This window comes from Dromaius novaehollandiae, chromosome 7 (assembly GCF_036370855.1).
Source record: "Dromaius novaehollandiae isolate bDroNov1 chromosome 7, bDroNov1.hap1, whole genome shotgun sequence".
Lineage (NCBI taxonomy): Eukaryota > Metazoa > Chordata > Aves > Casuariiformes > Dromaiidae > Dromaius > Dromaius novaehollandiae.
In genome coordinates, this window is record NC_088104.1 from 14071784 (window position 1) to 14212317 (window position 140534).

The 140534-nt window shown below is 44.0% G+C and overlaps 1 protein-coding gene across 1 annotated transcript; it reads left to right on the plus strand.

Annotated features, from left to right (window-relative positions):
• Positions 1 to 14520: 14520 nt before the first annotated feature.
• On the plus strand, positions 14521 to 54091 carry TFCP2L1 (transcription factor CP2 like 1). The gene is made up of 15 exons (XM_026118477.2): positions 14521 to 14727; positions 19204 to 19355; positions 34025 to 34101; positions 35690 to 35795; positions 36063 to 36169; positions 36759 to 36911; positions 38064 to 38174; positions 39913 to 40004; positions 41623 to 41671; positions 41769 to 41862; positions 42761 to 42851; positions 43523 to 43623; positions 45446 to 45588; positions 47708 to 47759; positions 48201 to 54091. The coding sequence occupies exons 1-15, from the start codon at positions 14666 to 14668 to the stop codon at positions 48236 to 48238; spliced, it is 1428 nt and encodes a 475-aa protein (XP_025974262.1). The 5' UTR covers positions 14521 to 14665; the 3' UTR covers positions 48239 to 54091.
• The last annotated feature ends 86443 nt before the right edge of the window (positions 54092 to 140534 follow it).

Genomic DNA, 140534 nt, shown 5'->3' on the forward strand with positions numbered 1-140534 from the left:
TGATCCACTTAGATCAGCTGGACCATTTGTAGCAGTGGAGTGTCTGGTCCAGTGTAAACAGAGAAGTGAGCCGTCACACATCGATGTGGGGTGATATAAAGCTTGATGAAGAGCTGTTCTGAGACAGAGAGAACAGGACAGGCTCTAATACTTTCAGCAAAAGTCTCATTTTAAAAAAGTCTTCTTATCAATATGTGTCTAACAGTTGGCCGCATCCCAATCAGATTGCAGACTATCATTTAGTGCTTGGTACCCTTCACCAACAGCTGCTTTTGACAGAGGAAGACACTCAAACAACAGTCATCAACTTTCTCAAGGCCTTGAGTCTGAAAGATCATGGCTTATCCTACCATATTATATTTCCTGGGCTGGCAGTATACTGCTTTATAAAGCAGTTACACATGATTTGAGTGTAAATTGTAAATATCTAAGCTACAGCTGTCTCAAAAATCAAAGACACTTGCAAGAAGGCTACGGGCATTTGAGGGACAGAAAGATTAAGGGGCATTTCTTTGGCAGGGACACAGTTGGATGTCACTCCCTTGACTGGACGATTTCAGCCCTGAAGATCTGTCACAACATAAATCTATCAAAGTGCTTAAAAAGAGATGAGCAGTGCTGGTTGTGAGAGAGTTGGTCTCTCTCTCTCAGCTGCTGTGCAGCCTTCGACCCTGCACTTCCCTGCTCTGTGCTATTTTTCCTCCTCTGACACTTGCTCTGCACTGTGAACTGCTCTGGCCTCAGGCAGCTCCAGCACTGTGCCTGGCCTTGGTATTGTTAGGGTGAGAACTGGTCATTAAACCTTTTATTTTATTTCCCTGTGGGACATTCTGAGTTAATGAAATAGAGCTGTAAAAATTAAGACCCATGGGTTTGTCTGCTCTTTTAATAAAGCTCCAGATTCTCTGGGGGGGAAAAAAAAAAGACATCTTCTGTAGAAAACTTAGGCAAACTTTTCCAGGCACGAGGAGAGAGAGAAAGCTATTGAGGCAGATACCTGCCAGTTGAAGAGGTTTATTGGAAAGTTATCTTGCCATTGGTCTCTTTGGAGTTGAGACCATGTTACACCTTCAGTGCTAGTCACACCTCACTGGGCTGAGGGCAAGATCCTTCCCCAACCCTCCTCTGGCTTATTCTCTCCCTGCTCCCCTCCACTGCATTGGCATTACTGGTCACATGGCCATGCTGTGACTCAGATCTGGGAACTGATCCGCCTAAAAAACTAAAGACAAAAAAAATATTGTTTTTTCTTCAGCGAGAAAAAACAGTTCCCAGATCCAGTTGTTTGTGTTTCCAGCAGCACTGGTGCAGTGGGGAGGGGAGAAGCAAGGAATATGCTCGTGTGGATGGGGTGCACTGACTGAGGCAGCACTGCCTGCGTAACCTCACCTTCCACTATGGGACACTTCAAGAGGTGTAAATGGGCTGTCAAGAAGCCAGTGCTAATCAGGCCTCTGTCTGCTGAGGAGCTGCCACTAAAATGCTGTTCTCAAGAAACTGCCTTCCAATAGTGAGACAGTGAAAATGACCAAATGACCAAACATTAGCACAATACACAGTAGGGAACAGTTCTGCCCTTTTAGGCAGCTCACCTGACACTGTTTTTCTAGCTTTATAATGCTGCCAGTGAACTGTTGTAACATGTGTGACTTGGCCAATGTGTCCTCTAAAAGCTATTGAAAATGTCCCCTTTCCTAGCCTGAGGCCCCTAGCTGTATTTGGCATCCTGGCTCCAGAGTCACTGTGTTTCTTCCCTTTGCTTCTGGAGCTCAGACTACAGAGATTAAATCATGTATTGAAAAATTCCATAACAGCCTCCAACCTCAATGAATAGAATATTCAAAGCCACTGGAAAGCTCTTGTATTATTTAATTCAATGGTTTTCAACTTTTTTTTTTTTTTGATTTCTGATAGAGATGTGGATCCGTAAAAAGTTACATCCATAGCCAGGTGGCTGGCTCTGTGTGATTATTTTTGACAGCCCACTTAGGAGCAGCCCAGGCCCTTGCAAGATCTGTGGGCTACAGATTGAAACTTGCTGTAGTTTGACCTATCTAGGAGAAGTCATGGAATTGCACTTTGGAATTGCTGCATCTAAATAACCACAGGTGATGCCAGTCACATTTATCCATGCAAAGCTGGGCTGAGATGGAGCTGGCAACAACAGAGGTAAGAGGACCTGAGTAAAGGCTCCCAGCTCAATCCCAGCCCCTCAAGTTAGTGGAGTGTTTCCAGTAACTCCCCTTTTGCAGAGATCTGCAATAGGAGGGTTGAGATGGGTACGGATGGGACTACGGAAGTCCCAGGAGAGACAGAGGCAGAAGGAGAGATACAAGAAAAGCAAGTGTTAATGGCACCTTGATTAGTAATTTATGGGGATCTCCCCACATCTCCATGCAGCTTTTCAGGCCACTGGGATCAGGAAAAGAAAAGGACAGCCTACAGCAAGGGACAACCTACGCCCAGACTGAAACAAAGACATGGACCATTAAGGGGTGATAGCAGGAAAATAAATGGGATTCGGAGCCTTAGGATGCCCAGAAAGGAGACAAAGGCCAGGGAGTCGGTCCTGATGGCCCACACAGGGACAAAGATGGCAATCGCTGTCACCTCTGGGGTTCATGGCCTAGCCCAACCCCGTGAGGGCCTGCCAGTCACAGGAGGAGCCTGGGTGAGAAGGACTCCACAGCCAGTGTTCCTTGTCCTCTGTGTCACTGCAAGGGATCTTGACCAGACCTTGGAGACACGTCTTGGTGCCTGATTGCTGGACGGATGCCCTGGACTTTTACTGTTTGTGAGTATGTGGGTATGAGTGTCAGTGCAATTGGGTTTGTTTTTGGAATAAAATCACCTTCCCCTTCTCCACAGCTTCATCTTGAGATTTTCTGTATTGTCGTTACCCCGCAAATGAGTATTTCCTACCAAATCCTGGGCAGATTCCCCACCCTCTGAGTATGGCCGGTGCTCTCTGTCTGTCCCTAGTGCTCTCTGTCTGCCCCTATGTATGTTCCGTGCTCCTGCTGGCTTGTGTTAAAACACACATTATTTGTCTCCAAGCAAGGAGATTCTGTATCACCCACCTGTCTTCTTCAGTACGTATCATTCTGGCAGTCTTTGAATATTCTGTAAACTTGATCAGATTTTAGATTTTCTAAGTGCTACCAGAGAGCACCAAACCCACACCCAGCTTGGCAATGGTTTCTCCTTAACTGCGATCTATCCAGACTTTAACCTATTTGTTATATGCAGCATTGTTCCTATGCTGTTGTACCTTCCTTATCAATTAGGCCAGAAGTGAAACCTCTCATAAAAATACATTACATTGGTGCTATTACTCTTATCAATTGGAATTATAATCTTGTTTAAAAATGTTTTGGTTTAACCGCATTTGTTGTCCATAAACTCCTGGAGTGCAATAGTAATTGCACTGTATCTGTTGCCTGATCATTTAAGTCCAACTCAGCTCCTTTTCATCTTTTGTAAGCGTTGGCACCATATAAGGTTCCAAGTCATACTGAAAACTGTTACTAATGGTACAGCCAGTTCTTCTACAGTTCTTAAATGCAACCTATGCTTGGGTTTGCTGGTTTAAAAATATAATTTTACTTACTGCTAAGGTCATAAAAAAGCCCAATCAAGACAGCTGTGGCAAGAAGAAGTGCTCAAATAATATTTCTTTTACGTATTTGAAGAAAAAAAATACAGGTTATGCACTCCAAATAAATGGGGAATATTAGCAAGCAGCTACAAAATTTAAACATAAATCTGACTCATTGATGCTACCCAATATATAGTATCACTTTGGAATCTATTCTATTTTTTCATAAGAATGATAATGATGTTGTGTTGTAATCTACATGATTGCTACTGTTCTGACCAGATGTTATAAACACACCTACCGGCTGGACACAGCTTACAGTTCAATGCTATTGCCTTCTTTTGGTTTCTGTTACAAACAGTCTCTTCCCCAGTTGATGTTTATAAATGGTGATCAAGTTTCTTAAGCTTGTTTAGATAAATGGAAGCAGATGTTTGGCAGGATTCATCTCCAATGCTTATAGTCAGTGGGATCTCACTGGCACAGCCCAAGGACATTATTCATTCTAACCTAAAATAGGTATTTACGTTAGGTCGAATAAGGGGAGGAGACCTGCACATTGTAAATGTCTAGGAGTAGGTGAGATTATCTTATTCTCCTATTTCTCACTAGTATTTCTATTTTTCACATCTTTTGATTGTTTAGTCCATCTATAACAACCTGTCTTCAAGAATGCAAATTTCCTTTACAATGAGCAACCTGAAACCTACAGCACGAAACTCCTGATTGAACTCTCCTGTGATAATACAGTTATTTAGCTGATACATTATAAACAGACATGTAAGGGAGTGACTTATTCTGTTCTCTAGTCAGGGGCAGCCTGGAACAAGTCCATGGTGTATTTCTGTGTCACACTGGAACCTGTGTCCTGGGATGAACCAACAAAATTGTTTTATGATCAGAATAACGTTGCATTTATATGAATGTATGAAGAGGTGGAGTAGCAATTCTGTCTGCCATGCTCTAGAGACATGGGATTAAAGAAGGTTGTAAAGGAGACGGTTTGTGCATTAAACTTTTTTTCTTTTTAACCTCAGTTAATTGATTGCCAGTTCATGTGAGATGATAGTTAATACATTTGGAAAAGCTGATGGGATTTCTGTTTCAGGACAGAATTATTTATGTTTTTCCTTTCTTGAGCGAAACTAAATGTTGGTTAATTGCTATTGATTGATTAAAGCAGAACAAAGGAAAACAACTTCTGAAAGTCTGAGGCTTGTCTTTGCTATGAAATATGGGTGTGTTTCTAACCTGAGATAAATCCTACCGAAGACAATAGTTTCTGCTCAGCACACTGAGTCCTGGTTATATCCTCAAAGTCCATTGTCCCACTAGTCCATCAGCTATTCTGCAACCAAATCCTGAAGGAGATAAGACATGGGTAGTTTTTGCCATGATCTTGCTGGTGGTACTGAATACTATGCATCTGAACTGTAGCTGACCTTGCCTAAGTACATCATGGGAAAAATTAAAGCATGGTCCCCAGGAGGATTTTGCAATGAGGTTAGTTATTTCAGTATCAAAACAAAACAGCAAGCTTTGGTTTGGGAGTGAGGACATAGCAGTTTTGAGCTTTTATTGCTTTGATTGTCTTTATCTGAAGACCTTTGTTATGGTTCATGCCCTCAAACTGTTATCCCACCCTGCTCTTGAAAGTTTTTATGAACACTGTAGGTGTATTTCAGCTGTCAGGTGTTTTGTGTATTAAAGTGATTTCAAATTGGTGCTGATTTATCTTAAAAGATTTTTATCTTAAACCACTGCAGGTACATCTGCTATGGGTTGTGTGCAAGTGAGCTAAAATCAACAGGTCTTAGTCAAGCAAATTTCTATTGCTCTCATCAAGGTTATTGTATATACAAGTCAATGCACCCCACTTCTGCAATAGAAAAATAAAGGATCTGATCCTCCTTCCACCTACATGGGCATGCTTATTCCTATATCTGTATAAGAAAATGAAGTCACAGATGTATGTGTAGCATATTCAGCCTCGAAAGAGATCATCTTTCCCTGATCTAACTGTGTGGTTATTACTGAGACCTGGACTATCATCTGATGTTTAGATTGGGACTCATGACCCTGGGATTTATTCACAGATCTGTCACTGTCTCAGTGATTGGAAGTCAGTTTGCTCTATAGTTTCCCCATCTGTAAGATGCTAATCTTCTAGTGATGATAGGACACTTGTGTCTGTAGGGTACACACTGCATCACACTGCATACCACCATATGGCATTAATACAAACATAACCTGCCCCGCAGGGCTTGCAGAGATGAGAGGTGATACCTTCTGCAAGCAGGTGATCGAGGATATTGTCAGGAGAAAGGAATACTGAGGAAATAAATGCATTCTTAAAGAGTCAGTAGAGATCAATTCCTACTCACCTTACCTTGCCTTGCAGGGGATTTGGGACACTTCATTATTCAGACCTAGGAATTTCTAGGTAAACACACACACAAAAAAAGATTATTCAAATTATGTTTATAAAAATTAAAGGGAGTGACATATTAGAGTAATTGTACAAATTACTGTCATTGCAAAATTGCTATTACAGCAGTTGAAAATAATTACAGTCTGACTATACGTAACTGATTATTTTTTTTAAAAAAACTTTATTTTTCTGGTTTATCTTCCTTTTGGTCTGAATTTTTTGTGTGAATCATCTCATTAGAGTATTTCTATAAGAATAACTTCATTTGATGGAAGAATGCTTTGAAGCAAAGGCCAAATATTATAGTAATAATGCTCATTGTTTTCTAGATTCATATTCTCAGTTTTTACAAATCATAGTATTTGTGAAGGACTAGGGGTCTTATGACATGTAAATTGTGATGCTGATAAGGTATAAAGGCTTCTCTGAAGAATTACTGAAAGATATTTTGAGTAAATGAAGAATCTTAGCATGTTTTCTTTTCAAGGAATTTAAACTGTTTCTAAAGTGTTTAACGGGAGATAAGAGGCTCTGTAATGTACTTTTTCATGCTTACTGCTGTCCTACAACAGATAAATACTCTGAGGTGGGGCATTTCAGATCTTTCTACATGCTCAATTCTGTCTAATTATTCTGGAATAATTTAACATTCAAGAAGTTTACATTGGAGAGAATACGTCTGTTTGTCACGGTTGCTTTGCCAAGTCTGAATAATAATTATAATGATTTTCCTCCAGAGTTAAAAATAACCATTTTTCAGATAATAATTGCCTGGGTGTCTCAATGGGGCAGGAGAGCACATGCAGTGGAGCAGCACATAGTCCTTTACCGTTAACCCCTTCAGAAGCTGTGAAGCTGTGGACATCTCACGCGTGCAGGGGCATTACCTGTGTGGTGTGACCTGGTTGTTGCCTCGAATAGGGACAGACCCTGTGTCAGGACCATCATATCTATCGTAATCCAGTTGCGGCTGGGCTTCACAGAACCATGGAAGTGTTGGTGGGAAGAGACCTCTGGATGTCTCTGATACAACCTCCACCTCAACACATGGCATATCCTAGATCAAGTCAGCCATGGCTCTGTCTAGCTGAATCCTGAATACCTCCAAGGATAGAGATGCTGCAGCCTCTCTGGGTAACGTCTTGCACTGTTGCACGTACCCCACAAGTGAAGAAGTTTTCTCTACTGTTTAAACTAAACCCCCAAGCCACAGCTTGCTATCACTGCTGCTGCCAAGAAGGGTTTGGCTCCCATCTTTTTAGCTGCCTTTGTGTAGTTGTAGGCTGCTACCAGATCCTCCCTTAACTTCCTCTTCATCAGACTAAGCAAGCCCAGTGCCCTCAATCTCTTCTCATCGGACATGGGCTCTAGGTCCATGAATATTTTAGCAGCTTACCTGTTTGATTCTTTCTAGCTTCTTCACATCCCTCTTGAACTGGAGGCTCAAACGGACAGGGTTTCCCCAGTGCCAAAAAGAAGGGGATGATTACTTCCCTTCATCTCCTGAGTTATGAGGAGCAGTTTGCTTTACCTGCAGAGAGAGAGAGCACTGTTGTCTCCTATTTAAACTGGCATCCAAGGTAACCCATTGGCCCTTCTCAGTGGGGCTGCTCCTCAATCAGTTCGTTCCTACCTGAAAAGGTGCACGGAGTTATTCCAACTAAGTGCAGTATTTTGCATGTCTCTGCTGAACTTAATGAGGTTTCTGTGGGCCTCACGTTTCTCAAGGTCCTGCTGGACAGAAGCACTGATGTTCAGCATGCCAACCACCCCCACCTAATTTAGTATGGCCTGCAAATTTGTAGAGAGTGCCTTCTATATCTCGTTCAGGCTGTCAGGACTCCCTTTCTATGAGGGTGGCATAGCCTAGGTCTGTGGGATCTACAGACGAGACAGCTTTAGGCATCTTTGCCTGTGCTTTCACAAATGTGCTGCTCTCTGGCAAAGCTTTTTTTTTTTTTTTAAATGAGTCCCTGCTCCAGCCTGGCCATGGCCGCTCCTTCTCTCCCTGCTCCATTCCCCAGTTGTGCTGACACAACTGTTTGGGGGTAGGGTGGCAAACCAGATTGGTTGGTGGATGTGGGTTACAAAAAGCCTTCACAGATATTTTTGTCCTTGCTACAATTTTTTGCTGTGAAACAGAACGCTTCAGACAGTAATGCTGTAAGTAGATTTGATCTGCTTTCAGTTCTAGGTGAGGATGCTTTGCCTCCTGTCACTTCTCCCTGCACACTGGCTGGCAGTTATGGTCCCCTTGCCCTGCCAGCCCAGTGTGTGAGCATATTTATGCCATTTAGGCTAAGACAGCTGACTTTGCTCGAAGCAGACAGCAAGTGCTCAGACAACCCACGCGGCTGCAGAAGGCTTCATGCGGTGACCTCAGGCAGAGGGATCCTAACTAACCCTGGAGGATTGTACTGGGCAAAGCTGTTTGCAGAGTCAGTGTCTGCTGCTGGCCAAAAAGTGCTTTTCTTTCCTTTTTGTTTTAAAAAAATCATGCTCTGCTTTTCTACTAGTGGTGTCAGCTCTGGAGGCCTTCTTGCTCCCCTCTTGCAGCAATGTAAACATAGCTACCGTGTTTGCTAGTATGGAGAGAGTGCCGGTTCTGGTAATTGTGGCCTGTAGCTCACAATGAGAAAGTCAATGCCAATAGATGTATAATGAGTATTTAAAGCACTCTTATTTTGTCATCCAATCATCTATCATCATCCTCATTGTGTAAACATTTTTGTTTCCACAACAAAATGACTTTTAAAAAAATGTTCGCCAGGAAGAAAAAAATTTTGATTCTGCAGATAAAATCAGGACAGTCAAAATGATTAATACAACTGATGAAAGCTTGCAAAGTAGGCTTAATTTCTGTGGCAAAGAAACTTGTGGGTTCATCAGTGCTTGGTTGTGCCTGGAAATTCAGTGGCAGCTGGAAATTTGATGGTGACCTCTGATAAGTGAGAAAACGGTGAAGGCTTTAATGAATGACTTGAATAAGAAAATAAATAAGCCAGTCTGTGCAGTATTCTTTCTGTTATTTGTTTTGCTATTAAGTTCAGTTAATGCAGTTTTCATTGTGTCATGACGCTTGTATTGACAAAACACCACAACATATTAACATTTCTGGGAGTTTGGCTGTCTGGGAAGGGGATACACGAGCCTTTAGACACACAAGGTAAAACAGGGACGCTTTTGTAATAGGAAGTAGTTTGGAAGCCTTTCGCTGGGTAACGTCATAGATCATAAAGATAGAAAGGATCCTGGTGATCATCTTTGTTCTCTGCTGTAACACAGGTCATAGGACTTAACTGAATTCCTTTCTGTTCAAACTAGAACACATTTTTTAAGGGGAAAAAAATCTAATCTTGATATACATCTAGAAAACAGGTATGGGGAATTAATCACAAACTTTGGTAAAATTGCTCACATGGTTAATTACCTTCCTCGCTAAAATGTGCAGTCTGATCTTACCCTAAGCTTATGTATTTGCAATGTTTGTTCCTTGGCTGTTGTATCTTTGCTGTGAAGTTTAGAAGCCTTCGTTATGAAATGTTGATTTTTCCAAGTGAGTATGTACAGACTGTGATTGAGTCACCTGTTAACCTTAGTCTGGATAAGCCCAGGCTAAGCTCCTTTTTTCTTTCACTATGTGGCACATTTTCAAGACTTTATTCATTCTCACTGTTTTTCACTGAACCCTTTCCAGTTCAGTAACTTCCTTATGAGTCGTAGCACCAAAATCGCATTCACAACTCTGGTAGTAGCCATTTCCCAAACTGTGGACCACCAGCTACACTCTGAGATGCAACCCACATGCCATTCAAGTAGAGACTGATGGGAACCCATTTGGGCTGGCCTCCATCTGAAACATGGACCTGCATGGGCCTGATCAGGAGACCTTTAGGGTTGGTGGGCTATCTGGGAGAGCCAGCACTTGCCACTGGAAGCTGATCCCAGAACCTTGTCTAAGGAGTAGCAATGATTTTGCCAGCTTTTAAAACAATAGGGCCTATATAAAAGCTGTTACTTTCTCAAAACATAAAGTAAACACTGTAACTTGTCTTTCTGTAGGGTGCAGAGAAATGTAATCTGCAATTGCTCTGGTTCCCAAATCTATTCATTGCAATGATTATCAGGTAAAATGTTCACTGAAAACTTTGCAATTGATTAGAACTGTGAGTTTTCAATCTCTTTTATTTTCTGGTGCCTCCTGCATTTTCCAGGGAAGATATAGCAAATTAACCAGTCACAGTACAGTTACTTTTCTTGTTTATGTTGCAGGGACTATTTAGAGATAGTGCATAGTTCCCCCTGATTAGCTCCAGATCAGTGGCTGGAAACCTTGGAACTAAATTACATGCAGAGGCAACACAAATCCTACAAATATTCTTGTCCTTCACAAAAAGACACTATGCCAATTTTTTCCTTAAAGCCTATTCAGTGCTTGGGTGACCATCCCAGTATGTTTTCCCAAGTCTCCTCAGCACATTTCAGATCCCCGCAGTTCTTCCAGACATTCTGTAGTTCTAATGTCTGCACCTAGTGGATCAGGTGCAGGCCTGCAGAACAGGGCAAAATTTCCCTTTTCAGTTTCCCTTAGCAGACACTGACTTAGACTAACTTTTTGCCGCATGCTATAGCAGTCATGTAGCCATCCTTTTCTTCCTAGGATTGCCCTCCAGACAGTGAGCTTCTCTGCACAGGCCCTTCATCAGGGATAGAAATATTAAGAATGTAGTTGGCAAATACAGATTCAAGTGATACAGAAATCTTAAGGACAACGAGGGGAGAGAGAATGTTCTTCCTCTTTAAATATGAGATTATATTTTAAGCATGTGGCCTGTGGAGAAGAAGGAGTTTTGGCCTATGCATCAGGAGACAGTTGGAATAATCCTTGAATAACCCTGACTAATGCATAATGAGCTAATGGCACCTTTTGGAAGCTCTTCAATACAATATCCTGTTCAACCTGATCCTATAACTAAGTTTGTTTGGGGTCCATGAACACAAAATTGTTTACTTGATTTAGGAGCCCATGCCAGATTTTTCAGAAGCAATTTAGATATTTGTGACTCGATCCACAAAGATATTTAGGTGCTTTGTTCCCTCTGGAACTGATGGGAGATTCAGATTTGCCAGTCTGAATTTTTACTTCACCAAGTCTGCAAGGTTATAATGCTCCCACCCTCACATCCCTGGAGGTTATGCACCCTCTGCCAAAGGGAAAAGGGAACAGAATATGTGACTGCATCTTGGTCACTTCAATACTATGTCTACTGGCTTGGCTCAGTGTGCTCAGAAATGATCTAAACCTCTTGACTTACAGTGAAGCAGATCAAGGGTATACATATTTTCAGTTCAGTATTCATGTAAGAGGATTATAACAACTAGTAAAACAGCAGAACAAACTTCTGTGTGCAATAAAATCCTACAACAAAAGCATTATCTATTAATGCTTTTTTTTTTTAATCAAAAGGAATTACATACTTAAAAATGTTTGTTCCTCTTTATACAAGTTTGAACTAACTGGCATGGTTGTTCTTTGCCAGGCACAAATGTCCAGATGAAAAGATACCTATTTTTAAAATATTTTGTCACACAAAATGTATCCCACAGTCCTTCACAGTATTACCTCAATTAGAAATTTCGTCAAAAAAATATCCACTCAATTCCTTTCATCTGTAAGTGAGTAGCACAGTGATGAGAAAGTGTGATGGAAGAGATTGCTTTACTGAAAGGCTGTGTTAGGGAAAGAGGAACAGCAAGATACTGGGTGATCAAGGGAACCACAGAGGGAAAGACTTAATCTGTATGATGTGGTGGATTTTGAAAATTGGGAGAGGGTCTTTGATACTGTGATGCAAGCTTCCATACCAGAAGGAGAGCAGAATTTAGACCAGAAGAGTTCTGAGATTTATTTCAGGAGAGAGAGATGAAGAACAAAGATGCCTTCTTTTTTCAACTGATTTGGCCAGGAAAGGGATGATGGAGACAAGCAGATTTAGAAGACAGAGGTGCTGGGAGAGTCTCTGTAAAATTAATTACCAACTCTAATTTTATTTTCTACATTCAGCAATGGAACAGAGAGGAAATAAATGGGATTATTTTAAACTCAGTTGCCCTCCAACATATTTACTTTCTAGAAAGATAGTAAAGAAAATATTGACATGACAGACTTGACTGGAACCTTCATTTTGTACGGTATGGTTATTTACTCTTACATTCAGCTACATATTTCTCCAGTCAGTGCAGCAATATACTCAGAATTGTGGAAGGATATTTACTGTTTATAGAAGTCCTTGGACACCTCAGCAAACTTTGTCTTGCTTCTCTGCCCAAGAGCTATATTTAGACACTTTGCTCAATTGAGGTCTGAACAGCTGCTCTTGCTCAGATGTTGTGTGAACAGAGCTAAATATTTTTAAGAGTATAAAAAAGTTACAACATAACTTGAGCCATTTTGCTTTGAAAGAAGCAAGGGTTTGTATAGCTCTGTAGTAACAAAAGAAAGAGAAACTACCTTAAAGGCACATTCATTTGTACTATTTCTTAGTTTGAAACCAACAGCGACTGGTAGACAAATGTATACCTCTTAAAAACTTTAAGACTCATTACCAGCTTTGTGAAGCTACTTGATCACCTTTCAGGTTACCTTGATCTTCAAATTGTGACATATCTGGAAAACAAACTGCCAATGTCTAGTTATATAGCATTCAACACTCTGGGACTCAACCTAATGATGTTCTATAGGTGCTATTATAATATAGATATTACATAATCATAGCAGTATAGTAATTTCATCTACCAGTCAATTGCAGCTATCTCAGCTGTGAAATATGGCAACTACATAATGATACATGCATACAGCTACCTTGGACTGATGGTGCCAGCAGAAAGTTTTGCGAGCAAACAGCATTTTTCTCTGTTGAAATTTGACCAGGAAGCTTGAGGGTAGGAAGTGTTTTTCTGCAAAATGGACTGGAAGATTTTTAATGATGCGGAGTAATTAAGGGTTTCAGTTTTCTGTTTCTGCTGGTGGATAGATAATAGAACATGATGAAATAGGGATCCTTCCCTTTTCTCTCGCTCCCCCAACTATCAAAGTGAGAAAAATTCATGGGATAGGAAGATATGCTGAGAGCAGGGAGTTAGGACAATGATAGGATATAGACAGCCTTGTAGATGAGGATAAGGATCTTGAATTTAAAATGGTAAAGAAACAAAATTTCTACTTACTGAGTGGGGAGTTGGATTCGGAGGACAGAAGACTTTTGGACACACTGTGGTAGAGATAAGGGGTTGGGGGTGAGTTTAATTTCTGAAACTGTCCCGTTTTTTAATGTCCTCGGGCAAATTACTTAATGTCTCACTCCCCCACCTGGAAAACAACCCTATGAAATAAAATTCCACTTAAAATGAAGGCTAGCATATAAGATAGACAGCACACAGTTAAAATAATCAGCTGTCCTTAATTAAAAAAATAGACACATTAAAGGAACTCGAACAGTGATTTCATACTCAACCCTCACTGACGTCAATGGGAGCAGCCAGAATGTCCCATGGCATGATGTGAAGAAACTCACTTTTAAAAATATTTGCAACTTGGAGGACAGACTATGTATCAGGACAGAACCAATTCACAGAGCTTTTCCTGCCAACTCTGTTCTTTAAGGTTCCCCTCTCACTTTGTGTGAACGAAGCCAGGGCCCACGGCAGCCTAGCTGTTCTTTTACTAGCGCCAGCTGCTCGTGTTTTGTGTGTACATGTTATTTTAAGTCAAACCTTGTTCACTTTCTATTTGCTGACAGATACCAGTATGCCAGGTGTAGTAGTGTATTGCTGATAGCTGCGCCGCCGCAGTGCCCACCGTTTTTTCCCGGGGCAATGCATTTTGCAGTAACATCTCTTGCTGTGGGAAGGAGAGGACAGATTTCTCCTGCCCCAAGGGGGTGTGTGTGTGTGTGTGTGGGGGGGGGGGGGGCAGCCCGGCCTGGGGGCACCGAAATGGTGGGCTTGCCCTCAAAGGGGCAACGGCTGCCCCGGGGCACGGGAGATGGCGGCCCTGCCCTCCGGGGGGCAACTGCTGCTCCGGGGCACGGGAGATGGCGGCCCTGCCCTCCGGGGGGCAACGGCTGCCCCAGGGCGCGCGAGATGGCGCCCTTCGCCTCAGCGTGCCAACGGCTGCGGGGCGCGCGGCATATGATGGCGACCTCCCCCTCGGGGGCGATGGCCGCCAGGGGCCGCGAAGCCCTTCCCTCCGCCCCGGCGGCCCGCCGTGGGCTTCGCCGGGGCCCTCTGGCTGGCGGGCGCCGCTGGTGCCGTCCCGCCGGGCTGCGGAACGGTGGCGGGGCCGCGGGGCGGGCCGCTGCCACCTGCGCCCCCGCGGCGGCGGCGGAGGAGGAGCGGCCTGGAGGAGGGCTCGGCTCGGCTCCAGCGCCCCGGCCCAGCCAACCCGCGGCCGCCGGGGCCGGGCCATAAAAGCGGCGGGAGCAGCCGAGGCCGCTGCTACAGCTGGCAGCAGCGGTGCCTGCCGTGCCTCGGGGTCGGCAGCGCGGCTCGCCCCCTCCCCTGCCTTTCCCCCCGCCAGCTGCCCCCAGGGATTGCGCGCGGGCATCGGGGCCGCCTCCCCGCCCGGCTCCCCCAAGATGCTGTTTTGGCACACGCAGCCGGAGCACTACAACCAGCACTCAACCGGCAGCTACCTGCGGTGAGTCCTGCGCCACCGCGCAGAAACAGCCCGCCCCCAAAGCGCAGCCCCGGGCGGCGCGGAGCCCCGCGGGGGCTGCTCGATGGCGCTGCGGCCCCCTCGGCGCGACACGGGGACGAAACGCTGGCCCGGTGCTTGGCGGCGCAGGTTTGGGGGGAAATGTGCCCCTCTGCCGGGAAACTGTCCCCTTGGGGGCCGCGGGGGAAGCGCGGCGCTTCCCGGCGGTGAGAGCCGGGCTGGGGGCGACAGCCTGGGAAAGGTCCCGCTTGCTGAAGAAAACCTCTTTTGAGCGCTTTTTTTTTTTTTTTTTTTTTTTTTTTTAACTGCCTAGTTAGGTAACTGCATTTTGCTCTCCCACTTTTGATGGCTTCCCTCTGCAGGGACTTAGATAACGTAGTTCGGAGGGAGACGGTGTACTAGTTGCACAGCACTGTCAAAACTTTGGAGAGCGGCTGCTTGCAGGTGAAGAGGACGCTCAGTTTTCTCAGGGCTGGGTTTCTGTCTTGTCTTTTTGGGATGCTGGGTAAAAAGCAATTTCACTTTCTGAACTTGTCTAAACCAGCTTTTTCCTGCCCTCGCACAGTTGCATTTAATTAATGTGCCTAATTTAAGCACAAAGGCTGCTGAACAATAGCCTGTAACATGTGTAGCACAAACCCGTATTCCCTCCCTCTGAAAGACAACAAAGCAGACAGCTTTGGGAGTTTCCTTTTTGCTTTTTTTGTTGTTTTTTTTTTTTGGGGGGGGGGTGGATATATAAGGCTGAGCTCTCAGCTGGTGTCAATTGCTGCTGCTTGGTTGAAGTATGCCTTTGCTGAATTACAGCAGTGGAGAAGATCCGGCACTGGCCTGACAGCCTTGCTTTCAAAATGTACCCCCAAATAACAGCTGTTGAGAGGACATCAAGTTTGCCCAGCAAAGCACTTCAAACACAGATAAAACCCCTTCAGCAAGACATGCAACCTTAACTCTTCCTGCTCCCTGCCCATGTATTTGCAGAGGAATCTTTTCAGTTGAAGAATCGCTTCCTGTTACAGAGTGATACAAGACTGTGAGATTCTTGCTTCCCTACAATTTCCCCAGTTCTTCATATGTGTTTCATCTCCTTCCTTTATCTCAGTAGATCTGTTTTAATGGTGCGCATGTGGCAAAGCTGTTGTCCTCTCTTGCTTTGTGCTTGCAAAGCCGCTTAGCTGAGGCTGGCGAGAAGGGTGGCAGCACATCAGCCTTAGCATAGGTACTCGTGTGCACGGTCTCGGGGCTCAGAGAGCAGGTTAATGACGCTCGCATTGTTTCTTTAATACTGTAGATTCACAGCATCTGAGTGCTACGAGATCAAGTCTGGGTCAGGCTCACGCCTGCAATCTGACTGCCTTTGAATTGCCCAGAAAACACATTAAGAGTATTTCTGCTGACTTTATGCTAGCTGTGAGGGGATAAATGATACCTGAGCCGGCGGGCAGGCCGCTGGTGTGAAGTTAACCTGTCAGCGTTCCTGGAACAAACTTAAACTTCAATGAGCCTCTGCTCCTGTGACCGTGGCATTTTTGATCTGGGACTAAAAGCTCTAAAGCCAGATTTATGGCCGTGTTAAGCAATGGCCTCAGGTGCTGCAGTGAAGGTCAGTGGAAGAAAAAACACGTGTTTTTTCTAGAGACTTCTGGCCAATTCACTCTGCATGGGAATATGTCAGAACATGTTTCTAGTGTGGGGCGTTCTTGCTGAGTTGTGCCTTTCTGAAGGTTGTCTGTACCCACTGTGACTACACAGAGGTAGCTGAAATAGGGCAATGCTTGAAGCAGCCCTAGGAAAAACTTTTATCGATTATACTTTGTATATATCGAAGGCTTTGTCCAGATCTGAGAAAGCTCATGTAAATTCTGCCATAGCTTACTGTGGTGCGTTTGCCATGGGTGTTTGTAGTTACTGCAACAGAACATTACAGAAAAATCTTTGCACAGGTGGGACCTTGGCAAATCTTTGTGCATCTTTATGGAATCGCGCTATGTATTTCACTTCTGGCTCTGCCAGCTGGTGCAACCACCTATTTCAGTTAACTTTCTCCCTTCCTCAGGTAAGTGGACTCACCCTTGGTTAAGACAAGGACTGTAAAGCTGAAAGGTGAAACTAGAAAGAGTTTTGAGTTTTTTTTTTTTTTTAATAATTATTCCCACCCTTTAAAAAAGGAGGGAGAACAAGGAAAAAAAGAAGCTTTTCCCAAAACTTGATTTGCAACTCTTGAGTGAATACAGTTGAACAAATATTACAGTCTTAGATATCTATAGTTTATAGTTATATGGTTTATAGTTACAACTTCTTTTAATCCTTGACCTGTTGTCCAAATCTTTCTGTGTTCCAAATAGTTTTAAGAAGTTGAAATGTTTCATAAGGGCTTGATATAAAGCCCTGGATTCCACTGGCCCTGGCTCAAATGCTATAGGAATAAAAAGGTGATTTACTTACGCAGCTTTATCAATTCTTTAATATGGTTAAATTTTCTGGAAACCAAATTACAGATCCCTCAGTACTTACAGTCATCAATTATCAAACAGCTGCTCAGGCTCCTGACACCCCTACATTTTGCTAGAAGTGGAATGTGATATTTGAATTTTGACTTCACGCCTAAATTTCTCCACTATTTCAGCTGAATAGGTGTATGAATCCCTCACCCTTTGTGTTAACTGTGGGCTGGACTTTGCACACTGTATACTCTGTATCTTTGCAGACCTGGGTTTTTAGACTGCAGAGGGGTTTGTTTGTTTGTTTTTAAATCTGTTTGCTTCTGTAAAGCAACATGCATCACAATAGCATTGTGCAGATGAATGAGTCAAGAACAAATATTGGTATTAGAGTGAGTGAGATGATTTTGTGGAGCAGTATCAGATCCTGTGTGTGTGCAGAGAAATGGTATCTATTTTAGAAATCTACTGGAGGCATTTCTGTCACTTCATGATTGTAGTAAATCATCATCCCGGGGGAGGGACACGTGCTAGGTCTGCAGTTAGGCAAGAGCTATGATTATGTCAATAATGCCAGTAAGCAAATGGGGCTGGATGCCCCCAAGTTGGTGGGGGGTTGCAGTTGGAAGAGAGCATGGGAACAGGAATGGGTGTTTCTTTTCTCCTGCCTGTATCTGAAGTGGCACGATTTGCTCTCTGGCTTTATTTCTCCATAAATAGGAGTATCTGTGCTCAAACCAGGCACTTCTGAGAGTTTACTGTAAACTACTGCACCATTTTATTGATGACCTGGGTAGTCTTCAAGGTTGTGGGTGTTACAAGTGAACACAGAGTGGATCATTAACTGAACATGGAAGGAAAAGTTTTCTAGAGCTCTTACCATGTGGAGCATGCCAGTACACGTTGGCACGTCCCTGGATAGTTTTTTCTTAAAAGCTTTTGTGTATGTGGGGATTACTGAAAGGAGCAGAACTGCAGTCTCTCATCTGATTGTCAGGTGTCTTCACGCATCTGGAAGAAATGGAGAAGAAAAAATCTCTGCTTATTTATTCTGTACAGTTTTTGTGTTCAGCATAATCCTCCTGGCTTGGAAAGGATATCAACACTTGGAGTAAGTGGACACAGCGACCGGAAGTGTTAGAGACATCGGAAAGGCTAATGTGGTTTTTAAGCATCAGACGTGTTAACGATGCTTATTCCTGACATCTCTTTTCTTACTCTGTTGTGCACTCAGCCTTGACAATATCTGTCCTGTTTGATAAGTATGAGTTAGCATCAGCTTAACTGTATGTTGGCAGGCAGGTCAGCATTGAAGTGTGGTAGAAGAGGTCAGAATTGGGACTGTGTGCAGCTCCTAGTGAAGCTGCTCCTGAGTGCCTGTGTATGCATTCATGAAAGTATTCTGATGCCATATTAAGAGGTGTATGATTCCTCAGGACCAGATTTATTAGGGTGCAAAGGGACTTTAGGAGTCAAGTAATCCAGCAGTTCATGCCATGATGTACCTGAGTGGTTGCTGTTTACACCAGGATTGTGTCTGCTGTTTGCTGGTATTTGCAGACCTTTAACTAATCTGACATTTAGGTGTCAAAATGGAGTGCCCGCTTTTGCTTCTTCTGATGGATTTTTGTCTGAAAACCCGAGAACACTTTAAGAAATGTATTTCTACAAGGAAGGAGAATCTATTTTTGGTAGTTTTTTTCTTTCTTTCTTTTTTTCTAATTGGGAAGACTGATTAACTAAGACTTAGATCTGATTTATGTTTTTAAAACATACTAATTCCCAACAGTGTTCTATTTTGCTAATGCTGGTGTTCTTTTGTATCCAGTGCTGACATCCCAGATGCAGAAATTGCCTTACTACACTATACAGTCCAGATTCTTTTTTAGCTGTCATAACTAACTGTTTCTCCAGAGACCATCTCCATTATCTCAGATCATGAGAATCAAGTCCAGATTGAGACTAGATTGTTCCATAAAGTCTTTGTGACTAAATATGTGTGAACTGTATGTTTCAGTGATGTCCTTGCACTGCCGATCTTCAAGCAGGAAGAACCACAGTTGTCTCCGGAGAATGAAGCCAAACTGCCTCCATTTCAGTATGTTCTCTGCACAGCTACATCACCTGCTGTGAAACTGCATGAAGAAACCCTGACCTACCTCAACCAAGGTAGGGTTTTTACTCACTGAATGAAGGCATATTTCCCAGGAATGATTCATGAGAGAGAGATTGAATCCCATTCTTATGTCTCCCTGGGAGGGCAGTGGGAAGGGGGGAAGAGGGAAAGAGATGGGAGGGGGATGGAGGAAAGGAAGGATCTTTATTTTTTTGTATTTATAGACCAGATTGTCAGCTGATATAAAAGGATGAAGTTTCACTGAGTTAATTATTGACCAAAAGCAGCATTGTGGCATGCACAGTTCCATGTGGCCAGGTACTGGCTTAATCTCTGAAAATTTAAAATGCAGCCTCCTGCCTTCATCTTTAATGACCAGACAAACTTAGCAGATTGGCAGGCTTTGGGCTGGGGAGGGCTCTCAACATTACAAGTCCCCAGCTCTGCTGTGGGAAATGCCAGAGGATGAGCTAGCAAGTGCACGATGGCTCCTTGGTGGTCTGTGCAGAGCATGACATCGCTCCTATTGGCTGGGTGGCGTGGCTCTGCTCCACTGAGTGCCTAAGTTGACAAGTTGCTGGGGTTCATTGTAGCAAGGTTCTCCATAGCTGACCTCATAAGCTAATTTTTACTCCTAGATAAACAAGCACTGCATGTTTCTCTAGGCTTTTTTTTCCCCCTCCCTTCTGGCAGAATTTGTGCACACACATCTGTGGTTGGAATTTGGCTGTCACTTTTCAGCACTCCTGCACATGGGTCCTGGAAGGATCAGACTTCTCCAGGCACAGCTTGTGCTATAACTTACTACATTTATTTTCTGTCAGGTGGTAAACAAGGGCATTAGCCCAGCAACAAGCTAAAGGCTGTCTGCCTTATTACTGATGTGTCCTGCTTCAGGATGCTGCACCAGCTCTTCAAGCTTTGTGCACTGAGCATAAAGTTCACTCAGGTGTCTCTGTGGCTAGATTTCTCTTTCAGTGATTGCACAGAGCGCAGCCCTGACCTCCCTTGGGCACTGTGGCCTCAGGTGCAGCTGGCTGCCGGATCTATGTTGCTAGTAGGTAGAGCCAGTGGAGCCCCACCAGAAAGAAAATGAGTCTAATGCTGCAGCCTCTACTCAAGGAGCCAGATGTGTCCTGTTGCATAATCTGGCACTGTGATGTCTCACAGATCAACAGACAGTTGATTTGTGATTGCATATTCCCAAATTATCCATCCAAATACAGAAAGCCCAAGGAAGTGATAGGGGGCATATAAAGGGTAAGATGGGATGAATCTTTCTGTGAAACACAAAATTCTATCCTGTTTCAGAGTAAAAGATCTTCTGTTATGAAAAGCAGTTGTCTGCCAAATAATATAGCATCTTTCAAACACTGTCTGCTTTCTTACCTTGGAAGGACAAAAACAATACAACTCTCCCCACAGTGCCATGAGTTTCAACTTATTAGAGTTCTGTCACTAGAGCAATCTAGCTTTTCCTATGCAAAGCAAGACTGTTACCACCTTTGCATGATAGGCCATGTTGTATTGGTCTTTCTCCTGCATACTGCCACAGGACTGGCCTCCTGCTCCATTTCATCACAGTACTGACTGACTGACTTGGCAGACCATCAGTTCCCAGACATCTTCTGCATCTGTCTTTCATCTCTCATAGGATGAAAGTTTTGAGAAGTTCTCAAGGTGGGGATATGCCCTTGCAGAACATGTCCTGGAGAGCACAAAGGCCAGACAGGCCTAGAGGAATGAAGCAAGGAAGAGGCTGGCAGGAGCCATTCAATGGGGCAGAGTTGGGAAGGGGCTTGGGAGAGAAGTGGGGCCTCTCTACTGATGTTGTCTTTCCATGGTGGATGGAACCAGTAATACCAGCCAGGCTCACGTTGTTCCTGCGCGCGCGCGCGCGCTCTCTCTCTCTCTCTTTTTTTTTTTTTTTTTTTTTGGCAGGAGCTTCACATCTGCCTGCCACCTTCTCAGCAGCATCTCCTGCTCATTCCTATATGCTCCCAAGCAATGAGTCTTCCTCCTTACACTGAGATCTTCTGGGCTTCTTTGAGATCCCCTTGAAATTCAATGCACTGTTTAAATACTGGACTCCCTGTGTGTAGACTTTTTCTTCCTCTTGAGATCTTGCAGTGCCCCTATTCTTCTGCATTCTGGCAGGTTGTTTCAAAATCTATACCAGCAGCTGACGCTCCTTCTCCCAACATTTTCCCTTTCCAGTAGCAAGGGCAGGACTTGATTCTAAATTCACCTGGCCTGTAGGTATACCTTGATACTATATCCCTTAGACCAAAATCCCTTGTCTGTGCTAGTTAGGAAAAAGGGACTAGAGTCTGCTTCCGTACAGATATGGCCTGTGGTAAGAAGCTTATATGTTCATCGAGGATAATTACAGAGATGAAGAGAAGAGGATACTGGGAACTGATTTTAACCAACTGTGGTCAGGACTGGGGAGGTTCCTCATGCACTGACCTTCTGGAATAAGAAGCAGGATGTGTCTGTATAAAAACAAAAATTAAAGTGTAAGAGTCAAATTCTCTTGGTTTCAGAAAAATATCTCTGTGGGAATTGCTTTTGATTCCTGAGCCATATAGATTCTCAGTAGGTACCTGCTGCATAAATATTCCCCTGCCCCGCAAAGCCAGAGGGGAGTGTTACAACTGTTTAATATGACCTGTTCAACACAAGCCAGGGAATGCCTCCCAGGCACTGCCACACTGATCTCAGATGTCCTAGCAGAGCTAGAGCACATCCTATTGAAAGACAGGTCTTAATTTAAAGGCTCCAACTGTCAGAAAATTCATCACATTAATAGAATTATATTATGTGAGGCCTGCTTTTAAAAATGGCAGTTTCCTTTTTTGTGCTCTCCATAGTTTGCATAGCTGTTAAGGAGCTTGTCCTGTACTGTAGCCTTGAGTGAGGTTTTTAAGCCTTAAGCTATGCTTGAGGAAGTACATGAAGGGAACCTCAAGGCAGCCCAAGCCTCAGGAGCTATTCTAGCGTGCCATAGTCATGGTATGGCAGAATAACTGAGTGAGAGAAGAACTGATTGGCTCCAGCATGCTGTGATCGAGCTGTAGTGCCGTAGCCATTTTGTGAAGAGGTTTAGACCATTCCCTACAACTTACTGCCTTATGCTGACTGTAGGCAAAGGGGCACTTCTTGCACCTTACCCCCTTTCTGCACTTACCGTGGTCTAGTCAAATACTCTGCACAAAACTTCCTTTCCTCCTGCTGGGCTTGAATTTTGAGTCAGATTACCATAGAAAATGGGTAACTCCATTAATGTGTGTCCCTTTGCTGTGTCTCAGTTGGTGAGAGCTGACTCCTAGCAACATGGCTACAAAGAAAGAGTGGCTGTCCCTATCTGACAAAGCAATTTACATCCAGTGCAATTACTTACCCAAATCATGAGGATAGGATTTGGTGTCTGCTTCCTGGCTGTTTGGCTCGGTGACTCTTGTCGCTTGTTGTCCAAACATGCATTCCTTACTTAAGCTTTTCAGCACTGAATAGCTGACCTTGTGTCACTGGGAAGCAGTTATTCTTCCTGCCCTGAAACACCCACTCTTGCCTCCACATGTGATTAGTTCAGCATTGGTTGGTGAGTGGACCAGCTCAAGAGAGATTCCATGTACAGAACAGCATAGAAGAAAAGAGAGATTCCAGTGGAGAGATTCCACCAAGGTGTGAAAGGGTTTTGTAGAACTGGCTGGAAAGAAGGGCTGTCCAGTGGCTGGGTTCTTTTGCAAATGGAAGAGGGCCCCAGCTCTGTGGTGCATGTTGACTTCTAATGAGCCTTGCATTTTGGTGGACAGACCCAGAGAGACTGTCAGCAGTGTTGAGGAGGAAGAGGCCTTTGGCCTGGACTCATGTCCATGAGTGTGAAGGAGAAACCCGAGAGGATTCCTGAACAGGGAAGGCCTGTGTGTTCAGCAAAGGGCAGACAAAGCATTTGTGAAGGAATATAAGGAAGTGAGTTTCTCTCTTGTGCTAAGTTGACTTGGGGACATCCAGCAGTGGCAGGCTCCCAAGCTTGTCTGCTCCGGTTTGAAACCCTGAATGCTCACTGGCTGCAACTCTAGAATGAGCCTGTAAATCAAGTAAGTAAAGTCAAACACTTAGCTTGAGTTCTAAAGACTGACTCATTACACTTGTCTTTCCTTGTCTCTTCCCCCCTGCCTTCCCACGTTCTTTGGGAAACTGGAACCAGCGCACTGTTAGCCTGAATTGAACATGATCTTAGTTTGCTAATCCTTAAGGCAGTTTCTGTATTAAGAGGGCCCTTACTGGACCTCAGCAGGATGACTCCCCTGACAGGACAAGGTATAGGCATATTAGTATGTATTAGTGTCTTAAAACCACTCCCCCGTTAGTTCATGAAACTGGTGAAGGTGCTGTGTCCTTAGAAGGACACTTTAGGAGCCACTGCTGGCATTGCTCTTTTGGTCAGGGATAGTATCTATTGACAGCGCTACACTGTCCAGAGGTCTGCAGCACAAACATCGCCTAACATTTTTGGAACTAGCCTGCCTTTTAGCACTATTTCAGTGTCTCTTGTGGACAGGGATTTTCACGCAATCAACCAGCAACCATATTAGAAACCACTGCTTTAGCAAGAGGTCTTTATGCAGTTGCATATTCCATGGTCTGCAGTCATATGGGGTGTGGTTTGACCATGGCTGGTTGAAACTAGTTTCAAACACGGACAGAAATGGGAGCAATGAAGGTGGTTCCAGAAATTGCACTGGGAGGAATGCAGAGGAGACAAGCACTGTACAGCAGACTGGAATGCTAATAAATGTGAGGAAATAAAACAATTCTTTAGAAGAAAAAAAACCAACAAAAAACCCCAGCAAATATTATTTCCCTAAGAGGGTCAGCTTGTAGCTGTAGAGCCACATGTGGATTGTGAGCTATTCAAGTTGTGATTTTGTTTCATGACCAGCATTGGGTTGGCTCAGAGCCAGAGATCTGAATTACTCTGAACAGAGGGTTGTTAAGGCTGATGGCAGTGGGTCACTGGGAGCCAGCTGTGTGCCCAGCCCAGCCCTGCTCCACCAGTGGCACTTCAGAATAACCAGCCATCACCTGCTTTGAAGTTTTCCTGGGCTCTGTTCAGCTCGTCAGATCTGTGGTATGTGCATTGTGGTTCTCAGCCATGTGAGGATTTTAGTATTCAGCTGGTTAGGGTTAGGGAGGGCTGGCCATCTCTGCTTTACAATGTCTCCCAAGAGTTATCTTTATTGCCAGTCCTAGACAGTTCAAAAAACAAACAAGCCAAAAACCCAAACCATGAGAGAAAACCACTAACATCCGAGAAGACCTGCAGTGATACCGAGAGCATTGCTGTAGTGGTGCATAAGCAACAGAGGCCTCATGAAGCAAAAATGGACTTAATTTGAATCTGTGCCACTCTTGAATGAACGCCCAAGATCTAAGTCCTCAGATACAAAGACATGTATTGCATGCAGGCTCAGGACAAGTTAGCATAAACTAGTACACTTGAAACTCTGCTTTGTTTAAAATCTGCTAGCTGTTGTACTGCCCGAGCTCGCTATAGATGTGTTCTGCTTTCTCTTGCAAAGAAAGGCATAGAAAGCACAGGGGAATAAGCAACTGAAGAAAACATTTTGAAGCTGATTGCTAATTGCTTGGATAGGAGATGAAATCAGTTATAGCAGAAGAAGACAGAAGAGAGCCTTTGCCTTTCTTAAAAAGTCTGAAGTTCCAATCCAGCCATTTAATCTTCTGCAGCCAGAGAACCTGGTTTTAAACACTGAGATTTACAGTAAATGAAAAAAAGCTGTTTTGTATTGACGTTAACTCATACGTAATTGAGTTTTTATGGGGTCACAACTGCCTGAATGTTTGTAGTTTTCCTGGAACAATTCTTTATTTGCCTAAATGAAGTATAGAGAAGGCTGAGTGACCAGTTCTGACTGGGTGTGCTTCCGGTTTAATTATAGCTCTGTTTGCAGGAATATTTTTGCTTTGTCCCATACTAAGAACTGCCTCTTTTCCTAACAATCTCTGCCGTTACTGATGGGCTCATGGTATTCCAAGGGCCTCTACTGCCTGTGGCCTCTCCCATGTGAACACGGGCACAAAAATGACTTTGCGTGAGGGTGTGAACATCAGGTGCTCCCTGGTGACTATTTACCTATGCTACCTTAGTTCCTGATCATTGTGAGGTGCCCTACTGCTCCTTGACCCCTTTCCAATCTGCTGCTGGTTTTAGATAGCTTCAAGAAATGGCTAACAAAGCTGGCTTGTCTTTCTCCTTGCTGAGACTAGCTATTTGGAATTTTTGGTTCTTGCAGTAGCACCTCTTCATCTTTGGTGAAGGAATTTGATTCCTGCCTGACTTTGAAGACAGCTCCGAATAGGTTCTTGTATCTTAGCTGAGGCCATTAATCGTTGCTAGCAGCAGTTTCCCCATGTGTTTGGCAGCTCTGTCTCCACTTGGCAGCCCAGGATAAACAATCCTGTCTCCAAACCACACCATCCCTAAGCTCACTATGAATCTTGCTTCAGCTGACAGGGCACCTCTGCATAAGTAGAGCATCTGACTTCTCTTGTCCGTAGGAATCTAGAATCTCAGCTGTCTTTTAACCAAGAGGCTGTTTTCTATTGTTTGTGTAATCACTTCTTTACTTCTGTTGCTAGCATCTGGATGAAATTCAAATGGGAATGCAAACTTGCTGGATTCCACCCTGTACACAACTCCCACTGGAAGCCTGTAGACTGCATTTTGTTCTCCTGCTTCCATAAATCTTCAATATCCATAAAGGAAGGGAGTGTATGGAAGCTCAGAAGTTGTCCTGAGTGTAGGGAGAAGAAGGAAAATATCAGCAAGGGTTTTTCTTAATATTTCATGCCACTTTTTTACCTTCCCCATTTTTATATCTATTTTGAAATGCCTATAATTTTATTAGTGAATTTTTTTCTTATGTTTCTGCAACATTTGATGTCTGTATCAATGTAATCATCAGTCTGAGAGGATATAGAAATTTTCTGATTAGCTCTTCCTAACTTGCAGTGTCCTAAAGACCACATTTTAGGTAGCAATAAAAAACTTGGAAAATACTGCGTTCTGACATGATTAGCTGTTTTTATAGGAGTAACGTATGATATCTTATCTGCAAAGAGCCTGGAAAAGGCCCCTTTCTTTTGCTTTGCCTATTACCATGCATTTATTAAATGTTCCTGGAACTAGACAGCAAGTATTTGAGCAGTGAGATTCTCCGAGTCCTAGCTTGGTGTCACATTTGTGACGTGTCAAAAGTATAGTGTGGATTGATGGGAAAATTGTCAATCACATCTCCTCATCCACTGTGTAGTAGGCACTGACTTGTGTTTCTTGTTTTGGGCCGCCTTAGCCAAATGAAGGACTTTGGTGCTGGGTGTCTTTATCAGGGTAGACATGCCCTGGGTGAAGACCACATCACTGCTGGTTTTCAAGCAGTTTAGCTCTCAGGAGAAAAAAAGTGTAATTCTTTTGAAAAAGAAACCCAGCAACTCTGCTCCTGTAATGCTGCTTGAGTTTTTTACCACACCTCTGTGTCAGACATCTGAGTACTGATCAGATGGTGAAAAAGGTTTTTGGGCAACAGGAATGTTACAAATACCACGTGTCTCCGAATGGACTCCCTCAAATGATTGGCATAATGGGCTAGTGGGTCAGAGGAAGGACCTTACTTTCCCCCTAGGCCTCAGTATTGCTTAGGTCTTAACTTGGAGAAGCGCAGCAGTGTGCATGTTGGGTAGCATACAGACTTCATAAGGCTATCCCTGTCTTGGATGAACTTAGCTGAGCAGCCACATACAGGAGTGGGACTTCCTTTCTCCTGGTTTATCACTGCAGAAATGTGGTGGAGGAACTGAGGGCAATTGAAGGAGCTGCTGACAGAGTCAGGAATAGTACCGAGCTCTTCTGCATCCCCTCTTCAGCACCCTCACTCAGGGACCATTCTTCTCAGTTATCTGAAACTCAAGTAAATATTACACACAAAGTTACTCTTGCAGAGCTATAAAACTTGTTGTCCAAATTGACTCAGAACAGGTTGAAACTAGAAAGAGCTGGTATCTTTTACTTACACAGAGGGGGCTGAGATATTCTGAGCTGGACAGACATGAGCCAGATAGTCCTGGGTATTTCGAGTGCATGCTGTAGAAGTGGAAATACAGGAAGAAGTTATTTTCACAGGGTAGATATGCTTTCAGCTTTCCATCGGAAGTCCATCATTCCTTTGCCAATGAATCTGTACTAAAAGTCAAAACCTACGCCACACTGGGGGGAAGTATATGCAAGAGAAGACCAAGTGCACATGGCGAACTTAGCAACTGAAAGTGTTTCTATGTCTGCTGGCTGGTTTTGAGTCCATAATTCAAAGTTAGACCATAGTCTTGAAGGAATTAAATATACATTGCTCTCCCTTTTGAGTGGAAATTACTGTAAATGAGGAATGTTTCTGTTAATGCCTGTTAACTATGAAGTGTCACCACTGTAAAATGGACTATCTTCAAAAGTCTTTGAAGACTAGGGATCAGCCAAATGTTCATATAGTAAATGAGCTGAGCTTTTCCTCCAGTGAACTTGGCTGCTAGGCATGTGTTTGTCTTTCCCACAAAAAAGAGGCAGAGGAAGAGAAGGAAGGAGACAAAGAACCCCTCCCCAGAGATGGGGGTGGATTGTAAAAGGAGGAGAAATATTGGAAGATACATGATGACGGTTCGGCTCTATGGTGTGGGAGTAGAATTAGTAGAATAGTAGTTGAATTGGTCCTGTATGTTCCTGCAGTCTTGCTGCCCTGGTGGTATTGGCAAGTACGGCAGATAGGGACTTTTCTGTGGCTTTGGTACGAGATTTTAATGGGTACCTAAGCATAGTGGAGCCAAAGTAGCTTTGCTGCAAAGGGAAACAGGATGGAGTTAAGTGTAGGGATGGGTCAGACTGCAAATACTAAAGCAAGGCATGTTTAAATTGTGGTACTTGCTGCCATAGTATAAGCAAGTTCAGGATTTCATCCAGAACAGGAGTTTGTGTTTATTGGTCATAACTGTGCAGCTTGATATGGATACAGCCTAAAGATTTCCTAAACACTGAATACCAGAAACTGGGAGGTTATGGCCAGGAAAGGGCTCACTGTACTCACCCTATGTTTCTTCTGCTCCATCCCTAAACCCTTAAAAGCCAGCTGCTGTTGGAGATGAGATATGGGGCAAGATGGACAATTGATCTGGCATGTCAGGATGACTCTTAGGTTTGTTTTGCATTTCCTGTTCCACAGTTTGTCCTTTGCAGGATTTCCATGCTCCTCGCACAACTTCCAGGGAGCTTTCAGGGTGGCCTATTGTGTGGCTGGTGAATTCTTAGTATCCCCTGGATAAACATCTCCTACTGCATCTTGTCAAATGAGGCTGCGGTTGGCAACTGCAGAACAGCCAGGCAGGGAGGATTCTGCCCATGCTACTTGTCCTGCAGAGTGTCTGTGTATGGGCTACCTCGGCAAGTCTTGTGATAAGTTTTATTTTTGCTTTTCTCTGGCTAAAAAGGTGCGGACAATTGAGCATGCAAGATCAGATGCCAGTTGTATCATTCTTGCCTGTTTACATGATGGTTTCATCGATCTTTCTTGTCAGAACAATCTTTGAGTGCTTGATGCCCTGAATAGTTGCATTTGGCTGTTTGAAAGGTGATCCTCCTGTCTGCTGGGTGTGCTTGGGCCCTTTTTGTTCCCTTCCCCTGTGTGCCGCATTCAGATGTCCACATTCTTTTGCCTTTATCTGTGCGCTATTTAGGATGTCCATATAAAGTTGCTAAATGGAATTTTTATTGGTCAACTTAGCTTAATAATCAAACAGTTTCCAGGCTGGTTCTGTCTAGCGCTGTGTGGATCCATTCTGAGAAAGAGGACCCTCAGTTACTTTTTTCTGTCCACTGCATTTTTTTAGTATGAGATTGCTAGATCAGGTAAGGCCTTAGTCGTTGGTATATTGATTTAGAACATCAATATCCTAATTGGAGATTAGCATATCGTATCAATGTATTGTGTAAAAGGCCACATAGCGTATGGCATAAGTATCCCTTGAAATGTAACACCACAACAAAAAAGAAAGCTGGTTATTGTGGTTGTGAAATAAATAGTCTTTGAACAAAATGTAACTTAGACTTTAAAATAATGATAATCTTTTAGAATCAGAAGTTGCCCAGAATTACTGATGGTTGACTGAATTCCAGCAATGGAAATTAGTTAAACTGTTATGGCTTGTACCTTTTGAGCGTGTGAAAGTGTTCTTTTGTTGAATTAAATTATTTGCCATCTGTAGCAAATTGCTGGCTTTCGTTTCTTTTGTCCCAAAACTAACAAGTGGCCATACATGCATTTAATGTGCATTAATTGCCAAAGACAATAAAAGTTTAAAAAGTAAACAGTCTATAAATCCTCTTTAAGATAGATGCAATTGCTTTATGAATCACCAAGCAGGAACTCTGTGGACCTGGGTGGTTACTATTTTGCTGGATACTACTCTTGTTTGTAAAGCAGAGTTGCTCAAACTCTGGCCTAAGAGATAATTGCATAAATTTGCTGTTGCTCAGGGACTGTCTCTTCAAAATACAAATTACAGTGTATCATTACCCGCCCAGGTTTTTATTGGTGCCCCTGAAGCTTTCGGTGAAGCTGGGAGACAAATTACATCTCAGGAATTTAATGTGGTTATCCAAATATTTATTACTGTTCTGTTTCCTGCTGGACGTAGGGAAGAAGGGTTGTGGCAAGTTCTGCGTAAGGGGAGCACCGGTCACACAGGCAGGTGGGACAGGATTCTACTTTTGCCTTAGCTATGCTGGGGATTTGCTTGCAAAATGTCCTCTTTATTTCAGGTAGTGATAAAGAGGCTGATACCAGGCTTTAGGTACCCTTGTATGTATGAGTCCAGTATTATAACATGACCTGAAACCAAGTGTGTCACCAAGTTTGGGGCTATCTTGAACCCTCGTTGCTACTGGTGGTGCAGCTTTAGCAGATGTTGACAGCATGCCAGAAAAGGGTTTGAGCTGGTCTTTAACGCTGGGTTTAAAACTAATGCTGAGCAATGTTGAGTAGTATCCTGGTAAAGGGGACTGCTGTGAAACTGCCACTGGTGCTCTCCATTGCCACAGATGGTTTCTTTGGGCTCTTCCTGCTAGGAGCTCTGCTAGTCAGGCCAAATCCCAGTGGACATTAAACCCTTGTCAGCGGGGGACTAGCCCATGCCCTGGTCTAAGTCAGACTGATGGAATCATTGCAATAAGCCTCAGAATCTGTACCCTCTGTCTCTGTCTTCAGCTTTGCCACCAAGCTTTGACTTGGAAATATTTAGTAAAATCTGTATCAATGAAGGTGACAGATGGAAAAACTTGTTATAGGGGAACTCCTATTTTTCAGCTGTATATTTTGGGCTTAGCCAGTTGCAGTCTGTCCTGGGAACTGGAAGCAGGGTTTGTTTTAGTCACACTTTTGCAACTACATTTCTTTGCGGATTTAAATACCTGATCAACAGAAGGATCTGTTACTGATTTAGTTTGCGCAGAAGGTTGTCAGTCTATGCCTCTTAGTTCCGAAGTGAGTGATGCAGAGTTCATAGATGATCTGTATATCAGAGCCTTTAGTGACTTCTTAGCCCTCCTTGAAGTCAATGAGAGTTCAGCTTTCTTCAGACTAAGTCACTATTTTTCCCCTTGTCTTAGAAAGGGGTCTTGTTCTCCAGCATCCAAATACTGATTCTTTGGGGTTATTTTCTGCAGTTTTTATAATTACGAGGTTGGCTTTGTCATTCACCATTTCAGGAGCTTCACTGTTGGTGATGGTGGAAAACATGGTAAACAAAGTTTGGGAGGTATTTTCCAAGAAAAATCATAACTCAAACAGCTTAGTACTATAAAAGCACAAATATCTGAGCCCTGTCCCTGTTCATTTTACAACAATGAATTTTGATGTAACATTAGCCATGGAGCAATGAATTTGCTGGAAGAAGTTGTAGGGAGGAGAATTTTTAAAATATGACACTGAAACTTTGTCTATGCATGAAAAAATGGTGAGGAATTAGAACCACGTTCCCCTCACTCACAAAGTATCTTGGAAAGAGAAATAAACTGCTTATTTATGAAGTTTGTCTGGGAACAGTCTTATTTTGATTACTATTCTGTGTGGGAATTGGCATTAAACTTATTCAGAGGTAAAGCGGAAGCAGTTATCATAAAATACCATATTGAATAAGGTTTTTTGTGGTGTAAACTAAGGCTTACATCGGATGACCTATGTATCTTTCATCAAAGCATTTTATTTCCTCTTTGGATTTCCATTTAATATTAACTCTGCCTCCACAACAGTTTCTTTTTTACCAATGGGCAGAATCTGTTTCTAACTTGATCCAAGCCAAAATACTGCAGTCAGAGTGAGATGTGTGGTGCCCATTGTCTGCATGTTATGGTGTTGTTCCTGTCCCATGCACGTGCTAGGAAGATACATGCTGCAGAGTTTCCTAGTGCTTGATGTTATTTTGAAGGAGCCAGTGTTCTTATGCCTGTTATTTTCTTTTGTATCATAGAAACTACAAATGAGCAAATCATGATGCCCAAAAAGTAGGAGCATGTAAGAGCGCAAAGGTTCCCCAACAAACCGTTAAGCCCCAAGTTATTTGGTGAATGACTGCAAGTGCTTGTGCCTTTACCATTGCCTTACTGTTTAGCATTGGGCATATCACGAAACTTCTCCATCCCTGTTTCCCTGAATACTGGCATACATGTATTCTACTACCTCTTGGAGGCTCATGGTCTCAAATCCTAAATTAATTTTCTGTAATGATTAGTTAGTCTACTATTTGCTTGGGAAAGATCTGTAAGTACAAGAGATGCTTATTGGACACAATGAACTGCATCACTCTATGTTGTTGGTGAAATCTGTCTCCAACCTGAGCCATTGAAGTGCCCAAGTACTTAAAATGGCTTTGCCAAAATCTGCTTCAATCTGAACATTGAATTATCAATTATAAACAACATAGATAACTGTGACCAATTCTGTGAACCTGATCCTGGTCTTTTCTACACTAATACAGCAGTATTGATTATGTGGGGAGATAATTACATCTCTCTTAAAATTGCTAAGTGAATAATATTAACGTGGATCAGCAGAAATATTAGAATGTCCCTTGAGTTAAAGTGTGGAAGGCCTCAATTTCAGGACTGCATTTTACAAAGTCCACTTTTGTGGACACTGTTTTTATTTTGGTTTATTATTATGCAAAGAAACAGGTTAAGTTCTATGCATGTTTCTAGTGCTTAAGCTGATACTTCATATGGTTCCTTCTCCCCTCTCCCCAACCCTGTAAGCCAATTGCTGGATTCAAGGGTCATTTCCTGTTTGCAGAGCTCCTGTTGACAAAAGAAGGAGCATTGTGCAAACATTTGAGACTTCAGTATGGTCCCTCTTGTCCTTTTTTCCCCCCAGCCAGCTGAATAAGCGCAGTTATCCCTGTGCTCTAGTGATACAGTCTCTACTCACATGGGTGACTGGAAGAGCTGGGATTCCCAAGGGGGAATCTGACTGAAATGCAATGCCCTTCTGACATATCTGCTGTCACAAGTCTTCTGCTTCCGGATCCAGATCCGGAAATGTAGCATTTTTTTGTCTCTGCTGGTAGCAACTGCTTAGAGGGAGATACATCTGCTTTGCAGTTTTCTGCTAGGCCAGTTCTGAGGAGATACTGGTTGAGCCAGAAAATCCAAACTCATCTCCCTTTTGGTGCCTGCCTTGTTTTACCTGTACATTTTTTCAGGAAATGGGGAGGCAAGATGAACTAGAAAAACTAGCTATTGGGTATACATATACTTCATTAATCATAATGTTCCTGTCCTGCCTCTGTACTAGCTGTAGGTTTATTTTACAGAGCTGGTCCTATACAACAAGTTTTTGTGCTGTCTTAGCCATTTGTGCATCAAGTATTGGGACTGTAAGTCATCTTTGTCTACTCTCGGCCTTGGACAGAGATGTTATTTCATAAATCAGTTATTTAAATTCTAATGAACTGGCTAAATTCTTTATACAGAGGTTGTTGTTGGTGATGGGGTGTTTGAGTCTGAATCCCTCCCGATGACAGAAGTGATCCTTGTACATGTTGTAATATCCGTTGCTGGTTCTACATTAGTGTCTGAAGTAATACTTGTGTACTGGAAGGCCACATTCAAGGTCTTATGGAACATACCTTGTTTTTTTGGTTCACCCCAAATCCTTACTGACCTGGCTGCTCCCTGGAGAAGGTGGAATTTGGCCCAAATTGCTCTTCTTGACAGAGTAGTGCCTAAACCTATGTGCCAGGAGCTCTTCACACAACCTTAGCTTAAGTATAAGGGATAGACAAAGGAAGTGCTGTTACAGCCATTTGACATGGGGGAACAAAGGCCTAGAAAACCTTGGTGACTTTCTGAAAGGTGACCAGACCTCTGTAGCACAGAATGTGATCAATGTCTAACTGAGTGCTTTTAGCAGCCAAAAGACAAACCTTCCCCTCAGATTTCTGATGTGTTTAGTGCCTACTCAATGACTGGGACAAACGCATTATGTTATCAGAAATGAGCTTTCCCTGATCAAACGTATACTTTATTAGCCACATAAATGCCAGCATGACTCTCTCATTGCTACAACATTAAACACCTTGGAAATGTTTCCTTAAACTCTAGGTCAGTCTTATGAAATCCGTCTACTTGAGAATAGGAAATTGGGAGAGTTTCAAGATTTAAACACAAAATATGTAAAGGTAAGGAGAAATATAGATTTCTTTTCTTCCTGCTACTACATACAGCCTCTAATGAAGGGCCTGACCTTGCTCACACTGAGACAATGGAAAATACTTTGCCATTGTTTTTAATGGGAGCAGGGCTGATGGAATTACTTCTGAGTGCTAGAGTTTCATGGGACTGTGCAGTTTGGCTTTTCAGGGCTTCAGGGGAACCTTTATTTTCATTGTGATCGTGACCCCAGAGTTTCACTGTGAATATTGGGTTCAGGGGAATCCCAAAGTTCAAAGATGAACATGGTCGAAACTACCGAGAGACAGGCTTGTCTCCCTTCTTAATCCAAGCAACATGTCTGTGTTGAGGTACATGCCACAAGGAGGACCCTGGTGTTTACATCATTCTGCCACACAGATTCCGCATAGCTCCAGTTCACTTTGCTAGTGGATTTAATTCTCAACATACCGAACATGGTCCTGAGTTATTGGTTGTTTGGTTCTGGGGATAGTCTTTTTTCCAAAACAGTTCAAATTTAAAACTTGGATCCAGGTCTTGGTTCTGGAGCCAATCTTCAAGCCTTCCTCTCTCAAATTCTTGGCTGTTCTGCCTCAGGATATCTTTTGAGAAGTGGGGACCAATTGCAAAATTTGGATTCCAGTCTGGATTTCAAGTGTTTTCCAAGTTCAGGCAGTTCCGCATCTGTCTTTTGGCCCATTTCAGGGAGCATGTGGATTTGGATTCCAATTTTGCAGGTGTTCCCAGTGTGGCTTGCTTGCTTCTTGGAACTAGGGTTTGATTTGGGCCTCTCTCAGGTTCTTTGTCAAAAATCGCTCGCTCTCATTTGGTATGGAAGTCCCCAGTAGGAGCATGGACTTCAGAAACTGGGAGCCGAGGGGTCATTAATGCTAGCATAGCACTCAGAATATACAAAAGCATATATTAGTGTTGCTTTTTGACTTTGTCTGCACTGGGGATTGCCCTTATTCCAGCCTTTTGTTGCCAGTTATTGATATGGCTGCACCTTTGCAGGCCCCAGAAACTTTTCTATTCTTTGCTCATTTATCTACACTGGGTCAAATCCAGTGTCAGTGCCTGACCATTAATGGCTGGAATCAAGTTTAATTCCCACTGACAAGGTGTCTGGGCATGTTAGCTCCATCGATGCAGAGACAGATGAGCTGGCTTTCACATTTGTTAATCAGAGGAGGAGACTGGGGCTGGGGCACATGAAATATCCCCTGCATGTGAACCACTGTGGGTGTGGAAGCAGTATAGTGATGTTCCCATGGTGTGAAACCTAAGATTAGGTGGACATAGCTATAGTGCTTCCAGACCGAATCCCAGCAAATTGTGCAGGGCTGTGTTGTGCAGCATAGACATGCCCTGTGAGGGGGAAGGAATATTCCTCACTCACTCAGTGGTCCCTTAGGAATTTGACAAACGTGGTGATGGGTCTCTTAGGGGGACCCTCTGCCCTCCTCGTGAATGGGGGTGAGAGACTTGTAGGAGGAACAGATCAACTTCCTTTTGCTTCTACGCTGGAAAATCAAAGTCATCTTGAGAGAAGGGCCTCTGGATCGCTTTGTTCATCTTGCTGTCTTCTTTTAACAGAGCATAATTCGTGTAGTTTTCCACGATCGACGCCTGCAGTACACAGAACATCAGCAACTAGAGGGCTGGAGGTGGAGTCGGCCTGGGGACCGCATCCTTGATATAGGTGAGAATATTTCATTATGGTTCCTGTGCAGTGTTTGGAAGCCAGGTGCTGAATGATGTGTGGTGTGGATGCATGTATGGGTACTTTATACCTTGCTTTCTTAGGAAGCCTGTATGTCTTTGGGTGGGAAGGAGATCGTAGCAGCATAGGTCCCAAATAGATGCATCATTAGTGGCTTGGCTTTTCACATGCATCTTGTAATTGTATGAAAATGCTTTCCCTTCTTCAATTTAATTTTTTTAAAATTTTAGGGGTTTTCTTCTACAGATATTCCACTGTCAGTTGGTATCTTGGATCCCAGGGCCAGCCCAACCCAGTTGAACACTGTTGAATTTCTGTGGGATCCATCAAAGAGAGCTTCAGCATTCATTCAGGTAAGAAACAAGTTATATTCTTGGAGTAAATACAATAGTGAGATATCTTACAGAGACCTGGAAACTTAAAGTATATAGGACATGAGGGAGAAAGGTGATAATACTCAAAACTCAAGTGACAAGCATGTGTAACTAGTTTGTAGGATACTTGCTAAACCAGCCTAGCTTTGGGGAAAGGTCCATTATCCTAGCTAGGGAAAATCCATGTTTAAAACATTGATACTGCTTTCTAAGTATGGGCTTCGTCTGGGGGAAACTGTTCACGACCTGTTAGTTTTGCTTGCTTTCCTTTCTCATGAGTATTTCTAAACTCAAATATCAAGTATCTGTTTTTAATGCGATGGTGGGATTTAGTTAAATCAAGGGATGTTTTTCCTTATGCACTGTTTCTCTCTGGGCTCCTTGTTCTTCTAAGTGTTTTGTCCCGAGGAACAGAAGTGAAAACATTTTCAACACTTCTGCCTTTTTAGTTTCTAGGGAGGAGCCAAAACCTCATGTTCTGGTAGTCTGTAAGTTCAGGGAGTCTAAAATTTAGATTTGTGCAGCTTCAGACTGTCTCCAGAGATAAGCACAGCTTTTGTTTTGCCAGGTACATTGTATCAGCACAGAATTTACTCCACGGAAACATGGAGGAGAGAAAGGGGTGCCCTTCCGGGTGCAAATCGACACCTTTAAACAGAATGAAAATGGTGAATACACAGAACACTTGCATTCTGCAAGCTGCCAGATCAAAGTGTTCAAGGTATGAGGTAGTTTTGGCTTTGTCATCAACAAGATTAAGACACGGGGACACGCACAGTTTTTAAAATGTTTGTAGGTGTGATGCAAACTGTGGTGCAAAAGAACAAAGACTTTTAAGTGGATATGCTTAAAATCTTAAACAAGACTCTTACACTCAAAGCAATGTAAGCTCTAAACTGCACAGCAAGTATAGTTAAATTCAATTGACGCAAGTGCTGCACTCAGACTCATGCCAGTCCGTTGTGCCTTGAACAGTATAAAAATATTGAGATCTAGGCTGTGTGGATGTCTTAAAAGAAAACAAAGCCAAAAATCCCCAAACTGCCGCAGGTTGGAGTGAAAACCCATCTGAGAGTCCTCTGCGCAAAACAGATTTCTGTGGAATACAGAGGAGTAGTCTCCAGAAAGCATTGCCCTTCACTTGTTTGTGCCCTGAAGATGAGTATTACAAACCATACAAAATAAAACCCAGTTTCTCAGGAATATAGAGGATATTGTTTTAAGGCATTTTGAGCCAACATACTACGCTGGTGGTATTTGAGGCAACTACTGTGTTTCAGCGCTCCTAGGCAATCAATATAGAATGGGAAACTCCAGTTTCTTTGATTGAATCGTCCAGGGACTGTGTGAGCATGGCTTTGAGACCTTAAAACCTCTGCTTGATGCAGCAGAGTTCTCCTTCATGCTACCTGTTGGAGAGAAAAATGCTGATGTTTGTTCCTGAAACTCCTAATCTTTGAATAGCAGACTTGTAGCCACTTAAGGTTTTCATAGGCCTGTTTTCTCAGAGGATCTTCTGCTTCAGTTTTGCTCCTATGACCAGTGTCTTTCCCATTCCTGGAAAGATGGTACAAATCTCAGTTGCAGTGCATACCTCATGGGGTGTGTGGTCTGAAATAGTTGGTATCAAACCACAGGACTATGGTCAGCCTATTTTGGAATTGCAGCAGTCATTAATAGGGGTAGTTATAGAAACAGTAGAGATGTTTCACTCAATTTTTGTCTGCAAAATACAGATCTAATCTCACTCCATATGTGGAGTCCCCATAAATCTTAAGGAAACTTTTGTGAACACGTTAGAAAAAATGTGTTGGCCTCAGTCTCCAAACTTGTCATACTTGGCATAAGGGAAAGCTTGTGCTTGTGCTTATAGCCTAAAGGAGCAGACAGAAAACAGAAGACTGACAGGGAAAAAATGGAGAAGAAGACCACCCAAGAGAAGGAGAAGTATCAGCCTTCCTATGAGACAACCATTCTCACAGAGGTAAAATGTTTTAAACACATGTTGTAATACTTCAGTATATTGGGAAATAGATTTCAGAGGAAATGCATTCTGACTGATGCTTGGATTGTCTTGTGGAGACACTTATACCAAGATCTGACTGAAATTGAGAGCTGAGTGAAGTTAGAAGATGTCTCACTGTTGACATTTATAAAAGATGGCAAACTCTCTTATGTTTCAGGGCATAAACCAACCATTAACAGCCTAGGTTCAAAAGAAACTTTCTCTCTCTCTTCTGCCACACTTCTGAGCACTTGTTGTGGTACTTAGATACCAGTTGTATGAGGTATTTTCTTCAGAACTGTCTGGCACAAACTCGTGTTGGAGATGGGACACTTGAACAGAAGAACAGGCAGTCTTATTAAATTAGGAGTGTCTATTTTTCTGTGAATGTGCCTTTGGGGCTACTACATCATGCTTGATCTCAGATTCGTCTGACTTATACTCTAGGAATACCTTGAATATCTTGTGTTGTGAATGTGAATATCCTTTGATATTGAGATGTGTATGCTTCTAGTCCCCCCACCCCTATATGCTCATTACTAAGATGTATGCGTAAACTCACCATGGATTGCAGAATTGCTAAGTAGAGGGACTCAAAACAATAGTTTAAAAGTGCTGTTCCATATCCCTATGGGAATGTTATGTAGTTTGATTTATTTCTTGTTTTTTTGAAGTGGCCTTCTGGGCTTTTAAAAATCATTTTTTTTTCTTAATTTTAACAAACTTCCTTTTTGTGAGATCCAGCCCCTCCCACCCAATTTTCCTCAAGTTACCAGGAGTGACCAACATGTCTTCTAATTCAGCATGATGGTTGTTAATGAGGCTCTTGTGTACACATACCTAATTCTACTGAGTTGGCAGATCCTGAGCTCTTACTGTTAGCTCTCATGCACTTTGACATATTGCACAGGGAAGTGTGAGTTGCTAAAGAGTTAAATATTTGCTAGTGTTTTATTTGTGGAGATGATAAAACTCCAAAGCTACAGCTTGTCTCCTTTTTATCATTGCAAAGAAGGATCCTACAGAGTGTTTTCTTGAGATCTTGATGGGGGGTGTTCCACGGGACTAGATTTCTCCTACTGATTACAGCGGTATAAATCTAGAACCAAGTTACCAATTTTAGCTGGGTTACTCTGGCTTTACACTACTGTAATGGACTATAGAACTTGACCTGTATTTGTGAAGGTTTTTAGTAGCTTTGTGTCTGTCTATCTTAAATTTTCCCTGTGTAATACCCATTTATAACTCAAGCTCTTTGGCTAATAGCCAGAGATTTTAACAGAGTGGCCCAAATTCTGCTCTTTCACTGGTATAAACCTGAATCAATGCCACTGGAATGTATTTGTCACTCTTGTCTGGATTTAATTAGGGATTTATAATTAAGACCATGGGTATTTCTGTGTCATTGCTGCCTTCAGGCTGAGTTGACTTACTGGCATTGCTCTGACTTACAGCTGTGCACACCTTGGCCCAGCGTTATTTGGGGACAAACTTTGTGAAATGAGAGAAATACGGAATGCACAACTGGAATCAATCTGGCCCCCTGACAGCCCACTTGGAGTAGATTGTAGAAAATCCATGGCCTGTCTCCTCCTCCCAGCAGGAGTGATGAGCTGAAGTTAGTGGTGTGGCAACAGCATAAATGTGGTATGAAAGGAGAATCAAATCCTTTATTTTCAACCTTATGAAAGTGTCTCTGCTGCCTTTCTTCTGACAGTGCTCTCCCTGGCCAGATGTGCCTTATCAAATGAACAATGCTCCATCTCCAAGCTACAACAGTTCTCCAAACAGCTTCAACCTTGGAGATGGGTATGTAGCAAATAAACGCTTTATCTTTCCTGTTGATATGGTAGCCTTTGTGTGCATCTGTGTTTTGTGTGTCCATGTATTTTATACTCTGCAAAAGGTCAAGGACCATTTTAGCCTGACCTCTCAGCACCCTTTCTAGAAAGGGAAAAATATTTCCCACAAAAAATTCAAGACCTTCCAGGCAGGAATTCCCTGCAATGCATAGTACTGTTTATATATCCACTGCTTACGTGGGTGGCTGGGAAGAAAGCATCAGAGGACCACTAGGGCAATTCCTCCCAAGAATTTCTTCTTTTACTATTCTGTGTGGGTCAGGGAACACACCAGATCCTGTTTCTGCAGTTTCCAGTATCTTCTAAGAAGTGTGTTAGGCACCTTTTTCAGCATTTGGCATCTTTTCAGAGTTCGTATTTTTTATTTTCTTTCTATCTTGAGATGGTTTGTGACAGTGAGCTGAGTTCTGAGTTGAACAGGCTTTAAAGAAATTCTGTCTGGAGCAAAACAGCCTGGATTCTAAGAAGCCATTCCAGAATGAAGGATAGACAGAAGGCGTGTTTAATCCGTTAGTACTGCCATCATAAAGAAGCAATTTAAGTGGTCCTGAAACATCAAGATAGAGTTGACCACTGTAATACATACCAAGGTCACTTGGTAACTTTTAAGTACTCTCTGCATTGTATTTTCCCCTTAGAATTTGGCGTAGGCCTTTCCTTTCCTTCTCTAGAACTCTACAGCCTTGTCAGCTTCCTGCACAGCTCATTAATTAATTGATAGAAGAAAACTTTTATCTCCCCAGAAGTCCATGAGAGCTCTCTCTGCTCTTGACTCTAGAGAGTGGGTTTTCTGGACTGCAAGTGTTTTTAATGGAGGTGTAGTGAAGCTGTCCGTCACAAGAATAGGTAGTTAGAGAAGGAGGAATGATTATATCATAAATTTTCAACAAATGACTTACACTTGTGAATAAGGACAAACACTAAAATGGCAAAAGGTGGTGTTAGAGAGATCTGCTGAGCATTTTCTTCCAGAGGTAGATTATTAACTTTTTGGAAAAATTCTTGGCTTGTTTAAATCCTGTCCATGTTGAGGATGGGTTTATTAGAAACATGTTTTGGTCTAATGTAGTTTAACAGCAACTCACTGCGTTTAAAATAACACCAGATTTGTGTTACAGGGTCCTTTCTTACTCAATTTGTGTGAAGAATCTTTATTAGACAGTGGATTTAGTTAGGGGTCTTGTCGCTCATAAAATGTTTGAGTTCAGCCATGTTGGCGGGTCAAAACTTCCTTGCTTAGATGGTGTAATACCAGTGAGTCACCTATATGGAAAGCTTGAATGAGTTCAAGTAAACCCAGTTTTTTCTCTCAGGGTTGAGTAAGACCTCAACTGAGCAACCAAAGGGTCAAATTGGAGTGGAGAGGGGAGATTTTGCTGTGATTTTTTTTTTTTTTTTGGCCCGGACTTTAGACACATTTTTCTTAATCTGAGAGAGAAAAATGCCAAATTGGTAGGAAACTTGTAACAGTTGAGTCAATTTGAGGAGGGAGAAGAGGATGGACAATGCAATGTAAAATATAAAATAATGTTTTTTCTCTTCCAACTTTATATAATTTTTTTTAGCAACAGTTCTCCAACCCACCAGGTGGAGCTCCTGCCTCCCAGCAATGATGTAAGTATATGAGATCATGTTAATGTGGTGCTTTTCTTTTTTTAGGACACTGGTGAACAGTTCATTTCAAGACCTTCTTATTCTTTTTGCAATGTAGCATCTCCTTCCTTCTGCTTCTATTCAAGATGCCCAGCAGTGGCTGCATCGTAATAGGTTTTCTCCATTCTGTAGACTCTTCTCAAGTTTTTCGGGTGAGTTTAAACAGTCCAAATATTTTATCTTATTCTGTTCTGTGAGTACAGCTCATGCTTCCTATGAATAGCATCTGCTGCTGGCCACTGTAGATGAGATTGTTGGTCTTACCCAGCATGATTGCTCTTTTGTTTTTAGGTTGGTTAGCATTTGCCAGAACAGATTGTAGAATCATAGAATAAATTAGGTTGGAAGGGTTCATTGAGTTCATTAGGTTCATCCCCCTGCTTGAAGCAAGTCCAATTAGATCAGGTTGCTCAGGGCTTTGTCCAGTTGAATTTTGAATATCTCCAAGGTTAGAAATTCCACAACCTCTCTGAGCAACCTCTTCAAATATTTAACTACCCTTGTAGTGAAAAGTTTCTCCTTATATCTAATCAGTATTTACCATGTTCCAACTTCCGTCTGCTGTCTCTCATCCTGTCACTGTGAAACTTTGAGAAGAGTCTGGGTCCATCTTCAGTATACCCTCCTATTAGGTAGTGGTAAACAGCAGTAAGATGGTAGAAAGGGGAAGTGGCCAGGAATTTCAGACCTTAAAGGAGCCTGTCTCAGACTTCCAGTCTGCTTGCAAGGTGCTTAAATAACCTGGTGAATGTTGCAATTAGAGTAAATTGGGCCATTTCATTAGATATCTAGTTTTTATCTATGTTGGCTAGAATATCCTTCTGTGAGCCACTGCTCTTCTGGCTGCTTCTAGCTTTCTGTTTCACACTGATTGATTTGCAGTGTCTCTGAATTTGTGAGAGTGCCTCTCTGAATTTGCAACACCTCTTGGCAAGTCTGTCTGATTTAGTTTTGTAGATTCTCTCCCCCACCCAGCTCCTGCTGTGCATACACACAATTTGGAAGCTAAGGTTTGCTTAACTTCTGAAAAAATACATTTTAAATATGTAGGTGCTGACTTACTGAAGATGTCCAAAGAAGATTTCGTTCAAATCTGTGGGCCTGCTGATGGAATTCGGCTCTTTAATGCAATCAAAGGAAGGTTTGTATTTCTTTTTTTTTTCTTTATTTTTTTATTATGGCAACATCCCTTGGTACCTTCAGTGTCAACCAAAATTAATCCTGAAGCTGTAACATGTAGGCCTTCTCTGTAATACTTCAAAGAAGTCATCTTAGAGGCTGGAGTTCACAGTGGGATTCAAATCCAAGTGCAGCTCAGAAATGCTCCCAGACTCACACCTGAGTAAAAATTAAGCAGCATAATGTGGATCTCCACTGGTTCATTTGCTACCAGCTGGTAGCTTCTGTCCACTTCATATGAGACACAACCTACGGTACCCCATCTTGGATTTCTGTCACAGGCAGCCAAAAAAAACAGACCCTGAAATGACTCTCAGACTAACTTATATGGCAATAACATCATAAATTCTCCAGCTGGGCAGGATTCAGACCAATAAATGAAAATATGGCGATCCTCTTGGCAAGTGCTGAATACTGTTTTTTCTTATTCAATCCTGAAGAGATTAGGGTGCTCTGCTGTCACCTACCAGGAGGACTCTTACTAGACCTCCTAAGACACCTTGTCACCAGCTTTGAGATTATCCCTTAGCTAGTTATTTTTGCAAGACCTGAATGATTCAATCTTTCAGTGTTTGGTTGCGTACTGGAACAATTTACTAAAGAACTCGCCATTTTTTTTCTAATAATCCATAGAAATGTAAGGCCCAAGATGACAATTTATGTCTGCCAAGAACCAGAGCAAAACAGGTCCCATCTTCACCAAAAACGAGAGAATGGAGACGGCAGTCTGTGTGGTAAGTTTTTAATATAGATACCGTTAAGCACTTGTCTGGTGAGAATGCTGCTTTGCGCCTTATCTCCTGTGTGGGACAGTCCCATTTTTGACACTTTTAGGCTAGTTTCAATGCTACTGATTCCAACTTGAATGCCATCAGCCTGGGGAATAGACCCAGCTTGTTTGAAATGAAATGTAGTCGGAGAGGGAGGAAAGTCTTCAGTACAGGGCAGCTTGAAGGCTTGCTGGTCAAGTGTGTATAGATACCTGCCAGTGTAATTATTACAGAAAAGAACAGTGATTTCATTTCTCCCCCGCCTTCCCAACCAGCCCTGTAGCTCTGGGAAGTCACTGATCTCCTGTAAGCCATTTCTTAGCAGGCACGTGGCGTTTTATGTTAATGCTACTTCTTTTTTGAAGTCATTGGGGCTGACCAAGTCAGAGATGAATTTAGCTCTCAGACTCCCTGGTTTGGAATTATTTTGGCCCAATCTGGATAGATTTCCTTTTGGAATTTGCAAAAACACTTTTGCTGTTGCTTTTAGTTAGTTATTTCTGATAGCAGTGTCCTTTGAAGCATGAGGTGTGAAATATCTGGATGTTCTATAGTATAAGTATAAAAAAAATAGACAAAAGATGTTCTTCACCATCTTTCTGAGGGTGACCTATGGAATACTATGCCCAGGGCATCTGTCAGATTTCAGAGCAGACTTGAAGCTGTCCCAGGTAGTACATTTGACATCTGAAAACATCGTTGTTTAATCAGTTGCTCACACACAATCAATATGTCTTGTTAAAAACCCCATGAGGGCAGGTAGTCTAAACCCAGGGGAGGTATGCATAGACAGTCAGCCCAGCAGCTGTAATGAAAGCTTGAGAGGTAAATCCCTTTTCCTCCTTAGAAAATGAAAAAATGTAGGTGGTTGGCATTGTAGTACACAAATTAGTAACTCTGTGAATTAATTCAGGAAAGAAAACCAAATAGCATCTTTTAGTAAGAAGACACTTGAATTCACATTTGAGAATGGGAGCTGTGTACATCTGATATCTTATATCTGAGTTGTAGTTATCCACAGAATATCACAGCAAAGGGCACTATCCTTGTCTTATATGGACCATAGCATTAAAAACTACTATGACATCTACAATTCATTTGTAGATTATGGCTTGTTGGAAAATATTGTGGAAAATGGAAGGTAGTTATGTCTTGGGGTGAGGTCCTAATTCTGAAAAGTTCAGAGCTTTTGAAGACTTGCATCTCCTAACTATCTCTCAAAACCTTCTCCAGAAGTATGATAGAATGAGAATGAAAATTTTCCATAGTTTGTGCACAGTGAGTGTCAATCAGGCACAGCTTTTCCACCCCATTGTTTCTACCGGTTGGATCAGATTTGAAAATTAATACTGTTACCAGAGTTGTCCAGTACATTGTAGCTTTTAGTTTGTGCTTATGGGGTCTATGGTACTACAAAAGCTAATAAAATACTGCTTCAGGGTAATGTCATATCATGTGTCTTACTACTGAATAGCACCTATTTTAAAATGTCAAAATCAGAAAAAGTATCCAAGAATATTAACAAGTTTATAAGATAATTTTTTTTAGTGCCCCATGGTGCCATAAGTCCCTGTGTTTTCCTTTGGGCAAAGCTGACATGGGTTTTATTTGTCCTCTGCATCCAAATACCGGGTATTTTTGTTCCAGTCATGAGGCTGGATGTTTGAAGGTACTAAGCTTGTTTACCTGCTCTCCAGATTTGAACCTTGATCTTAAACCTATTTGGTTGTTTGATACTGAGCATCACGGTGTTGTCTGTAACCACTACTCTTTCCACTTGTTGCAGTGTATCATGCAATCTTCTTGGAAGAGCTGACCACCCTGGAATTAATTGAGAAGATTGCAAACTTGTACAGCATTTCTCCACAGCAGATAAATAGAATCTATCGGCAGGGACCCACAGGGATCCATGTATTAGTGAGCAATGAGGTAAGGGGGTTAAAGCAAACTCAGGATCTGATAAGAGATATCAGAGCCGTAACAGCTGTTGTCTGATTTCTTGGAGTTAGAATGACTATTTAAATTACAGAATGAATCTTCAATGAAGCTTGCAAAGTTACTAATCCTAAAAAGTCAAATTCAATGCTTAGTGCAAATCATTCATGCATACCATTGATTTTGGTGTGATCTTGAGCCCTTTGCTTTTTAAGAGAAGTTTTTGAAAATGACCAATTTCCTTTTCATTTTGTCTGCTTAAACAAATTCTGAAGTGAAGATCTGAAGTGAGATCCTTCAAAGTTGATCAGGAAAATTTCCTGAAGAGGGCAAGTTTGAAAATCTGTAGGCAAGTAGTCTTAAATCTTGGCCAGTGATTACAGCCACTGGGTCAGAATGAGTGCTGCATAAGTGCATACAGTACAATAATTTCATGGACCTCTGCTAGCTGTTTGTGTCCCATTACATGATGGCTTCATTTAGTCCATTCCATTAACTTGCAGGTTAATAGTGAGTTGCCCTTCTTCCTCTTTTTTTCCCTAAATGACTTACTCATTCATGCACCAGAATCACTTAAGGAGCTTCATTTAGAAGAAACATTGTTAAAACAAATGAAGCAGAGCATAGATCTCAACTGGAGCCTAAATTGAAGGCTGTAATGCTTATTCCTAAAGTCTCCTTGCTATTTTGGCCTGATTAAATCTGAAACCTTAATACTTTATGGACATAAAGTGCTTGGAGGCAACTCTTGGTAGGGGAATTGCCTCAACCAGCCTGGGTATAAGGGGGCTGTAAGTATTTATTTAAGTCAATTATTAACAGCATCTATTGCTTTATTTTTGTTTTTTTTCTTGTTCTAGTAGTATAGTGGCAAGAGTGAGGCACTGTATGAATGTACTTCATGCACCATTAGGCACAGGCACACAGACTGGCCAGTGAAGTTCGATTTGTGGAATTGAGGAGGGGTGGATGTTCAGCCAAGAAAGAGAATAGAGAGATTAGTCTGAGGAGAAAAGGATGTTTGGTGTGAGAACTTACAGCTGGAAAATGCTCCACTTGAACAATGTTCAATGGCTAGGAGAAGGCTTTCACTTAAAGCTGGATTTTCTGGGCTCATCATGAAGGGTTCTGGTCACCTCCCTTCCAAAGTTAGGTGTCCATTGTCTGCTCCATCTCTGGGAGACACCTCCAGAGGGTAATTTACCTCCTCTGTCCCAGATAGCTGCTCTAGGATGGGATGAAAGATTGACTATGGATGGAGTTTAAATGAGTATTTCAGATTGGAGTTAGCTGAATCTCTTAACGCCATCTCCTTAGTTAGGGGCCTCGCTAGAACCTGCACCTGTTTTGAAAATCTAGTTGCTTCTCATGAATAACTAAAATAACTTTTGATACTAATCTTACTTGCCATGATCTTACTTGCCTCTCATAGGAGTTTCATTAAGATGCCTGTGCCTTTGTAAATACAAAGAGGTAAATGATTCCTACAAGCACAGCATCTGTACTTTTGTCTAGTCAGAATAAACAGGTGGATGCTGCTGAGATGACTTCATAGGAACAGTATTCCTTTATTTAGCGAGGAGTCCATTTCTCCGTGCTGACCACCTCCAGATATTAACTCAGATGCTAGTAGAAACTCAAACAAGCTTTATGCTTCAACTGAATTTGTGTGTGTGTGTGTGTGTGTGTGTGTGTGTGTGTGTGTGTGTTACCTCTGCTAGACCTCAGGAGAGGAACTGTCTATGTCCAGCCTAAACTGGTATAGCTTCAGTGAAGGCAATTAAGAGCATGATCTCTAATAGATTTAGCTGGAGTGGTGTAAGAACTTACAGGATCAAGACAAGCAAAGAGGATGGTAAAATGCTGAAGAAGCCAGATGAGTTCCAAGGAAGCAATTAAATACAAGCTTCCCTTAAGCACATTAGCAGCTGAAAGGACCCTAATTAATCACTTGTGTACGTTAGTGCTCTTGTGGCAAGGATACTAAGAACTGCGTAGGACTAGACACTAGTGGTTTGATAACTTTCCTTTAAAGTTTATACTTGTATTGAAAGAACTAAACTTAAACTAAATTGCTAAAAACATTTTGTGCTTTTTTCCTTCTGCCACTCAGATGGTGCAAAACTTCCAAGATGAATCTTGTTTTGTCATCAGCACATTAAAAGGTATGTATTGCTGTTGCTATTACATGCACTTCTAAAGATAATTTCATCTTTCGATTTAACTTTTTTACCAACTTTTTAATAAACTCAGTGTTGGTATCCTGAAGAGATAAGTAATCTAATTTGGTGGCAGTCAGTGGTATTACACAAATTTGAGAGATTGTTTTATGCTTTCCTCTCAGTTACACTGTTATAAAACTTGCCTAATTCTATTGATGCCACTGATGTAAATGAGCAGAACATCTTCTAGTAAATTGCTAAAAGATGACAGTTTGTATGTTGTATTTTTTATGCAAATGATTTGACTTAGAAGTCCAAAATCACTTTCATGAATGGGTTGTGGAACAAGACTGCAAACTATTGCAAACTACCTAAACCTGGAGTTGTACATCTGTGCTGTTTTCTAAAAGCAATGAAAAAATGCTTTGCCTTTCTTTGTTACAGCTGAAAGCAATGATGGCTACCACATCGTTTTAAAATGACCGTGCTGCCTAGAAAGACTTTAACAGCCTAAAATTTAGTGCCTCACTGAGGTAGTGACAACCCAGACTGGAAACATGAAGAACCTGCTGGATAAAATGCCTCTGTGACCTAAGAATTACCAAACAGCTTAAGGAAAAAAATTGCTTTTTACAGATACACATTTTTGTTTTTGTTTTTTTCGAAGCTGGAACTGAGAACATCCTCAAAGCTTGTACATGTTTCTTCCTCCCTCCCTTTCTCTACAGACTTAAAAATTGTTGAGGTTTCTGCTTATTGCTTTGAAACATCTGATAACGAAAGATAAACAAAAACCAATTCTTTAGACCCCTCATGGTTGGGTGAATTGATTTATTTACAGTTGTGAGTGCTCTCTTGCTTTCAACATACACCCCATTGCTGATGAACACAGGCTCCCTGGGGCTCCTCTTTTACTGTCTTTGAGATGGAGGACTTGGGGCTAAATCCAAGAGCAGCAGATTAGGCAATGTGGAAGTTGGATTTGGTGCCCAGTCCCCATCCAAAGTGTCGACCCTGGAAGCCCACACGTAGGTGCTGCCTACCTGTAGATGTGCTCAAACTTGATTAAGTAAGGAGAGAATGTATGCCTGTACAACAGAATAATTTTGCAGGGTTTGGGAGAGGATGGACAACCTGAAGCAAGCAGTTCAGTACTCTACTCTAGCTTTAGAGTAGCCTCCTTGAATAGCGTATATGAGGGTTTTCTGAGGAAATGTTTTGAACACTGAAAGCTATAGAGCTCATGACAAATTCATGCTATGGATTTGTTTTACTCTACAAAGCATTAATTAATTGCTATTTTTGCTGTAACTGCCAATTAGGTTTTATGATCTTAATGATTTTCTCCTGTTACTCACTAAAGTAAGTAGAAATCAGTTCTGATTGTGTTCAGGTAATGGATAATCTTAGTTGCTGCTTCTTACATTGTTGCTCTTTCACTCTTGACTCCTGTTTCAAATATCTACAACTACAGTCAACTCGACCCTCCCTTGGTCTTTTGGGATGCCATCCAGCCTTCACTAAGCTGAAAAAGTGGCTTATACTGATGTCAAAGATGAACTACATCATACCCTTCTTGCACGGATGGAGTCATTTCAATTTTGGCAGCTAATTAATAAGACTGTCTCCCAAAGTGAATGTCCATCTAGCATGAAATTCTGCTACTTGAACATTTCATTTTGCCCTGAATTGAGATGGAAAGCTGAAGTATCAAAAATTTTCTTGGAAAGGAAATTTTTCAGAAAAAAAGTCATTGGAAAATGCTGAACAAAATGTTCTAGCATTTCAGAATGGAAACATTTAATTAAATCCATTTGACCCTTAAAACAGCATCAGTTTGAGTTACTGTTGCAGACCTCAGAAATTACCATGCAAGTGCTTCATGCTCCATGTCTCCCCTGGGGCTGAGCTCTCTGGCTGGACTACAGATCCCATGATGCACTACCATGGATTAGTCAAAGAGGGAATGCGTCAGGAAAGCTGGAGGGGTGCCCGGGAGTCCAGCTTTCTGGGAAAGATGGGGATGTGCAGCCGTTGAATTACAGCTCCCAACTGACTGGAGGAATCAGACAGGCACGGATTAATACTTGTCTGACAGAAATGAAATGTTTCAAGTTTTCCCCACAGAAATAAACAGGAAAATACTGAGGAAAATCAACCTTTTTTTCATTAAAAGCATCAAGTTTTGCGCAAAAACCCACCCACTCACCAATTTTTTTTACACCAAAAATAATACTAGAGTAGAAAAATTGTGTTACAGTGCGGAAACCTCCAGCCAGCTTGGCTAATTGAGTAACATTGCATACTTGGGCGTCTTGCTCAACTGGCTGTCCTGGATGCTCCATGAATTGTAGCATTTATCCAGAAAGGACGCCCAGGCCCAGGGAGATGGTGATTCCTGAAGCAAAGGAGTCTGAGGCTGCAGCAGGCTTTATGTGACAAGAGCCAGTCTGTGTAGGTGAGAAAGTTGTAAATGGTCTCCTTCTGAGAGGAAGGTGAGACCATGTCCACCTTGACCCATGTGAGGGCTCTGTGTCCAGGCCTCCTGCCTCCATGCGAAATGACAGCGAAAGAGGAGCCAAGCTTTTGTGTAGCCAGAACGTGTATTTGCAAGCTCATAGGGTTGCACAGACATTGCCATTCTCGACTGGCCTTTATGGCACTTGCTTAGGAAGCTTAGGAGCTTTTTAAATTTCAAGGCAAAATCATGGTGAAAGGTGGAGGTTCCCCTCTTTTGTGTCACTGCACTCCAAGGAAAATTAAGTACATAAATGACAAAAGTTACTGTTGCTGACTTAGACCAAATAACGTTGTAGAGATTCCTTGTTCTGTCTTAGAGATTTCTGTCACTACTCCAGCTCTGATGCTTGCTCTGCAGTGCCATATACCCTGCTGGGGAGCACGCCTGTCCCCTGGGCATGGAGGCATCTGCTGCTTAGTGACTCTGCTGTTAAAGTTGCCTTCCAAAATGGGGAATAAATTCCAGCTTTACTTCAAGTAGGTGGCTACCTACATGCTGTTGTGTACAAGGTTAGTTTTGAAAGCCCACCTTTGAATTTTCTATGTAGCTGTTGTTTGGTTTCTTTTGTGTATTCTTTTAATGGAAAATGTTTTGGAATTTCTATGTTGGCTGCACTTTTTCACGCTACTTTGTAATACTGGCCAATATCTGGCACGGGTACTGTTTGCATACAACTCAGATAAGCAAATCAGACCTAATGAGAAGGATTTAAAAAGAAGCATTGGAGTTGCCACATGGAGTATAGTCTATACTTTGTCCATTTACGTGTGATAGCACTGTAGTTCAGGGGACATAGCAACACTGTAATATAGTAGTGTGAAGAAAGGATGGAGGCACCTTTTGCTCTCAATGTTAGAGACTAAGAACTGTGCTTATTTTTTTAAAAAATGTAACTTGTTCTTGGTTATTTCAAAAACAAATCTTGTCTGTAAGGAAGTAGATCCAAAAGTCCTAATGCTATTTCAGTAGCACTTGATTGATTTTGAACAAAAATAACTCTGTTAGGGCTTTGTTATATTTAGATTTTTTCAAATCAAATTATTTTATACTGATATGAGGGTGAATTTGACAATCTATCTTATTGCCCTTTCCGTGCTGTAACAAGGTATAGCAGAGTAAACAATCATATAGATTATAAATGTTGTCCTACTAGGTGGGCTCTACTGTTTTATCTGTGTTAGCCTGTTTGTAAAGTTGTATAACTTTAATATGTATGTAAGGCCTACCCTTGACTGACAGAGTACTCCTAGTCCTTTCTGAACCTCTGTGGTCCCAGCAGAAATTTGGAAGATTGTGCTCAAGTAGCATATACATGCATGAAAATGTAACACAGCTAGTTTAGTGGTTATAAGAATGTCAAAGCAATGTTAGTGTGAGATTCCTTTTTTTGCAGACAATTCCTAGATTTGCGGACAAATCTTGCCCTCTGCTTCCCAAAAACACAAAAGCAAACCCTTGGCCCATTGAAGTTGGTGAGTTTTTCCATGCAGAAACAAAGCAAAGTCTTCGGGATTTATTTTAGTGGCTTGCGTGAAGAACGAGAGTGAGACTGTCATTTAACTTGACCTGTATAAGTGGCAGGTAGTTTAGCTAATCGCTTAAACTCTCTCTGTGGTTACACAGGGACTGGCATCTCCGGAGAGGGATTCATTTGCCCTATCCGAGGAGGTGACGGCCTCTAAAAGAGAGTTTTTGTGTCCAGGAGGAAGTGTAAATGTATTTGCCCTAATTTGGGCTAGAGGTCTAAATTCCAGATACCTAAATACAAGGGAGATGAATATCTTCCCCTCCATGCCCCCATCTAAACATCCAAATGGGGCCTTGTATTTACATTGCTCTTAAGTGCCTAGAAGGTACTGTTACAGTTAATCTTGCTTTCCCCCCCCCCTTATTTCTTTAAAAAAAGTAACATGAAATCTCCTCCTCAAAGTAATATAAATGAGACTTTTTTTTTCTACTCTGCATGTGGAATTTGTACAAGCCTTTATAATCTCTGGGTTTGAGGAGTCTTAATAGATCAGTTTGACCTCCCAAACTGTCCACCTGTTAGTGACTCTCATAATACAGCCTGTGAGTAGATGTGGGCTTGCTAGGGATGAGATGGCAGGGGAATCATACCATCAATAAAAACACAGTGACTCCAGCCAGTGCTGGAGCCTGGGTTCTAGACTGATCCACACTGGCTGATCTGGAATTATTTCATGAATTGATGCCTTTTCTCTGGCAGTTGAGTAAACTGATGCAAATCTGTTAGTACCTGACTGGTGGTGATGGTCTGAGAACTCTTAGAAATGCCAGTTAAATGACACTTCAGGGTACGAGGTGGAAGGCACAAATAATCTGGTGATAGAAATTTGTGCCAGCTTCCTGAGGTGGCAGGATTAGCTTTAGTAAAATTAAAGGTCCTATTCTCTCAGCTGGTCCTGCTTGGTTAATTGGCTAAAATCTAAATAATAATTCAGTCTGGAATATACTGGAGCTCTCATTATGTTGGAGTGAAATATAGTGGGCTGAAGTTCAAAGATTTCTAGGTGGTGAAAGGAGTCTTGCAATTGAAAAGTCCTGAATGGCACTCTCCTTGTAATGTAACATATACATATTTATGCATATATATATATACATACATACTGTACTGTATCAACACATCTATGTGCTGAGTACTTGTGTCTTTTGGCTTTAACTGGTACTCTGCTTTGTTTAATTGCAGTTCAATGTAAAAGGTTGATCAAGTTTAGAAACCCAGCCCTTCCTTGGGTAGAAGTGTAAAAGTTCATAATCGCGGCTTTAGGTGATTCGAATATGGTACACTTGGAGTGGTGTAAATTTGGTGCATTTCTGCAATATAAATCGCAGGCCTTGGTGAAGACAAGCTTATTCTTACACTAACACTGCAGTTCTATATTGCAGCTTCTGAAAATTAGCTAGAGTAAAAGAAAAAAAGATTGCCCGATGCTTTGTAAACTAGTAAGAGCTATTCCCTAAAAGGAACAACCGTATGATGACTTTCCTAGCTTGATGTTGTATTGCTTAAGCATTGGCTACAATTCTAACAATCATCTGGTGGATGACTGGGACAGGTTTTTTGTTTGTTTCTGGTTTTGGTTTTAACTGTTCTCAAAAAAAAAATGCGTATTCAGACTGTAGCTTTGTTTTCTGCAATTATGAAATGGGTTTAACTTTATGCTTTATGCTATTAATACAATATTTTCTTAAGATGATAATGTTTGACAGCACAGGGTACTCAAAGTGGGGAGTGTCTGTTTGGCCTTGATCATTGTTACTCTGGGTGAATATGAGAAGGCAGACAGGGGGTATATTTTAACATCCTTGCCTCTGTCTAAAAATGAGTTAAGCTGGTGCCTAATTTTTTGTGCATTTCCGATTTGTGCTTTTTTTGTTTTTGCAATTCCCTCAAAATTATTCTGCTCCCTGGGGGGACTTACTGGTAAGCAGCTGGTGTGTCTAACGTTTTAAAGTAGCCTGCTGTTTTCCCAGTTTGCTTGGGGTGAGTGTTTATCTTTCAAAGGGCTATGGGAGTTAGCTCTCTTCACTGACAATGCAGCCACTCGAGATAGGTGACGCTGACCAAGAAGTCAGCGTTGGTGGGTGAGGGCAAGTGGAGGTGGGTTGATTGGAGGCTGAGGCGTACCAGTTGTGAGTAAATACTGCCACACTTTTTGTCTTTTTGTTTGTTTCTTTTTGTACATGAATAAAAAAAGCATATTTTGCACTGGCTATTGTACTGTTGTGCAGAAGAAATCTGTATCTGGAATCTGTGCTCCAGTCAAAATGCAAATAAACCTGTTTGTAAGAAGCGCGTTTTGTCTCTGCTTTGCTTGGCATGGACAGGCCGTGATCTTTTTGTAGCATCCTGTGGTGACATGCAGAGTGGTGCTCCCTGTTGGAGGGTCAGAGGGCTAAAGTCATCTTTGTGAATCCCTGAGCTGAGGTTTTCATTTTGCTGAGGCCTGGGCGTTCAATACTCAGCAGGATCAGGATCAGAGTAACACTTAAAGGCAGAGGTGGGTTTGTCTCAGGGTACCCACAACAGAAGAAAATACCTGGGAGGTGGGACCCACTGGCAATACTTGCCTTCCTTCCCCTTTGCACTTAGCAGAGACCCATGTCCTCTGTTTCCTCAGAAATCCCCAGCAGGCTCTTGGTAGAGCCAGTGGCTGTGGGCTGAGTGTGGATTGGGCCCTACTGACTTGAGGAGAGCAATGGTGTACAGGTAGATGTGCTCTGAGTTTAAAGCAGCGCGAACAAATGGCAAACTGTCCCAGAGGATTAACTGGAAAGTCTGTGTGCTGTTGTGCGGGCACCCAGCGCCCAGGGCAGCCCTCCCGGTGCACTTCTGGGTGGCTCCCCAGGAGGGTCTCCCCACGACCTGGCTCAGTTGTTGAGTCTCTGATGGACCAGAGGGCAGAAGATCCGGCCCCTCTTGATCATGCTGCTGTAAGATGCCACGTGTCTTCTCAAAATCAATGGGACTGAAGTTTGCAAAGTGCTGGTGGGAGAAAGTCGTTCATAGCCAAATGTCCTGCTGTCGTTTTCTTCTCCTTTAGGCTGACGTCATTTTTCAGTAATACAATGCAGTGACCAGTTCATATTTAATCTGGGTCAAGGCAAGAGGAAAAAATGCCTAATTCTTACAGAAACAGTAACAATAGGCATAATCTTCAGTGAGAATACAAATTGTGTTAGGTAACAGCTGGTTGTAGTCTTGCTGTGCTTAAATGACACAGGCATTTCAGAGCCCTAAGAGCACTGGTCCTCGGTGACAGAAAGGACAAGCAAGCAGTCTTTTCCTGATGGCAATGCTCTGTCCCATTTTGCAGCTGAGAAGCAGGCAGTGAGGTATAGGCAGAAAATGTTCACAGTGGTTTGGCTGGGAACATTTCAGCATCCTTAAGGCAAGGAAAAGGGAATAGATATACTAACATGTAAGAGTGCCCATTAATCTGGATTAGCAATATCTATGGACAGTTTGAAAGCTTGAAAATGAACAGGTTCTCCCAAGACTTACTTGACTTCAAGAGCATTTTCAACTCCTTTGCTGAAGAAGTGTTTGAATCACAAAACTAGAAAATGCTGCATGTACCTGTGTATGTTCATATAACAAAGTGTCATTGTCCGGACAATGTTCTAGGAGGAAGGTAAATGAGAATTTCTGTACTGAATATGGCTCATCCCTTGATTATTCTTCCTGACTTGTGAATAAAGCATTCCTTAGAAGAGGAAAGGGACTGTCTACCCTGATTTTCTTTAGGTTGAAGTATCACCTGAGGTAACAGCCAGGTTATTTGAGTCTGATATTGAAGTGTTTTAAGAACTCAGTGCCAGGTTAGACAGAATCACCTCCAACAGATGACTGCTGGGATTCAACACAGCATCTTCAGCTTTAAAGTAGGTTCAATTCTGTCTACATCTTGTAGCCAGCAGTGGGGACTCAGGTCAGTCCCACAGGTTACGGTGGGAGACTTTTAGGCAATGCGGTGTCCGAGGCCGGCGTTGCTGCCGCTGCTCCTCTCCGTGGACCAGCTGACATTGGTTCAGTGTGTGAGGGGCTAGTGTGCCAGGCTGCAAGGGCAAGGCAGCTCTCCTGGCCCATGCCACTCGCATGTGCCATCCCCTAAGGCTTGCAGGAGGACCAGCACAAATCCCTTATTGAGCCAATAGGGTGTGGGGTGCCACGTTAGCATTGTGTGAGCCAGTATATGCGCAAGTGGTGGCTCCTACCATCAAGCCTCAAGCAAAACTCTTTCTCTGATTCTGTAGGCCTGACCCTTGCGGTGGTGGCGTTGCTAAATTCAAAAATAAATACCTGGAAGGTTGTTTACCTAAAATTATCTAATGAAGGGACTTTAGGGACAGGCAAAGAGGTAATGCTACACAATTTAATTTCTATGGGAAACAAACCAAAAGACAAGCTCCGAAGAAGAAAAAGACCTCCTTGGGAACTCACCCAGAAGTCAGCAGCAGCTGTAACTGAGACTGGACAAGAGCTGAAAAGAGGTTTTCATGAGTGAGGAAAGCCAAGACCTTAGACTGGAGCTTTTTAGGCAAAGCTTTGGCCTAATTGCATATAAATCCTCAACAGCAAGCAAGTATTTTACAATTAATTTTCCAATTTACCAAACAATACAGTCTTTCACATAAAAAGATTAGTTACAACTGTGGGGCAGGCAAGGAAGTAACATCCCTTGCGCTCTTTCTGTGAAGGAAGCGGAACATTTAGAAGCTAAACACAGTAGGAAGGATTTGACCCTGCAATTTCCTTGTGATAGCATTTTCAAAGTTTATCATCTCCCAGAAGAAATATTTCTGGATGGCACTTTGGGAATTCAAATCTCCGTGATAATGAAGTTTTCAAACCACCTTTGGGCAAGCTGAATCACAATGGGAATTCCAGTCTTTGTCCTATTGTATGCCTGTGATGCCACCTCACAGTTTAACCCATGATAGTAATATTGGGGAAAAGTTAAGTAAGGAATGGGAAGGTGACCTTACACAGGAAGGAAACAGAGATCGAGGATGCATAGCTGGAGCAACCCTGCAAAAGGAAACCTCAGCGCGAGAGTATGGAGGCTACGTACGTTAAGCCAAATGTTTGCTTAGGCACAGCTGTTCGGCAGACAACATTGTCCCACGCTAAATTATTCCAGAACTGCCCACAGTTTCCTGTTTACAGCAGATTTACCTCATTTCATGGCAGTGCCTATGTGGTCACAACTTTTGTTTCTTGAGGTAGCTGTATTTGCTGACTCTCACATGTGTGGCCTGGAAGAAGTATAGTTCAAGAGAGAACATGGGGATAAATTTGGTGATTAAGTAGTTAATGAAAAAAAGAAAAGAAAGACTTTCTGCTTTGCTTTTTCAAAAACTTTGGCTCCATTCTGGCTCTGCCAAAACTTGTTGGAAAGCGCTGGAGAAATTTGTGTTGATGCCTCTGAAACAGGCCACCAGTGTTTGCAGAAAAGGGGTACGTGTTGTCAAACAAATACAAACAGCCATGTCACTTAGACACTTGTTAACCTCCCGAGGCAGCTGATTTGGAAAACACAACCTACCGGCCGTGTGTCCAGGGAGACGTCTCACTGTATCGTTGTGTAAACAAATGAAATGAGCCCACACGTTTTGCAATGAAGGAGGTAAAGAGGGTTTTTGCACTCCCGACCTTCGCCACTTTGCTTAGACACTAGGACAAAGGCAGATGACAGGCAACTCCCCAGGCAAACTGGAGCCTCCCAATTAGGCTGTTCTTACTTGTTTCTGGAGGGCACTGTCTCTCTCCATGGACGATACATGGCATTTAGTGGTACTGGTCCCTGGCTTAAGTGATCAGCTGAAATCAAGTGGTGTGATTATCTCTCTGGGCACCTTTAAAGGGCTAGCAGCCATGTATATTTAAAATAGGTTATGTACTGAATGGTTAAAACTCGTCACAGGTCTATTGTTTCCAGTTTGCCATCAGAAAATTTGCCTCACTGCCATGCAGTTTATGTATCAGCCCACAGACTGGTTTGGATGCTGCTTCTTTACCCCCATCTTCTTTAAAATAACTAATAACCACTCGCACTATTCCAGGTTTGCTTGGGGAGTGGGTTAAGCTAACTGCTGGTGTGAGGATGTCTTCGCTCACATGAACTCATGACTGAGTAGCCGTTCTGCTTTACGATGGTAGCCAATACTTCCCAAAATAATCAGGGGGTTGTCTATCAACTGCACCCATGTCATTCCTGAGAGCTCATTGTCTCACCTGGCTCTAAAGACCATATATGATGGAGAGTTCACATGAGGATGAATGCCCAGCAGGCTTCTGCAGCGGTGCTGGATCCCGAAGAGCTGGATCCCAGCTAAAGAAATTGTCTCCATCCCATCCACAAAGGAAAATTCAGACAAACCTGCCATTAGCTGATGGTGACTAAAAACAAGAAAGCAACTTAGCTTTCTCTTGAAATTCGGTATGAATCACTTTTAATACCATGAGGCTGTAGTGGCAACACACTGTTGACTCACATCGAAACTCAGCTGACTTGTAGCAAACGGTTTACTAAACAACCTGTGAGAAAAAAGAATTCACCCTCTCATATTATTTCTGAGGTAGTGTGATGCCCTTTGTACAGAATATAAAACACAGGGAGCTATTGGCGAGTGCTCCAAACGCTGGATGTAAAGTGTGGCAGACTCGGCAGTGGGTCGGCAGCTCATTGCAGTGTAGAGCTGAAGGGAGGAGGAATCACCCTGATTCTGTGTAAATTGGCCAGGCTGGAACATGTGTCTGCACAAGGACTAGGATCCCTCAGTTTCCCATGCAAATGGTGTGATTCTGTCCCTTTTTTTTTTTTTTATTTTATTTTATTATTCCCCCACTCTCCAATTCTATGCAGAACAGCTGAATTTTCCATCCAGTTGTGTTGAGGATTTTGGCCACATATTGAGCAGCTTCATAAGCAAAGCACTCAAAAATTATCCTTTTAATTCTTGGAAACTGCCACTTTAAAACAATGAAACAGAATTTCTTCTCCCCTGAACATGACCAAGTTGTGCTAATCCATCACCTCTCTCCTGCATACATGGATGGTATCTTTGTATCTCTTGGGGAGCAAGTCCTTAAAAATTATGGTTCAATGCAAAGCCTCTGAGCCCCAGCTGGTGCAAAGAGCAGGATCAGGAACCCAAACGGAGAACGTGGGCCAGAGATGTGCCTGTTTGTTGGGGCTTGGGGTCTGTGGAGGGTGGGGAAGGGTCCAACAGGGCCCCAGGGACCCACCAGGCATCCAGCATGTGGGAAGGCCTTCAGGGGTACCCATCCAGAATGGGTGCTGAGCAAGAGAGAGCTGGCTCTATTTTAATCTTTCCTTCCTCCTTAAACATCCCTTTTTCTTCTCCTCCCTCTCTGATTTCTGCTCTCTTCTTTCTCCACTTTTCTTCCTGTCCCCTTTCTCTCTTTTTTCATTCTTTTGTTTTCCTTTTTTTCCTTGCTTTTTATCTTTTCCTTTTCACTGGGAAATGGAGGTGAGAGGAAGAAGTACAGCAGAGCGGGAGGATAGGGGGAGATGGGGCTCACTTAGAGGCTTTGAACGTCAGTTCCTCCGTGATGACTGTAGGGCTGGTGGAAAATTTTCTGTCAAAAGTTTTCTTAATCAGGCCTTACTCCAGAATTATGCAAAGTGAGTGTTAATGTTGGAGGCTTTAAGGTCTAGCTGACTCACATTTTCAAGCTCTTCTCTGAATTCAAGAGAGTAGAAATTTAAACTGCCTTTTAAAATGAAATCTTCGTGACATCGCAGCATTGCAGGGCTAGGAACACCCAAAACCATCAGACTGCTGATAAAATCCTGACCGATTGCCAGCAGTCCTCGTTGAATAAATACAGGGATATGTATGGAGCTGAGTTCAGATGTCAAATAAGAGATAATAAATACAAAGTGCACATTAAAGAAAGAAATGAAATCTTACTTAGCACCCATTAAGCACAGGACAAGTGGTAAGAGCTTAAACATCATGTGCATCACTCAGTTAATAATTCACCTGAATATACATGCTCTGGGTAGCATCGCCAGGGCCTGCTCTCAGCTGCTTTGCCTTGGCACTGTCAGCGAGGGGCCCAGGTACAACAAGGGCGAAGGAAGCCCTTTACCAGCACGTCTTGGTGAAGAAAATTATGGCCCTAATTGGAAATGACACTTCTTTCCTTACACATTTGAGCTGGCAGGGGAAGGTCTTTGAAAGGAAGCCAGGGCTGGAATTCCCCTTTCAACCAAAGCTGGAAGAATATTTCTGGGACAAGCAAACAAGCAGGCAGGTGTTCCTGGGAAGTTTTGATTTCCTAGACTGCTCTGTAATGGGGTCAGCCTCGTTACTGCTGAGAGCCCACCCTCGGGCCCAGGTGGGGAGGTGAGATGACCTGGCATTCCCCTTATCTCCAGGGAAAAGCCTGCTGGGAAGGGGAGGTGTGTGGATTCCATAGATCCAGCTTCTCTGCTTTCCTGGTGGGTGCAGGAGAGGTGGTGCTGGGGTTGCAGGAGGGGACTGGTCCCAGGTGAGTAGCCCAAAAGGCAAGTGTTTGTGTGACCTTAACTGCTGGGTTGTACTGTGCTTGCTGCTGAGCCATTGCGCTCCATAAAGGTCCTTCCCAGGTGCAGTAGGTTTCACAGTGTGAAATCCCTGTTTTTTTCCCCTTTCCCCTTAAAAGCATTTTTTTCCACCTCTCTGTCCTTCTGTAGTCTCTCATTTCCCTGCTAGCAGTGCCATGTCTGTGCCAGCAGTGCTATGACGTATTATCATTATAGCAATGGGTGCTATTTCCTCATTAGTAAAGAAGCTTAATGGCATTGTTTGGAGCAGTCTTGTGGTGGGAACTTCTGGCAGTCCTGACTGCTTTTTTTTTTTCTCTGGTGAGTTACATCCCATCTTCTCTTTCTTGTCCCTTCAGGGTCTGAGTGACCTGAAATTTTGCCTAACCAGTCATGTAAATGATGACAACTCTTGACAACTTGGAGGAGACATATTTTGTTCTGAAATGCTCAAGGGGATAAAAATAGGCACACAGGCAAGTAGCTTTCAGACCACCAAACCATGAAGCAGAAGTGTAGGAGTAGCCAACAGCGCTGGCTGCTGCTCAGTGCTGTACCAGCCCCTCCTGGTGTGACTCATGGCTGAGTTTTTGACATATTACCAGCCCAGTGCTGGTCATGTAGCACTTGGTATGGTGGGAGCTGCTGGAGGATGAAATTAAGCTAACTGTAGGCTGGTGATTTTGCACTTAATGAGATTATTACTGTTGAAGCCTGGCAGTATGGATGCTTTCTTGCTCCCAATCTTTGTATTAAGTTTCACTATCTTGCCAGTATGTATGACTTATGTCAACCTGTGCTGAAGGCCATAGAGTCATAGAATCCTAAAATAAATTAGGCTGGAAGGCATCTCTGGAGGTCATGTGGCCAAGACACTGCTCAGAGCAGGCTGCTCAGCATCATGCAGGAGTCAGCAAGTGGGAGCTTATGGCCTGTGTTAGCCAGGAAATCCAACCAGAGGATCATCGTGCCCCATTCTTGCCTCAGATAATCTATGAATGTACTCACTAAGAAAAGCTTTTGTCTTTCCAGGGACGATGGGAGAAAAGTAAAATGACACTGGCATGCCAAGCCATAATTCTCTTTCAGTTTATCCCTTAAGAGTGACTATTAAAAAATAAATTGGAGTATATTTGTTTACTTAATTTTCCCCAGCAAATAGAAGGAACATAACTTGGCAACTGCTTTCTACTTAATCTGGCAGTTCTTGTAGAGATATGGTTGCCAGCTAATCTTATAACTTGTCCCAGTGGAGCTGAACATGTTAATTGCAAACAAAAATCTATGGTTTTACTTGCTAATAGTATTGCTTCACAGTGGCAGATGGGATTGTCAATGCGAGGAAGCTAGTGGGCTTTAAGATGGGATGAAATTGCAATGGAAGAGCTACTCCATACTCTCCATACAGACACTCTCCTGCCCTGTGTGTGCTGTGGCACAAGACAGCACATGCCACCTTTTGAGTGACATAGGCTACCTGTATTGAGAGTGCCTTAAGTGTTTAAACCAGCATCTTCTGCAATTAGGTGTGTGCACTGCAAACTTCCAGCTTTGCTTTCTTGCTCTGGTGCTCCATGTAACCTAGCTGGGAGGAGGTGTGTTAACTCAGCTCTTCTTGTGTGTGGTAAAAGATTACACAGCTGAGAGGAGAAATGGCAGCAGAGTTGATGCACCTCTGAGATGTTTAGCTGTAGGTCGCAGGCCTGAAGTCACTGAGGATACGAGTCTCCTTCTAGTCAGCACTCTTTAATTTGAATGGAGAAGCATAACAGGTTGAATTTGGCTCATGTGCTGTTAGCACAAGAAGCATTACAGCATGTGGGGTGTCTCTTGCTCCCTGGAAAGCATGACTTTCTTGCTTTCTTTCAAAAAGAGGGCAGTTCTAGCAGATGTTTCAGCAGCTCTTTTTGCAGCTGAGTTGTGACAACAGGCTCCACCCTGAGGAGCCCAGTCCCAAGTGCAACATGCCCATGATGGGTATGGGGCAGTCCCTAGGAAGGCCTTGAGATTTAAAGGACCTAAAACAAGGAGACTAGCAAAATCAAGTTGAACATCCAATAATAAAAACAGTTACTTTTTCCCTGTATTAGATCTTACCTTGACATCTTTGACTGTACAGCGAGACAGTGAGACAACCTGTTTGCACCTTTGTTAGTGTGAGCAGTCTCCGCTGAGGCTGATGCCAGCACATGGCTGTTGCCATGGTCTGTAGTGGTGAAACTTGGTGCAGATTTAAACCCTTCAGTGTGTGTGTGGTGTGTGTCCCTCCATCCATCCTTCTTGCATCTCCTCTTGTTTAGACAGCCTAACTAGTCCTCCTTTGTTTCTGGTCACCATTCCCACCAATTTCCTGCACACAGAAATAAACCTGAGCAGCTGTGTTTAAGGAGATAAATACCCCTTAGGTACCTAGACTCCAAGTGATTGTAGGTAGGGAGCTATATTTTTGTTCTATGTTAGTCCAGAGCTAGCACATTGAGCTTCTGGTCCATGGCTATACAAAAAATGCCAGGTTGTTTGTGTTTTGTTTGTTTTAGGGCTGAATAGAAAACATTTTTCAAAACTTGTACATAATTTAGCATTGTATAGCTATATATATATAATTATGTATAGCTGTATTTTTTCCCTTCCATCAACTTCACTATTTCAGCAGTAAGTATTTTTGTGGAATATCATGTCAGCTTAAGCTTCCTTCAAACAGTTCATGTGTCTGCTAGCTTCTCCTTTCAAGAAAGTCTTCTTTCTGTCTTTGTGGGTGTGGTGTTTTTTTTTGTTTTTTTTTTTCTTTTTGCTTTTTTTTTCCTCTCTGTAATCTATATTTGAGGTGAAAGTGTCACTTGAAATTGTGTGACTAAACCAATGGTAAATTCAGGTTTTGCCATCCAAAAATACTCTTGCCCCATTTCCAAAATGGGATGTTCTGACACAACAATTACACAGACTTGTTTTTTCTTGGCAAAGCGTAACTTAATTCATTGTTCACCTCAGTAAATGAAGGGTAGCAGAGCAGAGTAGAACACTGATTGCCTAAGGTACATTTTTGCTTGTTAAGTTATTTAGCCTGTACACCTTGTTCTCACTGCTTTGAGTATGCAAACTGAGTCGTCTTAAAATGCACCTGACCTAGTGGCTTGGCTGAAGCACCTCTGGGCACATAGTTGTGAATGTAGCAAGTTCTGGCTTACAAAGGATGCATTTTTTTGGACAGGCTGTGTGATATCCCTTGTGCCTTCAGCAAAGGAAGAGTACAAAAAATGAGTATCACTAACTTTATTGCTTGGACTTCAGATTAACTGGTTTGTCTAGCTCGACTCTTGTCTCTCCACATGTCCTCCATAGCTAAATAGCTTATTAGCTGCTTTAGTGAGGGACCACTGTGTGATCTCTCCCCACCTCCTAGACTCTTTCTAGACCCGGGGAGGCTGTGAAATGCCCTACCCCTTGATCACAGTGGGGCAAATGAAATCCCAAAGAGCAATTTCTGATTTCTATGGTAATAGTCCTAAGTCTTGACTCCCCCTGCTTCAAGTACACGATGGAAGCTGATGCCTATAGGCTTAAGTAGAGGGGACTTTTTCTGGGCCCAGTCTTAGATCAAGTCTTCCAAGATATTCAGGATGAATGAGATGACTATGCAGGGCTGCCCTTGCATAAGCTGAGCTTCACTGTAGCTGTGCCTGGCATTGGGCAGGGGCCTTCCCAAGGCCTATGGAAGGACATGTTATACTGGGAAAATCTGAATGTCTCGTGGCTACAGCAGGCGTGTGCAGCAAGCCTGGCTGTTACTGCATCCCAAGGACCGGCTCAGATGAGGTGTATCAGGACTGCCTGTCCGTAGATAACTGTCTGCATGGGTTACCTCGCTAGTGGAATCCCTCTGCCCAGACTCCTTCTAATACGTGTGGGAAGAGCTAGGCATGAAGTGGGTCTCCGCTTGGGATTGGATTTGCTTTTGGGATTAGACTTGCTTGCATGTTAAAAGATGTTTCTGTGCAGACAGACAGCAGGCTTATCCTTAGCAGGCTTGTCCCTCTGATGGCAAAGGGAGCAGGCAAAGAAGCAAGCCCCAGAGTTAATTCCATGCAATGTGACTTTTACCTTGGTAGCTGGCAAATAGATTAACAAATGATTTATGTTCTTAAACTACGAAGGCTGCACCAGACACACATCAGTCAGCTGAGCAGCGGTGTGAGACCGCAGGTTTCTCCCGTGGTATATTGATGACAGAAGCATAGACTAGGGCCCACTGTAATCTGATGATCTCCTACTGTGTGAGGATTTACGTAACAGGATTTCACGTAATGCAAGCACATAAATCCAAAGCTGTGAGTCCGATATCCTATGCTCAGCTGCTGCTTGCTGCAGAAAATCCTCTAGCTTTTCAGACACCCAGCCCACACATGAGCCCTGTTGAGACCCCGGAGCTGGACCTGGGCAGACTGCACAGACCATGCAGCACCTCTTGCCCCTCTCCTGGCAGCTGGTGCCTGGGGCACCCTCTGGAGAGGGAGAGAGGAGGTCTTCTCAGAGGGGTAAATTCGATCATGGATCTCCAAGTCCTGCATGCCCTAGCCTTGGCTCTGGTGTCTCAGGGAAGCTGCATCTCAGGGGAAGCAAGTTGGCATCCCTTTCTGAGCCACCAGCCTCTCCTCTGGACTATGCAGAGAGCCTGCGCATCTGCTTTGGTTTCTGTCCTGCAGATGATGCTCTCCTCTGCCTACTGGTGAAGGCTGCTGGCAATGAACCACAGGAGATGAATCAGAGTAAATTCTGCAGAAATGTGTCTCCTGAAATGAGTTACCAAAGGATTTCAGTTTAAAAACCACAACAGATTTCACCATCTTCTGTAGGACTAATGATAACTTAGCTAGGGTTAGATTTAAGCCCAGCCGTTACAAACTAGTCTTTGTGTATGGAGTTTTGTTTTGTTTGGGATGCTTTAGTACATATGATGAAGCTATTGAGGGCCTGGAGAATGGCAACACACTAGAAAAGAATAAGAACATTGTGGGTAAGTTTAGGGCAGGAAACAACATTTTTGAGGGGACTTGTGCAGCAGGGCTGCACGCATATCCCAGATGCATTAGGAGAGGCTGGAATGAGAGATGGTGTTGTGTCTGGTGGGGAGTATAGCCTGTTGCCAAGGTTGGGTTTTCTCAGTGTGTGAGAGGCTGCCCTGCTTAGACAAGATACTCTAGATCTTGCGAAAGATTCTGGAGGGGATGGAAAAGACTACACCCCCCCTCCCCCCAAGGGAAACTCTCCCATGGAAATTCTGTAGTGTCAAAAATAGCTTTGATGTGGCAGAAGCCATGGTAAAAGTAAAGCGTGGCTGAGTTCCCTTACCCTAGGGAAAAGAAGTACAAGGTACCATTCCTCAGTGTTTGAGGTTCCCAGAATCTGCAAGCGTGGGCATCACCTCAGTGGCGGTCAGTGAAATGATACTATTTATTATAGAACTGGTCAGAGAGTGCATCCTGCTACACAGAACAACATACTTGGTATAGGTCCTTCAGAAAGGACCCTTTCTGTGGCATCATGTAGCATTTTATACCTAGCGACATCTCTCTTTAAGGGTCTTCCTGAGATGTCTGAGGTTCTTGAGCAAATAGAAATATGTTAATAAAATATTTTCCCAAGTAACTGTAACTGAGCTATTGGATTGAATTTGCTTAAAAGCTGCAAAATTAGATGAGGTATATGTTTTCTTGTAGCAGGAAAACTTGGATGTTTCTGTCACCTTCCCTAAGGGTCATTAGAAGAATACTTAGAGATGCTACCAAAGAGCAACTCCTCCTGCCGCAGCAAATAATGAGTGGAATTATTCAGGAGTATTCAGGCTCATAGCAATTCTGCCTTTAAATCTATTGATCCTTCTTTGTATGTGCTCCTTTTCCACCTAATTTGGCACAGCTCTATTGCCACTTGGTTGCTGATAGTACAATGCACAGGTTGATAAGCACTTGCCAGTATTCAGAAACTTTCCATTCCCACACTTTATGAGCACTGGCAGTTTTTCAGACCTGTCATCTGAAGCCGTTTGAATCATGGAAGAACAATGAGAAGGGAGGGAGGAAGTGTTACTGTTGATCTCTATCTGAGTGCCTCCTTTGGTGCAATTAACGACTCGGGAGATAAAGTGTGGCAGGGAGAGTGCATTTGGATGACAGTCATGCATTCAGGTTAGTGCCCCGTAAGAAAAGCCCTACAAATGCTGGATGAGCACCAAGCAGTTACAGTGCATCACACCATACAGAATAGGCCCTCCACATGGGAAAACAGAGCAAATGAGAGCCCTGGGACAAAGGACCAGGAGCCATGGCTGTGTGAGTTCCCACTGTCACCAGTGATTTAGGGCTCAGAGGTGGGACTCCCTGGCTTTGCAGGCAGGAGCAATATTTCATCTTGCAGCACAGGTAAGGCAGGAGTCATGGGCAACTAGAGCACCTGCTGATGATATTGCCAGGCTGTGCCTCTCAGATCCTTTGAGATCATTGTGAGCTTGTGAACTACCACAAGCTAAAACCCTGATGTAGATGTTATGACAGGCCTCCTCTTCGCCGCTTAGCAAATCAAGGGAAACTCTTGCTCCTCCCTGGTCTTGTGCATGTGGAAGAATCACACTGTCTTGTTTAGGGTATGATCTGGCCAGATGGTCCCAAGTGATCGATTTGAATATTAACGACCAAGCTTTTGCATTGTCCAACATTTGCTGCTGATACAATGCCTCACTACATGCTTTCAGGTAATAACAAAGAAAGCTGTCTCAGAATGAGATGTCTGTGGGTTGTCTGTGGATGGGATCTTGCAATAGGAGATGTTTGGCTGCAGCACTGACCAAAGGTATTCCTGGCCCCTCAGCCATGCTCCTGCCTGGGCTATAGAGTACTGCCCCCTGCCATGTACCAGCACATGGAGAGTGACTGTTCTATGTTAGAAATAAGTGACTGCTTTTGACTTGGAAGAATTTCCTGATCTGATTCATCTCAGAGCTACATGAATGGTTATACTGGTCCAAGGCGGAAGGCTGGAGGTTACCAAGGGAAAAATGCAAGCTCAAGCACAGCAGTAGGTGAGTGGAAAAACATGCAACTTGTCCTCCTGAAGACAATAGAGATAGGTCAGCAACAGAAGTGTGCTATGTACTAGGGAGCTGCTTGTGGTGGCTTTTTTTGTTTTGGGTTTTTTTCCTTTTCTGGTGGAGATGGAATGAGCAGCTAGGTCTCCATGGTGGTCAGCAGTGACCCCCACAGTGATTTAGGTTCATGCCCTTCCTACTGCTTTGCAACACTGAGGCTGAGACTCTCCTCTCAGTCCCCCACCATCTCTGCTCATCACCCAGGGTACCTCTGGCACAGCTGGTGATGAGGCTGCCCTGTGAAATGAATGGGTGAACTGATCACTTCCAAGTGTCTTTTTATATTTTAAGCAGGGTCAGATCAGCCTGATCTGACTTCTAATGTGCAACTGAGAGAGGCAAACAGCAGCAGGAGAGCAAAAGATGCTGCCAAGAATGAGGGGCACACCATAAATGCCTGAAGCCAGCACAGCAACTGAAGATTTCCTCTCATGGAACTTTAGACTTGGAGATGAAAAACTGTATGGATGCATTTGCCTGGGTCCAATGTGCTATTGCGAATGTGCAGCACAGATGTAAAGGTGGGCAAGTGGGAACTGCAGCCTGGCCATACAGGCACTGATAGCAGTCCGTCTGCGCAAGCTCGTTTGGGTGTCCAAGCAGTGTGCTGCAGAGACCTGTCCTTGCTGTGCAGCGAGGGATGCAGTGCAGTGGAGCCCAGAATCTGTCTCTATAGGTCATGAAGTTCAGTGTATAAATTGAGCTGTTCTGCCACTGCTGAAAATGGGGGGTGGGGTGGGTAGAGAATACCTATTTTGCTTCCTACTTTTTAAGGCATGTTGGGACCATTAACTGAAAAGTGGTGGATCAGTTCAATACGCTGTTTGGAAAGTAGGGATCTCCTGGGGTATTGGGTCTCATAGCCTGCTATCAAAGGCCATAGTGTGATATAATTAGAGCTTGCTAGTGTAGGAAGCTAGCTGAAAACTATGTTCAGAGTTTTTTGCCCTAGCTACTCATTTCTGAATTTCTTCTTTTTCTTCTTCCCACTTACCAAATATCTGTGTCCTATGGCATTTCAGAAGTCACAGTAATGAATTTCTCTTGGAAAAGATAGGAGTGAAGAAATGACTACCCAAATCTCTGTAACTAATAATGTTTTTTAAATAGGAACTTCTTGTTTTCCCACCATGTCTTTAAAAATAGCTAACATTCAGAAGTTGTTCCATCCTTGTTCTTCCAATCTCAGAACAGAGAAACTGGGCCTGAAAGTCTTTAAAAACACTTTGAAGAAGATCTGAAGGTTAGATCTGAAGTTTTAACATATCCTGAATGACGTTCTTTACTCTTCGTTTCACAAGGGAGTTGGAGCTTCCTGAATGCAGACAGCAGCTTTAGTGCTCCCATCTGCAATGTGAGCACCCTGTGCTGTGTGATCTTGCTAGAAGTGGCATCTCAGTGACTTAAAGCAAAGTTGGTGCATGCACTGCTGTGTGACAAAATATGCATGAGACCCAGATGTATCCTCTTTGCCCATTTTCAACTCGGGCAACCCCACTGGTGCAGCATTGTGTTTTGCAGTGTTACAGCTGAGCAGGGTGCTGCTAGGAGGAGTGGTGCTGGCTGTCTTCCTGCCCATGCTCTGTTTCTGTTCACGATGCTGATGAACAACTTGGGCTAGAAAAGCTCATTCCCCAAACTCCATCAGAGGTGTCTGAGGCTCATTCCCAGGCATGGCAGGGGCATCTGGCTTGGCTGTGGCCCTGCAGAGGCCAAGGCTGCCTGTGCCTGCTCCCCATCTCAGGAGCTGCCACCTGTGGGGAGGTAGGTCCTGGAGATGGAGATGGGGCAGGCTATGCTGAGGGTGGCTGTGTTGCGAGGACTGCAGGACCAAGCTGCCTGATGTCCTGAGTGGCAGAGTCACTGGCGATCCTCTCTGCTGATCCCTGTGCTGTTGCAGGCATTGGTGGCCCAAGGAGCAAGAAGCCAAGACTTCCCGTGTTGTCTGCTGCTCCCTCTTGAACCCTGACTCTACGTGCTTGGTCTTCTACATAGACTTAGAGCAGAGGATCTGGAAGCTGTGCTTGTGGATCTGATTTCAGTCCTCAGCTAGGGATGAAGCAGTTAATTAGTAAGGGTAGCGTTAACAAAACACAAACTTGGAGAAACTGAACAGAAGTCTATTGAGGAAGCAGACTAGCACAGATCCTGACCTGCTTGAGGGCTTTCTGCTACAGGTACAGAGCACCACAAAGAGGTAGACAGTACGGCCTCAGCTCCCTAGGTCTTGCATTTGCTTTAAGTAGCAATGTGAGTGGAGTTGTTACTTGCTAGGAACTATTATCTGATCACACATGTGGAGCCCTCCCTGTTTTCTGGTTTCCCTTAAGTATAGCTTCTTAAAAGACAAACAAATCTATTCTCTCTTTTTCTTTTGTTTTCCCTTGAGAGAAAACTGAAAAACAGCCAAAACCCTCAGTGTCTCTCGATGACTTTGTGAGAGCCCTCAAAACGTCATACCATGTAAAGCTTTAGGATTGCTCAAACCAGGAAGTTTCACACAAAGGGCTCTCATTTTTATCTGCAACAACAGACAGTGTGTCATTGGTTCTTAAGAATAAAGCTGCAAAACAGCTTGATGTGGGTTTTTCTTTTGACCAAAAGAATGTGTTAAAGAATTCAAGATGTGTCCTTTCAGTAAAGTTCATAGAGTGCGTAGAACAGTCCTAAGATCTTTTACCTGCAGTGACACAAATGCCAGCCCTGCAACTTTTGCTTAATTCCTTATGTGCAGCTGCTTACATCAGGTTTGAATCAGAACGACTCTTTAAAGATGAGTTATAACTGCATGAAGTTCTAGCAAGACAGCACAACCACAGAGGACACTCCATGCATGGGTTTGTTAATCATCGCAGGTAACCCCTCTGTGGCAAAACTACTTTTGCATGGGATTAGACACAGCCCAAATACAAACTGGGAGTTGCAATGACTTGGCAAAAATGAAAGAGTTGGTGCATAGACCAAATCCTTGTACTGCAGTATTTTTTGGGAGGCATTGACTGGAAAAAAACCCCCAAACCCAGGATGTCTGTCATTCTGCAAGGCAGCACAGATGGTCAATTTTATTAAATCCTGATTGTTGCATTCCCACTCGCTGTTCTGTGCAGCAAAATGGGAAGTCACCATCCTGCTGCCTCCTTCAGAGGAGAGTTGGCCATTGTGTGGGAAGATAGACTCATCTTGTTACTTTGAACTCGCTGTGGTGCAAGTTTTTCTCAGTGATTTTAGTCTTTGGTCTGCTGATCACTTCTGATGAAAGAATGGCAAGATGAGCTTGCCTTAGCCTACTCACAAGTCTTTTTTTAGCCCCAGTGCTGGTTGCAGGGGCAGAAAGCTCATCCTTGTAATACTCTAAATAAGGGCAATGATTAAAAAAAAAAAGTTTCTTTTTTTTTTTTTTTCTTGTTTTCCCAGAGGTGATAGAGAAAAGGAAAACTCTAATCACTCCAGCTTTGGAAAATTGCTTCTCAGAACTGAAAGGCTTACCTTAATCTTCTACTGTCTTACCTTGATCTTTCTTGATACCTCTCTCTTCTTGAGAGTATTGCTTGCCAAATGCAATGAATATTTTCCTGAAGGAGTAAAAAGTAAAAATTGCTTAGGAATGAATTTTCACTAGACGTGGATGCTTTAGCATCAGGCTTTTCAGTAAAGGAAAATGAAGAGTGGGTTGAGCTGTCTTATGATGGCAAACTCAAAGTTGAAATCAAAATAAGTAATTCAGTGACTTCTAGCTATGAAAGGGATGCAGGCAGATGCTGTGAAGTGTGATACTCTTCTACATCACGTATGTAAAAGTGTGTATATATGCTGTGATTACTGCTGCAGCAGGTACCTCAATGTACATACAATAGGTAATCAGTTGAATTTCACTTATATTCCACTTGATTGAAAGTGGCTGGGTTCCCTGAAGCATTAATCAGGGCAAGGTTTGCAGTCAGAGGCAACATCTTTTTGTAGACTGACCATTATAGTTGGGGAAAGTAGACAAGCTTTAAGGCACAACCCCACCCCCACCCCGCCCCCCATCTGCAAAGCTACTGTCTTTTCTCTACAGGTATTGCCAGTGTCCGTAAACTACCACAACCACTGCCACTTACTCAGAAATACCATTCTTTTAATTATCTTCAAGGGAAATGCAAAAAGTGTTTTGGGTCACTTGATTTATATTTCATGAAAAGGCAAACAATATCAACTCTGGCTTGTGCTCAGCAATAATCTTGATAAGATTTCTCAGGAGCCTAAACCAAACAAGTTTAAAAGTCATTTCATTGACGCAGTTCAGCAGTATACCAAAATATATCAAGATGTCATTTGTGACATTCTTGTTTCTTTTACTTTGACCCAATCCAAAGACATAAATAATTGTAATGGATTATTCATCATGTTAAAAATGTTTTATTTGTACATTTTAAGTTTTTTTCAGTATTCCTCTTTTTACAGTAAGGTCTGGAAATAATTAAACCTACTAGACTCAAAAAGAAATACATATGGAAAGGAGAAATCTGGAGGTAGAATTTCAAATATCTTTTTTTCTTATTTTAAAGAGGGTGAGTGGTAAATAAATAACACTTGGGGATGATGAACTGAAAGGAGGAATCACTGGATTTGGGTCCTGTTTATAAAAAAAAAAAAAAAAAAAAAAAAAAAAAATCTTGGCTGATGGTTATTTGCAAGCCTCTGAGCACTGTGCAACCATTGGTATAGCTGCTCATGTGAATGGTTTCTGGGAGCAGTATCTCTATTTAAAGGAACACCTATAGACCCTCTCTGACCGATTGATGGGGCTGATTTTTTTAGGCTATGCCAACTTGTTCCTCTTTCCAGATCTTTGCTCTGTCCCCTGGGAAGAACATGGTTCCTTACAGCTGCAGGCATCTTCTTCACTGCATGGTTCGCTTGTAGTAAATGTGCCTTGCTTAAGTGCATGAAAAAAATATGCTTAGGCCTGAACTAAGACTGTAGATGGAAAAAGCCTCAGCATGAAAGGCTGGCTGTGACTTGAATGTTAATTCTGTAGGTCTCTACTCATTAGAAGAGGTAGAGCTATGATCTACATACTGAACAACCCCAGAGCTGGGACATTAGAAATCTAGGTACACCCCTTGCAGTTTGAAACCATCACTAATGAATATACTCAGTAACAGAACAGCTGGTATTAAAATATCCTCATTAGTGGTACTGGAGAGTTTAAATGTGATTTTACAGCTGCCTTGAAATGCCATAAATTAGGAATGCTGATAATGCCAGTGAGGAGTGTAACTGCATATGAACTGGCCTATTGATCAGGTAGAGAGGAGAACAGAACTATGGTGTATGTGCACTGTTATCAGCTTATGAATGGCTTTCAAAGAATGAGATTTTTAGAAGATGATTGTCTGTACAGCTAGGTCTTTTCCATCTGCTTTTTGAACTTCTCTCCCCAACCATGGGGATGAGGTGTTGTTTGTTTGTTTGTGTGTTTTTTTTTTTTTTTTTTTTTAACCTGGGAATCTCCAGGATTTTCCAGCCTCCCAAAGTTGGAGGCAAAATTCCTGATTATCACATGGCTCTAAAAGCTAAGGCTTGAATGTTTGTACATCTCCATGGCAGGAATAGCATTCTTGTAATGTGCCAGGCTCCTAAGAAACCAGAGAGTTTTCCACCTGATATCTTAGGGCCTTCTATGATAGCTGAGGAGAAGGCATGTTTCACTCTTCATTCCTGGCTGTGTACTGTTGATACTCCTGTTTGGTTTGACAGCTATTGAAATATATCCTCAGTGACAAGATGGTATTTCAGTGGTGGGCGAGACAATAATATAATTTTCAGGAGAATGCTAGGAGTTGGTGAATATATTATATAGTAAACAAGATGATTGTTTGCGTGCTCTGAGCAGTGACAATTTTTATAGCAACTCTAAGTCATTTTTAAATCTTTTTTTCCATACACAGATTCCTTTCTTTTCAAGTCTTGACCTGATAAAAATCTGGCCTTAATATAAGTTGATCTTTTTATTTCACAATATCTAGCTTTTGAGAAGAAGAAGACATAGTGGTGACATGTAGCATGTACCATTTCTTCTTGGCAGGGGTAGGCATTTTACTTCCCAAAAATCAAATCAAGATTTATAACAAAATAAACATATTTTATTGAAATGAATGGGAGGTGGGGGCTGGCCAAGATGAGTAATATGCTTGTAACAACCCTCAAGCTCCTTCTCTGGCTGACTAGGTCCAACCAGAGAGAGCTTCAACATCAGCATTGACACATGGAAAAGCTTTTATAACCGCTAAAGTATCCCTTGCACTGAGCATAAATGCAGATTAAAGGTTGAGACTGGAAGAGGGTGCTGGTGAAAGCAAGGCAATCTGGAATTTTTTCTGGTCTCGAATATTAGCGAAGCCATGTTGATATATTTTGCAGAAAAGAAGGATTTTCAGCAGGGGCCATGCTAATGTGTTTTATTTATAGTTCCTTTGATTGGGGTTTGCAGGAAGCCTCCTTTGTTTCTCCGGACCCAGATGTCCTGAAGTGGAACTGGCCCTTTCCTTTGTGCTACCGCAGTGAAACCAATGATGGCAAAGATGCTGCAGGAGGAAGAAGGGCCTTGGAGATGGACCCAAGAGCGGAAGGTTGATAGTTGCTTTGGGTCCTTGTTGCAGGCTTGGTTACTACATTTCTTCTCTTATTCATTGATTTTTATTTTATTTTTTTCTTTCCTCATGTCAAATTTTCTCAGACTGCAGATGCTAAGGGCTGGTTTGAGATAAAAACCCTCATTAAATTTTCAAATCTAAGCATTACTGCTTAGAGTGAGGACATGCCTGAGCCTTGGCCTTGGCATATTCTGTCCCTTTACAGAAAAGCATCCATGGGACTGGAGTGCTGGGGCAGCAGGCAGTGGTGAGCAGGTTGAAAGTGAGCAGGACCTGTGGCAAGTGCTGTGCGCAGGACACAGGGGCAATATGGGGAGGCTTGCTGCATGGGAGCCAGGGAAGAAGCTGTTTGGAACTACTTTGGGGCACAGCTGTCAGCAGTGAGGGCTGCAGGAGCTGGGCAAGGCAGGATATTTCCCTTGTGTTCCTGTGCAGACAACCCTTAGAAGACATCTTGCCCCCTCCCCCCCCCCCCCCCCCAAAAAAAAAGCCCATACTGAAAAATACATTCTTCCACATTGCAGGCCTGAGGGGGCTTTTTGGTGCCACTTACTGCTTGGATAGGGCAGGCTGACTTACTGTGAGCATTATCAAGAGCCATGCAAGTTCTTAGATCTGCTTGTCATCTTAGCTACACTATCCTACCACAACCCCAATCCTTGCAGAAATGTGTGGGGAAGCAGAATTGGGTCTTGCCTCTGTTTGTGATGCACCAGATGTCCCAGGCTGTAGCTTATGCTCCTCTACCACTGATGACAGACTGTGACACCTGTCAATCACAGTGCTCAAGGAAGCCTATGCTTTGACTCCTGATTTAGAATCTCATCTTTTCCCCCCCCCAACTCTGTTTGAAGGGGCCTCTCTGCTCTACAACAGATTTTTTCGCAGTCTGCGATGCTTGAAAGGTAGCAGAGGCGCAAAAGCAAGCAAGCAACCCATTGCAGAGCAGTGATGCGATGAGAACATTGCCTATTCGGCTCTTTTGGTCATTGCAGTAACAGCTTCCACCAGCAAGGACTCAGAGGACCAAACTCTGCAGCTGACTGTGGTTGATGGGAGGTCTAGGAAACAGTTTTCCTCCTTGTGCTTCTGCAGAAATGTAACATTTCTGAAATGAAGTATGTTCTTTGCATATCAAATGGCATGGGACACTTTTGCAGTTCTGGCAGGCTGCAGGCTTGGCATATTGCATGCTGGAGAGCCACTAAGGGCAGGCATTTAAAAAAAAAAAAAAACCCATCCCTCATAGGCAACTGTCAGAGTTTGGTGCCACATTAATCAGAACTCCCCATTGTCTCTCTGAGACAAATGTTCTGATTAAATCTATTGTTGTTGGGCTTGATGGGACAAAGTGTTACTGAGTTACATCATAGCTATAATGTGGAAACTGGAACACAGCACAATTTATGATGGAATATTCCCTGGTATTGTTTAGAAATATCACCACAGAAGTTTGTGGGAATGATTATTTGAAATCTGCTGGTATAACAGTGGCTGGAGCCCAGCTCCAGGCTGCCTAAATAGACTCAGCTCCCTAGCTTAAGTAAACCAGTTAACCTTCGTGCCTCTGCTTCACCCTCTATAAGCAGTGGTGTTAATATGTGCTTGTCTGCCTTCCCGCAGGCATCTGCTCATGTTTACAACAGGCTCTGCCAGATGCACCAGGGCTGGTGTTGAAGGCTTTTGCCATGCACAGTGGTCCAGCTGTTTTAATATCCTTCTCTAAGCTGGTCATCGTGTTCTCATTGCTGTGGCGTCTCGGGGCTGAATTCAGAGTGGCTTCTGGTGCACGGTGGCTGCCTGCTTGCTTCGAGAGAGGACCATCTCCTGTGGCTGCTGTGCCCCAGTGCCACTGTGACTGAGTGGGGTGGGAGCTGCAAGGCTGTTGAGGGGGAGGACGGGGCTGCTCCCTTGCACCAGCCCTGCAGCGTGGAGCACGCAATGCGAGGGATAATGCGGTGGGCACAGCCTGCTGTTCATTGTTTCTGTAGCCCCCTACCCCCAAGCAGAACATGGGTTGTGCGAGGGCAATGGTGATGAGGTCCTGAAGAAGCTAATGCAGGACAAGAAAAGGTGGGAATCAGACTGTCTCATCTAACCACCTTATGTGACTTTTAATAAAAGCCATGTATCCATGAGAGATATTTCCTACATAGGATTATATCCAGATTCTGGGGCTTAAGTCCATTTCCACCCACATCCAATTCTCACTAGTTTCTGGGAGTCTGTAGCTAACAATGCTTACAGATGTGACAAAAGACACCAAATAACTTGAGTGACTTTATGGTCATCAGCATAAAGTTGTACTGTGAAATGTGGAGGGACGGTCAGCAGCCTCTTTCTCACTGGTAATTACAGGATCACGTAGCAAGGCAACAAAGTGCCCTATATGTACTGAGTGTCTTCTGGCATTTTGTAATTTTACACAAAGAATCAAGATGTTTCACCTACTTCAGTCGGAAGGAGGGAGAACTTCTATCAATTTTCTAAATCCCATCCTTCAGTCTTATGGCAATTTGAGTTGTTATTTCTTATTGCCATAAACAGCTAACTAAAATTTTGACTTAGACTTGGATAACTTAAATCAATTACACATGAGGTTCCATGAAGCAAATTTAAAAAATCTGCTTGAGATGTGCTGACCCATTGCCCAATGGCTTACATATATGACTGCTGATAATATCCAGTTCTACAGTCTGCAAGCTCAATTCTCAGCTCTGTAAAGTGTTATTGCTTTAGGAGACAGACTGGACTAAATACACAGAAGACTTAAGCAAGTAATGGGCACAGCCTATAGGTGTCTGAAATATAATTGGGACAGAATTTAGCAGCTTGGGTTCATTGGGATAGTGACTCAAAGTCTCATCTAGCTTGTCTAATTGTTTGAGATACTCTAGGCAATCAAACTTTAAGGAAAAATTGTCACATGATGACAAAAATGCTCAGCCTCTGATGGACCTTCCACTTGCTTAAATGACTTTCTCCCTCCTCATGCTGTTTAGGATGGAGAAAAGGGGTATGCTGCCAGCTTAGTCCTCAGAGGTGCCCAGTTTGCTGTATATGCTCAAACTGTATATAATTCACTTTGACACTGAATTCAATTAAAAGCAGTTGTGGTGGCACTCAACTTTTACATCTGCAGTTCTGTTTTGGAAAGAATACATGTGCAGAGACCTGTTATGCCTTGGTAACTTTAAGGCCTCTGAACAATTTCCTCATTTATGAGGTCTTGTATGGATGATCAGAATTACGATCAACTGTGACTTATTCTGGGATAGAGAGCTCCCATTCATAGACATGCAAATTACTTACAGAAATGTAAATATTTTCTAGTCAGGTGAAAGCCATGATATTCTTGAGGAAAACTTCTCAAATTTCCTAAGGCTTTTCAACTATAAATGACCAATGCAAGCTCACAGGACTCTGGAGCTGAGGAGAGGGTGGAGAAGGAAGTTTTCTTTATGATGTGGTCTCTTTTCTTATCTTCCACCCTATGGAGGGGTCATATGAGGCAAAGGATCTGGGTGTGACTTTGGCTTTAGCAACGCATATGAGCCATCTTGAGTAGGGTTCTAGCTTGCACATCTGATGCTGGTCATTCAGTTGTCTGACTGTTGAAAAGTCTGATTACACTTATAGTCAAAGGAGGGAAATGTGGCAGGTTTAGTGGCTTTATCCATGGTGCGTTGTAGCAGAATGCCTTCCTTTCTTTTGTCTCCTCCTGTTTTTATCTTTGTTCTGCTCTGCTCTTTTGATTTGTTTTTGTTGGGTTCGGGGGAAATTCTAAGCTAATAAAATACAACTTGTGGCGTCAGCAGGCGGTTTTCTTGTTGTAATCTTCTGGATTGCGTTGTCATAACTTTGTTGACATGTTGGCCATAAACACGCTGCTCTCACTTAATAGAAAAAGACCATGCTGTATGTTGAATTTACCTGGCAGTATGTGCTTAATAAACTAAAAGGTTTCTCTGTCACATGTGTTTAGAGGAAAAGCTAACTGCAAAGGAATGTTAACACATGGCATTAGCCATCAATTCCAAAATAACAGCAAAACTAAATTTGGTAATAGTGAAAGGGCAAAATCCAAGTACCTAGAACAGCAGACAAAAATCATTAGTTCTACCAAAAATGGTTCATCAGTGATATTGAAACAAGTGAAAGAGGTTCAGCTGGCAGCCTAAAGATGAGCATTAGGACCAGAACTGCACACTAGTTCAAAAAAACCCTATAAAATGATGGAATTAATTCAAAAAGGGAGATGACTGCATAGACTAGTTGCCTCACCAATTGGTGAGTCACCCGCTATGTTAGCTGGAACTCCAACTGATTTCCACGAGCCGTGATAATTTATGTCATCTGACACTGGGACTCCTTGGGTGCTCAGAGAAAGTCTTTGTTTAGATCTGAGAACGTGGTAAACCATTCAGGTCTGCTAATCTGGTGTGTAATCTGAGCTTCAAATCCAGCTCAGCAGACATGGCAGACGATGGAAATCTTCTGCCAAAGAATGTTAAGCACATTAGTGTAATAAATTGTCTCTGGGCTCAGAGTAGGATATGCAATGAGAGTTACCTCACCAGTTCTGATCTCATAGGTTAATTGCAAACATAGATATGGGAAGGGAAAATGCACAGTGTTATGGGATGTATGCTAGGCCAATGCAAGTGAGCTGCAATGAAGGAAACTGCCTTGAATTCATTCTTCATATCACTACACAAATTTTTGGCAATGTGAACCAGGAATGTGTGTTCCCATCCTAGAGAGGAGGGAGAACAAACTACTGTAAGCTGTTTTAGGAATTAGCAGCACAACATAGTCACAAGGACATCTTCTGAGTACCAGAACTTTGGTTGGTGAGGTTCCACTGAAACTAAATATTGCAGCAACGTAGAACTAAACAGGGCAATGATCAAATTCTGGTTGTTAGTGATGTGATTTTGTTATCCATTGGAAAGCAAGGAGGGGAGGTATCTTAACAGGCAGAAGGAAGTAAGCCTTCCTAAAGGGAAGATATGACTAGCAAAAGGGAGGATGTTAGGGATAACATTAGTGGCTGATCAGAGGGATGAAGCACTAGACTCATGCACTCAGAGAAGCAATACATGCTAAGCAGTTGACTCAGGAATACAGATACCACTCTTGATAGAAGATAACAGCATCTGCTTGGATGTGATAGAGTAATGTTACCTAGCATGCTGATTCAACTTGGCGTTTTTCTCAAGATCCAGGCTTGTTAAGTACCCGTAAGTCCCATTTAGTATGAGATTATCTACTATGCTTTGCTTTTTTAGGAGACATTTATCAAAGACACTGTCAGTGATCAGGACAAATTTTTCCTTGAGAGAGAATTTCAGATATTTTGGATTTAGTCAGATGATAACATTAATCAAATTGAATGGGCCTCAGGAGTCACTCTGTGCAAAAGCGTTTAAAAGAGACCCCCTGTATTCAGTAATGCAGTTCCACATCCTTCTACCTAGCTGAAAAATGCCCTCTCCACTCCCTGGGAAACTGAAATGTTTAAAATAGGTGGTGGATTTTGAGTGGCATGGGGCAAAAAGTAGTTTGACTGTGTCCCCCAGACCTAGTCCCTGATCCTGTTGTGTCCTCTTGCCTTGTGGAGGCAAGATCTTGGTGTGCCCTGGCCCATGCATGCCAGCTTTCCACAGGAAGAAGACCTGGAGGCATTGGTTGGTAGATGTGGCATAGTCCAGTGAGGAAAAATTAAACCTGCTAAATCAAATAGAGCCAAAGTCTGGGCTTGGGCTCTGACTCACTGTTGTCCATGCTGTTTAATTGTTAGCATGAGCACACTCCCTGGTACAGCTCTGGATCGCACCAGATATCACCATCTTAGGCAAGGGCCAAGGACAGTTCAGAGGACAACATGAACCAAGGATCGTTCCCAGGAGGCAGTCTGCCTGCAGTCACACTGCTGCAGGAGAGAGGGCTTAGTTATGTGGATGCAAGGCCAGCAGAACCCCTTGGCCCTGAAGCTGGTAAATAAAACAGGCCAAGACCCAAGCATAATGCTTTGGTCTTATGGATCTTGTCAGTATGAATGTTTTTGCTCATAGGATCAAGAAAACCTGGCAAGCCTGGACTCAGAAATACATTTTCTGGTAGTAAAACTCTAATTTCCAGTTGAAACCTGATAGGAAAAATCAAGTGTGTATGAAATGTAATATAAAATTCTTACAACTATTTAATTACTCAATTTTATTAAAAACACCCAGTTTTCTTTGAGGCTGCTTGGATTTGAAGGTCTCCTTCAGTTCTACCACCCTTTGGAGGAAATAAACTCAGTAGATCAGGCAGCGATAAGTTCTGTGGCTGCATTTCTCTGCCATGTTCTGCTTGTTTCCTGGCATTGAGACCTTTTCAGGGAAAATGGCGAACTGTAGTTAGGATTCATCTTTAGACAAGCCACCTAACTTTTGGATGGCTAAGCTAGTGACAAAATCTCCCGCTATAATCAGTTAGGACAGAGCAATGCATCCGACCCGTTTCAGATCTCTATGTTAGTTTGGGATGAATCCTCTTTCCCCATATTACAGGAGCCTAGATGGCTTACACTGACAATAAACTTTTGAACACTGAAAATTGCATTAGTCGAATCCAGTCTTCCTGAAGTTTATCTGTTTTTTTCTGGAAGCTGGAGAAGTGCCTCACATTCATCTTTTGTGTAGGTCTTGCTGCTGTAAGGACTGTGGGCATACCTGTGAGAGAACTGATGGTTGTGCTCATTGCACAGATGTGTCTGTGTGATGTTAGTGAAGTTCAAGCTTTCCTAGGGCCTCATTTCAGACCATTTTTTTGTTTATTTCGATGTTATCTGTTTCTTAATATGTTTACAAATCTTGACTTCCTCTGATCTCAGATTTTGCCATTCCAGGCATTTTTGTTTTCAGTTTTCTCTTACACAAAATGTCTGCAGGTTTTATTGGGACTGCTCTGTACCTTAACGGGGCTAAACATGCACCAGTCAAACTCCAAAATCCTTTTTAGGATGCATTTTATTATTTCAAAGCTGTTTTCAAGTGGCTGTGCAGATTGTTAGTGGTGAGGCCCAGTGCTTATTTGGCTAAGCATCACCTTAAGAACTTTAAAACTCAGCTAGACTATAATCTGTTACTGCTATCCCCATGTCAGAGAAACCATGTCCAGCAGCATTGTGTACGCAATTATCTCTTTAGGTGTGTTTTCTCAGTCTTGAGCTGGAGATTAATAGTCTAGAAAAAATTTATCATCAAAATATAAAGAACTGCACATATGTTGCCCTTGGAAGGACAGCGTTTCTTATTCAACTAGTACAAGGCCTTTGCCCATGCTGCAGACTTTGCCCACTTCCCCTGTGCCACTTCTTATTTAAGGCCAATAAAAATGACTGGTGCCGTTCCCTTTAATTTCTAATTCTCAAATAATCTTTGTGAATCGTTTCACCAGTATTTTTCTGTAATGTGTTACTGAGCATCTTACTGGTGCTTTTCAGGAAAATCCCACCAGTGCCTGAGACTTCCACCTACTGAGCTGAGAGGAATGTGCCGTCCTGGGCCACTTCAGAATTAATTACTTTCTCATTCTCAGCAGGAGCTCTGGCAACCGCAGTTGTTGTTTGTTCTGAGACTGGACAAGTTTTTCTTGATATGACTATCTTATGCACAGTGTCTCTGCTTACTATACACACAGAGGCCTCTGCTCCACGATGCTTTTGTCAAACCCTGTAGAAAAAAATACTTCAGTCCTTCACTCTGTCCCACCTTTGTACTTAGCTTGCAGATCACATAATCTCTTTGGTGTTGAATTGGGGGCAATATTTGGCAATATACAGCAACAGGGGATTGTGTAGTACATGAGGGTGTGACAGTTTTTACCCCAAAGCCAAACCTGTCTTCTCTATTTCAGCACATTGACACTGGTTTTGTTAGCATGAATGAACAAACCACCTGTCTCCACTTCTGGTGTTGCTCTAAGAAGACCGAACCAATGTCTTATTTTTACGTATGTGGAAACATCTTAGTTTTGCATTACTGTGTACTACCTCAGGAGAGGTGCTTTGCTCATTTTCTCCAGCTCTTTCTTAAGATTTGCCTGCCCAGTTTGCTGGATACCTTTGCAAAATATGGCTCAGTGTCCTGTCCTGGGAACATGGTTTTGCTGCCGTACTAGTCATCACACCCAGGAATCCTTGTATGCATTTTACCAGTTGCAATGGCATGTTGAAGACAGCGTTACCCTGGCTGCAATCAAACTGTGTCCCAGCCCATGCTAACTTCCCTCTCCCTGGAGCTCACCCTGAAATCACTGTGCCGTTTCTGTCTCTTTCTGCCAGTTTTGCTACGGCTGTGGGTCTTCTTCCCAAAATCTCCCATGTCCTCAAGCTCTTTGGCTGCTTTTCATTAACTCACACTAGAAGCGAAGGAGACTCCCTGTCCAAAATTGCCTAGTGGTTTCTGGTGAATGATGTCAGATGGGGAACGTGCGGAGGGTGCAGCGCTCCTGCCCCCAGACGGGGCGCACCCACGCTAAGCCTCCACCGGAAAATAAGGGCTGAAAAACACCCGAGGTGGCTGCATAAATGTCAGGGCAGGGCCTGGGACAAGCTTCTCCGCTTAAGAGAAGCTGTCTTTGTGCCACCCTCCTCGCGTGCGGCCCCCATACCTGGAGGTGTCAGTGGTTCCTTTGTTTCTTGGTGATTTTTGTTTTGTTTTGTTTTGTTTTTTCCTCCTAATCCACACGTGCAGGTAGCTTGAGGCTGGAACAAAAGGCATTTTTCATCGCCAGCCGCAACAACCTGAGGTGCTTCTCTGTTTACCCAGCAAGAGCATTATCCATTAATCTCCTCCGCCCCTGACGGTTATCAAATTTATTCGGGCCAGAAGGCAGTTATTGCCTCACTAACAGGAGCACTCGCCAGTAAAATGTCTGCTCGCGCGCTGCCATGGTTTATGGCGTGCGGGTGCAGTGGGCGCCCTCGCGGGATGGCGCTGTTACTGGGCGCCCCCCTGCCCATGGCCGTGGAGGTCGGGCCCGTCGTCTGCTGGCCGTCCTTGTCCTCTTTCGGGAGCAGGAATACCCTCACACGAAGAGGCCCGGGGCGGTGGCGCTGAGGGGGGCCCGAGGGTCCCGGCAGCAGGGGCCGGGCCAGAAAGTGGGCGCGAGGCCTGCGGCTGGGCCTGGTGCCATGGGTCCCCCCTCGGTAACGGTTTGTGTCCAGCGGTACGGAGAAATCTTCTCTTTAACTTCATCAGTTGTCTTCTCTTAGCTCATTTTTCCTCACCACGTTCCCAAGTCCCCCTCTGCCCTGTCAGTTTGCTTCAGGGACGTCGCTTTTCCCCCAGCGCAGTGTGGAGGAGGCCGATGTTGGGCCCGGGTGTTCGAACGGGTGCAAGCGCAGCCTCAAAATCCCTCAGCTTCGTGCCAAGAGGAAGTGGAAATGTGTTCGTAGTTTTATTCATTTCAGTAAAATTGTGGAGGGGAAAAGAACGCTTTCTCCCAGATCTCTGGGGTTGACTGCTTTGGTCTTTTAAAATTAAAGGACGAGCAGATCCTCCCACACAGTAAACCCTAGAAACCCTTCAGAAATATCTGAAAGAGGTTTTGCTATCATTCCTGAATGCCACTATTGCATTTCTACTGCTCAATGTGAGAATAAATCTAGTTATTTCCTCTAGCTCTCTAAGTCCCTTCCACAGTGGGGGAGGATCTCTTCTCTCCATTGCTTTGGTTTTAGCCAGCACAGAAAAAGCTACAGTATTTGAAGAAACGGCGTGCTACGCTTCCCTGTGCTGTTGGTCTGTCTCCCTTTTCTGTGGCAGGCCCTCCAAATTTCTGCGGATGCTGATGGCTGTGGAAACACCGTGTGTGAATTCAGGGAGACCTGAGAGGAGCAGAATTCGTTAAAAATCTGGGTGATTCCTCCTGCCCCTTTGAGGGCCGTGTCTGGAGAAGCACAGTGAAGACAGTGGAGGGTGTCTGGGGAGCCCACGGAGCCACCGGGTCCCCCACCTGACCGCGGCACTGCCGTCACCCTCCTCTTCTGCAGCGGGGTGCTGCGGGAGGACCAGAAGCCTTCGCAAGTGTGAGGCTAAAGCCTACTGATATTGAAAGATCCCAATCTATTCCAGCATCCCTGATATTTAAAGATTGCAGTTTGCAAGCATAGGGAGGTATAGCTCAGGCTCATGGGATCTAGGAGGTGTTGTTTTTCCCAGGTGTCCATCTTATGTTTTTAGTCATTGCAGTGCCTTATACTGTTGAACAGCTGCCTTGTTTGCTCCGTAAGTGGCTGCATTTCTGTTGGAGGTGAAATGATTGCACTGTGTGTTTTGGACAAAAAGCAGCTTTGTGTTTGAACAAGGCTTGCAGATCTAAACTGCCTGAAGCGGTACATTGCTATGGGGAAGCAGGAAATTCTGTATGTTCTGCTTCGCCAAGTGTAGTCTGTTCACAAGGTGATGGAGCACAAGTCGAGCCTTCCTCCCCGAGTCAGCTCCAGTGGATTTGGTACTACTGCTGTTTGCTTCGCTGTCAGCAGCAAGCAAAGAAGCTGAGAGCTCATAATTTTTGGTGCCTCTGTTACCATCACTCAGTGTTGGAGGGCTGTGTGAATCTGGAAGGGTCACGGGGGGCAGGAGGAGAAGATTTGGCAAAGACCAGGTGATGTTAAGCTGTTTGCATGTGACTTGTGAGATAACTGCAATTGCAGCATCTCTAGAAATAGTGCTCTTCACTAGGAGAAACCTGGGAATTTGCCCCCTTTGCCAAGCTTGTGGCATACGAAATACTTGGGATAAGAAGAACTGAGCAGGGCTTTGGGGCTGGCAGCTGCTCAGCAGCAGCACTTCGGTTCGCTGGCCTCATGCTCCTTTTCCACATGCTTTTCGTGCCCTCATGAGCCAGATATACAAGGGTAGGTTGAGAGGCCTGTGGTGAACATACCACGAACCAATCTTTCCCTGCTTGAAGAAGAAAGAGAGGAGGGGGCTGTTTAGTATTACTTTTGAGGCAAAGAAATGTCTGGTTCACTTGCATGTTTCTTAACCAACCTCTGAGTAGTCAAAAATATACATACAATATATTTTGTAGGAGTCTGATTCAAGACATGAATTCAGCTTATTCCACTGGAGAGAAGTGGTACAGCTTTTCTGACAGTGCTTTTCACTTGGCATCAGTGTGCTGAGAGGTTTAAATAAATAACTGTGAAGGAGGACATGGAAATGTGACTGATCTTACTGTGTAGTACCTGTTTGTCTAGTCTTGGAGCATCAAGGCATTGCAGAAAGGGATGTCCTTAGAGATTAAGAGTTGTTAATGAAATACTGTGTGTCACTTTTTCTAGAGACAGCTACTAGAGATGAATTATTCTTTCTAGTACTTTCTCTAGTCTTGATCCAGCCTTCGCTGTCAATCCAGTAAAACCTGATGCTAACAGAACTAGCAGTTTCTAGATTTTCAGCATGAATTTGCTTGTCCTTTGTTTCATCTTACTTTGCTTAGCCTTGGCCTGTTGATCTTTCCTTCAGAAGAGCTGGGTCTTGCGTACATGCTGAGGAAAATATCTGCCATGGCATACAAGTTACCAGTCAAAATAAACATACGGGCTTATTGTTGGTCACCTTGGTGACTGTAATCAAGTTACATCCCAGTAAGCAGAAAGCCTATAAGGAGTGGAAGGATGGATTGGCCAATATAGGTGTATCTTAGAGGTCAGAAGGTCAGTGGATAAAGGCAGAACTGTCAAAAGTCAAGCCAAGCTGGATCTCACAAACAAAATTTAAATAGTGAAAGGTACTTTGGTCACATAGTAGGAAAGAGATGGAACTGTTAGGAAGTGAACAGGGATTTTGTTTTCTGGTTTAATAAAGGTACTACCTCTCTGTGTGCTTTGCCTTACTTATATGCTGAAAGCGCTGTGGATACAACAGTACTTCTAGAAATACTGTGAACACAAAGGCAAGTGGAAAAGAAGTTGAAGCACAAGCAGCACTAATTTAGTAAAAGCACATTGTGACAGACAGGCCTGATTTTTTTTTTTTTTTTTTAAACTGATCTTCTAAGTAAGGGAAATGCAATAGATCTAATTTAATCTATCTGGACTTCAGCAAAGTATTTTACAGTGTCATATGGGAAATCACTTATCTGAAAAGTGGGTTAGCCCAAGAATTGTTCGGTGGGTAAGGAACTGTCTATTGAAGTTGTGTTGAAAGGAAAGCTGTGAGACTGGAGAGAGATTGCCAGAAGGTTCTCCAAGGTCTGCACTTTACTACTTTCATTGAGGGCTTTGGTGCAAAGACACGCCTTGTGCTAATAACATGTGAAAGGACATCTCAACAGTACAGTGGAAGATCAGAATAGGAACAGATCTAGCATAAGCTGGGAGCATTAGGACAAATATTTCCAATCTTATTTGTGAAGTATTTATAGAAAAACTCCCAGAGGTGTCTTCTGTAGCTCTGGTTTACTTTTCTGATCACTTTTGATCAAGGAAAGTGAGCTAAAACTAGAACTGAGTTAGAGAAGCATACCTAGGACAACCAGAATAATGAAAGAGCTGTTTTGCACAAGGAAGCTGAAAGAGCTTGGTTTGCTTGTACTGTGTTGCCATATTGTCCAAAGTAATTTGGAAAAGGGTGGGAGGGGACATGACTGTTGTCTATAAAAAAATATACTAGCAAGCACAAATGAGGGAGCAGAGCTGTTTAAGCTAAAGAGAGAAGGCATAAGGCTGTATGGCCATGAGGAAATGTAGGCTGGAAATTAGTTGGACATTTCTAGGCACTAGGAGAGGGAACTTCTTGGAGATGCTCCCTAGGAAGCAGGAAGATGAGGGGAAAAGGCTTTTCAGTTTTGTTTCTAAAACAGATTTTCATGTAGTTGCCAGAAATACCAGGGGGCTGAACCCAATGACCTAGCAGGTCCCATGTTTCTAACTTTAGTTAGTGATCATCTGGTAAACTTTAATGCATATAGTTTCTCCTTTGAAAAAGTCCTGGTAACACTAGCATGACTTCTGCCAAGCTTTGGACCAGACTCCAGAGATTTGGGTTTGCTGGAAATCTCCTGCATGACATTTTAGCTTGTCACTGCAGCTTGCTGTACTCCCCTGTACTGCTACATGGTGTGGTGATCCCTGCCAGGGCCATTATGGGAAGGTCCTGGTGTGCCCATCTGAAACATCAAGATGTTGAGCACTCCTGCTTATCCCTTTGCTGTGTTGCTGCTTGGCCAAAGCAGTCTAAAGTGACTGAGGTTTTTGGTTGCCCAGCTTGAGGTATGCTGGAGGACATGCTCATTCTTGTTCTAGCAGTATTTTAAGGTAGTGACATGCAAGTAAAAAACAAAATGGACTACATATTTATTAAAAATAAAATGCCCAGATGGGATGATCATTGTCATTTGATGAATATAAATCTACATATTACTGGTAGAAGAGCCCCTGTGATTCAGCAGAAGCAGGGATCACGTGCACATAAGAGTAACACAAAGGGAAGATGTATTACTGCGTTGCCCGAATCGCTCCTACCTGTCCCGCTTGGATTGCTGCTTGCTTCCGGTTGTGTGGGAGGCAGCTGAGGCGGAGGTTAAACGAGGGCACATTTACAACCACTCATACCTTTAAGAGTGTATTAGTTATCTGAGGTGCAGATTATGTGTGTGAAAGTATAGTAACCCCAGACTGATGGAGATATGTCTTTGGCAAACAGTATCTACTTTTTGTCACTGTTGGGAGTAGTGTACAAATAAAAGGATTTCCATAGCCACCCAGAGTGATGTTTCAAGGATCATTTCCCTTTAGCTTTCCTCGCAAGAGGCTGATTGCTGATAGAGAGGACATAATTTTCAACCTGTTTGAACTGGTTGTAGCCAGTTTTCCATAAAACATATTACTGCCTTGAGACCAAGGAATGCTCTTTAGAAAAGATGGTGAGAAGGGAATGGCATACATTACAAATACTGTAGCTGAAGAAATTCTGTGTACATTTGTATGTAATGCACCTAATGTAATCACACATGTGTGTGCATACATATGTATAGTACATTGTTTACAAAGATCTATGTAAATGAATATTGACTCATTTTCCAAGAGTCAAACAAATTGCTACAGAAAAATCACATTTTAATGTTGTTCTGGAATTTTGATTATTTTTTCAGTATCATATTCATTTTTGCTCTTTCAGTGACAAGTTGGAAATTATTCATATGGTCATACCTTAATCTGAAGTTTAATGCTGGAATTCTTCTGTTTCATTTTTACAGTTAGGAAATGCGGCATGCAGACGCTGACACTGACTAGAACATATTGTCGTCTTTCCTTTGTCACACTGCCTTTGTACAAGGGGCTGACACTCATTTTTGAAAAAAATTATAATCTCTGTATTTGAACATTAATATGGAGCAATATGCATTCCAAATCAGAACATAGATTTTGCTATGAAATATAGATTTCTTCTGTCCTGATTTTAAGCACCTACTAATAGAATTTCACATATGCCACATTTAAAGAGAATCTGATTGTTCTTTCAAGAAACCATGAATAGGTAGTTTTAGACCTGACAGGTCGTATTTTCAGACAACTACACCAGTGTGCTCCCACGTGATTCACACTTAAATGTGTTTCGCATGTACATAGTGCTCCCCATTACATTTACAGTATAAGACAACACTTCTTCCACAAACAAAGGTGGTCTGGATTTTGAGCTCTAGCTCATCCCTAATACTTGTTGACATGAATTATTACTTTTAGGGAAAATTACACACCTAGCCAAAGGCTAGTGTTACTGCAGAGAGATTCTGAAACAGTGAAGAACTCCCTTGTTCTTGCAGGTGCTTTCAAAAAACCTTCCCCGTAACGTAACTGAGTTGTCTTGTTTGGGGTAACGTCAGCCTGCTTGCTGCTCCTGCTCTCCTTTAATTTCTAATCTGGCTACAAGGTGTGAATTTTTTTTGATTTGGTTCTTATACCAAGGTACTCATGGAGACATTCTAGTGCATTTAGGCTCATGTACTTTATGGCTGAGAGTGAAAACCAACACACAGTTTAGGAATATGCTTTTTATGAACTCCTCAGTGGTAATATGAAGCTAAGACTTGAAATCTCTGCCAGAGCACTATGAAAAATACAGATGCTATGAGATATTTAATCTGCAAAAATTTTTGAGGGTAGAAACAACAGTCATTTCAATTTTATTTACCCGTGACCTAGAAAAGCGTTCTTGGGGTTTTGTGATCTAATGTGGTTTGTGCTATAGACATCCACAACAATTTTAATAGCAGTTTCATTACCAGTGGTTTAGTTCTATTGAACTCATCAAAGACATCTTTAAGAGGCATGTAAGCTTTCAGAAGGCGCTTCGATTGTGTTACACAAATGAAACACTATGATTTATATTTTTACTTCAGTTAAAATATAACCAAAACATAATCTCCTGTACATGGCTGTATGAGGGACTAAATCACATGCAATACCATGGACAAAGTGGCACTATCATAAAGTTAAGTGTGCTTGTTAAAGGGTTTAGGAGATGGGCCTAAATCATTGAGAAGGGCACTTCTAGATGGGGAGGTATTAATCTCTGCAACTCTAGTAATCTTATTGTGTTATGTTATGTTATGTTATATTATATTATACTCTCTACTCTGCTCTTTATGGTGGTCTTTTTGTCATGGCCAAAGCAACTGGTCTGTACTTGAGGTGTGGTCTTAAAGCATCAATGCTGTCTTTTGGAAGTTGGCTGCTTTTCAAAGGTGTGGAAATGTCAAGTGTGTGACTAAAGTTTCAGTAGGCTTGTAGCTTTTATTCTTTCTTTCAGTTGTCCATTCAGCTGGATTAGGCTGCCTTCACCTGGTATTGGTGGGACTGATACTGGCACGGTACATTAAGCTCTGGCATTTCTTAAAGAAATAAAAACAAACTGGGCACAGAAAAGTGCCCCAAAATGGTGCTGGAATTGTAGAAGCCCCTCTTTACAGTAAGAAATGTAAGAAACTCCTTTGCTCTCCTCAACTTATGGCAGGGCAGACTGAGAGGTGACTTTATCACAGTTAGTACTAGCAGAAGAGAAAGCAATGCGCCCTTTCGTCTCCTGGAGAAAGGCATAACATGAACAATTCACAGGCAGTTGAAGAGAGACACTGGAACTTAAAAATAAGGCATAACTTTTAATGGGAAGGTCATTGACCAAATTACTAAGGGATATGGTCGATGGTCCGTTTCTGGGTAACTACTGAATGGGGGTGCCTTGCTGAAAGCTATGTTTTAGACTGAAGTACTATTTTAAGCAAAGAAAAAAAACATCTGGGTAAATAAAAAGAGAAATAACAAGCAAGATAGTTCCTTCTGGCTTTAACTTCTTTGAGTTACCAAGAGATTACATTTTTTTCAGCCATGCGTGTTGCTAAGTTCCATATACCTTCCCCGGTGTTCAGTCCTAGGAAAAGACCTAAGCGTGTACTGGGCCATATGCTTAAAGTTAATTGCTGTCTGCTATATTCAGCAGGTCCTATGCCACCACAGGCTTCATAATATCTGAGCATTTTCTGTTGTCGATGCTCCCTGTTGATTCTTTCTGGAGAGGGAGGGGTGTGTGTGCATTTGTGGTTTGTTTTGTTGTCTCCTCTTTTGGAGACCGGTGTGTTTTAGCGCAGATGATGGTATGAGCTGGAGACCTCAGTGCTGGAGCCCATGAACTGAATATTTCTCAAGAACTAAGTATTTGGGTAATAATGTTGCAGACGCACAGATTTTTCTTAGTCTTCCACTTGGCAAACACACTAATTAGACCTGCGTTGGATAAAAGATCCACACGTGCTGACAGGAGAAAAGGGCATTGAAAACCTTTTGTTTAATACTCAGATCATGGGAAAGAAACAAGAACACATGACAAGTATTTTTCAAACATTTGGAAGAGTGATATTACATTATTATAAAGTACTACAAAACCCTGAACTCATAAGAATGAGAACAAAATCCCAGCTTTGATTGTCAGGTATCCCTGGGATGAAGAGAAAATTTTTTTATTGTATACAAATGGTGCGTGCTGGTCACATTCCCAGGTCAGTCAAACATGATTGTCTTTAACTGAGCTTGAACTGAGGAAATGAAAGTACTCAGTCCTGCCGTGGATATATGGAACACGCACCACCCATTGTGTCAGTGGACCTCAAAACCTACTAGCCCTTTTGATGTTAGTACAGGCTTCATCCCTCTGAATCCATATGAAAACAGATGATCTGTATAGTATCAAGGTTAGCTCTGCACTCAGGAAGTGGCTCGCTGGGGCACCTACCCTGGCTGCTATTAAAAGTGGTGCTCTTCTGGGTTATAAAGTCAGGCAGTGCATACAAAACTGATGTATCTGAAAAGGTGGTGTTTTCCAAGATCTTGCTTCCCTGATTTCTGAAAAATTTTACTGGACACTTGGTTGGGAGAAAGAATTAATTTCACTATAAGAAGATGATGACATGAAATCTTAAAAGGTTATCAATGGATCATGCTCAGAAACTCGGCAAACTAAATGACACATTATGAGCAGTATCTTGAGAAGCATTTTCAGCAGATACGTAAATTGATTATTGTTGGTAGGTAAAACTCTTTGAAAGGTGGCAGGCATGCCCAGAGTGTCAAGTGTACACAGACATCTGCCTGTGCTGCATACATGAGCCTCAAAAGTAGATGAATATAGCCATACTGCTGGAATGGTATCGTGTGGAAAGGGCTGGGAAACGCAAGCAAGAATGTGAGCAACCCTTATGCTCTCCTGTAACTGAACATGGTGTTCCTTCCGGCACTCTCCTCTGTGGCTGCTGCATACATACAGCATTCCTCCCTCTTGGTGACAAGCTGCAGGAAAACCCAGCTCTTCTGTGGTCTTCGGAACGATGAAACAATAAATGTGTCTCATAGTATCCTAAATGATTGTCTCACGCAACACTGGGCATCCCATGCCAGGAGCTTTTAGAGTAGGGAGAAAAGGGCTGCTTCTTGGAGAATTATGTCAACTTTCTTTCTGGGATTCTGAGATTTATATATGATGCTCTCCTATGGCTACAAATATCCTATGTTCTCGTGATACTAAGCTAACTGCAGGACAAGTCTGTGAGGAGCATTAATACAAGCAAAATATGGCAATGCCCTTCAGCTGGTTGATCTCCCTTTGCACCATGTCCAGCATCCTCTCTTGAAGCTGTGTGCCAAGTTCCCATGACTTTTCCTTGTTCTTTTCATGGGTGGAAAGCCTTCCATCAGCAAAAAGTCCTCCTTCCACTGTCTTCCTTCCTCTCCACGTTTTGGGTCCCAGATGGATTGTTGCTCTGCTGCTGATAGCATTGAGTAATGTTTCCAAAAGGCAGAGGCAGAAGCTTCATGAAAAAGCAATGGGGAAGCCAGAATGATGGGCAGCAATGCTGTTTGCCTCCAGCTGGGAGAAGAGTGGAAGAAGGAAGTGTTGCCAGGCAAGGTAGACCACAAACTTAGCTCTAGTTTTGCTACAGTTGTGTTTAATAAGCAATCAGTGTAAAGCTGATCACTTTCTACTGGAAAGGGTTTAACGATGCTGTAGATTCGATTGAAAGCAACTCTGTCCTTTTTTGTCCCTTATGTGGCCCAGACAGCTCATAATTGCTGTCAGTTATGAAGTACTTTTGCCATCTCAAACCGGCAAGGGCTTCTGACTGTCTAAGGCCTGGGACATGGCAGAGGGGCAGAACTGGCCCCACAGATGAAAAGTCAGAGACAATCCCCAAATCTTTCACCCCCACTCTGCTTCTTCACACTACTTCTGCTCCTCAGGGTGTCTGCACCATCGCCACTCTCGGGGTGACCAAAGACCTTGTCTGTCTTTGTCCTTCCACAAGTGATGGGCATTTCTCCATGAGAGCTATATGGTCTCAGGTCCCTTGTGAGTGCCTTGCTTGCAGCCCCAGGGCTGTGTGCTGGGACTGTAAATCCGTGGTAGATTGCTAGCCATTGGTAAAAAGGAAATACAGAAGGTCAGGTTTGTTTTTGGGTATGTACTTTGTGTCAAAGCAGTGCTATTTGACTGAGATCCAGGTTCTCCTCTGAAATATCAGTACTGTTGTCCCTTTTCTGGTGGGAGCTGTTGGCTGACATGTGAGGTCCAGCAGTGTTTTTTCCGTGCAGAAAAGAAGGCTGGGAGATGAGTCAGGCATTTGCATGGTGCGAGTCAGATTATTTACAAGGAATGTCAGTTCACAGACCTGTTTTCTTCCGCACAAGAGAAACAGGGTGGTTTCTGTGCTTACAGATCTGAGCCTGCCTAAAAATGGTCCTTCTCAGCCATTCCCAGTGGGACCACCCTGCCTCGCGCTGCCTTGGCTTTGAGCCCATTCTTCAGGGACCTCTGCAGAGATCCCACTTCTGAATTGTGTTACAGGAACAAGTAGTTAATGCTGGAAATTACTTATTTCACCTCCAGATGCTTTTTTGCAGGCTGTGGTCAGGGAATTCATCTTTTAATTTTTTTTTTTTTTTTTTTTTTTTTTTTAATAGTGAAGGAAGTTGGCAGTGGAGGGTTTTCTTCCCAGGGCAATCATTTAATAGCCCTTGCACGATGCTGGCTGCTATGTGTGTGTCCTCATGCCCTCTATTGGACCCACTAAAAAATGTGTAATGAAGTACATTATCCCTGCAGATGAATCAATTCACCAACCCATTTTTGAGTGGGAGCATTACGTTTCCCTGTTCCTTGTCACCCTGATGCTCTGTGTGGATGATGTCATGTCTGTGGCTGGGTGACATCTATGATGCCTAAACAACTGAATGACCAGATAAACAGATTTTTGCCTCTAGCAACTGTTTGCAAGAGGCTGCCTTACCGGCGTGAGCACAGAGTGCTCAGAAGGTGTTGCATTAAAGGGGAAATTACATCTCTTTCTAATGAGCTGTGGGATCTGGGAGTTGTGCATTAGTCTAATCTTTCCAAGAATTTGACTACAAAGATTATCACTTTTTCAAGTACAGGACATGCCCCATGCAAATGAACAGCAGAGTGTCTGAACTTCTACTTGACTGTATTTATTCTAGATATTTAATGGCCCTTGTTCCTGTAGTGCTATGTTTTAAGGCCCAATATAATGTCAGATGTACCGAATGCCATAAAAAAGATGCATCAATCTTGATAGATTTTTGTCTGGCACTTATAAGTTAGCTCAGGAAGCTCAGCCCTTTTATGAACATATGGTGTGCTTTTAAAAGTATATAAAAGGACACTGAGGCAGGAGGTTTGCATTTGCTCTGAACCTTGCCTGCAAGTGAATTGGTTGTACAAAATACACAGTGACGTTGTATTATGCTGTTCCTCATTGTGGTAGGACTCCCGCACCCCACTGAAGCAGGCTGCCAACAGCTCTTCTATGCAGAATCTGCCTTGCACCTCAAGTCCCTGAGGTTTGGGGCTGAGCCATGCTGACCTGCGAACCAGCCTCCTGCCATGAAAAGGCAGCGGGTTTCCTCCTGAATTTTGTTGCAGCTGCTACAAATCACCACGGCCAGTCCTCTCCTTGCCTTCGGACTGTTTTCGCCATTCCTGCCCGTCAGTGTACCGCAGCCATCAAAATAGACATTCCAGGGGAAGTTGTGCAACTGTCCCAGCTTAATCATTAACTAGGACATTCTGGCTGTTAATTTTTTATTTATTTCTTTATTTTGTGAAGAAAGGCACTTGTTGGACAGAGTGGGCTGGAATGCATGCAGAGATCTGAAGCTCAGGCGCACCGCAGACTAATCCTTGCCTTCTGTTCGAGATGCAAAACCGCCATGGCATATGCAAAGCTAAGCACTGCAAAGCTAGCCAGGATTGAGAGCAGGGTTTCCAGTGACCGAGCAAGCAAAACCGGCTGTTATTCATAAGGAGCTTTGGTTTTCCTGTCTGGTGGTCTTGGCTGAGAGCTCACCCCATGCTTGGCACTGTATGCAGTGGTGTATGGCACGAGGTGGCCCTTGGCACAGAGCCTGCCATCTCAATGGGGCAAAGACAACAGGGGTGACCTGTGGCCAGAGCCAGGAAAGGACTTGGGCATCTGAATGCTGGTGGTCAGGTACCAGGTTGTCATAGAGAGATCCAAAGCCCAGTCAAGGTGTGAGGGTCTTCAGAGAAACATTTGGACTGGGGCTGTGCAGGGAGCTGTGCAGTTATAGGGCCAGCACTGTGGATGGGGTTTTCCCCCTCCAGCGCATGGGCTCGTGGCTTGTGCACTGTGGCTCAGAGCCCTGCTTGAGGCTGGTGCCAAGCCAAGCAGGGCTCGCTCCTGGGAAGCAGTGGCTGTTGAGGAGGGGACAGTGCTCCCCCTGCTTCCACCTTTGCCTCCCCTATTTAGGGCAGCATTAGCAAAGGCACTTTGGTCCATGGCTGAGATACCGACCAAAACAAAGAGATGTGCAGATGTGCAGCACTACAATGGTATAAATTCATCAGCAGAGGCGCAGTCATCCAAGTCCCTGCTCCTTTTGCTAGACCCTGTGTCCCTCCTAAGCACCTCGCTGTGACCCAGTGCCACCTTTTGCAGTGGGTATTTTGAAAGGTGTGCATGATAGCAATTACAATAGTCAGCTTTTCAGCTTGCACTTTTTGTCTCTAGATTGCAGGGCCCTGCAAAGCAATGTGATGATCATTCATTCTCCCCAAGGCAGGGAGATATCCCTGTGACAGAGCCAGGGGAATCCGGGTTCCCCCTGATTTTGCCCTGTGCTGTTATGCCTGGGACCAGCATTGGTGCAACAAAGTTAAAACAACTTACAGTGAACCCAGTTTACACTGAGCAAACAGTAAGTGTCTCAGACTCCACACTGAAATATTTGGGCTAGTTGTGCTGTTGGTTACATCCGCGCCACACCATGGCTTCCTAATGAAGTCACTGAGCCCAGCTGGGTGTAACTGAGGGTGGTGGACATATTGTCTGGGCTAAGTGTCAGCAAGGAATAGTAGCAGTTGAATGAGAAGGATTTTGAAGCATTTCCTATCTCCTGGTCACATGCAGAGAGCCCTTGTTCATGGACGATTGAGGCAAAAGAACAAGAACAGTTATTTTAGATGGGAAGTACCTAAACGTTTTGTTCTTTGTACATAGAAATGAACAGAAATGAGCTCTGGGTCTCGTAAATGTCAACACCCAGTTTTCTGTGTATATAACTCACCTGCTAGGGAAGCTTGATGATCTTTAACTCTGCTTTGAGTTTAGGGGACAAACATGATCCATTGCTCAGCCCACAGCGCTCCTGTCTGTGCTCTTGCAGATGTCTGGAGAGGTTTTGGACACTGCACATGCCCAGCTGTAATGCAGATCTGCTGGGGGCTGACTCCACCACTCCAACAGACCCCAGATCTCATGGGCACTCCTCAGCTACTTCAGTGCAGTCAGCTCTCAGCAGCCAGTGATGGACATCCACCTTTTCTTGTCACCACCCTGCCTACCACCATCTACTGAGTCATGATTTTCTCCTCCTTTCTTGGCAGATGATGTGATCCTGCCCTCATTCGCACTGGGCAAAATCAGCCTGGTTAACTCAGACCAGCAGCTGAAACTGTTTAATCCAAGTTAGTGGTCACAGTACTCTTTGGGAGATGAGTAGCAACATGTGCCTGAAAGTGCCAACTGATCCATTCTGAAGGGATCATATGTCCATTTAACCTGGTAGAAATGTTTTGTGCCAAGCTGGCTAATCTTGCACTGGAGCAGGTGAGGGAGCGCCCATGTGCTCCAGGAAAGCTCTGGCAGCGCTAACAGTGAGCCAGGAAGCAAAGACAGGCAGCTGGACAGTAAATGTCCGTGGCCTCTCCTGCTGTACCCCAAAGGGAACAGCTGCTCTTGGGATTTAGAGGGGACTTACATCCAGTTTAGCCACTTCTACTACTTAGCACCTTAATCAGCTTTCAGTTAATGAGCAAACAGCATTCAAATCCAGGTTTTGAGTCTAATCACTCATGATGGCTTATAAATATTCCCCACTGCATCTGAACTCTTACCAACTGAGAAGACTGGCTTAATGCATCCCTCTGATATATTGTTTCAGGCTCCTTGTGCACTCAGGCAGACTCTTTGCAGCCAAACTGCTTGGAATGTGTGTTCACGGTTTCCCAGCTACTACATCCGCTAGTGATTAACATCTGTAATATAAGAATTTTGGAAACAGTCTGTAGTCCTTAGCCTTTGCAGAGACTGTGACCCTGAATGTGGGCCAGATGTGAAACTACAGACCTCCCTTACCTCTAATACAAGCTTGTCAAGGCCACATGTAATGTGGTGACCTTCACATAGTAGTCTAGAGGGCCCTGACGGGTGATCTGGGCCCTCAGAGGTGATCAGATGAAGGTAGATAAGAGAAGGACTCCAAGCATTTAAGAACTGGTACATGTATATTGAATGCTTTGCTGATGTTGGTCTTCCAAGAAACCAGTTGTAAAATTTACTGCAGGGCTTCCCCTGCAGCTGTGTATTAGACCATGATTGAAGCCTTGTGTCCAGGACAGGGATTCATGAGGTGCTGCTTAGGAAACTGTGCTCTGTGGTAGGCAAAAGCTTTATTTTCTGTACTGACTTCTAGTTATGAACAATTTTTCAGAACATGCTTCACAATAAAACAGATGTGATTAAAGCTAGATTCCTTTTTGCTATTCTCTTCATGGTGATCAAATAAGACTTGATTTCCCAATCCTTGACTGCAAATTTGATATGAGGATCAATATAACTATGTCATCAAGGAAGAGGAGATTTCTATCTTGATCTTAACCTGTCCCACAAGTAAGCATACTGTTCATATATATTTATAAAAGTATTTGACACTAGGCTTATTTAATGTTCCTTTTACATAGTGTTGAACTCTTCTGGTGTACAGATATTTATAGGACTGTAAGTACATCAGCAGTGAGGAAGGAAAGGGAGAAGTTGTATTGCCTTCACTGGACTGGCATGGTTATAGACATACAACTTGCACACATAGATGAAACTATAGAATCACAGTTCCCCAGGCTACATGATCATGCTGGTGAGGTTTCTTATTCTTACACTTGTCATGTTCGTTGGGAGCCTGGCTGCGAAGCACCTACAGCAAAGCCAGGCTCTGCGCAGGACAACACTGTCCACAGTGCATGCATTAGTTGGAACTCTTCTGCAGGTCTCTCCTGCTCCCTTCTGGTGAAGCCTTGAAATCTGAACCAGAGAAGATTTTACCCAATTTCCATTTTGATACTAGGATTGCTCTCAGAAGCTACGGTCAATACAATCCCTGAAGCATGGTGGTATAGGAAATGCAGGGCAGGGGTGCATAGTCCCATCATCAAGTGAGTCAAACCATTCATGGATCCATATCTCCTCCCTTTTCGTGGGGAAGCCCATAAAGCTTAGTGGTAGCCAGCAGAGCCTGTTGAGGTCCAGAGAGGATACATGCTAAAGAGTCACAGTTATTACAGTGCTGTAACAACTTATTAATTTCTTCTTCTCCCCTCCTTGGGGCTTGTTTTGCAGGCCATGGCCTTCACCTAGTTACTGTATCCTAATACTTTAACCCAGGACTTTCTCACTGACCCAACAGCCCTGACCTTGCAGTAAAGGTGCAGAACAATCCTATTTTTCAACAGCATAGCTGAATTTGGTATGGAGACAGGTTAGGTCTCGCAAGACACAAGGACATTTGAAGTGGCAAAGTATTGCCCATGACACATTTAGTATCTGGTTGCTTTGTATGCAAGTGAGTGTGCTTGTTCTGGACCAAAATTAAATATACTGTTGAATTAAATGAAAGAGCATCTATAACCATGATTGCATTGTGTTTGCAGATGAAGCTCTTACCATAACCTGTTTTATATACTTTATATACAGCTGCTCGGAATAGATGAAAGAGACAAGTGGGGACCTGGGTAGGATTATTATCCCCTTTGATGGATAGGGAACTCCAACACCGAGACACGAAACTAAGGTCATATAGGCTTCTATATGGGGTCCTATAGGAGCTAAGGGCACATAGGGAGCTCCTTAATCCTGGCTCTCTAGAGTCTCTGCCCTGTGGCCCAGTTGCAGGAATCCTCTAATTGTCGGGAAAGAGGGCAGCATGGTGTTCAAATTCAGGTTCTCTCCTTCATGTGGTCAGTGTTGCTCTCCACACTGGTGGCTTGGCCTGGAGAAGTGGCTGGCCAAGCAGGCCACAGGTGTGCCATGGGTGCACACTGTGGTGTCTCTCTGCTCTGGGGTTGGGCAGAACTAATCCTACCCGCCCTGCTGGGGCTGGGTGGAATGGTACAGTTCCCTGGGTGAAAAAAATCAGCTTTGCTTGTTCTAACCTGCACAACTGAGAATGCTAAACAAAAAGCAATTAAAAAGAAGCCCAGTGTTTATTACTTAATGTTTTCTAAACCCCATAATATTTAACCTAAACATATAGCTTATGGGGGTGTGACTCATGCCTTTGATTATTGAGATTTGACAATAGCAGGTAAATTAGGAGACCGTGATACAGCAAACCTTTCTCTAGAATATCACTTTGCTTGTTGCAGGGTTGGGACATGAGATAGGTGTGTTTTGCAAGAACCTAAGTATGTTATCGCCTACTAATGCAGATTTGACAGGAGGGGTAAGATGTTCAAACCCAATGGAACCGTGCTGGCAAATGCGCTTGTGTGAAAAGTAAGACAGTGAAAAGGCCTTTTGCTTCAGTAGGTTATTTTATTCAAGCTAAACTGTCCTGCAGAAGAGTTTCTTTGTAAGGTATGTCTCCACTAGTGCTCCTTGATGACATAGCTACATCAGAGAAATTTTTGGAGAATAGACTAGTTCTGTCTTCTTACAAACACTCATGTGTCTAGAGGGGTCCATGGCATGGGTGCTGAGTGGATTATTGATCATTTTCAATGCCTTGCAGACAAGCTCCACTGAGAATTAAAATACTAACCTACTGGTGTGCTACTATGTTCCTGGCTACTCAACAGCTACTACTCAGCTTACATGACTCTTCTGTCTTTCCTGCTACATACATAGAAGCTCTATCAAAATTTTGCCATTTTTTTCTCATTGAGATTTCTTTATAGTGTACAAAGTTACCTCCCTCCTCCTGCTGCCATTTCTCATCATCTTTTTCCTTCCCAACCTCCTACTAGCCTTCCTTTTCTCATCTAATCTCATACAAGCTGCTGTTGCTAAAGTTATGGAAGATGGATCATCACTACAAAGATTTGTTGACTTGCCTCTGATGTTATGGCTGTTCACAATTCTTTCTTGTTGTTGCTTCTCTCTGTGTACCTGCACCATGTGTGACAGTCTCAGTGTTGCTTTTTGGCCATTCATACCTTGTTTGCTTTTTTCTCCTCCTTACCTGGTCCACTGCCTCACCTCACCCGTGTTCCTTCAACTGCTTGTCGACCATTTTCAGTCTCTTTCCTCAGGCACTCAAAAAGAGCCTGTGTCCAGCAGAGGTCAATGACAGATCCTCAAAGGAGACTGTAAGAAACAGAGCACAGAATCTGGTTATTTTCTCTCCAAGATCTGTGCCTGCAATAATACTGATAAAGAACCAGCAGATATGCCACAGTCAAGTGGAAGTACTGAAGGAGTTAGTTCACAGGTAATAGTTAGCCTACATATAGTTTTTTCCATTGCAAACCAATACTGAATTTTGTAACTCAGCTTATATCCTTCTCCATACCTCCGTTTTGCTGTTCATCTGTTTAGGTCATAAACTCTCTGAGGCAGAGAATTTGCCCTTTTGCATAACACCAAGCAATCTTGATGAGATCCTCTGCATGTACCTATGACACAGATATTTAATAATAATAATAATGATAGTATTATTAAATAAAAATGAGTGTGCTGCTCATGACTGCAGGCTTCTTTCATCCACAGCTCCAAGGTAATTCTGCCATGAAAACCCCCTGGAAGCTGAAGAAACTGGACTGTCTTGGTATGTGAAACCAAGAGTCTGGAAAACCCTGGAGGCTCTATCAAGTGTAAGCTTAGAAATCTAGGTTTTTGAATTTCTAGGCTTCATGCTGCGCAACTGGGATCCTGTGAGTGTTGGCTCTCTTCTCTCCTGTGGGATGCCTGGAAGTCTTGTGAACTTCACCCGAAGCAGCACTGAGGCACGGATTGTGTTGCAGCATAGATCCTTGGGCTTCCACAGCTGGGACTGGAAGTAGTCTGTTTTGAGACTGGTGCTTCCCAGGTACTGTAACTGCTAAGATTTAGGCAACTCTAACTGTGAGTGTTGTTCATTCACTTCTTGGACTTCATATTTTCTCACTTCAGCTAAGAGACAACACAGCCTGCCCAGGTGGAGATATGAGAGGCTCAGTCTGAACAAGAGAGGTTGAGGAGCTGAGCTGCCAGGAGCGGGATGCGAGAGTGCACATACTTTAGCAAGCCCTCATGCTTAATGAGCCCAGATCCTGGGGGATACCTGGGGATCCTGACTCACTGACAGTCTGAGCAGAGGTGTGTTAGTGAGGGGAGTCACTATGTCCAGGCAGGGCCTGCAACAGATTCAGTGATCTCTATGCATTGGACTGTGCTGTCTTTTGATCTTGAGAAAGACAAGAAGAGGGTTAATATGGGAGGCTTTTTCCATGTTGTTTAGATTCTGGTGAGTCCTATCCAAAATCTTAATAGAAAGCTTTCTTCTCTATTCCTATGGGCCAGATACTCAGCTGGTGTAAATGCAAATGCCATTGCTGCTGTGCTCTTTGACGCAAGGTTAGGACTGAGCTCATGGTAGTGTTGTGTCTGAGAATATTTTTATTCTTTAGGGCTATTTGTCCTGTCTCCCCCTCCATCTCCTGAAGGATTTTTTCTTCTTGGCAAACATACTCATCTGACTGGAACATATGGGAAAAGTATTTTTTTCCATTCCTTCACCACTCAAAAATGGGCAAATCATTTTGGCTAAAATTAAAACCTTTTGGGCTGAATATTAGCCTAAAAAGCTTCATCTCCCAAAAGAATCCTTAAAGAAAGTTGTGAGCAATTTCTGAAAAAGGAGTTGGTTTGGAAAGCAGAGCTGGGTCAGAAACCGATTGGAAAAGGCCTTGGACTTTTGTAGCAATCACACCCATGTCTTTTAGTGTGCAAATCTTGCTTTGATTCTCACAAGAGAAGTAACGGTGGCTACTGATTTCTGTGGTTCTGTATACTCAGCATGGTAACCAGTGCTGGATATCATTGCATGCCCTTCTCCACCTTGTTTTTCATCTGTGTAGGTCTTCGTGCTTCTGTTTTTGGCTGTAAATGTAACTGACTAAATATTTATAAATATTTAGTTCCAAAGCTTGGAGACTTAAGAAGGTCAAATAGCTTGGACAAGCTTCCCAACTTTTGGATTGTTTATCTAACCCAACCCTTTGAGATACACCCAACACTAATATAAAAAGCTGACACCTTTGTGGACAAAATAGTGAAGGGCACACTGATGAAGGAGAAGAACTGAGCAAGAGGACTAATTTCTGGCAGTAAAACTTAGCTGGTTTTGTCCTAATTAAGTGAATATTGTCCCGATAACTATTCTTCCAATTAAGGAATAATTTCCTTCTTAAAATTTTCTTGGATATCGAATTGATTCAGAGTAACCTCAGAACTTGGACTTGTACCAATTACAGTAGTGGGTGAATCACTGGTAATTTGATGAATCCAGTGTGGGAAAGAGCTAGCATGTGGTTGCAGCCAGGTGAAGAACATTATTTGATTTGGGGCGGATGATTAGGACTTTGTGTCCAGGGTGATTCATCCAAGGACAGAACCCATCCAAAGAATGAGAGTTGTTAATACCAGAGGGACTTTAAAGCCCTGTAGTACATTTGATGTTTCTGTTATGCACTCATTTCTAGCACTTTGTATTGAGGAAATAGCACTGGCAACGCCTACGAAATGTCTCAGTTTTTCAATGACATTAGTGTCTTTGGCCATGTACTAGCGCAAGTAGGACTGAAGTCCAGTAAAGCCTGATTTCTTATGTGCCTTCAAAGCCTCCACAGCAAACCCATAGTCATTATGATCAGAACAATTCGTTGTAGCATATCCAACAGGGACTATCTAAACAGCATTGCTTGGAGCTGAAGGAGGTACTTTGTTTGACTCTCTTCTCTGAGTGGGATTTCTATCAGAATACAGAGATGAAAACTTCTGCTGTTTAAACATTGAATTCTACCTTTTACAGATGTCCTTGCTCCTTTTCACCAGGACTTTCTGATGCCTGGACTTTTGAGGTGGCCTGTTCACATGGTGACCATATTAGCAGTATTGCTGTTAAAGAATCCCACCTGTGCACTCAATTTTAGTTTGCTTGTGGAAGGAGTGTTGACTGGTCCTGTTCACAGCTTTAAGCAGCTGAGTGCAGATGCAGATGGTTCAGTTCAGCCCAGCCTGCTCATGACAAATGCAAGAAGTACCATCTTCATTAGGCATGGGTAGACTTACTCTGCAGCATGACTTTGTAAGCAGCTGACAATTGCCATAGGTTCCCTCCAACTCTCTCCAACCTTTTGGTCAACCAGAGCTGTTTAACTTGTCCTTTCCATCTTTTAATCTTGGCAGTTTATGAGCTAAAATGGTGCAAAGCACTTGGAGCACCTGTATATATACTATGACCCAGTTTTGTCCACCACATATGATAACACATACTTCAGTGTTAATGTACCATATCGTTAGAAAACAGGAAATAAAAAAATCATTCTTGTCCTGGCTTTGAAATGCATCATAATATGGTAAGACCTAGTTGTTCATCTAAATCCCATTGTTTCACAGTGCACAATTGCACAATATGAAGATCGGCTTTGTAGAGAGTGAGACACCCTCTCTAGGGAATTCTCTAGGGAATACTTGCCCTCTTAGCCTCATACATCCACTGCTTTGCTCTCCATATGTCACTCAGTAGATTGATGGAAATGTGATACTTTGATTCACCTCTTTGTTGATAAAGAACCATTATCCTCAGTTTGAGATCTTACATACCTGACCACTGTAGACTAGCTGGGGGATATTTTAATTGCCTGTGACCTGAAAGACAGAAGAAGGGATACAGACAAAGCAGGACCAGAAAACTGAAGTTCATCTCTTAGCTCTAAGAACTGGCTTGACATCTGACAAGCTATCCACTTCACCCTTTGAATTGCCTGGTAATGCATGCCCTGAGGCCATCCTCATATGCTGTACATCCAGTCAGTGACCCATGCCTGAGGCACCCTTACCACCCAGACCCATGCTGCCTAGAGCATGCACCATCTGCCCAGGCACACACAGCAGCTTATAATACCCCTAGGCAGGTCACATGGTCTTTTGATGGATAGCAAGGCAATCAAGTGGGAGCTGCTCAAACCTGCTCTTTCAAACCAGGATAGGCATGACTTCTCTCAGTTTTCCCATCTGTAAAGCATTATACTGGGCTCTATATTAGGTATTTTGACATATACTAAAGAGTTCTTTTCTTCTATCAGGAATTCCAGTCCTGGAGAAAGTCGTTTATTTTATTTTATTTTATTTTATTTTTTATTTATTTTTTGGGGGGGGGTCAACAGCAGCAAAAATATTATCAGGGAACAAAAGTATGTGCTCTGTATATCGCAAAGCTTGCAATCTTCATAGGAGATGGACATTATGGAACGACAGGAGATGGGGTGAGCATAGGGTAGTTGTTCCAGACAGGATGATACATCTCAAAGTGTGTGTCCACATCCCACCTGCCTTAGTGCTCCCCCAAAACATTGTTGACTGGTGGTCTAGGAGCACTTGCATGCCCATGCAAACTTACAGGTTTGCTCCACATTAAAACTGAGAAGAGTTTCTTTCAGGTCATTGCTTCCTGCTAGTAGCTATAGACTTGGTGCTTTTTGCATCTTTTTGTTTTCACTGGCATTTGTTTTTATTACACCCACTAGTGCTGAATTTCTGTTACAAAGATTGAAAAGGAAGTAGTGCAACACATGTGCAACACAGAGGTGTCCCTGAGGACACAGACCTCAGTAGAAGCTGAATGAAAACAGGAACAATGGAGGGATGATGCTTATATTGTAGCTGGCTAGTGCCCATGGCTGCGTTAAATAATCTCTGATTGTGCTCATCGATTTGAAGTTCATCCAGTTATCTTGTGTTTAAAAACATTTCAAAAATTCTGCCAAAATACTCTAGAACTCTTTATAATGAGCCAGTTCCTGAATTTTGTCCTTGCTTCCTTAGTTCAGCTCTTCATTGGCTGGCTTTCTATTTCTGCGGAAGAGAGTTTAGAACTTGGATTAGCTCTTTATTTACAGTGTTAGGATATTTTATTGGCTTACTGTAATTTAGGTGTAAGGTGGGAAAAAGGAAACACATTTCCAGGAAGCTGAAGCTAAGAATGAAGAAACTGCATGACCAAGGAGACCTGTAGGTGACACAATGTCAAGGTGAGTTAAATGGGAGGAGGTGAGCCATGGAACAGAATGGGGCCAGTTTAAGTCAGAGCGTGAGTTTCTGCCAGATCTGCTGGCTTTCAGGAAAAGAGGGAGCAGAATTATGGTGCCAGCTTCCCAGAATGAGCTGAGGTCATCTCTAATATATGATTTGAGGAATGTTTCATGCTAAGGACCATGGGAAGTGGAATTTGTCCTGAAAGGCATTTAGTCCATTGAGCTAAATCTCAATTGCTCACAGACCAAAACTACTTGGAGGCAGGCGTGTGTGCTCAGGGCACTTTGCTGGGTTTGCAGTGCAGCTGCAAAGGCAGGGTGAAAGCAAACCACTGCCACTGTCCCAGCCTTGGCTTAGTGCAAAATGCCAGGTGCAAGTGATGGATTTGTTGTTTGCTTAAGCTGACAGATGGGCATGGGAAGTGTGGTGGACTGGTCCCTCAGCTCTGTTTCTGTGGCACCTGGATGACATTAGGCTTCCAGTGGAAATGCAAACTGAGCTTCCTGCAGCTGAGGACTTTTCTTTCTGCAGAAATCTCAACTGTATGAACAGCAGACACACTGCTTGAATTTTCCCATTCATGCCCCATTAAAGCTAGATGGCTCCATCACAACTGAGGGATGTGTCATTTGCATATAGGCCCAAAGGGATATCTAGTCCCATATTTGGCTCAGCAGGTCTGAAAAAAGTAGTTAATCTGGATCAAGTTCCACAGTGATATTTAGGTTCCTAAACAGGAATTTGGGTGTACCGATAAGAATTAGGAGCTTGAACAGTTTCAAGGTCAGACTGTGACTGGTTCTCAGGTCACACTGTGAATCTGCGATGCAACTGTGTCCTAAAAGTAGGAGACTTCTTCACCAGAACCAGCAATTTGATAGGACTAGCCACAGGGATTTAAATACATTCAGGGAAGGAGATAACACAGTAGAAGATTTCTCATGCCTCAAGCAAAAACAGCCAAGCAATCTCTTTCTCCTTCCCTCCCTCTCCTTACCTGATGTACCCAAATAGCCACGTAGTAAGTGCATGGTTAAGAGACTGAGCCCCAGTCATATTGTGCTGATCTCAGCAAGGTCTGGCCTGCTTCTCTGTTTGCGATGGATTTCCTCAGACACAGCCAGCGTGCACAGCTCTGCCTCTGACCACTGTTGTGATCTGAAGTTGCATGGGATGTTTCACTTCATTCGTTTCACAAATCCCAGCCTTCAAACAATACTCTGGCTGGAAATCTCATCCTTCAAATGTGGGTTGTGCTAGCTGAAAGTACATATAGAACAAAGAGGCTAATGCCAAGCACAATGCAGTCCCACGAAATATACTGAATTTGATTAAATATTTAGATAATTAACTCCCATGGAAACTACTGGGCATCTTTGAGCTGATCTTTGAGGATTTGAGCCTAACGCTGTGGAAACCCATATGCTAGGAGCCTTCAGTGCTGCTACTCATATGGAAGCTTTTAATCTTCGGCAATGTATTACTCTTGGGACAGGGGCATTTTCAGAAAATCTCAGCAACAGCAATCTAACCAGGTATCCAAAGCACATTGGTCATACTCTGGTTTCAGAGGGAGAGAGGATGGATACATGAGAGAGTGGCAGGGAAAGGAGTCCTTTTCCTTTCAGTAATCTTGTCTTGGTGACAAACAAAGGGACAGTTCTGGCCAGGTATTTGAGTTCCTGAGCAGAGCACTGATAAATCTCTCAATGTTTTAGTAAATGTGATCTGTTATTATCAAAGTGCAGAACTTATCATGGCTTCAGAAATGGGGATCTCCCCCAGAACTGAGACTTTTCCCAGTGGAGACTCCTATCCCCTTTCTTGTCGTCCTAATCCCTCCCTATTACGAGGTCCCCCCCTGGGCAGGCATAGTAGAGATTAAGAGTCTGAGAAACAAATTTGTTTAGAGAGGAATTCTTCATCCGTCTTGCAACTTTTAAGGCAATTTTTTGCATGTGACTGGTCTAGTTAATGGAACACCTCTCACCTTTGAAAGTGTGTGTGAATATGATCAGTCTGTGGAATACAGGGTTTTTAGTATCCAAAAAGCTAGCTATACCCAAGCTAGTTTGGAGAAAACAGGTACATCCACACTGCTCAGAACAACACCTTGCAGAGATACCTGCTCAGGTGCCAGGAGTGGCATGTCTGAGAAGCACAGCTAATTAGCAGGGTTTTATTATGGATGCACTGTCAATATAATATGTCAATTAGAAATGCAATGTTCATACCTGGGAAAGGCCTATTGTTCTAATGACAACAGTTCCTGCATAGAAATAGGTTTGGCATATACTGATATCTACACGCATATATGACTGCTGAGAGAGATCTATCTGTTTGGCTTGCAAAGCTGAAATTTGCTAAGGTCTTTCCTTCCTGTAGCTGCTTAGCTGAAATGAAAGGGGAAGAGGGGAAATTTGCATCTTTTTCCCCAAATTATTCCAATGTTCCTTGCAAACTTCTTAACTGAATTCACTCAAAATCCCACCATACTCAGATGGCCTGCAGCTTCAGTGGGCTTTGGATCAGGTGTATGAGTCAAGGAAGGCTTCTGCTGACTTCACAGGCTTTGTTTAAACCTTAGATTCTCTGACAGCAGCAAGCTTATGCCTGAACCTTTGACTGCTGAACATGGTATTTACATCTGCTAACATCACAGAAAGCTACACATGCCTGCACTTACTCAGCCAGAGAAAGACCTGAAAATCCCCATTCCATTCAAAGGACAGAGCAAGATTTGCTTTCCATTCCTCTGCCAGGAATTCCTAGTCAAATCCTATGGAAAATAGCCCTATCTCAGTAGTAAATCTCAGATGCTTCTACATGTTTATTCTCTATTTCCATCTCATTGGCCTGAGTTCATTTTTAACCTTTGATTAGGGCAGGTATATAGTGGAGAGAAGCTGGGTGGGGTATATATATTTTTTCCTAGCTATGCTATTTTTTTCAACCCGTCTAGCAAAAGAGCAGGGCAGATGGTGATAGAAAGATTGGCTTTACTTAGCAGTGCAAATAAGTGTTCCCTCCTTCCTCCCCTCCCCTGAAAGGTTAGACTGGAACCAACTGACCTGGTTCTGTTTGAGCCAGCTCCTTAAAGATGATAACATTCAAGGGTAAAAGCAAATGAAATACCTGCATGGTTGTAGTTTGCAACAAAGCTCTACAACTGTTTATGTCAAATCAAGACCAGCCAGTGCCCCATCTGACCAAAAGGAATTTATTATATTTTATGCAGAGCTTTTTCTTTGATGTCTGATCTTCAAGGTGTTGTTTGAAATACTGGCCCTCATTCATGTTTAGGTGGGATCCTGAAGTGGGGCCCTATCCTGTGTTACAATTACACGCAGGAAGCTGCCATGGAAAGACTTAAAATTCCTGCAGTTTATATTTTAGGGCCATATGTTGGAAGTCCAGAGCCTGCCTTTCAAAAGACTCCTTTCCTTGTCCAGATAGGCAGAAACTCAGATGTTTCCCTACTGAAATGTAATGGTCTTGGCTGAATGCACGATCAGCGGCTGTATGGATGGGCAGAGCTGTTCGCCTTGCAGCCAGGCTGCCCTTGTCTGCTGCCTCTTGGGTCGGATGCTCAGCTTGTGCTTGGGTGCAGCAAGCTGGGCCACACAGCAGGGCTCAAGCTGCAGTGCTCACACCGAGATCAGCACCTGTTAGCAGCTGATGTGTATGGGTTGTACAGAGAGATCATTTTGCACTATAAATCAATCAATTTAGAGAGCAGAGCTTTAATTAATGTCATGCATTTTCTAAGGAAAGCCTGCACAGAGGATGGCTGCTCCCTAGTCCAAATGCTGCTCTTGGTTCCATTTCAAATAGATGGCACTTCAGGGACAGGATTTGATCCCTAATCCTAAATTTGTACACTATCAGTTCCATCAAATTCATCCCTCCAATCCTTAAAAGTCACTATTGAATAATTTAGGCCACAAACTATGTTTAGCTACAAGAAAAAGGATTTTAAATAATGCAACTATGTTTTAGGGTTTTTTTGGAGGATGAAGCTGTGTGTTTATCTGTTTCAGCATTCCCAAATGGCGTTAAAATTGGGGTTCTGCGATGCTAGGGCAGAGGTGTTTGGTCTTGCTCAGCAAGCAGAGCTTCTCCTGGTGCAGGTAAGGGTGCGTGCCTTGCTCCTCGCCTTCCCCATGACGAGGCCTGAAGGATGTATGTCATGCAGTTGGTTTGTGCTCGCACTGGTTACTTGACCCTTCCTGGAAGAAATTCAAAGCTTTCCAATCCAAGTAGGTTCTGGGCCCTTCCTGTCTTGTCTCAGGAAAGAAGTAGTTGTGAGCAGGCTGTTGCAACCAGAACAATTTATGTTCCTGGGGGACTCCATGGGAACAAGCCAGAGCAGGTAGCAGGCTATAGGCATGATGAATTGCACTGGACACAATTTATGTTAAACCTGGATTTACCCTCAGGTTTTGGCTCTGCAGGACTTCCCTGTAAAAGCAGTTGGAGTGGCTGATTTGGAGGCAGGGCAACAGGCAGTGACTTCCAGTTGCAGGTGCAGGTTTTGACCTCCACTGGGTGATAATTCTGTGCACTCTTCTAGCCACAGATAATTGCTTTTCCTCGCAACATATTTATTCTGTGCAGTGTTGCTACCTGCTGCAGAAGCTCTCAGGGTCTTGACCACTTCCCTCAAGCCAGTGAGGATGTGATACAATTAACCAGATCAGCGTCTCCTGACTTGACTGACTGACCTTGCCAGGAGCAGCCACCTGCCCCCAGAGATATCCCTCAGACACTGCATGATGGCAGGGCAGTGTCAAATGGCACACTTAGGGAAGAACTGCAAAATTGCAGTAGCAGACCCAGCGTGCCTTTCAGCTGGTTATCACACCACAGAGTTTGGAAACAATGTGGCATTAAACTTCACACCAATTAAAGGTCAACAAAGCAATAGTGTAATCTAACTTGCTGTATGGCTCTGAGGCATGGACTTGATATTGACAAATATTTGGCACATTCCAGACATATTTCATCAATGCCATCTGTGCATCAAACTGCACCTTAGATGGTGGGTTAGAATTTATAATATGTTTTGGAGCACGTCAGACTCCCAGACCTGGAAGCTGTGATCAGCGCTGTGCCGGTGGTCTCAGAAGGCAGACAATAGACAGTCTGAGCAACACGGTTTGGTGACCTGAAGGATGCAAAATAAACTCCAAGTGAGAATCACTGATAACAAACAGTTCATGCTGGCGCGCAATAGTTCAAGTTGGAGTGTCTCAATTTACAGTGTGACAGAGCTGAGGAAAAGAGAGAGCCTAGAAAGCATGGAAATTCTGCCAGTTGGTAGCCTTTGTGGAAGAAATGTCATTTCTGCACAGGGCTTTATTCACCGCACTGTTATCAGCAGTAGCTTCAACACAGCAATGACTGTTAGGGTAGTGCAGTCTCTCTATAGACTGGACCCTTCTTTGTCTCAACTGATGAGATAAAAATAACCTTAGGAATTATTGCCTCACCAATTGTTTTTAACAGTATTTCTGCCTATCTTTCCTGGCCTCCTGCAGGGGAATATATGCATTGCTTAGTATGAACTTTCAGCTAAACTTTTGAACAGATATTAAAGGCAGGGCCTTGACCATGATGAAGGTGATGTAGCAACGTGTACCAATGTCATCCTTTTCTTGCACCTGCATTTCCCCTTTGGGCTCTGTTTTTCTCTTCTCATGATACTAGAGTGTCTGGGAGAAGGTCGGCTAGACATGTTAATTCTTTACTTAACTTGCTGGTCTCCAGCTCTGATTTACTTGAATGTGTCAATATGACTTCCAGATGTTTCAACAGACCAAGTAAATCTTGTTTCTTAGCCAGCTCATTCTGTAGGCAGAGAAGACAAGATGGGGAGGGTTTTTGCAATAGGATTTTTCTAGTGCTAAGAGAGAAATCCTGTGGGCTTTACAGATGTGTAGAAATTTCATTCTTAGCCATTTTTCTGAACCAGAAGGTTTGTTGGAAAAGGAAATATGCACGGGTTATTCTTTCAGTTCACTTACTCACTTTTGCTGCTTTGAGTTTAGGTATAGTTTCCTTGGCAGATGATACAAGCTTTGCATATGGCAGCTTTGAAAAGGAGCCTCCTTTGGTAGCCAGGCATGTACAGGAAATGCATAGCTTTCTGGGGTTTATTAAAAACCCTGTTTTTAATAACTTTTCTAGTGTGACTGATGTGAAGGAAAAACTCTATAGTCACACAGCAGCAGATTCCAAACTGTCTGAGTTTGGGGAAATCGGAGATTTATGTAGTAGTTAACATGGAACTGTTTCAGCAACCATTGTGAAAAACGGTATGGATTACAATCCAGATTCGGAAGCCATCAAGAAAGTCTGCCCTAGTACTCAAGGGATGGCCATCAAATAATGTAAGAAAGCAGTGAAAGTTGGGACAAAAATCATTTTGATACAAAAGTTCACAGTAGTGGAAAAAAGATCCCTCTAGATTCCCTGCATGTCTATGGGGATTGGGCTGCTACAGGCAACCAGCAGAGCTTGGGTCGTCTCCTTAGACAAACTGGGATATCATGGTGAAACCGAACTTTTAAATTCAATTTCATGTGTCCTAAGACTAGAGATAACTTTTGGGGTAATCTCAGAAGGGAGATCAATACACTTCCATATACAGATAAGTGGCCAGTTCATACTGTGATATAAGTGAGCATAGATTCATTATCATCTCAATGGCAATGGAGTTATTCCAATGCAGTGAGCTGGCACATAGGATTTAGAAATGTGCAAATTCTGCTCTAGAATGGCACCCCTGTAACTTGGCTGGCCTTATTTGGTTCTGCTGGCACTGACTCTATTAAATATTTTGAATTTCATTTTTAAATAGTTCCTGGTCCTCCATCAGTTCCTTTCCCATATGTGGATTTTTTCAGGTACACTTAATATCATTAAAACAGTGATGCAAACAACAATTAAAAGAAACATTAAAAAACAGAGATTGAGTGAAGGATGAACACTGCATGCATTTAACATACACCCATCTCTGTGGGAAACTAAATTGCACCAGAAAAGTAAAATTGTTCAAAGAACATTATATAAATATTTGAGCTCACATAAAAAAGAGAATGTGTGTTTTTAATACTGGAGGAGCTATAAGACATATGTGCCAGATTCTCAGCTGGAGTAAATGAGCACAGCTACACTGATTTACACCAGCTGAACCTCTGCTCCAGATGTTCAGAGTAGGGTGGATGCAGAAGTCTTCCAGTTACATGTAATTTAGATTGACAGTTGCTTCCCAACCTCAATAGCTCTTCAGTGATGCAGAATTATCTTGTAAACTGTCCAGATATAAATGTCAAAAGGAAAACTCATCCCCATTATTTTCCATGGATCGCAGGAAGTGGAAAGAATTGTAGACTAACTCTGCAATGGCATGGGTGAAGGCCACATGAAAACTCTAAGGCTACTGAGATACCTACATTTATGGAAAATCAGCTCTGAAAAGTGTCAGACAAGGATCCATGGACAGATGCAGGTCAGATGCAGAATTTTCTCCGGAGGAATGCATTTTTCTCATGGCATGGTAAATGCTGGAAGGTAATACGCAGGGGGGAAGGGAGGCAGAGCAAGGTCAGAATAGAGACAGTGTGACTTGTCTAATTGGGCTGAGGGAAGGGAAGGGTGGAAGCATCACTGCAAGGAAAAGAAGAGAGAGAAAAGCATGCTATGCCAGGTCATATCCTCTGAGAAGACTCCTCTCTCCTCTGCAGCCAAGCTTTCTCAGTCTTGCTGAACTGGAAATCACATGCAAACTTGGGAAATACAAAGGGCAAATGGAAAAAGTTAGCACATACCATTGCTGCTCTGTGGAAATGTTTACTTAGAAAAGCTTGAGATATACCAAGGTGACAGGAGTGTGAGATCAGATTAAAAAAAAGAAGCCTTGAATCTCACAATTTCAGGAATTTCAAAGTCCCATTGCTAGCTATATCTAAGCAAGGGCAGCACACATCCGAAGATGCAAGGCATCCAGCAGAAGTACCACCAAATTTGCTTTCTCCACTTTTCCCTGGGTTAGTTGCACTGTAGTAGGTACCATGCTTTCCTCTCAACAGGCCCCCACTTTAGGAAACATGGCTAGTGGTCCCTTTCCCCCTCTAATGAGACATGAATCACAACAGCAGATGCCTCACTGCTTAAGCCCGCATTTTTACAAAGGCTTCTGCGCATTTCAGGATGGAATAACATGTTCTGGGATCTATGTGAAGCAACAGGGCTTCCCCCTTGTGTAGAGAACAGGGAGAGGGATGTTACAGTCTGTAATGTTGTTATCCTGAATGGCTGAAAAGCTTTTTAGAGTCTCTAGAAGCTGGCAGACTGGAAATATGCAATGTCTTTGAACTGAGGTCATGCAGATTCTTGCAAGCCAGGGCTTTGAGATGCCAGTTCACCCTCTCTTTGGGCAAAATTTGAGCTGCCTAGAATTACACCTGACGGGGGGAAAGCACCTAAGGAATAGTACAGAACTCTTCACATCCTTGCCCAAGTTAGCTGGTATTTCCAGGGACAATAGTCATCCTCAACAGTTTCCAAAAGCTTCTGCACATGATGTATCATAAGGTTTTACCTAGAGATGGTGTAGCTGATTTTATGCAGTGCACCCAATAGCCACATGCCTGTTGGAGGACTTCTCCTTTGCTTGAACACATCACCTCTTGACCTCATTTTCAAGCAGGAGTTAAACTATAACTAAACGGCTTTGCAAGTTGGTACAAATGGAGCCTGAGGCACTCTCTACATTTTCCTCAATTAAAACAGAGAATAGAAGCACTTAGGACAACAGGCCAAATCTCAGAGAGGTATGGCATAGCCAGAAAAGCAACACTGCTATGGATGGACCTACCAGAGATTACAGATAAGGACTGTGGGTTATTTAGGACTCTGCTCTCTAGGAACTGGGGTAACCCTCCAGAACTTTTCATGTCAGATAGGTTTACCTAGTCAGGAACTAGTTCTTGCTTCTGTGTTTTTACAGCACTCATCCCAGTAAGGATAAGGCCCTTGGCGGTGGATTCTTAGGTTGTAGCACAATAAGTAGACTGAAAATATGAATAATATGTACATAAAGATACTGTGTCGATGGCTTGCCGGAGGGACTGAGGAGGAGAAGGAGAGAAAAGCACAGAAAGACAGCAACTTCCAGGCACACAGTGTAGCTCTAGGCTCTCTATGTCACTGTCCCACAGACCCAGCCAATCTCCACTTTTTGTGGTTGGTTTGCAAAAACAAACTTCATTACAAAAAGGAAAGCAGCTTTCCTCCGTACCAGCAATGACTTTCTGTAATAGTTTTATCTCAGAAGAAAAGAAGTTGGTAGCAGTGGTGGTAATGTGACAATACATGTTCAAACTGGGCAAAGTATCTTTCTTCCTCTTGTAATATTTTTCTACAGGTACAACCGCAGAGCCTTAGTAAGTGCTACGTTAATATTTGGCACTGTGAGATATATATTCTTTTCACTCATTAATTACACCTTTTCACAGAATGAGCTAAGCCCATTAATAACTGTCCCTCCCTCCTATGCACACCTCTTGAAGTGAATTTGTTCAAATGATGTGGCAAAACATTGTACATTCCTCTGGATACTGAAAGCTAGAAAACTCCGTCGAGGCGTCACTTTGTTTCTGCCAATATTCTGTGGCTGGAGGGAAGTTTTTTCAGGTCTTGGTTCATAACAGCAAACGTTGATGTTGGCAAGCCTTTATCTTTGTGATGGAGAGAGGTAGAAAGTGCAGGAAAACAATATTAGCATATGTAGAATAGCTTTGCTGTTTGTGAGTGGCTGCAATTTTAATGCATGTGCAACAGGTTCCACTTCCTGGGCTTTGCGGTTGGAGCCTGACTCCAGTCGCTGTCACAAGTAACTCCAGTCAGACAAGGAGACTTAGGTGCAAGAGGCACTAAAACCTGCAATTCCTTTGTTTTCTAAAACCCCAAGTCTGAGAATATTATGGTAGTAGAAGAAATTCCGTGGACAAATAACTTAATTTATTATGCTAGAGATGATAGAAAATTCAACCAGCATATGAAGAACTGGTGGGGAGGGATTCTGTTGTGTTCAGAAATTGCATCTATATCTGTGCCCTTTGTTAAAAATAACATTTCTTGCTCGAATGCTGGAAGCTCAGACACCCAACTCTTCATTTGTTTCTGCGTTATAGTCTGCTGTGATGTTACCATGCAAAAGCCTGCCCAGCTGTTGGTAACAGTGAAAACAGTTTACAGGATTTCAAAAACCATCTTTGCTCTGGCTTCTAAAATGGTTGTGCAGCATTGCACAGCATTGGTATTGAGTATTATGGAAATGCCATTCTGCAGCCAGTGTGGATGAAACAGTTAATGCATAGACAGAGAGTAACTTGGGAGGTCTATATAATGTGTTATACATATACCCTGATGATATGCAGTCACCTCTAGGGATTTGGGATCCTAGCTGTTAAATGCTGCACAGAAACATTAAGCAGCATGTAGATGAAGAGAAGAGAACAGAGTCCTGCTAGAGTCCACATGAATGCACATTAAATAACTGCCATTGCTTTGATCCTGCTCCACTGTTCTTGCTGAATCTCATTTTCAATTTATTGGTGGATCCTTCCCCTTGGAAGAAGTCTCTGATCCCTCTTCCTGCTGGAGGAGGGTTGTTCATGTCTCTCTGATGGTTCATTCTCCTTTAGACTTCTAGGAGAAAGGGCACTTTTTCACTCAGCCCCTCAAGTCATCCCTTTTCTTCCTCTGGGTATTTTCAGGGCTTGGATTTTCCTGTATTTGCAGGTCTCCCCACCCTCCCCACCCCCTTTCCAATAAATCAGTTTTGGCTTGTGTGCGCTCCCTCCCTCCCTCCCCTTTCCTGAAATTTGCATCTGGGCAAAGAACCAGTTTGATCAGATACGTGTGATGCAGCTGATAGGAGAGCAGAAACCATAGCAGGGTGTGTGATAAGATGGAAGAGGGAGAGGCAGGCGCAGGAGGTTTTGCTGGGTGTATGTCTGCTTTCTGCCTTTTCGCCTTTGCAGTGATTCCAAGCTATAAGTTGAACATGAATTTAGAAGCAGAGACAGATCTGGGCCAAAATTTCCCTCCAATCTGAAATACCCTGACCATTTAGGGAAAGTAAAGCAACAACCTTAGCCAAAGGTTATTCTTAGGCAGGAGGTGCAGTATGCCTTGTTGCACTTGTTTGGAAAGGTAAATTACATTCAGCTCTGGGAGTGCTCAGATAAGTTTGCAATAGTTAATGTGATTTTAATGAACTGGAAATCTGCAGATCATCCTAATTAATTGAGGATAGGGGAGTTGATTCAGGAGTTAGAGAGATGGACTCATGTGGGTTTGTTCTGTCTCTTGATACTAGCTATATACTTTTGTACAGCAGTTTTTTCCCACATGGCTTTTTCCCAAAGAAACATTGAAATCAGTGAATATATCAGACTAAATTCTTCCATGTTACTTACGAGAGCCAGCAAGTCAAAAAGCACATGGCAGACAACTGTGTAGTCAGGCGGAGAAGTGCCGGAGAGACTGTCAATGAGAGGTGACAGGAATGTATTTACTCGAAAGAAATGAGCTTTTTCACAAAGAAAGGAGTGAAGAAAATCCTTGATTTCCCCCCTGAAGAAAGGAGTGCGGACTGATACACAGCAGCATCACTGCAGATCACTGAGGAACACCACAGATTTGCAGGGATATGGCCCCAGAAGGGTTTGTGAAGCTTTGCCGCAGGCATACGGATGACATATTCTGTCTTACTGAGACAAGGACCTGGGGGTCCCAGAGGACAGAGGCAGGCTGTGCTGTGGTCTCGCAGGGCTCATGTCCTCCAGGAGGTTTAGTTCCTGGTGTCTGTGATGAGGGGGGCTGGTGGAACGGCAGCAGCAGTTCCCTCTGCTTTGCCCAGACAAGGCGTACATAAGAACAAATTCTCTTTGGTAGCATTGATCAATTCTCTTCTTTTTGTACTGTAAGCTCAAAACTGTTCTAAATGCAGGCTTTCTACATCCCTTTTAGAGATTTCTAGTGTTTTTCAGAGTAAATTCTGCACTCACCTGCCCAAGAAATGATTGGAAATATCCTGTTATCATTTGCAGCTGCAGCTCCATTCCACCTCTGCTTGTTGAAGGTTCTGTTCAGATCACAAGTGCTGCTTTCTCAGCTTGTGAGTGATGAACGCCTGCTAACATCTCTCTGAAAAAGCAAAGGTGCACCTTCTCTTTGTTCTGATTTTGCTGGCAAGGCAGTCTTTCTGTGGAAATGGTCATTAACTAATGATTGTGTGGTATGAGGTTAAAGATACTTAAGCTTCTTGCCTGTTGGAATACTTTTCAATCCAGACATCTTCAGTTCTGAGGAGTCCAACAACATATTTGAATTTGTAGTTATCTTTGCTAAGGATATAGCAAAGGATGTCCATAAACTGAACACTGAAGAGCAATCCAAATTTTGGCTGATGTAGAATGAAAGGCAAAAAAAGCAGTGACATCCTGCATTCAGTAACTTTGTCTTCTCATAGAAAAATGATCCATTCCTTTGAGATCAGTACATTGTTTTATCTAGTAACTAGGGAAACCCAATCTAAACTTTGTTAAGCCTCAACTGAAGCTCGAGGTAAGTCCAGGGAGAATTTGGAGCTCTCATGCAATGGAGTTTTGGGAATCCAATTTGCTCTCTTTGCGCTCTGGCTGGTTATAATGGTGGCTTTTTCCCTAGGTAGCCTCAGCACTTCAGTGGAAGTTGAAACTGTTCTGCACCTTGGAAAATGAGAGAACTTCTTAACCCGGCCCCTGGTACTCGATATGTGTCTAGAGTGTGGGCATATGCCCAGTCTCAAAGTTAACTCTGCCAAAACTGTATGGACGTTTTTTTCAATGTCTTTTTGTTTGAAGTTGTTAGTTGTAGGTACCATAATACAGGGTTTGAGAAGAGCTAACTGATGTTTTGAACTTCACATTTCTAACTTAAAATGGAGAAGGCAAAAAATTCCTGAAGAATCTCTCCAGCAATGTTTTCTCAGGTACCTGGGTGCAGCAGATGGGTCAATGAGATTATGGGTCATGGCTGCTTTCTGTCCAGCAGCACCTAGGTAAGTCTCCCTCCCAGGAGGATATAGTTACAGTGAACACTGATGGCTAAGGGAGCATAGCATAGTCACGTTCAAGGTGCTGTAGCTGCCTCGGCTGAGTGCTGGGTGCTCTCAGTCTCATTTTAATATTTCTTGAACTGACCATTTTCATACCTTGATGATGTCTGTCACGGGACAGCTCAGTGTTGCCCAAGGCCAGACCTTGAGCCCCAGGGAAGAGAGCAGTGTTTGCCACCTCTGGGCAAAAGCTCTCTCAGACCGCCTCCAGCCTCGACCTCTCCCCTGTGGGAGACAGAAGACTTATTGCTGGGCTCATCCAGCAGCCCGAAGGGCTGAAGGCATCTCCCAGCAAGTGACAGAGGGAAATTTCTCTCTTTCCTTATAGTAGGATTTCTTGTATTTATATTTTCTTTATATATTTCCTGTATACTTCCTTTCTTATACTTACATTTTCTTATATTAGGCTTTCTTTCCTTCTTATATTATACTCTCTTTCCTTATATTATATTAATCAACTATCCATAGCAGACCCTACTTTTGCCCAAAGCCTTCCCGGATGTAAACCAACACAAAAGCACTAGGTTAGCCATTATTTAAGTTATACATTAATTCAAAACTATAGTAGTACTCAATTATTTGCCAGTAACAGCTTACTTATAAGTAGTAAAATATTTAGTGGTTTTGGTTTTGTTATTCCAAAAAAAAACCCCAATGTCTTAAAGCCAGACTGTACTAACAGTCTATGACTGGGAACCAAAAAGTGTTAAAAATAATTAAAAGGAATGTATTACTCCTCATCCTTGAGGATTTGGACTTATCTTAGAAATTGTTTTATCTTCAGTGAAGAGTTTACATGACAAATACTATGTTTTGTTCAGAGAGTTGTTGCTCTTATTTCAGGCCAGCTAACCAAACATCTAATCAAACATGCCAAACACCAGGTATGAAACCCTGCTGACTTATTCATGATTGGTCTCATGGTTTTGTAAAAAATAAACCTTTTTACAGTTTTCCACAAAAGAGCATTATGCCATCACTGGGAATTGTCTGCACCTTTGTACAGTGAGCTACTAGGTAGGGATGTGTAGAGTATCTCAAATGTATAGGTAAAGAAGAGAAATAAGGTTTTGAGATATGTGAACTCAAAACGTAATCCCCCAGTAAATCCACCCTTGTCCTTTGTTGCTGATATTGCCTCTTCAGGCTCCTCTCTGATCCGAACCCATCGGCACCCCGGGCTGAGGCTAGGCACAGAGGAGGGCAGTCGGGCCAGGCGATGGGAGTGCTGCGCCCAGCAGGTCCTCAGGTGCTTTTATGTTGCACAGTGGAAAATGCAAGCCGTGAGCAGTCCCAGCTCCAGAGACCTCATGCTGACATAGGCCTTGGCCCTGAGACTGCAGGAAATGCTATTAAAATGGAGCTGGACAGAAAGTTTGTCCGTGGCTGTACAAGGCTGGATGTCAAAGCTTTCTTGAGCCCCCTCTTCTAGGAGCACTTTGCCTCTCGTGAAAGTCTGCGAGTCAGGTCTCAGAAGTAATAAAACTGTCATATTGTTCCTGTTTCCCAGTTCCTTATTTATAATGTAAATATACATCTTTTTGGGAACCTGACCTTTTATAATGTTTGCCTTTGATTATAATTGAATTATTTGCATAAGAGACCAATTTTCATTTTCGGCTCCTGTGGTGAGTACACCAAGTTTTCTATTAAAGGAGTTGGTTTTCTGATTACTAAGGAAACTAAGAAGGTTTATAGACAATAATGTCATAAAACATGCAAAGTTACTATATATGTATGGCCGATTCTTTCATTTTATGGGCAGACCAGAATGTTAAAGGAGTCTTTCTGCAGTCTCCCAATTCCTGGCTGGTTATTTACCAAAGTGATCAAAGTTCCCAGGCTCAAAGTTCTGGTTTACCTTTAAAGACCAGCATGTGAAGGGTTTTGCTCTCTATTCCCCCAGGCTGCAGCCTTGCTAACTTAACCCAGGTTGGAAAATCAAGCACCCCAGGCTTTCTGCATCACAATAGTTAACCATGATAAAGACTCTGGCAGAACTGAGTTGGTTCTGTTGATATGGCACAAGTGGGAGAAGAAAGCCTGGGAGCACTCAGCTTGTGTCGGATATGATGCATGGGCTCTTTTAGCTCCTGTGCCAGCTCAGATGATGATCTATTCCAGCTGGGTCCGCAGAAGGGACAAGCTAACTACAGGGTGGAATCTGGCTGCAAGTCTCTGCATCAGGGCTGGAGCACTGAGTGATGTAGCTTCTGTGGGAGCTGTTGTATGAAGAGACTTGGTGGGAGCCCAGGATGACCTCCTATGACGTGCAAAGGTAGAGTCATAGAATAGTTTAGGGTGGAAGGACTTCAGGGGGTCTCTGATCCAACTCTCTGCTCAAATCGGGGCTAACTTTGATCTTAGGTCAGGTTGTTCAGGGCCTTGCAATGTTTGTAAGGCTTTTATGTGAGCACAAAGCAGCTGAACAGGCAGGTGGAATTACTGGAGATAGCTCAAGGCATGTAACTCCTCCTCTGACCCCAGTAACCATGCCCCTATGATGTGCTCCCCGTGCCACAGGGCTGAGATGCTGCTTTGTCTCTCATGCAGCTGCTGCCCCCATGCTGGCAGTACAATTGCTGGATTTATACGACTTGTCTAGGCTGCAGAGGTGGGCAGAACACTTCAGGGATGTCCCCTCTGCCAGCTCATGTGTGTGTAGGTTCATTTCTTTAAAGTGGGTTTTAATACCTTTCTCTTGGTGAGCGGGAGCTGAGGTGGGGTGTGAGTGGAGACCGAATATCCCAGGGCCAGCGCTACTGACACACACAGAGGGGAAGAGGTCTGGAAGGTTTCATAGGACACAGCGCTGGCCTTAACCAGGGCATAGCCACTCTGTCTACCATGCCAAGCAGAGGAGTTTGGTGCCATTTTCTGCCTCATCCTGCCACTCAGCCCCCATGGTGGGGGAGCCAGCATCAAGCCCTTCCTGCATCTTGACTTGTGAAAGCCTGTTTTGCAGGCTAGAATGTCACATGCCACTGAGTGATTTGGGGACAGTGTTGCTTGGGCCAGATCTCAGAGGGTGTTGTGCTTTGATCTTTTCTTTTCTCTTTTTTTTCCCAAATGCAAAAAACCACAAAGGCTGAAACTCCCTCAGAAATTGCCGTGAGATGAAAATCCCGCTGAAGAACAATAACTGCAACATGGTTAGAACATGCTTTTATTTTTGTTCCTACGTGTTTCGTGCAATGTTAGGCTGTGGTTATGCTTGCTTATTTGCTATGTGGAGCAAATAGCTCGTTCCCTACTGTTACCATGTGGTAGAAGCACTCCAAAGATGTGAAAGCGAGAAGGAGCCATTGCAGTTGCATGTAGACTCCCAAGTCCCCGGAGCCAAAAACTACTTCTGTTTTGTCTGCCCCAAGTCCATAACTGAGACAATAATTGGGATCAACTGGATTCTGGCCTACAGAACGGTTTCAACCAGACTTCTCAAGGTTCGTATGGTTGTTGATGCTTCTGAGCAGGTCCAGATCTGGGCTGAGCACTGGTGCAGACTCTTAGCACAGCGTAGTGGCTCAGCCACGGTGTCAGTACAGTGCATTGCTTCTGGATCTGTGGGGGCCTAGGTGCCAGTAGGAAAGGGACAGGGTGTCAGGGAACAGCTGAAGCAGTAAGTTAAATCTAATGGCATTAATAGAGCTTGTCTTTAAATGTGTTTCTTTTGAAAGTCTTCTGAGTGTGACCCATGTCAAATGCCAGGATGTCAGTCTGGCCTGTCCCAGAAGGTGGGTTTGCCACCCCTGAGAAACCCTAGAGGAGGATGTGGATCTGACTTGTCAAAGATGGCAAATCCACCCGGTCCCTTATGCAAGTTGTTCTGCTGGTTCGTTGTTACCCTTTCAGTTAAAAATTAAGCTAAGAAGGACTGTGTGTGAGCTTATAACACTGAAGTTATTGTTTTATTTCTTCTATAAAATCTCTTACAATCTGAAGTAGTGGTGCATTGAGGATGTGGTGGGGCAATGGATGAGTCCCCCCATCAGCAGGCAGGTCACCCTGGCCCCACTGGCCCCCCTGCACCCTTGCATTAGTCTGTCTATCCTCCTCCTTTCCCACAATCCCAACACTATCAAAGAGTACTCCATGTCTGTAAAACTTATTTTAATCATAGTCGTTGACTTAGTAAGTTTTATAACCTAACAAACTAACACCTGTAAAGCACCACCTCTGGGTCTGCTCAAACACCTGCGGAGGCCAGTGTGAGCCTTTCCTGGGCTCAGATGGCTCCAGGGCTGACAACCCTGCCAGCTCCTCACTGTCCAGCTGCCTTTCAGGTACAAGGAGCAGGAGAATACTAGGGGCTTGTGAAAGCTTTTGCAGCAGACTTTAGGGACTAAGGGTATCTCAGGTGAGCTGGCAGGGGGAGGGAAGGGGGTAGGAAGGGAAGAGACTGAATGATGCTCCTGGATATGTCTGCTTAGAAATGAATTCATTGCCCCAGGTCCCCTGAAGATGGTGAAACTCCCCTTTGGATCTCTCCCCAGGCAAAGTGGGCAAGGCTGCGTGTGAAGCCTGTGGCTAGGAGTTGCATGTGGTTCGGTGTCCCAGTCTCAGACCATCAGTCTTCTGTGCATTGACAGGCACACTCCCTCCTCCTCCTCTTCCCTCCTGGATTTGAAACAAACATTTTCTTTTCTTAATTTGTGGGAGGGAGGGGAGCTTCAAAAAAGCCATACTGAGCTGAGCTTTTCCAGCTCCCCTTCAAAAACAAATGTTTCTTTACCCTCCAAGCAATAAGGAGCTGCTGGAGGCACCTTCAGTTCTCACTCCTTATCTTACAGCTCCACCTGCCGTCGTCTGTGCACATCCCAAAATGGGATAGCTGGGGCCCTGATCATGTGCATTTTCCACTCTGGAATAGGAATGAGTGTTAGATTTACTTGCTCACCATAAGGGGCTTAAGGAACTGTGAAAAAAGATTCATATTTATGTTCCACATGAGAAAAATGGTTTGGTTCCTGGTTCAGAAAGAAGGAAAACCCAATCTCTTGCTTTCATCTAATCTATACTTCCACCAGGTCTTCACGGCATCATTTGGTGCCGGCTGCAATTTGGTGGCTCTGAGGGAGGCTGGAGGTAAGGAGGAGGGACAGGATACTCTGCAGAGCCCTCGGGCAGCTGGAGATTGTATTGGGAATTTGCCGAGTACACAAGGACACAGCCGCTGGGTCATTTTTGGGACAGACATAGGGAGGGAAGCCTGTACCACCTCCTTTTTTCTGTCCAGCTTGGCCTTGAAAGGCGGTGGCTGTTTTCAGGGACTGTTTTAGAGATTGCTCCCAGACCTCCTTCTCCCCCAAAGTGCAAACTTTATAGTTTTTAGTCAAATAGACAAATCCCATATTTTTCAGGGAGATGGAGTGATGATTTGGGAATAATGGGGCTATTATTTTCCTCTGAGAAAAGGCCAAAGGTATCGAATCTTGCTGGGTGGCTGAATGTAAATCTTATTCTGAATTAGCTATAAAGTGGAAAATGTTCACAGACTACTTTTTTTTTTTTTTAATTTCATTTTCTCATAAGTTTTCTCCCTCCAACTTTTCAGATTGTTTCCCTGCTAGCTAGTAGGAGATCTTCAGTAGTCTCCATCTAATTCCTAATCCTATTTAAGAACTTGCAGAGGAAATGGTGAAAAGTTCACAAAAATACCTTTTAAAATTTACCCTCTCCACACTTTTAACTAGATTTTGAAGCCATTTTAACCTCCAAAAATGCAGAGATGTGCTCTGAGCATCTTTTCTGCTGATGCTGAGTTTTCCTCTTCTGCACCAATGCTAAAACACCTTTAAAACTAACCTAGTCTGCCTCAGTTTCCCATCACTAAAATGGGGCTAACAGTCTCACAGGCTTTCAGTCAGGATAAAAGCAATAAAGATGTGAAGATGCTCAGGTGCCACAACAAGGATACCCACAGTATTCCCTTCGAGAGCAGAGCAAAATCTGTTGACTGAATGTCACAGATTCCTTTGGACAATGATGACTTTTAATTGAGAGCGACTTGGGCTGAGGCTATGCATGCCAGTCTGTAGCCTGCCATCCAGCCTCTCTTAGATTAAGTTTACTCTTTTTTCCCTGTAGCCTAAAAGCTTGCCTGCCTTGTGTTTTACCTCCAGCTGCCCCATCCCTGCTCCAGCTGCTCTCGGTAACAACTGCATGTGGCTCCTCTCTGCCACCAGAGAGCACCACTAGCATCTCTCCTCCTTGCTGTGATGTGGCCAGCAATATAAAGGTCCTGGCCTCTGCCAGTTCAAGGACTAAAGGCCCTAAAATCTTTCCAGCCCCTGAAGCACCTGTCAGTTCTGTCAGAGATTAAACTGAGACCTAATCCTGCAGGAGCTTTGAAGGTTTTTCTTTTTCTCTCTCTCTCTTTTTTTTTTTTTTAACAAGCAGTTCAGAAACTTGAGGAACGTGGGAGTTGTCTTTTAGGCAACCAAGCATTAAAAACCCACACTACACAGGAGCCTGCAAAGCACTTGGGCCATGCTTGATTTCATCTACTAATGTGCTGCACGAATGCCAAAAACGTTTGGCCAGAGAGGCAGTGGGAGGAAAGGCTCTTCGTTGCCTGCTTTTTCTTACAGCCCTCCCTTGCACTCTGATTTTATGAATAAGCTCTCCTCCATCCCACCCTTCAGATGCACTGATGCAATTAGCTGTTTGGTTACTCATGTGCCAGTCCTGCAGGGCTTGTCTCCTGATTAATTCTGGGCTAACCTCTGCTGCTGTGAAAGAAACCTGCATAAAAGTCTCAGTAGTTCACTGTCATGTGAGGACCTTGTGATCTGATGTTGCCCTTTTTACTTGGCATAAAGCTCGTCATCTCATGGATAATGACACAAACTGGTATTGCTGCCAGTAAGGGAAGTTTCTTGAGCTCTTTCATTCTGCCCACAAGGAGTTCCTCATCTCTCTTGACAGTAAGCTAAACAAAAAGTCTTCTCAGCAACCCACTTGCTGAGACAGATGAGTAGCAAAGCTATTAGCCCCTGAAAGCTTCTTGTCTGCTCATTCATCTGCTACTTAATCGGTGTCTCTGTTCAGTCTTATGCGCTGTGCTCTGCAGAGGCAGGAAGGCTAGAAAATATGAAATCAGAGGTCTGGTCCCCTCAGAAAATACAAGGTTCAGTCTAGCTCCAGAGTGGTTTGTGGTTGATGCAACAGTTTGAACTGCAGGAGACCTCCTAGCCCTGCCCCAACCTTCATGAGTGACAGGGAGCAAATCATTTGGGGTGGGTTTCGGTGGTTTCGGCCCAACTGAGGCAGTGCTCGCAGATGGGAAGACTCTCTTTGCCAAGGTTTTCAGATATCTAGCTCCTCATGAGCATGGTCCTTGGCCCCATGAATGCCCCTGCCCTAATGCTGGTGTATTCAGTGCCCGATCCAACCCTCCTGGCAAAAGAAAGGCTTTTGTAGCTAGGTCACCTCCTCTTTTGGGGGAGGGAATACACTCCAAAGAGATTTGCCCTGGCTCTGGGTGTGAGGACAAGGCATGTGCAGATTCAAAGGAAGAACAGGGCCAAAATCTGTTTCTAAATGGGATCCAGGCTCTGCCAGGAGCAGAGCGGCTCTGATTTAATGCCATCTTCATTACAAAAAGACAAAAGCTGCAAGCAGTATCTTGTCAATCCTCACATGTTCACAGCTGGCACGTTTTGCTCTGAGCTTGACATGATTTTGATCTAAACCCCCTCTGGAGTTTGGAGCTTCAGAGGCTCTCCCCACTCCCGTCAGCCGAGAGCGAGGAGTAGGCAGATCCGGGCACCTTTGAGACTGTTTTATGCGGCTCTGGTGTCAGATAAAGCAAATCCTACTGTGCGCACAGGAGATCCAGAGAGGTTCAGGTTCGGCGGAGACCAGGCATGATTTGTGAGGTCTCTTGGGTCGCACACCCACCTTCTCGGCCACCCCACGCTCCTGACGACATGCCCACTCTCCTGAAAGGGACTGCGGCCGGTGTGTTGATGGGAATTACTGCTGAGCCCAGCTTCTGCTGGTGAGCTGGCACAGGAACTGTGCAACCCTCGCTCCTTGGGGCCATTGCCCAGCTCGTCGAAGCAAGTCAGGCTCAGCACCCGGTGGTACGTGGGCTCATCGCTGCTATCCAGACCTGTAGCCCTGTTGGCATTACAGTGATAACAGGGTAAAAGGAGCTGGCTGGTTTCTGCTTGTTGTTCTGAACTTACCTATTAGTTTTTAAACTCTGCAAATCAAGATGAAAGCTCAACAGTTTCAGAGAAGCTGTGTATCTGTGAAAGTGCTTTTGAAAGTCCCTTGGAGCCAGTCAGCAAGGACCCGATTCTCTGGCCTCACACCTCCAGCAAGTCCCAAGTGTTTTGTGTCAAGAAGTGATTTGATTAATGAAGTCAAACCTAGGCAGAAATCTGTTCAAAGGCAGCCTTTCCACTGGAGAATGTCTCCAAAGGCCACAGAAAGGAGCTGATTTTAGTAGCTGGGAAAAAAGGAACATATGCCTTGGCATCTGTGGAAGGGACAACACAACGGGCTGAATGCTCCTCTCAGCCACAGCGACTTGATGGTGATGTACCACGAGGCACCTTAGCGTTGCTGCTAATTTACACTCCAAGGTGAGCAAGGGGCAGGTCAAGCTCCACTGTTCAGAAAGACAGGACAATTTTAATAGCTGATGAAAACGCAGATCTGGCACACCCCACACAGAGGGAACTCTTCCCGATTGTAGGAGCGGGGCAGAAAGGCCTTCGCGATCCTTGCCCCGGCTCCTCCAGCTGACCCATCAGGGGGGTCAGGCTGGGAGTCAGGTGCTGAAAAAGCCTCCCAGGAAAGATGAAGATGCCAGCCCTGTGGAGATTTACAGCAGAGGCTGCCCAGAGCATTTGGAAACGAGCTTGTTTCCAGCAGGGCTGGGCAGCAATTGCATAGAGCTGAGGGAGAGCAGTGGGAGCAGTCGAAGCACTTGGAAGCAGGACTACCAGGCATACATGGGGATGCTCGGCACTGGTGGGGAAGGATGGAGGAAGCAGTGCGACCTGCACCTGGGCGGATCTGTATGGGTGGGTACCTGGCTCTACAGATCACCAGTGATAGCACAAGAAGCTTAACCAACAGCACAGAAGAGTCCAGGGAAAAAATTTTATGATGAGAGGCTTGTGAAGCACCAGCATGGACAGAAAATGTGTAACCTGCAATGCTGGAAGCAACAGGTTAGACCATCAGTGAGATGTTGCACCAGCACATTTGGTCCTACCTTGGGGATGGGACAAGCAGAGGACCTTCCAAGCAATTTTTCTACAGTTCTGTGAAACGTACTTCAGGGACAGAGAAGCAGGGGCATGTGCAGGGTAGCATTTTTTTTCCATCCAGACAACTGTGCTTCTAAGATCATCAATTAAAGGATTTTCTGGGTCAGCATGGACTCTCCACAGGCACTGCACCGAGACCCTGGCTTGCAGCAGTGCAGGTGCGTGGGTCTTGGGGACAGGAGGACACGGTGGGGGAGGCAGAGGTGACATCTCCAGGGTTCGCTTTCTGAAATTAGGTCACTGCCTGCAACAATAGAAGTGACTCCCAGTACAAATAGTAAGTGGTACCTGGAAATAACCTTGCCTTTTTGTCATTTTCTCATTGCCTGGTTTTCCTCATGTGCTTCAACCTGGGTAGCTCTTCAGTTGCACCCGGTGCTGCAGCAATGCTCAGTACATAGGGAGTGGCTCTGCACCGAGGTGGTAGTGGCCTCGCTGTTTTAGTGCAATGAAACAGATCACTTGGGCTTACTTTAAGCAGAAAAAGTGACCACACAGCAGATGATCTCCCTGGAAACAGGCACATCCTCCACCAAGCTCAAAATACTTTCTTTGTGGAAGAGCTGCATGTCTGCTAAAATCGATGGAAGGTCTCTGGCTGACTGTGCTGGACCTTGGCTGGGGTTTGGCATATCGAGATGGACAGGCCCATCTTCATGCACGGCAGTGACCTGCCGCACCAACCGCTCTCCCCGGGCAAGCAGCTGCGTGGGGCACCCTCTCTGCTGCAGCGGCACTGCGTTAGCATGGTCCAGTGAGGGCTGAGGTTGCCGCATGCCCGCTGGCCTGCAAAGTCCAATAATGTGGCATGGCTGGGAAGTTGTGCAGGGCCTTGGGGGCCGTGTGGAGGAGACAGAAATAACATGGACAGGTTGAGATCCTCCTTGCTCGCTGGAGGCTTTTGGGATGTGCCCAGACATTGCCATCCCCCATGGCAAAGGGGCCCAACCTTGCTCGGGGACCAAGCCTCCTCCTTTCATGTATTTTGAAGTGTTCCCTCTCCTTAGCAGTGAAGGTTTCTTGCCACAGCTCACTGCAGAGTCCCTTTCACCTCTCCTCATCCCTCTTGCTGCCACATGCCCTCCTCTCAGAAGGACACTGCGTGGGAAAGGAGGCCTCAGCAGCCTCCTTTGCACCTTTCACTCATGAAACTTGCATCAACATTTTAGGAAAAATCACTGGCTGCACAGAGGCAGTTAGAAACTCTGCATTGCCTGTTTAAAACTTACCAATTTTACTCAAATAGCATAAAATCACTCTGGTATCTTGGACCTCTATCTAGTTACTGCCAGAAATAGCTCAGATAATGCAAATAATGAAGGAGCTTATCTGAAATCTGGCCTTCATTTTAAACAGTTAAGCCATTTTAAACAGGTTAACTGGGCTTAAAAGTGATGCTGCTTTCACTCATTTGAAAATGCACTTACTAGATTTTATACACACTAGAGGACTTTGCTGATTGACTACAGGTAAAAAAAGCGCAGGCTGCTATTACATTGTTATGCAATATAAGCACCTTGCGTAATTACCTTAGCCCCAACATAATTTTAATTATGTTAGAATTAGTGCAAAGAATTTTATCTGAGACTGATGTAAATACTTTGTGCTCGATACTTTGATGTGCCTGGAAAGAGATTAAGGTTTGCTTTGATAATTAGTCTGTTGCATGTGGCCAAAAATTCATTACAAACACAGTTAATTAAGTTGTCAACAAAGCTTTGGTCTCTGGCGGGTGAGAATAACTCAATAATTTTGTTTGGCTTGACAGGGGATTTTCGTTTTATTGCTATCAACCTCAGCTGTCCTTAGGGGCCCAAGTCATAAAGGCATTTTTCCAGGAGACTATGCATAGTTTTACACAACATCATGTACACGATGCCACCCGGGGACTTATCATAAAGAAAGGAAATGTCAGATTTGCGCTCTGAGAAGCTCAGTGCTCCCCAGCTTGGGTCCTGCAGGTCCCCAGGACCTTCCAGGGCTGCTCACAGACTCAGGGATTTAAAAAGTGCCAACGGGGAGAGCAAAACGCAGTGTCCTCGGTGCCCACCCCTGCTCATTGCTCTCGTTTTCGTCTCACCTGGGAGAAGGCGCAGCAGTACAGGCGCTCGCCCACAGTGCGGTTATTTTTGTTACTTATCTGCTAGATAGCCCGTGTTTTGTGGCACATGTTGAGGGGCTGAAGTGTGGAGCTGGGGCAGCTCGGTTGGGGTCCCCGGGGGAAACTGAGGCAGCAGGAAACCAGGAGAGCCCCGCTGCTTTGTGGGGGAGCCCAGCCTTGCTCCCGCGAGGGCAGCTGGCAGCGAGATGTGCCTACGCGGCGAAAGCAGAGGAGCAAGAAATGCTGCGACACAGCCCCGCAATGTTATTTTGTCCTTCTCCTGGGGCCAGTCCTGCCTCTCGGAGCTGCAAAGTGCTGTGCAAATTCAGCTTTGTGCCTAGGGAGGAAGGCCAGACCATTTCCACCAGACTAAACACCTTCAGGTGCTCCAGGAATGCAGCTCACCTAACAGGAGATCAAGGGCTTTTCCCTAAATATCCTTCCCTCCGTTGCGGAGGCAAGCCCAGGTGACCACAGATCTTTTCTCTGTGTGTTGCAGGATCATTGCCGGAGGGCTCGGCCAGCCTTGAAGGTCTCCGGAGACCCCCTGGGTGCTCGCGCTGTGCACGAGTCCTCTGTGCCTGGAGCTGCTGTGGGCCAGGCTGAGCCATGACCTCCCTCCCAGCACGTCGCGTCGGCACCCTGCGCCCATCCCAGCTGTGGCCTCCGCTGCGCTTGGGGCCAGGTAGGCGACAGCAAGTGCCAGGAGAGCACGGGTTTAGGGCATCATTCAAGGAGCAAACCCAGAGTACCTCCATGTGACTTGTTTACATTTCAAAGAGCCCATTTGTTTCATCTGGCAATTAGCTTACACCCTCTGTAGAAAATGACTCCATAAAAAAAAAAAAAAGAGCTCCTGGCCAATCTCCCCTTTTAAATATTTTTTAAGTGCATGATTAATACACTTTCCTAGCCCCTGTCTAGCACTGCAAAGGGAGGTCAGGGAGCAGGTAAATGAAAGAAAATGGCTTCACTCGGCATTGACTGGGCTATTAATCACTGCCCATTTTCTATAAATCATGGCAGATGGCAGAAACAGGCAGGTACTCATGGGAAATGACACTGTGCATGATGGGAATCGCGGATTGTAGCAGACACTGGAAAAGGAAGAAGTCACTCTTTCCTGCACTGTCCCCAGCGAGGAAGGCCACTTGCACTGCACCTGCGTTTCACCTCTGCGTGACAGTTCTCCGCCTGTAAAATAGGCCCGTAAAAACTTGCAGGAGCCCTGGAAAATTCCCCACATTCCAGCTGGGCTGGATTGGTCCGTCCAGGCATGGCTCTGTTTCTCATCAGATTGCAAAGGCAGCGCTGGTTAATGCTTGCAGCATGTGTCCAGCGCCCCTCAGCGCAGGCAGCGAGCGTCGGCGAGGTGGGGCTCCGAGCACTATCCCCTTTTAGCTACTGTTGTGAGTGATACATTTAATCAGAGCAATGATTTTGCATTTACCAGACGTTAAAACCCAACACCGAACGCTCATTGTTACTTTGCCCGAGAGCACACGCAGATGCAGATGGCAAACATGCTGGAGGAACTGACACTGATAAAGTTAGGAGGACAGATAAATCCCGAAATGAGCTTGCATTTGGCGGCAGCTTTCATCCAGACATTTCATATGCTGTGCTCCTGATGGATCCCCTTTGCGTGCCTGTGAAATGTAGCCCTCTCTGGAGTAGCTGACCCTCATCTAATACCTCCCTGCAACGCTGTAGGAGTAGTGCTCCAATAAGAGGGTCTGTAAGGGATCTATAACAGCAGTTCAGGGTGGCGGAGAGTTTTTACTTTTTTAAGGGGACACACAGGGGACTATGTATAAATGAATAAAAAGTACATTTTATAAGGAGCTTGTGTGAAAGATAAGGCCAATGCACTTCATGGGCTCTCATCCTCTCCCACATGTCGCCAGTCAGCCCCAGCAACCAGTTGGGCTAATCCACCGCTGCATTTGCCCAGAAGGAAAAGAAAAAAAATCCAAATAAGCAGATTGTGCAGGGTTTTTCCTCACTCCTTTCTTTCCATGAGAAGAGGCATGGGGTACATTTTTTTCTTTCCTTAGATGCAAGGAGAGCTTATGATGAGCTAATTACTTTTTGCTTTTCCCTTACCCTTGCAGTCACCTGCTGACCCAAAGCCAGGCCTGCAGCTGGCAGCCCTTGGCGCTGCTCAGCAAGGAGAGGCCGGCATCCCTGCCCGGAGCGAGTCCTGCTGAACTGCACCTCCCTCGCTGCTGTTTGCCCTTGCAAAGGCAAGTAGTGTCTCTAGTGGTAACTCCCTGTGCTAGAGGCTGCACGAAGGTGGGCCAGAGGCTCTGGGTACTATCTGGCTTCTGGGTCTCAATTGCGTTCTGCTTTTGGGGCATTTTTCTGTGAACACCCTCTGCATAGCCACTTAATTCCCGCACCGCTGCCACAGACGCCATCTCCGCTGTTCATGGGTCCAGGCGTCCAGGGCCACACGCGTCTTTCATTCCATTCCAGGTAGAGCCCGTCATAGCAGGGGGGAAGAGGACCAGCAAAGCTGTGGGGAGAAAACATCATAAGTGGGTTTAAGATTGATGAAGTACAGCTTGCGTCTGTGCAGGTTAATACGGAGAATGGTTGTCTATGAGATGTGGTGAGTAATTAAGTACACGGAGGTCAATTCATGGTGGTGAGGTGGTATAGGGGTTGTGAAGGCAAGGGAAGGTTAGGTATTTAAAGGGATTTTTCAGGGAGAGACACCCAGGAAGTGAGATGGGAAGAAGACAGTCCTGCAAGTGTGTGACCTGCGAAGGAAGAAATGGCCCCAAAAGTGACTAAAATGACCCATAAAGAACAAGAGGGAGATCTGGAGAAGAAGGCATGTGAGATCTGGAGAGAGGCAACGAACATGCAGAAGCCAAGAAAGCTTCACATTATGAAGAACAGGCCGGGTGCTGGAAAGGATGGCATGGGGACTTCAAACACCAGCTGGGTGGCCCTGAAGCCAGCTGAAGTCTGCCTCCTCCCTGCCTTTGGAGCTGCTCGGAGGGAGCTGGGATGTAACGTGGCTCCTCTTGCTTCCTGCTGATGGATCTGCATCAAGCAAGGAGGAGGGCTATACGTTTCCACAGGGAACTGCCCACAGATTTTTTCCAGTGTGGCAAGAGCAGTGAGGGTGTAGTTTGAAAGGAAAGGGGGGGGGGGGGGAAATTGCAGACAGGCCTAAAGACCATGAGGAAAAACTGCTGCTGAAGGAGACTTTGCTCCAGCGGGACCGCTTGCAGCAAGCACCACTCGCCTCCCGAGCTGCCCCATCTCCCGTGTGGGGTGAAAGCCCCTATTGTTCCAGCATCTGGGCCCGTCCTTCCACTCGATATATTATTTAAACCGGATGTTTTTCACATGAAACCAGTCCCAGTCAAGGAGGGCTGTGCAATTATGTCCTTGCAGCCCCACTTGACTGCTCTTCGGCCGCTTTGCCTCCATGCTGCCCTCATTGCGGCGAGGCTGGAAAATCTGACATGAGCTTTTGGGGGAGGGCTTGTTCCACCGTCCCTTCCTGCTCCCCCCACCCGCTCCCCCCGCAGGCCTCACAAGGGCCTAATATTTGTGCGTGTGTGTTTTAACACGGCATATGGTCTTCATTACACGCAGACTTCTCACTTCCATAATTATCCCATGATGGGAGTTCCTGTCAAAGCCATAAAGAAAACTCTCTTCCCCCGCCCCGTCCCTCCGCCCCCACCAGCCCTCCCCATAAAACTCCCAACGCTTTGCAGACACACGGCGTGTGCAAGGAGCAAACCCCGCGTTTGTGTCATTAACCCTTTGCGTGCTCCGCTCCGGCAGCTGCTGGAGGGGCGGTTTGGGAAAGACCAGCTTTCCCTCGGCGGGACTCGCCTGGCGGGCAAGGTTGTCTGGATTTCAGCCATGTGGGAGAGACGGGGGAGCAGAGGGAGAAGGCTACGCCTAAACCGCGCGATAGGGAGTGGAGGAGCAAGGCACGGTCTAACCCAGCGCCCTCCTCGCCTCCCTTCTCCGGGCGTATTAGCTGTGCCGAACGCGCCTCTCTCCCACTCACCGCTGAAACACAACCCCCTCTGGGTAGAGCATGGCAGCTGTTTAACAACGCGCAGCAACACTGCCCTACGGTTTAGGACAGGAAATTAAGGCGGCTGTATCTGCAGGCGGAATTGCAGCGAGCAGAAGGCAATTACCTGCGCTGGAACCCGGCCAGGGCACCGGCACCGCCGCTCGGGAAGGTGCCCTGGGAAGCGGGGCGGCCGCAGACGGCCCGCGCTCGCCGCCAGGGCCCATTTGCGCTCCCGCGCCTGCACCGCGGGTCTGTGGGGCGGCCTGCGCCGTGGCCTGTACCCTGGCTGGGGCGGTCGGAGGCAGGAGAGCCCCGAGTCTGCGCACAGTGGGAAATTCAGCTTTTTGGGGGGCTGCTGCTGTTGTGCAGCAGATTGAGGTGCCCCTTTGCTCTGTGAGTGATGGGAAGAGGGGCTTGGATAGCGCTGTAGGAGCACCACAGACTGGAGGGGGCAACTTCTTCTGAGTGCCCCTTCCCGGCCCGTGCGCCAGGGTCAGCACTCGTAGGGAAGGGACTCGTCGCTCCGCCGCGGCTCTGCCCTTCGGGCGGCGCTGGGAGAGCGGCCAGCGACGGTCCCTGGCCGGACCGCGCAGGGTTTGGCTGGGCCGCGCGCAGGCGATGCCGCTCGCCGCAGCGCTCGCCGTGGGAGAGAAAAATCCCGTTTCCCGCTAGGTGGTATAGAAGAGCTTGGCTGAAAAGCCTCCCTTTTGCCACCACACTTCTCACAGCCGAGGGCAAGGGAAAGGGGGCTGCTATAAACCTAGAAGTGTTGATTTTAGCTCAGACTTCAGTAGAATGAAATAATCCATAGGTGCTTCCTCAGCTGGGCGAAGGGCAGAGCGTGTGCCGAGCGGGGCCCGGGGTGCCCAGCACCCGTGCGAGCACAAGGGTCTTTCCCGCTCACGCTGCGGCGTCAGCTGCCAGCACTGCTGCAACCGGCACAGGCGGCTCATTTGCTTGGGCACCTGCGAGTATTTTATGACCCTTTACTGATTGGTCTTAGGAAATGTGGTATGAAATGGACTGAAGCTATTAAAAAAAGGAGGTGGAGGGAGAAAGCTTTAATGCTGATTGCAAGAGGGCTTCTCATCTCCAGATCCCCATACAGGAGGTGGCAAGCTTAGCCTGACATCCACGTTGTCTGCCTAACACGCTTTCACTGATATTAACTCCTTGCCTTTTGCCTTTCTCACCTCCCAGATCTGCACTGCTAACTGTTTTAACCAGGTGCATGTGAATTATGCCAAGGTAGGATTTATATCCGGCCTGACATGGAGAGGCAAGCAGACTGGCAAGTGGAGGAGCCCCTGCCACTCGAAGGAGGTGACATTTCCTGCTGAGATCTCCAGTGCTCCCAGTGACAGCCCCAAACTGGGATTCACAGCAGCCCGAGCTAACCTGTGTACCTGGGCTGCTTAGATGCATCCTGAAAGGGCAGAAAAGTGGCAGAGACTTCAAGAGGTCACACCTAAGCAATCCCTTGGCCCGAAGGCAGGATCAAATATTCCTATCTCACACCTGACAGGTATTTGTCCAACAAGTTCTTACAGATCTCTAATGGTGGAAAGTCTGTAGCTTCCCCAGCAATCTTCATTATCCTTCCCATCAGAAAGATTTCTCTGCTGTCTAACCTGATTTTTTTTTTTTGCTGCACTTCAAGCCCATGGCTGCTTGTTCAGGAAGTCTGGGCAGGGAAAACAGCTTTCTTTCTTTTCAGTGTAGTTTATCGCATGTCTGAAGCCCACTACCACACCTTCTGTCAGTCTTCCCTTCCCTTGGAAATCAGTATTTCCTGATATATCCTGTATTCTAATGCCTTGCACTCAACTTCTCTGTCCAAATGGTCCAAATCTTTCTTGAAGTGCAGGCTCACCAGTGCTGGGCAAAGTGGGAAATTTAATCACAGGTCAGTACTGAAGACCCTTGACTCTTACTAAGCCAAAGAACTGTGTGAGGTTTCAACCCTGGGTCGCTTTAGTTTGTGCTCGCCGGGGTCCTTTGTGGGAATTCAAAGCCGGACTGCCAGCGACAGGCACAGGAGCACCCAGGCAGGGAGTGAGGCACCGACCCCGGCAGCCTGCTCCCTCCCCCTGACTTGGTGTATCACATTTCGCTTTAGGAATTTTTTGCACTATCTAAAATAATAGTTCAAAGGGGGGAAGGGTGACAGGTGCTGCAGATTCTGAGTGTGTCAGGAGCCCATCATTCAAATGTCGTGCCTGGATTTATTTTTGCACACCTCCATAATTCAGAAAAGGGTGGAAGGGCTGGCTCTTTTTTCTTTGAGTGATCTGAAGCTTAAATAGACTAATTGCTTGTGATCACACAAAACCAGAGACTCTCAAGCTTCTCTGGGGAAACTGGATGAACGGGAACTGTGCAGCTGAGCAGTTAGGGGCTGGCCTCTTGCTGGGGAGCTCATGATCCCAGTGCTGGGCTGGGATGCATAATGCTGGCGCAGATGCCTACATTTCCTATGCAATGAATTTACTAAGCAAGCACATTAGTTTGGATTGGGACTGGGAGTCATGATGGTCTAACCCAGCTGAGAGGACGTTCCAGGGGGAGCAATGTGTCTGAAATTGTCTGGAAGGTACTTGCAATTACTTTGGAAGGTACCTGCAGCCCTGCGGTGGCTGTTTCCGTGACATGAGGATTCAGAGGCAGTGTCCTGTGCTTAGATGTTCAGGATGAGTATTTGGATAGATTCAGCTCAGTTTTCTTTGCAAAGGCTCACAGTAATGGTAGACATTTCAATATAGGTCCTGGGAGATAGTAGACCTGAATTCTAGGCTTTTTTTTTCCAGTTCATGGAGGCTTGAATGCATAGTATTAACTTCCCATGAGAGTAAGGCCTCCTCTCAGAAATATGAATTTCCTGGGTCCAGAAGGAAAATAAGCTATACGTGGAACATGATTCTGTAGACTGATCTGGAGGGCTTTCAGCTCCCCCGCTGGCCCCACATTTGTAAAACACCGGCTGTCTCATGTGAAGAGGAAAGCCCGTGGAAGCCCCATTGTCTTGCAGTAAAATATCATACCACAGTCCCCATGTGGTGTGACTCCAGCCAATACACTGTTGTGCCAAAACACACTGTTAGAGTGAGATTTCCTCCAGGAGAGACAAAGCTGCAAGTCTTCAGGTTTGAATGATGATAGAGTGGAAGGAAGGAGGGTTGCGTATGTCAGAAGTGAGATTATATTGCAAAGAGGTCTCTAACCCTCACGCCGCATCAGGTTTCTGCCAAGATTTTCTGGAGTTTTTGAGAATACGGAGTGTATTACCTTGATGCTATGATACAACCCTGTCAGGTTACTGCAGGCAGAGGAAGGACAGCTTCGGCAGCTGAGCCCCTTAAAGTGACGTGAGTTCAGGCTTTTTCTGTGGGCTCTCCCCAGTAAAGGAAGCCTCCTCATCCACTGCAAAGCCAGCTGAACGCTTCCTGGGATGCCCACATAAAAGGGCTGCGAAGGGGGTGCTGCTGGGCTGCAGGAAGGAAGGGCCGCTGCTAGAGAAAGTTCCAGGCAGATATTTCCAGCCTGTTATTCAGTCTCAGACTGAAGACTCTTTTTATGAAAAACTTTTTTGGGTCAAAGAGCAGGGAAGTCTCCATCAAAAGGCCTCTGCCCACAAGGAGATTACTGAGTGGTTGACAGTAAAGACTCTTTGGGGATTCAGTAGGTTTCACTTCTTTTTGACCACAGTTTTCACAATAGTTTCCAAACCTACTCTCTGAACAGTCCCCTCTGGAGCACAGAAAGAGATGTATTTACTCTGCTTTAACTTTAACCTTCAAATCTTCCTCAGACAGGAACAATATGGAATAAACAAAACTGTGTCAAAACACAATTCATCTCAGTGCTACATTGACTTAACTTGCTTTTCCTTTGGAGAATCTTGAAGTATTTTGTTCTTTAATGTATTAATCTTCAAAACAGCCCAGTGAGGCCAGGAAATGCTATCATTTCTCTCTCCCTATTGTTTTGGGGAATAAGGAAATGAGACATAGATCAGTTAAATGAATTACCTGGGATCAGACAGCAAACCTGTTGCAAGGCAGGGCTGAGATCTTAGGTGTCCCAAAATTTGATAAATGCTTTCCAAAGGGCTTTTTGGTACCTTTTCTGAAGAACCAGGCCCCGGCTGCAGATGGGTGTTGACCAGAGCTCTGAAGCAGTGCAGGGCATGTAGTTTTCCTTGGATGGTTTGTTAGTGTGTGCTACAGATGCAGATATAGATAGAGAGTGGACCAGCATAAGAGGTTTGGGCTGGCCAAGGCCTTGAGGGTTTGCTCCTGCAGCAGACTGTATGAGGCTCCTGCTGGGCACCCCTCACCCACCAGCTCTCTGCCCGTGGCCCAAGCATGAAGGAAAACTCATGTCCCCGTGTCTTGTTAGGGCACACCAGGCCAGGGCTGCTCGCTTTCTCGGGCAGAGCAGCTCTGACCGCACTGTTTTCCCAGCCAGAGTGGTGGGTAGGAGTGCTGGTGTGCTGGCACAGCCCCTCGGAGGGCAAGCGGTGCCACGAGCCCTGCCTCTCTGCCTCTGACACAGCAGGGCTTCTCTTCTCACTTTTTTTTTTAATTCCCCCCCCCTTTTTTTAAAGTACATCATTCCCCAGACAGTTGTGACATCAAGTGTACATGTTGGTGGGAAGGGGGGCAAGATGGGACTCTACATCTCCACAAGTGCTACCGGACCCCCCAAAAGGCTGAGAGCTTGGAAAGCATCTGTACATTCGGTCACTTCCCCGAACTATCTGTGCTGCCTGAGCCTCCAGCTCAAGGAATCTTGGAAGGAAAGACCTTCTCATGAGATTTGTGGTGCGTCCAGTCCCAGCCAGAAATACCACAAGAAAAGTCTCTCTTGGGGAGATCCCAGCTCTAACCAGGAAATGCAGCGTGATGTGAGAGTGAGAAAAATCCAGATGTGGCCACTATCTGTTTTATTTTTCTCTGGGAAACCAAGTTCTCCTTTGTGGAGTATAGCTTGGTCAAGCATCATTCTCAAGCATACCTAACCCTTGCCTTTGCCAGCTATAATGAAGACAAACCCATGTATCAAAGCTCTGTGTGTGTATTTGTGTGTATGTGTACGTGTGGAGAAAGCTTCCAGCAGATCACTTGCAGTTATTTTCTGTGAAAAGACCAGGCACTGAATGAGCTGCTTGCTCCCACACTCACAGAGCGCTCTGGCCTAGACAACTGGCTAGGGAGAAGCATTGGCTTTTCTCCTGCTGGACAAATGATGCACTTTTAAATTACTTTAACAAGAAGTGCTTAAACATTCGAGTTTCTAAAATTGAAGCAATTCCTCCAAAAAGAAGCCATGTGTTGCCTTTGTTCTCTTCTGTAGTTCAGGAGTTTTCTTTAAAGTGTTACCTTGCTTTCAGTCCCACATCAGCCTGGGAAACTCACAGCTCAGCTGAATACTTAGGAAAATAGCTCTTTCCTTTTGAGAGCTACTAGCTGGTGTGAGTGATGGCTACCCATGGAGTGGGAGACATTTGTTGGGTTTTGGAGGAGTCAGTGGTGGACTCAGGCTGTGGAGGGGTGTCTACAGGGAAGGAAAATTCCCAAGTTTGCTGTGCGAGTGCAAGGTGGAGGACAAGGCTGGGAGGCGAGCTGCGACCCCAGGTCACATTGGACTTTGGCGTAGGTGCTCCCGGGAGACACACAGCAAACACCTCACCTGGAGCCTGCTGACCTCTTGGCAGATTTCCCAGTGAGCACACTAGACGCTGAACCAAGCCCTGCAAGAGCGAACTGGAGCGTGTTACCATGTTTAACAGCCTTGATTACGGAGCACTGCTTGAACTCAACAAGGCTCAAAATGTGCCAGCTCTTGGGAGAAGACACATGGAGACCCCCAATTTGTGAGCTGAGGGTTGGGGATGCTCAGAGTAGCAATGGGACAGAGCTGTGTATGTGTGGGTGCTCCAGGAAATGGGGGAGGCATGAGGAGACCATCTACTGTTTTTCGTTGTCAAACCTTTGTTTAATCTCAAAAGATCATTAATCTCACCCAAATATTTGCCATTTGTTATGTTTATTTGTTGTTATGACGGGGTAGGTACTCTCAGGTTTTTGGCAGCTCACCTTTCTAATTAAAACTAATAATAATAGGAACAGCAAAGCCAAACTGCGGGCCATAACTCCCTTCTCCCTTTGAATGCATCCAATTGGCCCCAAACTGAAAGTCATGTTCCCCAGCAGAAACTTTCCAACATTTATTCATCACACACAGAGTCGACAAGTGCCTCCAATTCTCTGGTTACCAAAGCACTAATGAACATCTGCTAATGTTTCTTGCAGGTTCAAGGACTTGGGCAGGCAGTAGACTGGGGACTGAATGTGTGCCTGAATAAGATAAGAAATGGAAAGCTTATAGCTACTCAGCATAGATCAGCTCTGGT

Coding starts and splice junctions, on each gene's coding strand:
- TFCP2L1 (XM_026118477.2), top strand. CDS start 14,666: ATGCTGTTTTGGCACACGCAGCCGGAGCACTACAACCAGCACTCAACC. Junction 38,175..39,912: donor AGACAACCATTCTCACAGAG/GTAAAATGTTTT, acceptor TTCTTCTGACAG/TGCTCTCCCTGGCCAGATGT. Junction 41,672..41,768: donor TCCTGCCTCCCAGCAATGAT/GTAAGTATATGA, acceptor TTTGCAATGTAG/CATCTCCTTCCTTCTGCTTC.